At 36.8% G+C, this 144179-nt stretch overlaps 1 pseudogene; it reads right to left on the bottom strand.

The window, feature by feature from the left end:
• Positions 1-82237: 82237 nt before the first annotated feature.
• LOC110223895 (E3 ubiquitin-protein ligase UHRF1-like) lies at positions 82238-120599 on the bottom strand (annotated as a pseudogene).
• Positions 120600-144179: the final 23580 nt, after the last annotated feature.

Here is a 144179-nt window from a genome sequence, read left to right as displayed (position 1 = left end):
GTAACACACTATATGTTAAAAGTATATTTCAATAACTAGAATAAGGCTATTTAGCAAACTATGGTCTGAGGGACCAATTGAAAAATTGCCAATACATTGAAAAATCCTGACAATATGTGAAATGTGTAGCACCTGTGGACCTCTCACCCCTATGAAGCAGTAGTGGAGTGTGTCTTCTCATATCTCTTCATTCAAGTACTGCTTGATCTTTATAAATTTGTTTCATTTATTTTTGATTTTTTGGTGTATATCTATTTTTTCCATTTACATTGTTGTAGTTACTGTGCATATTATTTTCTTGACTCTGCTTTCTTCAATTTTCATTAATTCATACAGATTCATCACATACATTATGTCTTAAAATTCAGGAATATCATTGATATAAAACAGGGTGAAGTGACTTGCCCAAGGTCACACACCTGGTAAATATCTGAGACCATGTTTGAACTCAGGAAGATGAATCTTCCTGACTCCAGGCCCAACACTCTATCCACTATGCCACCTAGCTTCACTGGCTAAGCATTATTGAGCTTCAACTCCAGAATTATCACTTGCCCCTATGGTTCCATTAATCTGTTAGGTGAGTGCTTTTAGTGACCCACTGTATGAGACTACCTCCATATTTCACTTTAGTCATCCTGTGTATTCTTCATTGGCCTTTGTTTTATTTTCTCTTTTACATCTTTCCCTTTTAAATTTATGGAGCCACAATCAAATTAATACTTTCATTGTTACTTAAAAGGTTGTGTCAATATACTCTCCTGTGAAACTCATTATTTCTGTAACTTTCCATACCAAAGCAACAACACCAACACCAGCACCAACAAAAACCTTCTCGGTCACCATTACCCCACATTTTTATCCTCTCATTATGATATAAATTCCTTGAGGGCAAATACTGCTTTTGCTTTCTGTATTTGTATTTCTCGATTTTAGCATAGTGCTTTACCTATAATGGGCACTTAATGAGTGTTTTTTTTTTCATTGAACCAAACTTCATCCTTGAAAAATGCCATGTTTTATATCAATGGTTGACATTATTAGGAGTATAGACTATTTTTAAAAAAACTGTTTTTTCCATGTTGGCATAAAATGTTCTAGTGTTTTCAATCTATGTGGGTCTACTTTATATATTTACAGTAAATAAATTAGGTTATGGCTATAGAACTGATATCTCCATTTTGCAGATGAAGAAGTATTCTCAAAACCAGGTCAAAAGTGTGAATTGCTCCCCACCCCCTTTCATCTTAGCTTGGGCTTTTCCATTGGAAACTAGTTGGAAACCGCTTCCTTGCTATGAAAGAATAAATAGGCACAAACCAAACCACCAAGGCCCAGTGAGAAGTGTGACCCATTGGTCAGAAGTTCAAACTCCATTACTCCTACTTATTACCTATGTGATTTTGGACAAGCTACTTTACCTTTCTATTGCTCTCTTTCCTCATTTTGTGAAATGGAGGGATTGGATTTGATGGCCTCAAAGGTCTTTTGCAATGCCAAATTCATAATCAGACACATAATCAGTTATGTGTCTGTCATTTAAGGACATTTGAAAAACTGATCATATGATCAATTGATCTGCAGAGCAGAATTTTTTTTATCATAACTAACAAAAATGTCTAAGTCATGGAAACGAAGTGATCAGAAAACCCACTAGTTCCAGTGCATTACTTGGATTGGTATCATTTCTAGGTATCATAAGCCCTCATCTATAAGATTCATACAGTATTTTTTCTAATGTCATGTCACTGTAGTGAGATAAACAAGTAGTAAACACCAGATGCCACATATGTTATTGGTTTTTAGTACATGAAAATGAACACTAACCACCATTCATAGAGATTGCATCACAGGAATAGATTTCTCATCTGTTTACATACTCTATTGGTTGCACCTGTGACAAGAGGTACATATTTGAAATGTCCTATAACCAGCAGGCAGCATGATATAGCAGAAAGAATGATGGATTTGGAATCAGAAGATCTCAGTTGAAATCCCATTCATGCCATGTACTACCTATATGACCTTGGCAAATCACTTATCTTTTTTGGCCTCAGTTTCCTCATCTGTAAAACGTGTGTGTGTGTGTGGGGGGGGGTTGGACTAGCATTCAAAAGGCCAGAATTTAAGAATACCTTGAAGTACCAAACTGAGTCAATTGACTCAGTATGTTTGTACATACTAGATATAGTAGGATAAAAAAATTATTTCAAAGTAAAAGTATAATATCTTGCCTATGATTATTTGTGTTTAAACTGCTTTTGCACATACAGGATATTAGGGTGAATTGTACTAAAATAATTTAAAATTATAAAAATTATTATTGTATCATTTATCACATCTAGCTTTCTGGTGCTAGATGATTTGAATGCCCCTTTAAGCTCTAATTTATCATCCTTTGAAGTCAAAGACACAACAAGTCTTATTGCCTCATGTGGGGACTGAACATGTGGTCTTGACCCCATCAAGAAAATGTACTAACTCTCTGATTTAACCAGCCAGGTATTAATTAGCACCTATGCAAAGAATGTCATACAAAATAATGGCATTCCTATACTGAGAACTGTCTAGAATTGTCACAGATATTGTTTTGGGAAATCAGACTTACTGAAGTACACCTGAGATGGAATAAGAATGTAGGAAACTACTGTTCTTCCATCTCTCCCAGGCTAAAGACAAACTATTTGTCATAAAAATTATTTGGTTATGGGGCTTTTTGCTGGTCCCTCTGACTTGTTTAGCACTATTTGCCCAAATCTCCCAAGCTATGTCTTTAGTTCCCAGGAAATGCCAGACTTTCAGAGGTACCCACCAAACGATAGTCAGTGGGACCAAAGAAGTATGGAGAAGTCCCAACAGAACCCAGAGGACTGTCATTCTAAGACATCAAACACAGCATCAGAGGGTTCCATACCCTCAATAAGTCTGATAGCTTTTGCTCTAAAAGAATAAAAATATTATGCTAATGCTACCTTACACAGTATACTAATAACATTGTACATTTGTACTGTGCTTTTAACTTTTTCCAAAAGCACTCATATATATATTACTACAGGAAATTTGATTAGAAAATTCCTTTTTGGTTACATGCTGTGAAAAGGAGTAAAAGCTGACACCATGGGGGTCAAAGAAGCCATAATTGTTTGTACATTCATCCAGAAACAGGAGAACAGCAGTGTAGTGCATGTGACTATCGGACAGAAAAGAAAAGCAAGGCAAGAGCAACTGCCCTGTGGGAACAGAGCCAGGAAGAGAGAGAGGGAGAGAGAGAGAAATACATAGAGGAGATGCCAACTATTTAAAGGAATCTCTATGTGAAGGATGGAAGAGTCTTTGCTACAGTATTCTTTGTGGCTCCAGAGAGAATCTAGGGTTGGCCCTATGATCATTTGGCCTCATAGCAATTCATTTAAAAAAAGTCAGCCCAGGGAAAAAACCAATTGATTGCTGATTTTTTTTTTCATGCTTAAGTTACTCAGTTATCCCAGGAGTCATGTTCAAACACTACAATTTTCAATAGCAATTAATTCATTTGATTTTTATTTCATCCCCATTGAGATAAGCAAGTCGAGGTCTCATTCCCATTTCTTACTTGGGAAGGTAAGGCAATGAAAGTCAAATGACCTGTCTGAGGTTAAGGTGATGAACATTTAGTTCATTCCATCATGAAGCATGTGAGCTACTTAGAATATAGACTCTGTCTGGTAAGGCCAGTTATAGCTGAAATTCTAGCAAGAACAAGGATGGATGGGACTTCCTCTGAAAAAGGACACATCAGAGGATCAGGCACCTATGTGGACAGAATATGTGGAAAGATAGAAAGAAATTACTGGTCAATCAACTCACAGTCAAATAGCATTTATTAAGCTCCACACACTCTTCCGATAGAGATACAAGAAAAGCAAAGTACACTTTCTGCTCTCAAGGAGCTTTAGGCTAATAGGGGAGATTCATGCAAACAACTGTGTACATACAAGATAGAGACAGGATACATGGGAAATAGTCTCAGAGGGAAGGCACTAAGATTAAAGAGGCTTAGGAAAAGCTCCTTGCAAAAGGTAGAATCTTAGATGAATCTTGAAAGGAAGCCAGGGAAGGTAGAAAAGAGAGATAAGAATTGGGAGACCGGGTTTCTTTCCCTAGCCCTGCCTTTTGTTGTGTGATCCTCAGCAAGCCACTTGACCACCCTGGGCTTCATTATCCTAATTACAAAATGGGAGGGTTGGACTATATGATCAGTGCAGTCTCTTCTTGTTCTATGATTCAGCAGCTTGTTGCTACATGGCATCTTCTTCTGTTGTTTAGGATCTCTCGTCAAACTCTACTGTCAGGTAGTTCAGTAAAGTAGGGGGAAGTCAGCTTTCTTCTTTTGTACTATGGTGAATCAAATTAAATGCTCAGAGGAAATTAAAGGAGCTATTTCTTTTCAGTGTGATTCAGGCCAAGGCAACTGTCATTTAAGGCTCCACTCTGCATCCAAGACAGATAAAAGAAAATTTTTAAAAGCGATAGCTTCCTCCACCAAAGGCTCTAATTTATCAAAAGACTGTGAGGCTACCATTACACTGCTGGAGACAGAGCTCACATTTGTATGACAGCAGGCTTAGGAGAGCAAGTCAAGCTTTAAGGCAAAGTCCTCAGTTTGGGATCCCAAGCTTCTCTGAAACAAAAAGTGAAAACCTTTTGAATCAGAAAAGTGCAGGTTCTTGTCCTGGTATTGCCATGAACAATTAGAACCAACCTGGACATTTTACTTAGCCTCAATTCTCTCATCTATTAAATGTTGGATTTGCACTGGATGATCTCCAAGATTCTTCTAATAGTCTCTGCTTCATAAAAAAAAAAAGGTTTTGTAACTGAGCAACAGACCAAGTGCTTTAGATAAGAGCACAAGTGTGGATAAAACTAAATCATATGATCATCAGTTAGAAGAAAACTTAGATGTCACCATGTCCAGCCACCTCATCTTACACGTGAAGAAAATGAGATCCTTAGAGAAATGACATCCAGATCATACAACTAGTGAGTGACTGAGGTGGGATTCAAGTGCAAATGTTTCTGTCTCAGAGTCCAATACACTAACCATTATACCACATCACCTTCATTCATAGAAGTCTCAGAAATTAAGGGACTAAAATATTGCTATTTTACTTCTGGCAAACTTCAAGAATGCATGAAAATGCCTGGATTTCACACACCACATCCTGCCTTCCTTCTGTCCAAGTCCTATTTGTACTTATTGATTGAGTTTAAGTTCCACTTTCCCCAGGAGACCTTTCTAATCCATTAATTTTTCCCTCTCCTCTCAGCTCCAATTTAACAGATTTTTTTGTTTTTGTTTTTGTTTGGTGTTAGTGTTGAGTTTTTGTTTTGTTTTGCTTTGTTTTTACTCTCTAGTATTAAATGGAGCATAATACATCTATTGCTATGCCTGGTTTCTACTCCATAGAACAAAATCCCCTTCCTAGGATAAGATGATCACTTTTAATCTCATTACCATGCTGTTAACTCAAGCTTTCCTTCAGCCTCCTCTCCCCTCGGATTGGAGAGTTGGATGGGGAGAGTACCAAAATCCTCCCAAAACTTTCCTTTGTAGAGGGCAAAAACTGGACTTGTGACTTACTCTACATCTGCTCTGCCTGATTTCAACTATATCATATATCCCTGGTACTGGGTACCCCATGGTGTCCTCCCCTGACCCTCGCAGCCCTCCTCCTTCCCATTTTCCTTTCTCCTTCTGTATGTTGTCTTCCCCAATTATATTGTAAGCTTTTTGAAGGTCAGGGATTATCTTTTTTCCCCTTATTTGTATTTCTAGCCCTTAGCACAGTGCTTGCCACATAGACATTTAATAAGTATTTATTGAATTGAATGTGTTTTGCTTGGGGAAACACAAGAATAAATCATATGCTATGCCACTCTCTTGGAGTTTACAAGTTAGTTGTGGATGCAATGAATACACAGGTCATCCTTTGGGTTTTGATGGCTCAAAGTGAGTGTAAGTAGCAATTGTTTCTAATTGTTTTGTCCTGATCTATATCTTATCACTGGACCTAGGTGGCTCTGAAGGAGAGAGTTAGGCTGGTGACTTTGCACACCCCTGCCTCACTTAAATCTAATTCACTTACAAATCAAGTTATCACCTTCCTGAAGTCATTGGTCCTCTTTGAGAATGAAGGGCAAACAACTCCACCACAGATAACTATATAAATGGATTCTAGGATGTTAGAAGAGCACAAAAACTGTAATTCTGAGAGTGACATAAACCACCTATGCCTCATTTAGAAATGTGGGGATTGCACTAGATGAACCTTGTGGTTTTGTGAGTTTATTATTTTAACAGGAGTCAGAACTTGGGTGGTGGCAGGGTGAAATGCACATCAGGTATAAGGAATGGTGTGAATTAACACAGGAGAAACTGGGATGAGTAAAAAGGATGCAGGTACAGAAAAAAAATCAATATTTTTACATCAGGAAAACAAGATGAGGAATACAAAACAGATTTGTAAATTATTTGTTTAGAAGTGATAATTAGAGCCATGCCAGTAGACAAGCTTGCTAATAAAGATAGTATAGAGAAAGAATACAAAGGGGCCAAGGACAGAAAGGTTGGCGTGCAAGTCTGGTATATGGCTTTGTAAATAGGGGAAAATAGAGACCATAGATCTTAAGGAGAGCAAAAGAACATGATTAAAGGCATGGAGGTAAAAATGGACTTGTTGGTAGGATAAGGAAGCCATTCTTGTTTTTTTTGTTGTTGGGCAATGGAGGTTAAGTGACATGCCCAGAGTCACACAGCTAGTAAGTGTTATGTGTCTGAGGCCAGATTTGAACTCAGGTCCTCCTGAATCCAGGGCTGGTGTTCTATCCACTGTGCTACATAGCTGCACCCCTAAGGAAGCGATTTTTATGTAGAGCAGAGTGTGCTTGATGGGAAGCAGAGGGAAATAAGTTTGCATAAGAGGAGCTGGGTCAGCACATGTACATAAATATTTACAGCAGCTCTTTTTGTGGTGGCAAAGAACTGAAAATTGTGGGGATGCACATCCAATGGGGAATGGCTGAACATGTTGTGGTATATGAAAGTAATGGAATACTATGGTTCTCTAAGAAATAATGAGCAGGTGGATTTCAGAAAAAAAAACCTGAAAAGACTTGCATGAACTGATGCTGAGTAAAGTGAGCAGAACCAGGAGAACACTGTAACAGCAACATTGTGCAATGACCAACAATGACAGACTAGCTCTTCTCAGCAGTGATCTAAGACAATTCCAAAAGACTCATATGGGACAATGCACATCCAGAGAAAGAACTATGGAGTCTGAATGCACATGGAAGCATACGATTTTCACTTATATTTTTTTTCTTTCTCATTCTGTTCTCATTCTTAATTCTGATTCTTCTTTCACAACATGACTAATGTGGAAATATGTTTAATATGATTGTACATGATTAACCTATGAGATTACTTGCTGTCTTGGGGAGGGGGAAGGAAAGGGAGGGAAGGAAAAAAATTTGGAATTCAAAATCCCAAAAATGAATGTTGAAAACTATCTTTACATATAACTGGAAAAAAAATAAAATAGTATTAAGTGAGTGGAAAAAAAAAAGGAGCTGGGTCAGGTTATAGAGGACTTGAAAGACCAGGGCAGAAGAGTTTGCATTTGAGATAGAAAACAGATTCTTAAATGATTTCTAAACTTTTAAAATCTATTTATGAGTCTCTCATCTTAAGAATGCAAGGCAACAAGCATTTATGATGGGCTAGGCACTTTACTAGGTACTAGACAGTGTTACATGAAGAAAGCAAAAAGAAACACTGTTCCTGATCTCAAGAAACTTGCATTCTAATGGGGGAAGATGACTACATTGCTACATTGGGGAGCACAGAGACATAGATCTATTCAGCAGGAAGGGGCTGCTCCAGAAAGAAGGTGTAACCTTACTGGAAGGGAGGGTGTGCACCAAAATGCCCTTCTGAAAGTGGGTTTCTTGTACTATAATTTTGGATGGTTATCCAGGAGCTGGCCTATTTGCATATCAAGGGTCAGGACAAAATATTATTTTGTAGAGTTTATTATCAGAGAGAACAGTAGACAAACTATTATTTGTGAAATTCAGCTGAAGTAACATTTATAAATACCAGTATTTTTCCAAGTATGTTCCTTAAGCTTACAGATTCCCTTAAGGAGATACTGGCATGATGGTCTTAAAATCATTAGACCTAATTTTAAAACAATGATTTCCATGCGTAGATTGTATAAGCTACAGCCTTCCTTAAAGGGAGACTATCTTGGTTGTCTCAAGACCACTAGACCCGATCTAATAACAGCTGAAACCGAAACAGCAGTGTAACAAGAGTCAGAAGTAGAACTGAGAGGTGATTGAGCCCCATTCCCCAAATGTGGACGCCGATAGGAATTTTACAAATAGAGAAAGCAACTGTAGAAACAGATGAGAAAGCCCCAGGAGCTGAGACAAGTCCTGCTTCAAGAGGGCAGCTGAAACATGATAGTCACGTGCTGAAAGTTAGAAGCAGAGCTGGTCAGGGAATGCAGCATGGCTAGCTGGGATCCTTCCCCAAAATAACGGCGTCAGGAAGAGGTCACTCATGCAAGAAGGGAGCAAATGCCATTATTGTCAGTATCTCTCAGCCCAAGTTGCTGCTGTTATTCTAATTTCAGTGACAGTACCTAATAAAAGATAGTTTTTCACAGGGTCATTTAATGTTAATAGCTCTCATTTCTTTGGCACTTTGAAATCAACAAGATACTTTTATCATAACCTACCTTTGAAGTGGGTAGTGCAAGGATTTTTATCTGCATTTTACCGCTGGAAAGGAGAGGTCAAAGAGATGAAAAATAATTTGACCAAAATCATACATAATGGAACTTTGATTCAAACTCAGCTCTCTCCTGACTCCAGGCCCGTTTTACATTATGGTGTGGTAACTATGAAGAGGACACTTAAAGACTTTTGCCATTTATGGAAAAAGGAAATAGCAGGGCAGAGTCTACAGGTTAACAATTAAGAGGAAAGGGAAGAGAAAATCCTAATAGAGATGAAAGGTTCATACCTGAAAGGAAGACTAAAAAATAATAATAATAAAAACAATCCAAACAATAAAGGAGTTGTTTATTTGAAAAGTGGGTTTTCTTTTCTTTTCTTCTTGTTTTCTTTTTTTTTCTCTTTATTTTATCATCAGTTGAATTTCTATTGCTTAGAGATGGAAGGAAGATGAATGTTTTCTCATTCATTTATGGAGATATGTGGTATGTAAATGTACAAATGAAATGGAATTTATGGGCACTGAAAGGCTTGGATATCTGTGTTTAGGTCTAACTCTTGTTTGTGATTCTTCTTAGTGATTAAGAAGGAATTGTGTGGCTAGGGTAATGAGAAGAAATGAATTTGCATCAATGTGATGTTGGGTTTATGTGTACAGATAAGTATATATTAGATCATAATTCAGAGAGCTCAGTCTAGTGAGCAATTGTAAAATGGACTCCAGGCTATATAAATTTATTTACTTGTACTATCCAGAGGATTTTTAAAGTTGCAAAAGGAGCTGAGTTCCTTGTACTTATGCTATAGAATCTTTGATGAGCCTCTGAAACATGACAGCTGCAAAGAAGGTTCCACTGTTTTTTCCCTAACTTTTTTAGTTGTATGCCCAATTCATTGATCTCTTCTTTCTCAATTTTATTCATGTAAGCATTTAGAGATTTAAGCTTGCCTTAAGGATTGCTTTTGCTGCATCCCATAAGTCTTGGTATATTGTCTCATTACTGTCATTCTCTTGGATGAAGTTATTGATTGTTTCTATAATTTGTTATTTGACCCACTCATTCTTTAGGATTAGATTATTTAGTTTCCAATCAAATTTTAGTCTATCTTTCCATGGACCTTTATTACATGTAATTTCTATTGCATCATGATCTGAAAAGAATGCATTTAATATTTCTGCCTTTCTGCATTGGATTGTGAGGTTTTTATGCCCTAATACGTGGTCAATTTTTGTGTAGGTGCCATGTACCACTCAGAAAAAGGCATATTCTTTTCTGTCCCCATTCAGTTTTCTCCAGAGGTCAACAATATTTAACTTTTCTAAAATTCTATTCATCTCCTTAACTTCTTTCTTATTTGTTTTGTGGTTAGATTTATCTAGTTCTTAGAGGGGGAGGTTGAGATCCCCACTAGTATAGTTTTGCTGTTTATTTCTTCTTGTATCTGCCTTACCTTCTCCTTTAAGAATTTTGATGTTATACCACTTGGTACATGTATGTTTAGTAATGATATTACTTCATTCTCTCTGGTGCCTTTTAACAGGATGTAGTTTCCTTTCTTATCCCTTTTAATTAGATCTAGTTTTGCTTTTGTTTTGTCTGAGATCAGGATTGCTACCCCTGCCTTTTTTTTTTTTACTTCAGCTGAAGCATAATATATTCTGCTCCAGCCTTTTACCTTTATTCTATGTGTATCCCTCTGCTTCAAATGTGTTTCTGGTAAACAATATATTGTAGGATTATGGTTCTTAATCCACTCTGCTATCCACTTCCATTTTATGGGAGATTTCCTCCCATTCACATTCACAGTTATGATTATTATCTGTGTCTTCCTTTCCATCCTATTGTCCTGCCTCCTGTTTATGCTTTTCTCTTTCCTTTCTCCCTTTCCCTCCTCATTATAATTTTGCTTTTACCTACTGCCTCCCTCAGTCTGTCCTCCCTTCTATTAGCCCCTTCCCTTTTCTTCCCCTTTATCCTTTCTACTTCTTCCCTCCCTTCTATTCACCCCTCCCTTTTCTTTTTCTTTTCTTCTCATATTTCCTTAAGGGTGAATTAGATTTCTATACCTAACTGATTATGTTATTCACTCTTTGAACCAAATCTGTTGAGAATAAAGTGCAAACAATGCTCATCTCCCTCCCTTCTTTCCCTCTATTGTATTAGACTTTTGTGCCTTTTCATGTGATATAATTTACCTTTGTCCACCTCTTCCTTTCCTCTTCTCCCAGTACAATCCCTTTTCACCACTTAGATTTTTTTTTTACCATCACATCAAAGTCAACCTATGCCCATGCATTCTGTCTAAGTATACCCCTTTTAAATGTCATAATAACATGATAGTTCTCAAGAGTTACAAGTGTCATCTACCCTTCTAGGGATTTAACAGTTTGTCCTTATTAATAACACATTTTTTTTCTTTCCTGTTTACATTTTTATGCCTCCCTTGAGTCTTCTATTTGAAGGTCAAATTTTCTGTTGAGCTCTGGTCTTTTCATCAGGAAGGTTTGGAAGTCCCCTATTTCATTGAATGTCCATCTCCTCCCCTGAAAAATTATACACAGTTTTACTGGGTAGTTGATCCTCAGTTGTAATCCAAGCTTCTTTGCCTTATGGAATATTGTATTCCATGCCCTCCAGTCTTTTAAGGTAGAAGCTGCAAGGTCCTATGTAGTACTGACTATGGTTCCACAATATTTGAATTGTTTCTTTCCAGCTGCTTGCAGTATTTTCTCTTTGATGTGATAATTTTGGAATTTGGTTACAATATTTCTTGGTGTTCTCAATTTGGGATCTCTTTCGGGAGGTGATCAGTGGATTCTTTCAATGACTAATTTACCTTCAGGTTCTAGGACCTCAGGGCAGTTTTCTTTGATGATTTCTTGAAGGATGTTGTCCAGGCTCTTTTTTTTTTTTTCAGGTAGACCAATAATTTTTAAACTGTCTCTCCTGGATCTGTTTTCCAGTCAGTTGTTTTACCAATGAGGTATTTTACATTTTCTTATACTTTTTCATTCTTTTGTTTGTGTTTGACTGATTCTTGCTCTCTCATACAGTCATTAGCTTCCACTTTCCCCATTCTAATTTTTAAGGAGTTTTCTTCTGTTAGATTTTATACCTCTTTTTCCATTTGGCACATTTTACTTTTTAAGGACTTTTTTCCTACAGTTAATTTTTGTCCTTTCTTTTCCAAGCTATTGACTCTCTCTTGTATACTTCTCATTTCTTTTCCCAGTTTTTCTTCTACCTATCTTATCTGACTTTTAAAGTCCTTGTTGAGCTCTTCCAAAAAAGGCTTTTTGGGCTTGAGACCTGTTCATATTCCCTTTGAGGTTTCAGTTGTGGGCATATTGACAATGTTGTCTTCTTTTTAATTTGTACCTTGATCTTCCCTTTCCTCATAATAAGAATCTGTGGTCATTGTCTGTTAATGCTTTTTGTGCATGGTGTTTTCCTGCTTCTTGATTTAAAAAAAAAAGTTGAGCTCTTCTCTTGAGCAAAGGGGGCACTTCCCCAAGCTTCTTTTCCTGCTCATCTGGGCCTTGCACTTGAATGTTTGGCTACTGCTCACCCAGGCCTTGCACAAGCATACTGTGGATGGATGGGTGGATGTCTGTCAGCCTGGATTTTTGCATCCTGGTGTTGTGCTTCCCAGAGTTGTGTTGAGGCATTGGGTGATTTGGCAGCTGGAGAATACTGTTGCTCATGGTGGTTTTCCGAGCTGGTGTCTACCAGTTCCCTTTCCTGTATTGAGGCTCTCAGGGGTCCTGGTGTTGGCACTTGCCTGCTTCACCCACCTGGGTCTCAGGATCTCCCTGTGGCTGAAATGGGGCTTGCCACTGGCTTGCTGGAATGCCTCCCATCCTGTACTGCTTCCTCTCCCCAGAATGAGAGGGGCTTTTCCCATTAATCCCCCAAGCTTTCTGGGTTACAAGACTGCAGCACCCTGTCTTTTTTGCTGATTCTGGGTTTTTTCTGAGTCAATATTTTCTGGGCTTTCAAAGGTCAATAAGAGAGGGTGAGAGCAACTTACTTCTTACTCCACCATCTTGGCTTCTGGAAGCAGAACTCCAAAGGTTCCATTCAGTATCGTGAAACCATGTACCTTGTGAAGGTCACCCAACCATCAGGTTACCATAAAGCCTGGAACACAAGATGAAATTCACCCAAAGTTCCTCAGGACTCACATCCATAGGGTGATAAAATTCCAACTTCCAATGGACAGGTCTGAAGATTTATGGAAATATATACCCAAATCTCCAAAGGTACTTCTTTTGGAAATCTGGAATAACCAACTTCACTTCATGACCAAGCTATGGGATTGTCCTTCTCACTGTTAGAAGAATTGTGCATCTTTTCATGGGAGCAAAAAACTGGAAATGACATAACTGTCCATTGATTGGGTGATTAGTGAATATATGATGGAATATTATTGCACCATAAGAAGCATGCATGTGAAGAATGTAGAAAATCTTGGAAAGAAGTGATGCAGAATTAAGTAATCAGGACCAAGAAAATAATATTCATAATGACTACAGCAAAGTAAATAGGAATCAAAAAAGTGCTTAAACTTCTTTATCCCTCTAATGCAATATATTCCTGATTAAATATGCAGCTGAAACCCTCCTTGGATGCACTAGTACATTTAAGTAGTTTTTATAAGATTTCAGTACTTTAAATCTACTCTCTTTGTTTGATGTGTCTTCTCTTCATTCTTCATCTGACCCACTAGCAGTTAAATAAACACAATCAGGAAAGGTTGGTGTAGCCATCAGGAATTTAATAGATTTTTTCATACATATTGAGCAAATGCTTTTTTATACAGTACCACTTACAGGAATAGCCATTTTTAAAGTGGTAGCCACATAAAGGATGAAAAGTTTTTGTAGGAGAAGCATAGATGGCTTTTCTTCTTGTATGGAATAGGTAAAACAAAGAAATATCAAAGCAGACACTAGGGGAATGAATCTTTGCCTGTTGACTCCAGGAAAAGCAAAGTGTCTTGGAGAAAAATGTCTCCAAGGCACTCTCATCAACAGCCCCATTTCTGAATTTTATATTGTCACAATGGAATTTGATCCCGGGCTCCCAATGGCCTTGTCCTGATCACTGGGGAGCTGACATATCTGACAGAGTATAGCGCATTCTATGATGGCAGAGTTCAGAGCATAGACTCTGGCTGAGATCCTATTCCATCTCCAATTTCAACCTTTCTTCACTGAGGTAAAAGTCTCCATTTCTCTGCATCTTTTACACAATTCCACTGTTTAATCTCATCTGTTATGGAATTTCCTCCTTGACTTCTAGGCTTTGCTTCTATTATTGAGAAACTGGGCCACGTGAAAGTGTTTAGTTCAGTCCATCACTAGCACCATCATCATATAGACTCTGACTAGTATGTTCTTTGGGCTACAACATACAGCTTTTTCTTCTCTTCCTCACAAAGTCAGTACTACTTTGTGTCTTTCTTATTTGGCTTTAAACTTTCCTACCCACAAGATCTAATACATGAGTAGTTTGTCCTCAGTTAAAGTCTGCACTAAGAATAGAGAATTCTGGGTAAAAAGACTACCAGTAAGCAAATCTCCCCCCGTCTTGTTCATTGTCTACGTGCTTTTGATAGAGCTCCAAAAAGATGGCTATACTAATAAAAGTCAAAATAGAATAAAGATTATCAGAACTGGGAGAGACCATAGAGACCATAGAGAGACCATAGGAAGCTAAAAGTAGGCAGTTTTTTCAAAGCTACATAATAGGTCAGTGGTAGAACTAGGAATAAAACATAGGTCTCCTGGCTCTCCAGAAATAGCCTCCCTACATTTAAGTGGAGAATGGACTTGAGGCCGTTTCCCATACTGGAAAGAGTACTGGTAGCTAGCCCTAGTTTTCCAACTGACTAGTTCATTACTATGAGAAATTCATGCTGCTTCTTTGTTCTTCAGTTTCCTCATATGTAAAATGGAAATTATATGTGTGTGTGTGTGCATGCATGTATATACATACCTTAGTATGTAAGGCACATGGTAGACTGAAACAATTCTAGTTCTAAAAGTTCTGAGGTCTAACTGTACATCTGATGCAGACTCCCTGGATAACCACTTGGACAAGTTATTTCGTTTCTCTAGGGCTCAGTTTCCCAATCTGTAAAATGAAGACATTAGAATAAATGGCCTTCAATATCTATTCTAGTTCTATGATACTAAAATGTAATTTTAGGTAGGAGAAATAATTCGCGTGAAGGTGTTTTATAGAGGATTGAAACCTTGTATCTCAGACTCTCATGGCAGACAGACACAGTTACACTTTAGTGATTTTCTTACCCTGTTGACTCATGGTGAAAGGTTTAGGAATTCTCATATACCAAGACCCTGGCAAAATAACATCCTGCACACAAACAAATGTTGCATTGACCTAATACTGTGTACATGACATGGGTTCAACATAGCATTTTTGTAAAGCATTTTCTTTACTCTACTTCCTGCCATTTCTCACGACTCTCAGTCCCATTACATGACCATCCAGGCCTCTGATTTCTTAGGGTAGATGGGGAGGAGTTACTAGACCTCTCCAATCTATAATTTCCCTGATATAAAATGTAGGTGGAAATGTCCAGGGTTCTATAGCATCTTTTTTAGTTACCACCACTCAAGGCTTATGGCTTTTTTAATGTCCTTCATCTATTCCAATTCATAGCTGGGAGCCCCAATTTCCACCAAATTTCCCCCAAACCAATCCAGCATACATGTACATTCAAAACAGGATTTAATGGAAAGAATGCAAGATGAAACAAAAATATGCTGTTGGATTAACTATTGAGTATTCTTGATACCTATCCCTGGGAACTACCTTCTTTAGCTGTCCCCTGGGAGTGTTAACTTTTAAACTCAACTGGTGACACTATTAACCCAAGAAGAATAGTATTAGGAGCAGCTAGGTGGCACAGGGGAGGATCTTAGTTCAAATCTGGCATCAGATACATGACACTTACTAGCTGTCACTTAACCCCAATTGCCTCACCAAAAAAAACCCGACACACACACACACACACACAAAAACAAACAAAAGAATAGTATTTGCTCCCAATTAACCTTTCTGGAGTCTCCAGGTGAAGGGATAGAATGATGAAAGAAATAGAAAACCATCCTCCTTTGGAGTTAGTCAATAAACATTTATTAAGCACTTGATCTGTTCTAATCCCTGTGAACCCCTCTTCCCCTAGCCAAAAAGGGGGGAAAAACCAGTTCCTGACCTCAAAGAGGTCACATTCTAATTGAAGAGACACCATGTAAATAACTATATACATGCAAGATATATACACAGTACATGGAAGATAATCTTTGAGTTTTGGGGTGCAAAGGATAGAGGGATGGTCAGTTAAGAAAACTCTTGCAGAAGGTGGGATTTGAATTAATTCTTAAAGAAAACTATGAAAGGTAAAAAGTGGAGGTGAAAGGGAAGAGCATTTGAGGAATGAGGAATAACCATTGCAAAGACACAGAATTGAGAGATGGAGTGTCTTGTGGGAGGGGCACCAAGTAGGCCAGTACAGCTGCATCAGGGAGTGGACAATATCAAGAAAGCGGCAGGCTGTGAAGGATTTCAAAAGTAATAGATAATCACTGGAATTTTTTTTGTGTTGGTGCTGGTGGGTAGGGAACATGGTCAGACCTGCACATTAGGAAAATCACTTTGGTATCTGAATAGGGAATAAGTTGGAATGGGAAGAAGCTTCAAAGTGGAGGGAGACGAAAAAGCATTTGTTAAGTTCCTACTTTGTGCCAGATTCTCTGTTAAGTGTTTTACAAAGATTATCTCATTTGATTCTCACGACAACCCACAGAGGTATGAGTTATTATTATCCCAAGTTCACAGTTGAGAAACTGAGGCAGACAGAGATTAAGTGACTTGTCCAAGTGTTACCCTGCTAACCAGTGCCTGAGGCTGGATTTGCACGTAAGTCTTCCTGACTCCAAGCCCAGCTCTCTATTCATTGTGCTACCCCATGGAAGTAGTCAACTCCTCTGTCTTCGTGACTCCTAGAAAATCCCAAATGGGATCACAAAGTGTTGGACATGACTGGAAAAACAACAGGTTAAAAACACAGCTTTTTGTATGTTTTAAAGCGGTAAAGACAGAGAAGTTGACTACTTCCATGTGTTGACATCTGTGTGTGTGTGTGTGTGTGTATGTGTGTGTGTGTGTGTGCGTGCGTGCCTGTGTAAGAGAGAGAAAGAAGAGATATCTTTTATCCTTTCATCAAGCACCGTGGAATGATCCACTAAAGACTTCAGACTCATTCTTACTTACATCATTTAGATGTTGAAAATTACCCTGTTCTGTCTCAAAGACTCCAGCTGAGACATTATAGACTTCATAGATAAGATACATAGTTAAATGGGGGTATGTTGCCCTGTGCATTTTAAATATTCCAGTAGTTATGCTCCATTTACATATCAAAGTCTTTGAAGAGCTTCCATTTGTCACCAACAATTAGAGTTAGCAGTAAATTCTTAAAGTAGTCCTATATTATTGGGTTGGAGCAGTTTTTCCCCCTTTATATCATTGAAACCAACCCTTTGCAAAATTATCATCATTGTTTCTGACTTAGTTGATTTTCCACTTTTATCAAACATCAAAGAGTGATGCACTAGAGATATCAGTAGTGAGTTCCAATACCCCCTCACTCTCAGCCCTGGGTTCTAATATAGTTACACTCTCTCAGTTAATCAAATACCACAGAATAATGCATCAGAAATCTCAGACCTACCTTCCAGTGTCTCTTTTCCATAGCTTAGCACAGTACCTATCCCATAGCAGGTACTTGATAAGGGCCCCCTGACCTGACATGACTTTTCCCCCTTTAATGGTCCCCTTACTTTCCCCAAGAGTCCCAGCATCTGAGAGAAGCATTCCACCATGATTTTTTTTTCTTCATAGGATAAAGCATTATATAATTGCCAGCTATAATTAAAGTCTCGGGATTCAGGAATAAACTCTCTGCCATTCCCTACCATAAGTACCACTTTCCTTTATCTCCTTAATTGCTTTTTCCCTTGTCATTTTCCCCACTTTTTTCTTTTCCTTTTCGTATTTCTCTCTCTCTTTTCCTTTACCTTTAACTATGCTTGGTCTTGGCCTGCCAATGTCACCCTGGGGATAATTCTGCCCTTCTAGTGGAACTTGTGGCTGAAAGGACTTCTGTCCCCTGGTATAACTTATAAATGATATATGTATGTGTGTGTGTGTGTGTGTGTGTGTGTGTGTGTGTATATATATACACACACACACACGTATATGTATATATACATATATGCATATAATGTAGGTATTTATATGTGTATATATACATGTATATACATATACATTCATATATACATATGCATACATGTGTGTGTTTACTCTCATAGTGATCTTTATATCTTTGGTACCCCTACTCTTGCCTTAATTCTTTCTGAACTCCCCCTTTGTCTCTCCAGCCATAGTGACAACCTGGGAAACCCCTGTACTGAAGTGCTTCCTCAGGGCCACCATTGTGAGAATGACCCAAGCAATATTTCATTTCACTCTAGACTCAGCTTTCTCCAGGCTCTACTTCCTTCTCCTGTCCTTACACATTAGCTCCAGGCAGGTATCCTTCCCTCTTAGCACTTTCTAGCACCCCTCTCTATTGTCATCTTTGATTAGAATAAAGTCTACTTGAGGACAATAACTGTCTTGCTGTCTTCTATTTGTATTCTTAGAACTTAGCAGAGTACCTGTGTTGTGGTTCTATGGGGTGTTGTGGTGTTGTTTCAAGGAATTCAGAGTCAGACCACCTCTAATCCAAGGTTAGAGAATTTATTGAGAATTGATGCCACTCAGAAGTGGACTGGTGAGGAACCAGCAACTTAATAAGAGAAAACAGACAAATTTGTAGTGTAATGATTCTTGTGAGAAATGGCTAGTTATTTTATTTTCACAAAAGTCACATGAAAACTAAGGAATGCAATCTAAGGGTTAGGTGGAAGTTGAACAAAGGAAGCCATAAAGTAAAATTGACAGTTGAATAGACTAATCAGCAAAAACTGATTCTGAAGTTAGGTAGATTAAAATACCCACTTCCCAAGCAAAAGGGGTGCGGCCATACCCAGATAAGGGCAAAAGTAAATAAGGGCATGAGTCACAGAATTGTGGTGAGTGGGAGATGTAAACAGGGGTGGGGATTGCAATAAGGAAATTAGGCACTTTGTAACCTCTTTAGTACCCAGCCAATGGGGAATCAGAGAAGGGACTTGTGTTTTGGATAGGGAATAAAAGACTATATTTTCCCTCCTCAAGGATGTGCCTACTCATAGGACACCCGCCTTTGCAAATGAGTCACAATAAAGACTGTTGTGCCATGTGAAGTTCCTTGTAAGGCCTTTTTGTTCTTTACATGCTGATTATACAACAGAAATTATAAATATTAAAAGGCAGGAAGGGTTTGTTAAGGGATAGGTAATGGGGAGGGGGTCCTTTCTAGGTTCAGTGGTCAAACAACCTGGTCATGCTGCTTTCTGATTGGCTAGCTAGAGGCAGTAGGCCTGCTATTTAGTGAGGCCTATGACTGAGTTGAGTCTGGGGGCCTGTGATGTGATTAAAGCCAGATTGTGTGGTTAAATCAGGACATGCCTACTATTCAATGGGGCCCATGAGGAAGTTAGAATATTGGGATTGGGGGCAGCTTTATTAGGATTCTATCACCTGGAACACAGTAAGTGCTTAATGAATTTTCTCTCTCTCTCTCTCTCTCTCTCTCTCTCTCTCTCTCTCTCTCCTCTCCCTCTCTCTCTCTCTCTTCTCTCTCTCTCTCTCTCTCTCTCTCTTTCTCCCTCCCTCCATCCCCCCGCCATCACGATCTATATCTAGATAGATAGCTAATATAGATATTCTGAATAAAGTATCTATATTAAAGATTAATATAGATATAATACCTATATCAATCACTATCTAATATATTAGATCAATATATTATACATATAGATATATAAGATCCATATAATTATGTATAATGGTGATATATTATTATTAATTATATTAGATATTGATATCTATATTAGATATTAATATAGATATAATATTAATTTAAATCTATTAGATTATATATTATCTCTATATTAGATTATATATTATATCAAGTACCTCTTTCATGAGTTGGAACTTTTATTTTTTATTCCACCTTTAGAGTTGAGATTTAAATGACAGAGGAAATGTGTGAGAAATTCATGCTAGAGTGTAAAAGCATGATATCAGGCCCTTTTATGAATGCCAGTTCTGAATGGTGAGAGGACAATGATAGAAGATGCTAATGAATTGAGAATTGAAGGAGAAATTGTATAGATGTAGGAAAGGGACACCCAAAAGAGAACTTTTGGGGAGGTAAAAGTAAGCTTTGCAATCTCCATAATTTTTCCTGGAGCTAGCCCTGTGTTAATAAATAATAATAATCCAGAGCCTAAATAGTACAGTACTGTAATAATCAGGAAATAATTATCCAAACTAGATTTTCCTGGGACTGAAGTAAATCTCATTCCCCACACAAGCCACAAATACAAGGGGAAAACATGAGAAACTTTCCCTTTATTTTAAAATTTAGATTACTATTTTGAAAATAATTTAATTGAATCCAGGGCATTTTATTCAAGGCTGGGCCAGAGGGAATAAAAGAGGATGAAACTATAAGTCAACTACTACTTGTTATAAACTCCAGTACAAAAGTTTGGTAGGGGAAAGGTTGAATTAACTTTACTGGAAAAAATGAGTTTGCCAACTATCTTAAGGTCTTAGATATTCATGTTCTCCTTATCTCTACCCCGACTCAGCAAAACAACATAGCAAAACAGCTAGTGACACAGATTATGTGAACTTGAAGGACCTTAGTAAGACCCTACTACCCCCAAATATCTTTCTCAGTTGTCTATGATTCATGTCTGAAATTTTACCCTAGAGATTAATTCCTTTAGGTTAAATCAGTTTCTCTTATTAAAATGGGAAGGCCTGTAGAATGGATAACACAGTGTATAGTAAATATATTAGTATTCTAAAATTGTATCTGAAAGGGACCTAAAACATCATATTTTCTATCCCCTACCTAAAACATTAATCCCCTCTCCATTATCTTCATAGAGACACCACATAGCCTGTCCAAACACATTCGTGTGGATTAGTTTATGAGAACCTTTCCAGTTGACAGTTCACAGAGAGTCGTTTGGTGCAAAGTAAGAAAATATGGAGGTCCAAGACTTATTTTCTTGTGTGACTGCTAACTTAATTCTGCAAACACATCCAAAAGCAGTTTCAGAAAGGCTGTAAGCAATGGAAGCATTGTTGGATTAAGTATATTTCTTCCCAGGTGACTACTTTGCCAGACAATGCTCATTCAGATAAATAAGTTCTAATATGTTTATTTACACAACTCAGTTAGTAATCAAGCATTTATTAAGGGCTTACTATGTGCCAGGTACTATGTGAAATACTGAGGATACAAAGGGAGATAAAAATAGACCCAACCCTCAAGGAATTCACAATCTGATTGAGGAAAAAACAAATAGGAAAATAATTAGGTGCACATGAGATATAAATGGAATAGATAGAAGACAATTAGAGAAGGGGAGTCGCTAGCAGCAAGGACGAGAGGAATGGGCTGGGCAAAGCCTTCTACAAAAATGGAAATTTGATCTGAAAAACTAAGCCAAAGAAACTAAGCAACTTCATTATCCTACATCAACACTTTGTAGATTTATTCAGGGTGACTTAGCTGTTAAGAATGAGGGCCTCGGGTAAGGAGGAAACTCTGGTTCAAGTTCTGTTCCTGCAATGTATAATCCTGGGAAATCATTTCACTTTGTTCATCTGTATTTGCCTCATCCGTAAAAGAGGGGTGATTACTTGAGTACTAACTGCTTCCTGGGATCTTTTCAAGGAAAGTACTTTGTAAGCTCCGAAGTATCAGTGAAATATGAACCTTTAGGAATACTAGACTTATATTTAACATGAGGCTTTGGTATTTCTGTTTCCAGAGCTCAGAAGTCATTTAACTTCTTTTTATGTTTTTATGTTCCTGTGAGTTGAAGAGACTAGAAATCTGGCCTTCAGAGAAATGGGCCTTTATTCTACTTCATATATCTATCCTGAGCACCTAGGAAGGTACTGAGCACACAATGGCTCAGTAAATCCTTTAGAGTGAATGAATACTTTGAACAGAGAGTTCACGTGTTTATGTCAGTGATGTTTGCTGAAAATCTCTCTGGGGCAAAATTAAAGGCACATTAGGCAGGAGCTCAACATCCCACTGATGTGCAAATCCTCCTGTAAGTAAATTTACAAATAAATCAAGTGCGGTTAGCCTTAGAGAGCTTCTACACAGAACCCCAAACTACTTAAAAATATCCAAGTACTAAATTCTTTAGTTCTGGATAATCTATCCAAGTACTAAATTCTTCAGTTCTGGATAATCTCTGAAAGGAGGGGCCTTCTAGACCCCTGGTGGTGCTGTCCTGGAAATTTGGCTGCTCTGTGATTGCTATTTCATTATTTTATCTGAAAGTACTTTCTCCCCTGATCCACAGTTGCCTTTTGTACTAGAGGCTAAGCAGTAGCCCTGCTTGCTCTGCTGAAGGCAGGCTGGGCCTGCAAAGCAAAAAATTATGTTTAAGGATAAAGCTTTGCCTTTGATGTTTGTCCAGTGTATTAAATCTCTTGCCTTCATCCCTCCTTTACAAGCCAAGCAGCAACCCCTGCTTTTGTATCTGGACCTATTTTGGGGCTGCATCTGTTTTGGGGGATGACAACTAGGATGATTCCAGGTTTACTGAGGAATAGATACAGTCAGTTTTTACTGACTGTACACAGAGAATATTTCAGCAGGGTTAGACAGAAAAAAGATCCTTTCTAGTTGATAATGTCATCGATGGAATCACCATAATGAGAGGCAGCATGGTGCATGGCAAGAGAAGCAGGCTTGGATAGGATGGATTCACCACTTCCTAGATTTAGAACTGGAAGGGACCTTAAAGCTCATCAAGTTCAACCAATTAGTTTTAGAAATGAGGAAATGAGGTCTGAACTAACCTAGTTGTAACTTGAATGACAAGGAGGAGGCCAACGGGAAAGAGTTAAAAAATGAAAGACTTAACAGGGGTTGTAGGATGCTAGTTGCTTGAGTGTGTTGGCAGTGGGATGGAGTAGGAGCTAACAGAGGATTTAAAGAGCATTCCAAGATTTCAAGCATAAATAATTAGTAATATAGTGGTGCCATTAACAGATGTTAGGATGAAGAACATAATTAGTGGGAAAGATTATGGGTTTAGTTTTAGATAAACTGAGTAACTGCAATTCTCAGCATTATTCAAACATTTTAATTGGGTTGAGCCATTTTGTTACCTGAGAGAAGGAATAACAATAATTAGTCTTTCTAATTAATGTAGTACCACTTTTATCAGATGCCTTTTGGACCTTCAGTTTGCCTAAGTCCCTAACCTACAAGATTTTCAAACATTAGAACAGTCCATTGAAACAGATTTTTTTCCCCAGAAAGTCTTCTGCATCCCTTCAAATTATTCCACATTGTAGGAAGTCACCTACTCTATCTCTGTGTGGGACTAGTTCCTAGGAGTGTGTCTCCAATACTGATGGATTCAGGGAATTGTGTGAAGCTAAAGTGATTTCACAAGAAAAAATAATTGTGATACAAACATTTATAAACACAAGATGATATAGGATTATATTCTACACAAAGTGTGAAGTCTAACACAAAAAGTAAACTCTTGGGATAATGATCATTCATATCTTCCAAATTCTTCATTAATATGTAGACCATGCTAATTTTCTTTATAGTAAGTTCAATTTCATGAGACCTTATCTCAAATAAGGCATTCTACATATATCAAGTTAAGGATATGATACATTCAGTATTCTAACTCAGAATTCTTGTATTTTAACAAGCTTTAATTCAGAAACCACCTCCATGAAACCTCTCTACCCCTCTCCTTCATTTTAGTGCCCTCTCCCTCTTTGAATTACAGAATATTTCTCTGTATACATGGTGTAGCATCCGAACAGAATGAAAATTACTTGAAGTCAGGAATCATTTGTTTATCTATCTATGGTATCTATCTATCTATCTATCTATCTATCTATCTATCTATCTATCTATCTATCTATCTATCTATCTAACTTGTCTTTGTATCCCTGGTACCTAGAACGTAGCAGATACTAAATAATATTATTGAATTTATTTCAACTACGTATTAAGCTTGGGATTATAATAAGTAGAAAGGAGATACAAAGGACAGTGCATGATTTGTGCCTTGAAGTCACTTACAGTATAATAAGGGAGATAAAATAACTCACCTTGAAAATTAGACAAGCAAAAAAAGGGTTGAATACAAGACACTATAATATAAAAGGCGGTACACAAAAAAAATATACACAAGGTGGTATGTGATTGAATTTTATTTATATATATATTTTTATATAGTATTTTTATATACATACATATCTATATATACAGTATCTCTATTTGTATACACATGTATGTGTATATAGGAGAATGAGACAGAAAGAGAGAGAGAGAGAGAGAGAGAGAGAGAGAGAGAGAGAGAGAGAGAGAGAGAGAGAGAGAGAGAGAGAGTTTTGAGTGCTTGGGAAGTATTCCTGTAACATTCAACTGGCTCTGCATTCAATTCAATAAATATTTATTGACTACTGTGTTACTGTTTGGAGGCAGCTAGGTGACATAGTAGATAGAGTGCCAGGCCTAGAGTCAGGAAGACTCATCTTCCTGAGTTCAAATCCAGCCTCAAACACTTACTGGCTGTGTGACCCTGGGCAAGTCACTTTACCCAATTTCCTGCAGTTTTCTCATCTATAAAAGGGGCTGAAGAAGAAAATGGCAAACACTCCAGCATCTTTGCCAAGAAAACCCCAAGAAAACAAAGAGTTGCACAACAACTGAAAAATAACCTGACAATAACTGCTATGTCTAGGGCATTGTATTAGGCATTGGAAACAGTCTGACAAATCTGTTATCTCTTGGATTTGGATGTTCTCTCCAATATTTCAGATGGTAAATTTATTCATGTTTGTATATCTTGTGCAGCTCCATGAATTCACCACAGTGGGTCTACCCAATGTGCTAGAGGCTTCCCTTGCTTTTTCTTGAAATAGAAGAAGGAGGCTACAGACTCAGGTATCAAAATGATATAAATGATTGCCCCAACACAAGCAAGGGGATTACAAAAAAAGAATAGGTTTATTTTGCTCATAAGCATATAGTAGTCAGACACAATACAATGATGTATGAGGTAAGATCAAGCCCAACAACAGTTTAGTTAGGAGATACACTTGTGCCCTCTGCCTCCTGTCTCAAGAGTTTTTGTCTTCATATGCTGAATGCCTATACTGAATGCTGCCTCAGCCTGGAGGCCACTTAAGCAGTTGGCAAAACAGGGTATGCCTGCCTTGAGCACATTTTCTTTTACATGTAACAGCTCTGTTTTTCTGACTCTCATTCCCCCTCCTAGTTTATTACCTTGGTTTAAAATTTTTTCTTTCCTCCTCATACATAAATTCTTACTATCCCCACTACCTTTGGGGTACTTGCCTATACCACAATCCATTTTTGGAAAGGGCTGCTGGAGGGAGGACCTCACCAAAGCTTATCCCAATGGATGCTATTGGAGTACTCTGGCTGTCACCCTATTACTGTCACCACATGACCAACCCATCATGTTTTGCTATTATATATTTCATGGATGACATCTTTTACTACAGTTCCTCTTTGTTTTTATGTTGACACTTATTCACACCTACTGTGTGCCTTTCCATTGCCTTCTTTGTGATATTCATTTTCAGGCATAGAGATTACACAGACAAAAATGGAAGAGTCCTTTCTCTTATAGACCCCATATTATTTTGGAAGAAATAACATATATTCAGATAAGCATGGTAAAAGGAAAAATGAGGAAGGAAAAAATATTAACCAGTGGAGAGATAAAGAAGTTTCATATTTCTCTTTGAATGATACCCCATCTGCCCCTAGGGGGACTTGTCTATCTTCTAATTTCCTTATCCTACATCAGAATTGCCAAGTATATTCTTTCCATTTTTTTTGTAAGTTGTGAGCCAATGTCTACATTATTTGTGCAATAGATGATGAAAACTGAGTATTCCTAGACAGAATCCACTCATTTAACAAGTAGTTACTTATTAATTGCCTACCTTGTGCCAGGCTCTGTGCTAAGTTTTGGGAATAAAAGACAGCAATGAAATAGTCTCCACCATTAAGAAGAGTGCATTCCATTGAGGGAAAAATATGTAAATATACAGAAAATGTATTCATAATAACCTGGGGGAAGCATTAACAACTGGTGGTGGCCAGGAAGGACAAGATGTAGCAATTTAAACTTGAGCTGAGGCTTAAAGGAAGGTAGAGATTCTAGGAGTTAGAAGCAAAAACAGGTAGACTTCAGTCATAGGCACAGAGACGGGAGATAGATCATCATGTACAGGTTACAACAAGCAAAGTTGGTTTGGCTAGGCAGGAGAGTGTTTGAAGGAAAAAGTTAACAGGATTTTACTGAGACTATCTCTAACCTGAGAATGATGAAATAGCAGGCCAGAGACAAGGTGCCAGTAATCAGGTAGCCGTTTAATTAATTAGTTTCATTATGAGAAACAGATTTGCAAGTCGGTAATTCTCCTGATCGGAATTCCACCTTGCTGAAGTGAAGACAGAGATTTTACATGTAAATCACAAGTGGAAAGCAGGGGAGAGGTGGATTAAAAACAATTGCTTCCCAAGGCTTAAGTGGTTTCCCACAACAAGCCCACAATATAACAATTCTGGCGTCTTGTGGGAGCAATATTGCTTAAATCTTTGGACGTCATTACTTGATGGGTCACAGAAGCAGATTTCTGTGAAAAGAACAAGTTCTACAGACTTTGATTCAATTCACTTAAGGTACACAGGCACAAGAATACAGTGATTGTGAGTGTGGTCAAGGTCTGATTGATCATTTCAAGCTGCATTGTGAGACTGACTCACAAGTTAGAAAAGGCAGTTCTGAAAAGTATAATCTCATAGTATATTCATTACATATATCATATTAATTGTTATGAAAGCCACCATTCCCTTCACAAAAGTAATATGCAATGAACCTGGAAAGGTAGTCTGGACCCCAAATGTGAATGACATTGAATGCCAGACAAAAGAATCTATTCAATAGGCAATAGAAAATCAGAGTAATTGTATTGTATTGGATAAAATGCAATATCTTTTTGGCTTTAGAATAAATTAGACAAGGGTGAGACTAGAAGCAAGGAGGTTGTTGAAAGAGTACAAAAGAAAGGTTGTGAGGGCCTGAAGGAAAATAGTGACTTCTAAGTATAAAGAAAGGAATATGTTGAGGCGGAATGTACAAGACTGGACATCTGATTCAATACAGAAGATAGGGGACAGTAAATTGTTGAAGATGACTTAAACTGTGTACTCGGAGGAATTGAAGGTTGGCTGTGTCCTCAGTAGAAATAGGCATTTTGCAAAGAAAAGTGGGTTTGGGGAAAATTAGTTATATTTTTTCCATGTTGAATTTGAGAAATCTACAGGATATCATTAGGGTAATTTAATAAAACTTATAGCAAACATAGTATCTTATGTTTGCATAATCATAATTGTTATAAATTCTTCAAGGTTGACTCTAATTTGTCATCCAATATACTACCTTTACTCCAAACGTAGTTATCTCGCATATAAGAAATACTTTTCCTTTTTAGATGAAAACCATACTTCTCTTCTGAACTACAGTTCCATGTCACCAGTTACCTTTTGGATAACTCAAATAGGATGTCCCATAAGCATCTTAAATTCGACATACCCAAACCCTTCTTTCCCTTCCTAAGCTTCTTCTTCTGTAGAATAGTGGTTCTCAAAGGATATTCCAAGCACCTTTGGTGATCCCCAAATCAGGAGACCCATGAAATCAAAACTGTTTTTAATAATAATACTAAAAGGTTTCATTTCTAATTGAGTAAATATTGATAGGTATAACCCTCATAAAAATTCTTTGGATCCTCAATTATTGTAAAAGCGTCATGAGACCAACAAATTTGAGAACCTCTCCCCTAGAGGGTACTACCATTTTTGCAGTCACCCAGGCTCATAACATTGCCCTTACCCCACCTATCAAACCTTTCTCATATCTTGTCCCTTTTTCTCCAGTCACACAGCCATAATCCTTCTTCAGAGCTTCATCACTTCCTGGCTAGACTATTGCAGTAATTTTTTTTAAATGATACTTTCTGGATTTTTTTAACTTCATCATAGTTATCTCCAGCATCCCTCCTCCCCAAAAGAATCATCAAGTATAACAAATAGTATTTTTTAAAAACAAAAGAAAGAAAATTGAGGAAAAAAATCAGCTGATTCACTCACACTGGTCTACTTGCTATTCCCTTTTCCCGAAAGTCCATCTCTGGGCTACACTGGCTATCTTTAAACTGCACTGGCAATCCCCCATGCCTAGAATGTTCCTCCCCTCACCTTTTCTTCTGGTTCCTCTGGCTTCCTTCAAGAATCAGCTAAAATCCCACCTTCTGCTGAAGGACTTTTCCTGTCCCTTTCATCTATCAGGTCCTTCTCTCAGATTACCTTCTGACTATTCTGAATACATCATGTATGTACCTAATTATTTATGTTGTCACAAAGTGCTTCATGACTGTTGAGTAAAGAGGGGACCCCTGTCCCACCACATCTCCTTTTCATGCCAACTTCAAGCCTGAATTCTGAGGCCCCTACATCTCTAGAATAATCGTGGCAGGCCACAAAGGAGAGAAAATTTCCACAACAAAGTGAAGGTATTGATGGACCATCAAACTTGTGGGATGTCCCAATTATCCCAATGTACACTTGTCCTAGTTCCCTGTATTAGAGACAAGGTACTCCTTTTAGACAAGAGGTTCGTGGATACCAGAGCCATTTGCCTTGAATACAAATCCAGAGAAATTCAGAGGGACTTCAAAACTGTCCCTAAACCACCCAGGATTCAGAAGTTTTCCTGTTACCCTACTTGGGACAAACTTGGAGAACCTAGTTGGTTTTTTTTGTTTTTTGTTTTTTCCTTTCCCTCACCCAGGTTGAACTCATACAGGTACTTTAGATAAAATCACTATAAGAGTGAGGGTTTAGTTAGTTGAGCTTGCTGCCCACCCTTACCACTCCCCTGGGTGAGGTGTGTGTGTGAATGTGTGTGTGTGTGTGTGTGTGTGTGTGTGTGTGTGTGTGTGTGTGTGTGTAGGTTTGAGCTAAATTCAATGTACTGACCCTGGGGGAAGCAATATGGATGACAGCCATCGTGGTCTGGTAGCAAGAACAATGGAGTTGGAGTTAGGAGACCTAGTTCCAATGCGTATTAGTTGTGTGACCCTGGAGAAGTCATTTAACTTCTCTGAGATTATTTCATTATTTGTAAAATGTGGATAATAAAATGCACACAATCTAATTCAAAAGGTTGAAGTAAGAATGTTTTGTAAGCTTAGAACACTCATACATGTGATCTTTTAACACACAAAGTTAATATAGGGTATGGAAGTATAGTGTAACACACTGTATAATTTTTAGAGTTGGAAATTACTTTAGAAATCATCTAGTCCAATAGTTTATAACCCAGGGTCCACAGATCCCAAAGGGTTCTGTGGATATATTTCAGAGGGGTCAGTGAAACTGAATGAGAAAAATAGACATATCTTTCTTTACAATATAAGTAATTTGCAACATTATGTATTACATCATATATTTTAAAACACTACTCTAAAAAGGGATCAATAGGTTCACCAGACTACTAGAGGTGGGGAAGGGAATAAGCATTTTTTTTTTGATTCATGGAGCAATGTATTAACCGCATTGTCTCCAGCAGAATATAAGTTCATTGAGGACAGAGGCTTTCTTGTTTTTTGTCATTGTGTACCCAATAGCTGGCACATAGTAGGAGTTTCATAAATGAATTGAAGAATGGGGCCACAGGGATAACAGAATATCCAAGAGCTTGGGGGTCCTAATTCACAGTCCCATTCTTATCCCCAGAGCCAGAGTTGCTGTAGATGGGAGGATTATGGTCCATTCCCAAGTCCAGTTTCTATACCCACCCCTACCGCTCTGGATTGGGCATCTAACTAGACTTAAGGATGGAAGCGTGTTGTTTTGCTTCTCCCACTAGTTGCCAGGCTCCCTCCACTGGGTCCAAAAGGCTCCTCCACCAGGCTCCCACTTTTCCCAGGAGGCGTCCAGGCTAGGGGTTGTTTGTTGGCTCCAGCTGCTTACAACAGGGCATTTTGTCAGCCTCAGCATGGGTGGATGCATAGGTTCTGCCATGATGGGATGCTGGATAGGCTAGTGCATTGGCTGCTGGATAGACTGGGTCATGGGCCAATACAAAGACTGGATCATGGGCTTATATGTAGACTGGGTCATGGGCTGCTGGATAGCCTGGTGCAGTGGCTGCTGGATAGACTGGGTCATGGGCTGATGCATAGACTAGATCATGGGCTGATATGTAGACTGGGTCATGGGCTGCTGGATAGGCTAGTGGATGTGCTGTGGAATGGACCAATAGATGGACTGGTGCATAGACTAGGTCAGGGACTGCTGAATAGGCTGGTGCATGGCCTGCCACACATGATTTATGGGCTGGGTTCCAGCATGGGCTGATGCATGAGTTTCCCTGTGGTTTCTGGCCTGAATGTTTGCCTAGGCTCCAGTTACATGAGTTGCTGTGTGGTCTCCAGCATGGGTTGCTGCCTGGGCTTTAGGATGGGCTCTTGCCTGGTTGTCTATGTGGGCTCCCATGTGGTTTCTTCTTCAGGCTGCCCTATGGGTTTTGGTACGGGATGTGTCACAGTGTGTTTCATGGTTTTAGATGTCTCTGCGGGCTCCTTATCATCATGGGTGTCACCCACACTATCACCTACAGTGTCTGCTGCAACCACATCAAAAAATGGGACGGGAAGTCCTGGGGAGCCCTGGGCTTGCAGTCATAAAGGAGCTGGAAGGGCCTTCTTCTCTTATTCTTTGTCACTGCCGTCCTCAGGGAGAAAAGGGCTTTGTCCAGGATGCAATTCCCCTTCTCAAGATCCCCCTTCACCAGGCTCCACAGGGTCCTCCTGATAGAGCTAGAGGTCAAGGACAAGATGCTATCAATCTTTAGCTGGAACACTGACATGACAATGTCTAGTTTGCCGAGGGGCACCTCCAAGCCTGGAGCTGATGCCAGAGACTCCAATTTACCTGGCTCACAAGTGGAACCCTAAGAGTGGTGGCCAGGAGTTGGGGGAAGCCAAATCAGAGAAGGAAGGGAATCAGGGCCCAGGCCACTTCCACGAGATTTTGTTCCTTCAATTGTGAGGCCTCCAATTGTGAGTAAGCATCCACTGACAGAAGGATGAAGCAGAAGCCATCGGAGGTGTCCACCAGGGGCCCCACCAAGCCCAGGAACACCCCTCAAAAGCTTGCATGACCTCTTCAACCTGAAGCACTGGCAGTGGGTCCTTGCTCCAGTGGCTCTTGGGGACACCCTGAAAGGGCAGAGACTTCTGTGGGCAGGGCTTCTGACACAAGTTACTCTGCTTGACCCACTTGGAGACATCTTGGTCAAGGGTAGGCCAGTAGTAGCTAAAGGAAACCTTTCTGATTTCCTGCAATGTGCAATGTAGGCCTGAGGAGGTGACATTGGCCTGCTTCACAAGCTCCAGGCGGTCCTTCTGGTCCAATACCACCAGCGACTTCTTGTCCAGACATATGAACATCAGAATTTGGCCTTCCGGAGCGAAGTTCTGGGTCCGCGTGCGAAAGTCATCCTTCTGCGCAGGAGTCACCAGGTGGTCTGGTAGGGACCTGTTCTCCAGGAACTTTTAGACTTTGAGGTCTTGTGGTCCATGGCTGGGGTTCAGAGATGGCTGTGGAGATGAATGCGTGCAGTAAGTGAGGTCGGATCCTGGGCCTCTGCCCTTCCACCCTGGGCCCGGGGTCTGGATTCAAGTCCCAACTCAGCCACTAAGGTACTGCGTGCTCTACATGGGTAGAAATGGGAGAGCAGAGTGGCATCCGATGATCTCCCCTAGCCAAGAGACCTCTAGCCTTGCCCAGAGGGCCAATGGAACCCAGAGCTCCAGATGTCTAGCAGAACAAACATTTATTAAGTGTCTGTTATCTGCCAGCTACTGTACTAAGCGATTCACAAATATTATCCCTTTTTAATTTTAAACTTAAATACAAAATAAGAAAAGAAAAAAGAGACAAACTTATATACTGCAACTTACACATATAAAAATTGCCATATGCACAGCAGAACATGAGAGGATTTAATATATAAAGCAACAAATTTCCATTTCAAGAAAGCCTACATAATAAATACTACACAACGTATGCAGAGCTGTCCAACTTTTCTTTACTTCCTTGTAGGTTTTATTTTGTTCTCTGCTGTGCACTTTTTACTTTGTTCTTTTCTCCCTCTTCCTCCCCCTGCCTTCCCCAAGAAGGCTACAATTAAGTGCAGACACACACGCGCACACACATGCATATATATATATATATATATATATATATATATATATATATATATATATATATATATACCTGTATTTTATATATGTACACATGCATAGACATATACACATACTATATATACACACAAACATTTAGACATACACATAGACATTCATACATACTTACATACACATACATAGATATCTATAATCATACACAAATATATATCCATATGTACCTATGTAATAAAGATTATTGCATTTGAGGAGTCCATGACACAAAAAGGCAAAGTCTTGATGTAGTTTCACTACCTCATTTTGTGGAAATACAAAGGAAAACTGAGGGAAACTGAGACCTAGAGAGGTTAAGTGACTTCCCTATATGATAAACATGTAATAAGTGGCAGAGTCAGGATTCATATTCAGGTCTTCTAACTCTAAATCTAATGACCTTTCCACTATATTATGCACCTGAGCAGAGATTCATTCTTGTCATACTCTCTCAGACCCCTGCTTTCTGTCAAGCAAACATGATAATTGTGGTTAATCCATTGGAGTGGAGCAGAAGATTATGATGGAGACTTGCTTGGACCAGCTTGAATGATCTTCCCTGCAGGTTGATTCATTTGAAACCTAGTTTGGGCCCTAGCATGAGGACCATACAATGACTTCCTTATCTATTGAATTTAAGCTTCTCAAACTTGACAGTACTTATATAGGAACTGTCATTATTGCAATCATAGAGCAAGAATTTGTAGAAGACTAGAGGAAGCTTTGCTCACTTGTACCTCTGTTTATTAAAGCAATTATTTATGTGAACCTTCAGGCTTGGACCTTGCCATTGAAATCAGAGAAAAAAATTCCTTCCAGGACCCAATTTTTACTTTAGCCACGCTTAGTTTATTAGTTTCTCAGCAGGGACCAAAATCTGTAAAGTGAGTTGCAAACCCAGTAAGTTTTGATAAGGAGAGAGGCGGTGTGTTAAATGGACAGAGTTTTGGCCTTAGAGTCTGAAGATTTGGGTTCAAATTTTGCCACAGACACTAATTGCATTGATTACATACTATCCACTTGATGTCCTGGAGACCTAATTTCTTTTTTTTAATATAAATTTATTTATTTTTAGTTTTCAATATTCACTTCCACAAGTTTTTGAGTTCCAAATTTTCACCCCATCTCCACCCTCTCCCCACCCCAAGATGGCATGCATTCTGAATATCCCTTCCCCTAGTCTGTCCTCTCTTCTATCTCTCTGCCCTTCTCTTATCCCCTTCCCCTTCTATTTTCTTGTAGGGCAGGATAGACTTCTGTACCCCATTTCCTATATTTCTTATTTCCCAGTAGCATGTGAAAACATTTTTTTAAATATATGTTTTTAAAACTTTAGGTTTCAAATTTTCTCTCTTCCTCCCTCCCCACCCACCCTCATTGAAAAGGCAAGCAACTCAAAATAGGTTGTACATGTGCAGTTTTGCAAAACACTTCCTTAGTAGACATGTTGTGAAAAACTAACTCTATTTCCCTTAATCCTATCCTGCCCTCCCATTTATTCTATTCTTTCTTTTGACCTTGTCCCTCCTCAGAAGTATTTCCTTCTGATTACCTTCTTTCCCAATCTGCCCTCCTCTTTATCATCCCCCTGCTCTCTTGTCCCCTTCTCCCCCTATTTTCTTGTAGGGTAAGACAGATTTCCATACCCAATTGAATGTGTATGTTATTCCCTCCTTAAGCCAAATCCTATGAGGATAAGATTCCCTCATTCCCTCTCACCTTCCCCTGTTTCCCCTCCACTGTAAGAGACTTTTCTTTTCTGTTTTTTTTTTGTGTGAGATAATTTACCCCATTCTACCTCCTCCTTTCTTCTTCTCTGAGTATAATCCTCTCTCATCCCTTAATTTTATTCTTGGAGACCTAATTTCTCAATATGCTACATGGAAAAAAAAATATTTGCACTATCTACCTCATAAGATTGTTGTGAGAAAAGTGCTTTGTAAACCTTAAAGTACATGTAAATAATATTATTGATGGGTTTTATTAGGCAAATACAGTGGAAAAGAAACTGGAAGCATCTAAGAGACATTCAGTAAAGAGAAACTGAGTATACGGCTCCTATGAGGGGTTCAGGAAGCCTGAAGGTCAAGGGAACTGGTGAAAGAGGGATGAGTGCAGAACCTTATGCCCTCTCTAGCTTGGGGCCACCTCTACTCTGACATACCTGATCTCTGCTCTAGATTCTTTTTTTTTCCTAGATTGCTTTATTTTGTACATCACATTTGCAGGTATTTCAGAAGTTAATAGTGCTTGATTATTTCATTAGCATTTGAATTGGTTGCAGTGAAAATAGAGAGCACCCTATTATAATGTGGCAAATACATTCTTCTTACTGTTCGATTCTTCTATTAAATTAATTGATGGGGTTTTTTTTCCCCTCCTCTATGGTGTGTTTCTTACATAGCTAGAAACTCAGGAGAAAGTGAGAGGAAGGTTTCTTTAAATACGCTATAAAGAGTTGGGCTCTTAGTTTTGAAAAAAAGATTTTGTTTAGAGACAAAGCAATTTTTTAAGAAGCCCTTTCTTAAATACACTTTGTGTTCTTTTCAAGGATCCTTAGTTATTTCACAGAAGACACTTCAAGGTGGTGTATGATGACATTTTATATAAAAAGATGGGGAAGTAGAAGGTCAGGGAACAAATGCCATCTTATAAAGATAGTAATGCAGATAGCAGATTATGAGTTTCCTCCTAAAAGGCATCATGCCATTTTCTGCAAACTTTACAACACAGGGTAATTCAGTGGGTATATGGAAGCCTTAGAAATACTTTTGATTATGTTGTATTGCAAAAAGAGAATAAAATAGCACTACCTTGATGTTTAGATGATGTCATCAATCATAAGAGCTCCCTTCACTAGTACAGATAGATCTCTTCTTATCTTGTGCATATCTTATACATACTCTGTATGTCATAAATCCTTCAGAGAAGATCTACCCAGTGCATTGAAGGCCTTCCTCTAGATTATTTCACATGTTTGTGACAGCACAATACTTGTTCTGTCAGATGGGTGTCTCCATTCTCACAACCTAACTAGCATGCCACATTTTTTTTTCAGTAATATATTCCTTGATATTCTCTTTCCTGTCTCTTTTTAAATGAAAGTCATCATTGATAATATATTGCTACAGTCTACTTGTCACCTACCATATGTCTATCTGCAAAACTTTTGGTAAGCCACAATTTTTATTCTTTTAAGACTGTGGCATCCCACAACTCACCACCACATAGCCCTACAAGAACAATATTGGAGTTAAATTCTGTGTCAGGGAGAATTTAAGGATGATCTGAAAATACTATACCATTTCACAAATGCAATGCTTCCTTCTCTATTCCTCCTATTTAATTCTGGACCCAGTTAATTCTTTGTCTGCTTTTTCCAAATCTAAACTAAACTATGTTCACTTGTGGGAACTACATTTTAAAGAAAAACAGGACAAATTAATTGGAGACTATCTAGAAGAAAATAACTGGGATAGTGAATGGACTTCAGATCATGATGCTTGAGTAATTGGTCAAAGGAACTATGTACATTTAGCTTAGAGGAAAGATTTCAGGAGCATATGATATCTGTTTTCAGGTATTTGAATGACTCATTTGGGGATTAGAATTATCCTAGTTGGCCTGAGAAGGCAGAGCTAAGAGAGTGGTAAGAAATTACAGAGAGACAAATTTAGGCTTGATATAAAGAAAGATATAGAATTATCTAGGAATAGAACGGGTTGCCTTGGGAGGTGCTTCTCTGTATCTCACCCCGTCCCCAACTGAGATTACCAAGCAAAAGCTCAATGGCAAATTAAAAGTGTTATTCTCTAGCTAATGTTTAGACTAAGTGGTCATTGAGGTCCTTTTCAATCCTACAATTCTGTGATTCTGTGAAATATCATAATAGACTAAGGAAGTAGTTCACATGTCACAATCTAAGCTGCATGCTTTTTTTATCCACTTTTTTTTTTCTGTGTGGATTGCTAGACTTACATTTCACCTATTAAAAATATAGATGATCATTTGGTAAAATTAATTAGGTGACCAATTTATAAAAGACATAAAAAGATTAGTTAGTTGAGTTCTCAACCTACAGCAGTCAATGAGTTAATCAGTACATATTTATGCACTCCATGATAGAAAGAGTTTTAGGAAATAAACAGAGAACACAAGAAGAGTATATTATTCAGACTGGTATGGTAGAAAAGGCTCTATTATTTATTTATTCAAAGGGAAAAAAAGCAGTATAATCTGGGGAGGGTATGTAGAGAGAAAAGAATCTGGAAGAAGTAGAATTTGAATAGATTGAGTAGGAGGAGTAAGATTGGCATTACAGGTTAAATGAAAGAAATAGAGAAGAAAGAAAGATGGGAGAATCAAGCATCAAATGTATGGGGTATCTTAAGAAGACAAGACTGAGAGAGGAAAAGAGGAGATTATGGCAGGAAAAGGTCAGAATATGGAAGACTTGAATGGACGTACAAACAACAAGATTTGGCAACATTTGGATATGTAGAGTAAAGGAAAGTAAGGGGTCAAACATAATACCAAGGTTATAAACTGAAGAGATAAGAAGAATCATGTCTTTGACAGAAATTGGGAGACTTGGTAGAGGGATGAGATTTGCAGAAAAGATAATGAGTTCTGTTTTGGACATACTGAGTTTGAGATGCCTATGGGACAATTAGTTTGAAATGTCCAGTAGGGAATTGGTGGTGTTAACTTGAAGCTTATGGGAAAAACTATGGCTAGATGTATAGATGTGTGAGTTGTCTGTATAGAGGTGATAATCAAACCCATGGAAGCTGAGATCACCAATTTTAAGCTGAGGAAAAGATGACCTGGGTAGAGGGAAAAAGGCAGAGAGTAATAAGGAGCTATGCTACAGAAGCTGTAGTGAAAATAGATGTGGCATAATTGAGAAGTCAAGTCAATAAGCATTTATTAAACACTTAGTAAATGTGAGGCATGATGCTAACTTCTGGGGATGCAAGGAAAGGCATAAAATCCTTAACTTCAAGAAGTTTAGATTCTAATAGGAGGAGACAGCGTGCAAAAAAAAAATCTGTTTCTGTACATACAAGCTATATAGATAGATATATAAAGATATATATACACACCGCATATATACACATATGTATATGTATATATTTACACATGTATATATGCATACATTTATGTAGGTATGTAGGTATGTACATTGGAGACAGCCTCAGAAGAAAGGCACTAGCATTCAAGAGGACTGAGAAAGGCTCTTAAGGAAGATGGGGGAACTGACAAGACTTGGTAACTGAATATGAGAGCTATATTAGAGGGAAGAGTCAAAAATGACACCAAGGGTTCAAACATGAAATCTTAGGTGAATGGTGGTTTCTGTGTCAGGAAACTTTGGCTCTTTGTTTAAAATTATTTTCTCGGGGGCAGAGCCAAGATGGTGGAGTGAAAGCAGTGACTTGCTTGAGCTCTCCCCCAAGCCCCTCCAAATACTCATAAAAAATGGCTCTAAACAAATTCTGAAGCAGCAGAACCCACAAAAAGACAGAGTGAAACAAATTTCCAGCCCAAGACAACCTGGATGATTGATCAGAAAGGTGTATCACGCCGGGCTGGGAGTGCAGCACAGCACGGGCGTGGGCACACAGGCTGCAGCAAACCTGGAGCAGGCCTCAGAGGACTGAATCTCAGGCAGCTGTGGAGGTTTCCAGACTCCTCAATCCACCAATGCCAAAGACAACTTACAAGGTCAGTGGAAAAAGTCTATTTCTGTCAGTGCTCAGAGAGGAAGGGGGGTTTCAGCTCCATTCCCCAAGAGCGTGGCCCTAGGCGGGGCAGCTGCTTCCCGGGCTTACCGCCCACAGACTGAGACAGAATCCAGTGGCTGATCAGAGAGGGATTGCAGGGATCTCTTTGCCAGTGCTGAGGCAGGAATCTCTTGCTTTGCCCATGTGTGGATCTGGGTCACAGTTCTGGGCAGCAGTGCTGGGGTGAGGAGGAGCGCTGGCATGGTGGAGCTTGTAGTGGCTGTGGAGAGGAACCCCTCCTCACAGTTACAGGACAGAAAGGAATACTTGTGGTCACAGGCCAGGAAAGGAGTAAACACCTTGCCCCTTATCATACCACCTTGGAAGAACTGAAAATTTACAGGTCCCTACAAGTACCTCTGAAAACAGCTGTATAAACCCCTGAAGCTTGGGACAGTACACTCTCCACATTGGAAGCAGACTCTTACCTTAACAAAGAGTTTAAAACTCAAGTAATTGGCTGGGATCATGAGCAAGCAGCAAAAAGAGTCAGACTATATTATCTTACTTTGGTGAAAAAGAAGATCAAAATATACAACCAGAAGAAGACAAAAGTCAAAGCTCCTACATCCAAAGCCTCCAAGAAAAATATGAATCAGTCCCAGGCCTTGGAAGAGCTCAAAAGGGATTTTGAGAAGCAAGTAAGGGAAGTAGAGGAAAAACTGGGAAGAGAAATGAGAGTGATGCAAGAAAATGAAAAACAAGTCAACAGCTTGCTAAAGGAGACCCAAAAAAATACTGAAGAAAATAACACCTTAAAAAAGCCTAACCCAAATGGCAAAAGAGTCCAAAAAGCCAATGAGGAGAAAAATGCCCTAAAAAGAAAAATTGGCCAAATGGAAAAGGAAGTCCAAAAGATTACTGAAGAAAATACTTCCTTAAAAATTAGAATAGAGCAATTGGAAGCTAGTGACTTTATGAGAAATCAAGACACTGTAAAACAAATCCAAAAGAATGAAAAATTAGAAAACAATGTGAAATATCTCATTGGAAAAACAACTGACCTGGAAAATAGATCCAGGAGAGAAATTTAAAAATTATTGGACTATCTGAAAGCCATGATCAAAAAAAGAGCCTAGACATCATCTTTCAAGAAATTATCAAGGAAAACTGCCCTGATATTTAGAACCAGAGGGCAAAATAGAAATTGAAAGAATCCACAATCTCCTCCTGAAAGAGATCCCCAAAGGAAAACTCCTAGGAATATTGTAGCCAAATTCCAGAGTTCCCAGGTCAAGGAGAAAATATTACAAGCTGCCAGAAGGAAACAATTCAAGTACTGTGGAAACACAATCAGGATAACACAAGATTTAGCAGCTTCTACATTAAAGGACCGCAGGGCATGGAATATAATATTCCAGAGGGCAAAGGAGATAGGATTACAACCAAGAATCACCTACCCAGCAAAACTGAGTATAATCCTTCAGGGGAAAAAATGGTCATTCAGTGAAATAGAGGACTTTCAAGCATTCCTGATGAAAAGACCAGAGCTAAAAAAAATTTGACTTTCAAATACAGGACTCAAGTGGAACATGAAGAGGTAAACAGGAAAGAGAAATCATAAGAGACTTATTAAGATTGAACTGTTTACATTCCTGCATGGAAAGATGATATTTGTAACTCATGAGACTTTGTCAGTATTAGGGTAGTTGAAGGAAAAAAATTATATGTATGTATATATATATATATATAGATATAGATAGATATAATAGATAGATAGATAGATAGATATATAGATAGAGGGCACAGGGTGAGTTGAAGATTAAGGGGTCATATCTGGAGAATAAAATTAAGGGATGAAGAGGATGATACTCGGAGAAGAAAGGGAGAGGTAGAATGGGGTAAATTATCTCACAAAAAAAGAAAAGAAAAATCTCTTACAGTGGAGGGGAAACAGGGGAAGGTGAGAGGGAATGAGGAATCTTATCTCATAGGATTTGGCTTAAGGAGGGAATAACATACACATTCAATTGGGTATGGAAAATCTGTCTTACCCTACAGGAAAATAGGGGGAGAAGGGGACAAGAGAGCAGGGGGATGATAGAGAGGAGGGCAGATTGGGAAAGGGGTAATCAGAAGAAATACTTCTGAGGAGGACAGGGTCAAAAGAAAGAATAGAATAAATGGGAGGGCAGGATAGGATTAAGGGAAATAGAGTTAGTTTTTCACAACATGTCTACTATGGAAGTGTTTTGCATAACTGCACATGTACAACCTATATTGAGTTGCTTGCCTTTTCAATGAGGGTGGGTGGGGAGGGAGGAAGGAGAAAATTTGAACTAAAGTTTTAAAAACATTGTTTAAAAAAAATGTTTTCACATGCAACTGGGAAATAAGAAATACAGGAAATGGGGTACAGAAGTCTATCCTGCCTACAGGAAAATAGAAGGGGAAGGGGATAAGAGAAGGAGGGGAGAGATAGAAGAAGCAGACAGGGGAAGGGATATTCAGAATGCATGCCATCTTGGGGGGGGAGGGTGAGAAATTTGGAACTTAAAAACTTGTGGAAGTGAATATTGAAAACTAAAAATAAATAAATTTATGTTTAACAAAAAAGAGCACCAAGAAAAAAAAATAAAATGATTTTCTCTTATTCATGATTCTATATTATGAGACCATGGCTTATAGAAGTTTGTCAAAATGTCATGGAGAGTTGCATATTATATTCATTGCTGAGTTACTTTTTGGAAAGGATGTAATAAATTAATTTGTAATGTGATATTAATGATAACAAGACTTTAATATCTTAGACCTGCCAGAAATAATATATTCATTTGCCCTAGTTGACAAGAGTAGCCACCGACTATTTAGGGCTCTATAAACCATTCTAAATTCTAGTCAGGCAACTCAAGTGAGCTGCAGTGAAGATCAAATTATTTTTTTTATTTTAATAAGTTTATTGATGTTTTTTTCTAACATCATCATAGTTATCCTAAGTAATCCTTCCATTCTCCTTCCCAAAGAGTTGTCCTATATGATAAACAGTATTTTTTAAAAGAAATTTTTAGAAAGGAAAAATAAATCAGTACAGGAATAAGTCCAAGAACAAGTGCAATGTATAACACCTGTGGACCTTCCTCCCACCCCCCATGAAAAAGTAGGTTGGGGTTGGTGTCTGCTTGTATCGTTTCAGTCACATCCTGCTTTTCTTTCATAATTTTGTTACAATTACTTTTGAATTTTTGTAGTGTAGTTGTTCTTTCTTTTTATATTGTTATAGTTATTTTGTATATTGTTTTCTTGGTTTGGCTTACTTTATTTTGCTTCCATTCATATAGATCTCTCTATGCTTCTGTTATCAAGGCTTCATTTCTAATGCACAGAAATATTCCTTACATCTGTCTACCACAATTTATTTAGTCATTACCCAATTAATGGACATCTACTTTATTTCCGATTCTTTGCTAACATAAAAAAAGTGCTTCTATTCATATTTTGCTATAAATGGTGACATTCTTCCTATGAATGGCTTTCTTCAGGGATAAATAAGCCTGGCAATAGAGTCTCTGGTTCAAAGGATACAAATATTTTTAGTCACTTTATTTGCATAACTCCAAATTGCTTTCCAAAATGGTTGTGCCATTTTATAACTCCACCAACAATGAACTGGTGTACCTATTTTCTACATGTCCTCCAACATTGACTATTGTAATTTGGTTTTGGTCATTTTCTTTAACTTCTGTGGGTATAAGGTAAAATTTCAGGGTAATATTGATTTGTGTTGCTCTTATTATTAATGATTTGGAGCATTCATTCACATGGTTTTGAATTTTTTATAGTTCTTTTGAGATGTTTCTTTGTGTCCTTTGTCAAAAATCTCATTTCTCCATTTAATAGGTTCCTCCTCTTTTGCTTTTTTCTTACCTCACATGGAATACAAGTCTTTTAAGTGTCTCTTGGCTTTCTCAGCCCTGTTACGGTACCCCACTGTGTCTCTTTTATGCATCACCTTTTTCAAAATTATGTTTCATTTCCCCTTTCCATACGGCACTTGTCACAGTGAGTCAGCAGAGTACTTTATCAACCATTCAGTTCAGGAAGACTTTTACCTGAGGTTCAGATTTGAGCCAAGGAAGGTATTTGCATTCGCCTCTTCATTTATCAAGGCTGTTATTGGCAGTAATAATCATATGGATCATTTACAATTTAGCCAGTTATTACCCTTGGCTCCCAGAATTCCTGGACACTGAGATGTCATGGCAGATTGTTTGTTTAGATGGGATTGGGTGGTCTTCCACAAGATAGCAGGCATGACTGGCAGATAAAGTAATGACACTTATAAGAGGAAGTATGTGAGAGAATATCATGAAACCAGCAAAAATTCAGGAACAGAAAACTGGCCTTAACAAGGAGAACTCTGGGACAGTAAAGGAAATGTGTTATTTTGATCAAGAAATTACCACCAACGGAGTAGCATCGGGCTTCTCGAAGTAGGTTTGTGACAAAGTTCAGCATCAATACCTCCTCTGGTAGAGGGTGTAGGACCAACCTGATAGTTTCTTCATTCAGTAATTTGCCTAGACCAGGGGTATGCAAACTAGGGCCCAAAGATCAAATCCAGCAGCGTGACTCCTTTTGAATAGCCTGTGAAATAAGAATGTTTTTTTTTATGTTTTTTAAAATAAAGTTTTATTGTTTTTACAAAAACAAGGAACATTCTTAGCTCTGTATTGATACAAAAATAGGCAAATTTTCAATTTGTCCCTCAGACCATAGTTTGATAAATACCCTTATTCTAGTTATTGAAACATACTTTTAACATACAGTGTGTTACATGAGAAAACTCTTGGAATATGTATGGTATATATGTAGCATTTTAAAAAGTCTAACATGGTTCACTCAATCTGTCAAGTACTGCCATACTGAAGAAGATGTACAGGCATGAGTAGAAGAGCTTGAAACCATTAGATATTGGCTCCTTTTGGTTACAATGGTTCTATCACTTAGAAAATCAACAGGCATAGGTGTCCCATGATTGTTAAGGGTGGGTCAGATTTAGATGGTTTAGCAGAGGCTAAGTAGCAGTGAAGTTTATGGCCTGAACCCAATTCTCCTGGTATCCTAATTCATATTTTATAGAACAGTAGATATAAACATGAGCTACAGAGCCCTGGGACATATGAAATGATAAGTAAAATGCAATTTTAAAAATATCACATGGTGAATATGGTGTGGTTATGTTGCTAGACTTGCTGAAAGGACTTGATAAGGATCAGGATTCCATAGACCAGTGTGGGTGGTAGTGGGTGTGTGTATATGTGTGGGTATAGGAAAGAACATTGTCTTTAAAATGAGAGGATTCTGATTTTCTCTTTGACCTTAGGAAAATCATTTAATTTTTTTTTCATTTTTAAAATATATTTTTGTTTTTAGTTTCAAATCCTGTCCGTCCCTCAATTTCTCCCTTACCCATCAAGAAAGCAAGATGAAAAATATTTCCATACTAATCATGCTGTGTGGTGGGTGGGGAAAGAAGAAAATTAAAGAAAAAAAATGTTCCAATCTGCACTCAGAGTCCATCAGTTCCCTATCTGGAGGTAGATAACATTTTAATCATGAGTTCTTTGGAATTTATTGATCAGTGTGGCTGAGCCTTTCACAGTTGATAGTCATTATAATACTGCTGTTTTAGTATATATTTTTCTGTTGGTTCTACTAATTTCACTTTGTATCACTGCATGTAAATCTTCCCAGTTGTTTTTCTGAAAACATCCCATTCATCTTTTCTTACAGCATAATAGTTTTCCATCACAATCATGTACTGTAACTTATCCAGACATTCCCCTATTGATGGGTGTCTCCTCAGTTTGCACTTCTTTGCCACCACAAAAAGAGTTGCTATAAATATTTTGTACGTATGGTTGTTTTACTTTTTCTTTGATCTCTTTGGGGTACAGACCTTGTAGCAATATTGTTGTTTAAGGGGCATAAGTAGTTTTATAGTTCTTTGGGGATAGTTCCAAATTGTTCTCCTGAATAATTGGACCACTTCAGGGCTCCATCAGCAGTACATGAGTGTAACTATTGTCTCATATCCCCTCTAGCATTTGTCATTTTCCTTTTCTGTTATCTTACTGGTGTGAGGTGGTACCTCAGAATTGTTTTAATCTGTATTTATATTTATTAGTATTTAGAGCATCTTTTTCATGTGACTATAAATGGCTTCAATTTCTTCTTCTGACAACTTTCTGTTCATATCTTTTGACCATTTATCAAATGGAGAATGGCTCTTATTTTTATAAATTTGTCTCAGTTCCCTAAAAATTTGAGAATGAATACTTCATTACAGAAACTTGCTATAAATTTTCTTCCTACTTTCCTGATTTCTTAATTTTGGTTACACTGCTTTTGTTTATGCACACACTTTTAAATTTAAAGTAATCAAAATTATTCATTTTATCTCCTTTGGCCCTCTTTACCTTTTGTTTGGCCATGAGCTTTCCCCCACTAAGAATAGATCTGACATGCATTTTTTCTATGCTCCCTTAATTTGCATATTCTATGTCTAAATGTCTAAATCATGTACCCATTTTAAGATTATCTTGGAGGTTATGATGTTCTTTTGCTTCTGTATCTTGTATACCTAATTTATTCCCTTGATCAGACACTTTGTGTGTGTGTGTGTGTATATGTGTGTGTGTGTGTGTGTGTGTGTGTGTGTGTGTGTGTGATGTGATTGTGATGGAATACTTTTGTGCTATAAGAAATGATGGGCAGGATGATTTCAGAAAAACCTGGAAAGACTTATATGACCTGATACAAAGTGGAGTGAGCAGAACCAGGAGAACATTGTACATACTAACAACATTATTGTAATGGTGATCAATTGTGAATGACTTAGCTATTCTCAGCAATACAGTGGTCCAAGATAATTCCAAAGGACTCGTGGTGAAAAATGCTATCTATATCCAGAGAAAGAACTTATGGAATCTGAATGCAGATGGATGCAGTCATGCAAAGCTTATGTCCATATTAGTCATGTTTTGAAAGAAAACAAACACAAGAGGGGGCAAAAAAAAAGTTTCAAAAGTATGCATCAATCTGCATTTGTTTTTATGTTATTGGAAGAAACTAAATCACAAAAAAAATTAAAATTGTTTTTACTTTCAGCTTTTTCTTTGGCTGTACTAGGAATTCTTGTGGCCTTGTAAGCAATTTGCTTTTTTTGTTGTTGTTGTTGAGGCTTTGCTCATAGTTGTTTTCATGTCATTGTCTCCTGAGTTTGTGTCTTGAGCTTCCCTGTCACAATAGTAGCTTTTTATGATCAGGTTCTTTTTTGTTGTTATTTTCTAATTTTTCCCAGACTATTTCTTGACTTTGTACTTTATGTTAGAGTTGGGATCTGCTTACCTCTGGAGGGGGTGACTCTCCTGAGCTTCAGGCTTTTATAGTCTGCTGTTTTCATGGCTATATACAGGGTTATATAAGTTTTCAATGCTTCCAGGGTGGTATGATCTAGCAAGTAGTATTGTCATTGCCTTGCTTGTGCAAACTCTGGTCCTTACCCAGGTATTGCCCCTGCTCCCTTTGAAACACAATAAAACTGGTAGCTAGGTATGGCTTCTTCTTCCTTGATCTCACAAATGATCCTCTCCACCTTTGAGCTGTGACCCAGAATTGGGTAATGGGCAATGGAGTTGCCAAATGAAGCCCAGTAGTATAGCCATAGCAAACATAGGTGTTCCCTCTCTTCTCTTTTTGATCAGGGGTTTAATCCCCTTATCTTCTGTGTGCATTGGGCACTCCTGGTACTGCTGCTGCTGCTGCCATGGCCACCTCAATGGCCCTCAGCTTGTATTGCTTTTGCTGCACCATACTCCCAGCTGTTTCTCACCCCAGTGTCTACAAACCTCTCTTTCTGTCCTCCTAAGCTGTCCTGGCCCAGAAAAAAAATGACTCACTATGATTTTTTGTTGGTTATGCTGCTTAGAATTCAATTTGATGCATTTTTAAAAGTTGTTAGGAGTCAAATGTTAGAAGATCTTGCAAAAATTCTTACTTTACCCTGCCATCTTTACTCCCCCTCCCATATTTTGTGTGTTTTAAAGTATTTCTCCAAACTTCCCATGATGTATTTCTTCAATTAAAGTCCAAACACAAAAGGCCACCATTTCAAATGTAACTGGTTTTTTTAAATGCACAACAAAAATAAATCAAAGAAATATGCCAAAACTTTTTATTTCAAGTTTATACAACTTAAATTATGTATAATCTTCCTATTTTCAAAATATTAGAAAAATGGAGAAGGAAGTCTGTTTGTTCCCATGAATAACTAGAAAATGTCATGGTTTGATCATATTATTCAGCAAACTTTCAAAAGCTTCATTAAAATCCAACTTCTCAGTTTAACATTAAAAGACTCTAAAGAAATGCATCATTGGAAGTTCAGAGAAACACTTTCAAATAAAATCTGAGAGGCAGAGAAACTTCAGTAGCTCCCAACAAAGTGTTGTTTATAGACTGGTTGGCAACATGGGGACATTTGCATAGCTTCACACTTTACTTAAGAGCTAATCATTGAAAACCTTATGCCTGTGCTTTCCTGCAGATCTTTCAGTGCTGAAGTAGAAATTCATTAACTGGCTATTTCTTCCTTTAATTTCCTCCCTGAAAACAATTGGGAGCTGGAGAGTCCTTAGAGCATTTTGGAGAAAAGATGCAGGGTAAACAAAATGCAGAATTATTTAACCAACAACTATAATAATTTGACACTCCATTTAAACATTATACTTGTATCAACACATGGAAGCCAAGGAATTAAAAAAAATAACATTCACATCCTGTCAACTCAGGTATTTTAGGTACAGGTCTCTGGAAAGAAAAAAACGTTAAACAGATTTACTACTCCTTTAGACTCACACTTAACCTTACCTGGTCACAAAATGAATACTGGCCTTGCCCACATTGATTAATTCATAATGGATACAATGGCTTTGTTTCCCAGACCTGAAGGATTTCTTTCTCTCCATCTCCCTTAAATAGAATCTATTTTATTCTCTGGCTGATGTCTGAAATCCATTTTGAAGAGTGATGGTGGTAAAATCTTTGTTTTTCAACTAGAGAAAGGCTGATTGCACAAAGACCTCTTGGAAAGGAAAGAAAAGAATGAAATTCTTACTAAGGTATAAATGATTGGAGCTTCTTTTCTCAAAGTCAGAAAGAGGCAAGTCAAACTAGTGGGTACAAAATATCTGTAAAGGGCGAAAAGGAACAGAAACAGGAAATAGAACACAGGAAAACAAACTTTGCTGACTTCGCAGTTTTTCTGCCCAAATAAATGTGCATTTGCATGAGTCATAATTATGCCCCCAAAGATTATGCTAATAGAATTTTTTTCTTTTCTATTTCAGTGTGATTTGGGAGTTGTGAGAACAACTCCCAATGACCATTAGCTCAATTTTCCATAGATGTTCCAGGAGTATGTTAGCTACAAACCATCTAAGTTACAGAGGGAAGATCTGCCTCCCTGTCCTTGAGGATTTTACCTTTCATACACCAAAACAGCAGCACTATTGCCCCACTGGATGATGAATGAATATTATCTCTAAGCCAGCTTATCAAATGCATAAAATAAAATTACATACAAAAAGCCTGTCTAGTGAAACACCTCCCATTACCTCCAAAGTATAAAGGGAATAAAAAATTTAAAAATCATTATGTCATAAAATAAAAATTTCTTGTTATTAGATTTGGCTTGTTTCTTCTCTAAAGTAAGTGAATGAATTAGAATTTGTAATACTATTTTCATTTATTCTGTCCCATAGAAGTGACTGGCTTGGTCTGTCCGTGCTATTTTTTCCCCTTTATCCAGCTCATACTAAAAACAAGTCAAAATGGATGTCAAATTAGATCATTTTTGCAACCAAAATAAAAATAGGGACTAAAAGCATTTTGTGGTCAAGGAGAAAATTTAAATTGGACTTAAGCAATGATTTCACAGATGCCTATGGGCTCCTATCAGAGTAATCCTGTTGCCTACATTCATAATTGAGGGAAATACTTGCTTTCAGTTAGACAACAAAGAAAACAAATTTTTTTAAAAAACTTATTCAAGTTCATAGAGTACTTGAAATTTATCCATAGATCCCAGGTCAGGAAACCTTGAAAATGAGAATTCCCAGGGAGGAAAACACATTTAACAATGCAGATCAGCATCTGTTTTTGCAGTTTATAGTCTGTATTGCTTGGGACACTGAGAGGTAAAGTGACTTGATCAGCCAATATATGTCAGGGACAAGACTTGAAGTTAAGTCTTACCGACTCTGAGGTGTGCTCACTATTTGCTATGACATGATGCCTCTCCTATGTTTGAATAGACACATTCATATATACTAGAGAGAGTGTGTGTATATACACATGTATAGAGTAAATATATGTGTATACATATATGTGCATGATATATATATGTACGTGTCTATATATGTATGTGTGTATGTATATATATGTATATATATGTATATACATATATACAACATATACACACACATATATGGTGACATTCTTGGTATATTCTTTCTCAGTGAAGATTTTTTCATGTTACCTTGCTTGTAAAGGGACTACCTTTGTCTTTCTTTGCAAGAGACCAGGATATAAAATTTGTCACACTTAGTGTCTAACGAATAAAATTAAGGATTGTGTGGAGATTCAGAGTATTGGTCAAAAAAAGGTCTGTGTCCCTGGGTAAGTCATTTAACCCCAATTGCCTCACCAAAAAGAAAAGGAAAAAAAAAAAGATCTGTGTGGGAAGGTTGGAACTAGTTAATCTAGTACAGAGGATAAGAGAAATTATTCTCTTATATTTAGGAAAAAAACATATTTGTGGGTACCATCCTGCTCCATAGTGCATTTTTCTTCCTATATCTTCTTGGCCACCATACAATGAGCTTAAGGAAGAGAAATTTGGAGGGAAGCAGGGCCTTTCCCAATCCTGGTTGTGACTTGTAGGAAGATCAGTCACCCCAGGGGCAACCTTTTCCTTTTTCCCTGCCCTTCACTCCTCACCTTAGCGGAGCCACTCAGAATTCATCCAGATTGTTTTATTGCTCAGAGCATTTGGATAGTATGAAAGTCCTCAGCTGTTACCATGCAACACATTACTTAATCTTGTTGTACTCCAGGCCTTTCCATCTAGCCTGACCCTCTGCCTCCCAGATTTCAGCACTGTCATCTGACCCACTGATCCAATCACAGGATCCCTAGGGGAGCCTTACCACACATCCAGCCACTACAATCTTTCCATACCCTAGCTGAATTTTTTATGCTTTGTCTTCCCCAATTAGAATGATAATTCCCTGAGAGCTAGGATGATCTCATATTTTCTATTTGTACAGCACTTAGCACAGTGCTTGGCAAAGAATAAGAACTGTGAATAAGTGTCTTTTTATTAATTTCATCTTAAGCTCTAAGTGGGCAGCTAGAGGTAAAACTTTTTGTGAAAAAAGAGCTAATGTAGCTCCATGTTTTGGGGGTAAATTTCTAGGGAACAATCACATAGTCATAGAGATAATTTAATCTAATCAATTCAAATCAAACATTTATTAAGTGTTTACTATTTGCTAGATTGGGTGCTAAGTGCTGGGGATACAAATCCAAGTAAAAAGGAAGACAGTCTCTGCCTTCAAGGAGTTTACATTCTAGGAGGGGATGGTAATTCATAAAAGGGAGCTGAAAAGAGGGAGGGGAAAGTAGGAGGTACCCACTCAGGCGTATGTTAGCAAAGTCTGGAGCGTAAAGGTTGATAAGCCTGGGCCATTGCTCAAAATGGAGGTTGTAAGAAGAACTCTCAATGGGAGAAAGAGGCCACAGGGACAGAGAGAGAAGGCAGCTGAGGTTTGGTGGCAAAGTCTGGGTAATGATTCAGTATGTTCAATATTGACGAAGTCGTTACATAGAATTTGAGATAGTACAAGGTCTTGTACTGTGGATGGGTTTTCTTTTTTTCTTTCTTCTTTCTTTTTTTGAGCATGCAACTTGGTCAGTGAAAAAGGAGCATATCAGGAGTAATGGGTGAAACTGAGGAGAAATGAACAGTATCAGCTATAATTGTCCCCCATCCCTGGCACCTAGAACACAAACAACAATGATCATCAAAGAGTTGTAGCAACTACAAGCTGGCTAGTGCTTCAGCTCACAAGGAATGATCGCTACTTGTTTTTCATGATTTTCACTGTTTCTGGTTATGAGCTAAGTTGTCTCTTTATACTGATTTTGCCTTTCCTTGCTTTAAAAGTTTGGTCATACAAGATGTGAAATTGCTGAGCCATAAGTGCTACTGGAATGTATTAAAGGGGAAGGGGCAGCTCTGAGCAGGTTATGTATTTCACATAAAATATATGACATGTAATTATGCATGTATACATACATGCACATATGCTTTCTAAGATCCCTACTTATAGGTTGGTGATTAAGGGAATCAGCAGGAGACATATTGTAAAACTGTTTATCCTCTAACCTTTCATAGCATTATCTCCTAAGAGCAGAACTGAAATGGATACAAGGCACTTTTTTCCTGTCTTTCCCTTAGACAAATTTTTTTCTTTCTTTTTTTTTTTTTACATTTCTTGAATATAATAAGCAGATATAGATCTTGTGACTTCCACTCCTCTCCCTTTCTCCAAACAGAGATACTCACAAAAGATCTAGGTTTGAGGCTTTAGAATAAGAGCCAGGCTCCTTGGATGAGGGAGGTATGTCTTTGGGATGGGAGTCTTTCAGCCCACAACTTCCTAGTTTAGGGTAGAAATGGATCTTTTCATCATATTTCCTCTCATAAAATCTAGTGGGGATTACAGTTTGATGAACTTTTTTTAAAGCTTTGCTAAAGCATCAATGCACAGAGATCAGAAGCATACATATATCCCAGGAGGCTATGGATTAGAAATATATATTTTTTTAAAGTTGAAAGAAGCTCTACTCAAGTTACTCCTAAGCTTATAGTTTAAAAGTGATGGATAACTTTTGAAATTGGTAATCAAGAAAATGAATTGTGCCTAAATGTTCATATTTCTTTAAATCTTGCCCTATGTTATATCATCTGTTATAATAATAGATCTAATTAAGTTCTATGCTTAGCAGTTTCAGTGGCTATATTTTAATTAAATAACATAAATGAGTGGAATATGTTCAATTACCTCTTTATGTTGACTCTGAAGACTTAGTTATTCAGATCCCAAGGTTAAAATCAAGGAACTAGTAGAAAAAAAAATGCTTTCATTTGTAGGTAAAATGTCTAGGATGATATAAATGTTCTCAGGAGTACAGCAGTCAGAAACTCAAATGTGAAAAATGAAATAATAATGATCCCAGACCTAGTTATGTATAGGCTGTGGGCAGAGGAGGCACACAACACAATAGCAATATGGGGAACAATATATGAGAGATGCCTCAAAGCATGCACACAGATAGGGAATATAAGGTTTTTCCTCCAGCTGTTGTCCCTGTAACTCATCTTTTCCAGTTAAGTGTACAGTCTACATTTTCCAGCCTTGGGTTGCTCATGTTCTTGAGACTGCTTCTTGCTCTTAAAAAGTAGCCTATAAAACAACAAGAAACAAACAAAAACACCTCTTCATTGATTTACAACCTTGTCTTGTTATTAAGACTACTTCAGGGTTCCTCATATTGATTTTCTTGAACTTATTTGAATCTAATATCTGGTTATAAGATGTTCCTTCACTCTTGGTTGTATTCTGAGGCACCTGCCTGATTACCTGGTTATAGACAGACCTTGTTTCTACAGGTTGTTTTCAAGTAGCTATATAGCCCCTACCTTGGCACTGTCAGTCTTGATGCTTTGCTTTGTCTCCATGTTGCATTGCCACTTATGGTACTGGTATGACAAAGCCAGATTTCCACAGTGATTCAGGCAAATTCCCAGGAAGCCAGGACATCAAGACAGAATTTCTAGGGTCAACAAATCATTAATGCTCCATTCCTCCTTGCAAAACCACAAAAGTTCCAGTTTTCCCTCATACAGTATAAGTAAACATTATCCCATGGGTATGTGAGAGAACTGACATGTCCATTTTTTTTCATTTTTTAAGTAGGAATGAATTAGTGCTAGTTTGACAACCCTAGAAACTTTTCTCTGGTGAGGCCTGGTATTATGAAATTTTGCCTGGTTCCAGATAAATGGGCACTTAGGAGAAGGGCAGGGCTGGAGACTTTTACCTTCTATAAAATTAGTAGTTTTCATGGCAGCTATTAAACGAATCCAAGTGCCTGTTCACCTAGACACCTCCTTTGTATTCCCTATCTCCACTTGACTGCTCCCTGGCAGACCTTGACTTTGACTTATGAACTAACTTCTATCCTTTTGGCAAGTCACCCTCCTCTCACCTGCTCCATTGGAATGACCTTGGACAGTAACACTGATGCCAACTTGCCTCTGACCTTCCCAGAACCACCACTTCTTCTGAATCTTTTCCAGTCAGTATTCCTGGGCATTAACTCTTGGATGAAGAGACACTAACTAGTAAGATAAGCCTGACTCATCCTGTCCTTTTCCTGGGCTGGGAGCTAATCACAATGCACTGTTCCATTCCCATAGGCTAGAATCCAACAATTAAACCACTTGAATATAAACTCTATTGAGGATTAACAGAAGTTCTTCAAATTAGAATGCAACAAAGATAAAAATCCCATCATTGAAGCTAATCAGACATTTTATAGATAAATATTCAAGACAACACAAGAGAGATTATATATGATGCATATAATTACGAGCTTTCTGCACCTAATTTCCTGGGAAGCAAATGGACCACTTAGCCCTTAAATTATAATTCATTTTTATAAATGCCATATGGTATCCAGTGAAAACACTTGGACTCATCAGTACTGCCTAATGATTCTCAAGTTTAATATGACCCATATCATATTCTAATTAGATGATAGGCATGGCCTAATTCAACCTGCTTATGTAGTTATGTAGAATAGAAAAAGAGGGAGGTATATTTAAACTCTTGTCCTGGCTCTGATGAAATAGTGTATAGTTTCCTTGTCCACAAACGTCAATGACTAGGGATTTCTTCTATCTCTAAGAATCACAGTGTGAGATTTTGGATTCTGAAAAGGCTTTTAGAGATGATCTAATATAAACCCCTTCTTTGCAGATAAAGGAAGTTCATAAAAATTGGCAGCTGTGCCTAAGGCCATGTGGGTAGTTAGCAGCAAAGCCAGAATTCCAACTTTGGTCTTCTCATCCTCAAGTGCTACAATGACGCTGTAGGGCTCCCAAAACCTAATGCCAGAATTAATTTTCTTTCAGGAAATGATACATCTCCATGTTGTAGTCATCATGGAAAAAATCCAGAGACAGTCATCTTGAATCTATAAATATGTTGAGAGCCATGTTCTCAAAATGCAAAAAGTAGGTAATCGATTATGAACTATTTGGTGAATGGCTACAATCCTATCAACCTATAAAGATAATTAAATATCTACTATGAGCCCAGAGAAAGGCACCATGGTATAATGGGTAGAGTCCTTGGCATTAGAACCTAAATTTATATCCTGCCACTAACACACACCAATTGTAGACTAGCAGTCACTTACCTTGTGTCCTAGGCAACTCTACTAGAATGTAAGTTATAGACAAGTTTCTGATTGACATCAGTGGACACCCCCACACAGATCATCCCCCCAACAAAAACAAACAAGAAACTAACAAACAAACACATCAGAAAATGGTGGTGTTATCATCATCTTAGGGTATATTGGGGTTACATACAAATATCTCACTGTGCATAAATTCTGAAATGTATTTTTATAAGCAATACAGAGGTTAATATATTAGGATGAGATTTTTAGTCAATTCTTTATCATTTGCACTAGGGAAAGATACTATGACAAAGACACTGGTCTTGCCTTTTTGTTGCTTTGTATTTCACTGTTTGCATTTACATTTACTGATAAACATGTACATTTCACTACTTACCATCTCAGCTCCTTAGATGATGATTTTTATGAAGGACATCATTCATATGCACATGACCAAACACTCAGCATCTCAATTTATGATGATGTGCTTTAATACATGGGTCCCAAAGAATATGCTACATCACTGAAGTATCTATTTGGCTATAGGATGAGTGATACATATGCACATATATTGTATATAATACAGTAGTAGCTGCTGCATTTTTGTCTTCTAAAGTATATTTCACTTAAGCTAATATTAAAGTTACTTATCATTCTGTAAGTTACTTTTTAAATGTTCATAAAAGAATTACTTGGAATCTCTAAGTTAGTGTTTCCCAAAAAAAGTGTTCAGTTTATAAGTTGGGTACCACATGATGTGAATAGGCACTTTTTTTAAAGTAACCAAAATGACATATTCTCTTATAAAATATGAAAGTTGAAATTATACAGAGGTGGAGCCAAGATGGAAGAGTGAAAGCAAAGACTTGCCTGAGCTCTCTCCCAAACCCTTCAAATACCTTTAAAAAGTGACTCTGAACAAATTCTAGAATGGCAGAACCCACAAAGAAACAGAGTGAGACAGATTTTTCAGCCCAAGACAACCTGGAAGGTCAACAGGAAGGGTCTGTTGCACAAGGCTAAGAAAGGAGTGCAGTCAGGAGCAGCTAGGAGGCACAGTGGATGGAGCACCAGCCCTGAAGTCAGGAGGACCTGAGTTCAAATCCAGCCTTAGACCAAACACTTGACACTTACTAGCTGTGTGACCCTGGGCAAATCACTTAACCCCAATTGCCTAAAAAGAGAAAAGAAAAAGAAAAAGAAAGGAGTGCAGTCTAGTGCAGGCTGTGCCAGTGCAAACCTGACCCAAGCAAAGCTGGAGTAAGCCTCAGGGAACTGAATCACTGGCAGCAGTGGTAGTTTTGAGATTTCTCAGCCCACAGATGCCAGGAGGTCATCAGGAGGGATCTGTGGGAACTGGGTAAGAGAGAAGCCAATATAGACCTGGCCCCAGCAATTCAAGAGCAGGCCTTGGAAGTGGCAGCAGCGGCAGTAGCAGCAGCAATAGTGGCTGTTGCTGGAGCTATTGGCCCACAGATGGAATGTCATCTATTTCTACTTCCAGATGCCAAAACGGTGGAGTAAGTTGCTTTCACCCTCCATTACTGACCTTTAAAAACCCAGAGAATGTTGACCCGGAGCCAGCAGAAAGACAAGGTGCAGCAGTCTTTTAGCTCAGGAGGCTAGGAAGATTTACAGGAAAAGTTCTTCTTGCTGTGCCTAAAGGGGACCAGTACAGGATGGAAGGCATTCCAGCAAGCCAGCAGCAGGTCCCAACTCAGCAAATCAGCAGGAGATCCTGAGCCCCAGGATGATAGATCAGGCAAGCACCAATACCAGGCACACACCAGCCACCACCAGCAGCTCCAGCTCAGCACCAGGTAAGCTACCAGATGCCTACGGCCTCCAGCTGCCAACACTTGAGGCCCCAGCACACAAAAGCAGTAACCAGGCCCCTAACCCCCAGCACAAGAAGCCTGGTACAGCAGGCTCTATGCCCCAGAAGCAGAGAATAACTTTAAAAGCCAGAGAAAAGGCAAACAACATGAGCAGGAAGCAACAAAGAAAAACAATGACCATAGAGAAGTGTCTTGGTGACAGGGAATATCAAAACACAAATTCAGGAGAGGACAACATTGTCAATATACCCACATCCAAAACCTCAAAGGGGAACATGAACTGGTCTCAAGCCCAAAAACCCTTCTTGGAAGAGCTCAGGAAGAATTTTAAAAATCAAATAAGAGAAGTAGAAGAAAAATTGAACAATTCCTTTAAAATACAATTGACAAAATAGAAAAAAAGTACATTGAAGAAAACAACTCCTTAAAAATTAGAATTGGCCAAATGGAAAAGGAGGTACAAAAGCTAACTGAAGAAAACAATATGTTAAAAAAAAAGTGACTCTATGAGAGAGCAAGAATCAGTCAAACAAAAACAAAAGAATGAAAAAATAGATGAAAATGCAAAATACCACATTGGTAAAACAACTGACCTGGAAATCGATCCAGGAGAGTCAATTTAAAAATCATTGGTTTACCTGAAAATCATGGTGACAAAAAAAGAGCCTGGACACTATCTTTCAGGAAATCATAAAGAAAAACTGCCCTGAGGTCCTAGAACCAGAGGATAAAATAGCCATAGAAAGAATCCACTGATCACTTCCTGAAAGAGATCCCAAATTGAAAATGCCAAGGAATATAGTAACCAAATTCCAAAATTACCAGGTTGAAGAGAAAATACTGCAAGTAGCCAGAAGGAAACAATTTAAATATCATGGAAGCACAGTCAGGATTACACAGGACCTTACAGCTTCTACATTAAAAGACCATAGGACATGGAATATGATATTCCATAAGGCAAGGAGCTTGGATTACAACCAAAGAACAACTGCCCAGCAAAACTGGGCATAATCTTTCAGGGGAGGAGATGGTCATTCAATGAAATAGGAGACTTCCAGACTTTCCTGATGAAAAGACCAGAGCTCAACAGATAATTTGATCTTCAAATACAAGACTCAAGAGAGGCATAAAAAGGTAAACAATAAAGGGGAGAAAAAAAACAACTTATGCAATAAGGGCATGGGAACCTACATGGGAAGATGATACTTAAAACTCTTGAGAACTGTATCTTTATTATGACATTTAGATGGGATATACATGGACAGAAGGGGTCGGTTTAAGTTGACTTTGATATGATGATAAAAAAACCTAATTAAGGGGTGAAAAGGGATTGTAATGGGAGAAGAGGAAAGGAGGAGGCAGAGAAGGGTGAATTATATAACATAAAGAGGCACAAAGACATTACAGTAGAGGGAAAGAAGGGAGGGAGGTGAACTTTACACTCATCACATTTGGCTCAAGGAGGGAATAACATACTCAGGTATAGAAATCGAATTTGCCCTATAGGCAGTAGGAGAGGAAAGGGGAAAGAAAAGGGATGGGGAGAGAGAAGGGAGGGAAGAAGCAGTAAGAGAAAAGGAAAAAGAAAAGGGAAGAAAAGCTAATAGAATGGACAGCATATTAAGGGAGGCGGTGATTGAAAGGAAAACTCTAGTGAGGAGGGAAAGTGAGAAAAGAGAAAGAAAAGTGTAAATGGAGAGAAAGAGGATGGAGAAAAATACACAGTAATCATAACTGTTAATGTGAATGGAATGAACTTTCCCATAAAATGGAAATGGATAGCAGAATGGATTAAAAACCATAATCCTACAAATGTGTTTACAAGAAACACATTTGAAACAGAGGGATACACACAGGATAAAGGCAAAAGGCTGGAGTAGAATATATTATGCTTTAGCTGAAGTGAAAAAAAAAGCAGGAGAAGAAATCCTGTCTCAGACAAAGCAAACGCAAAAATAGATCTACTTAAAAGAGATAAGGAAAGAAACTACATCCTGCTAAAAGGCACCATAGGCAATGAAGTAATATCATTACTAAACATATATGCACCAAGTAGTATAGCAGCCAAATTCTTAGAAGAGAAGTTAAGGGAGTTACAGGAAGAAATAAACAGCAAACCTATACTAGTGGAGGACCTCAACCCCCCCCCCAACTAGATAAATCTAATGACAAAATAAAAAAGAAAGTAGTTAAAGAGATGAATAGAATTTTAGAAAAGTTAAATATGGTTGACCTCTGGAGAAAACTGAATAGGGATAAAAAGGAATATAACTTTTTCTTGGCAGTACATGGCACCTACACAAAAATCAATCATGTACTAGGTCATAAAAAACTCACAATCTAATGCAGAAAGGCAGAAATATTAAATGCATCCTTTTCAGATCATGATGCAATAAAAATTATATGTTAATAAAGGCTATGGAAAGATAGACTAAAAATTAATTGGAAATTAAACAATCTAATCCTAAAGAATGAATGGGTCAAGCAACAAATCATAGAAAAAAAGTCAGTAACTTCATACAAGAGAATGGCAATAATGAGACAACATAGCAAAACTCAGGATGTAGCAAAAGTGGTTCTTAGGGAAATTTTTATATCTCTAAATGCTTACATGAATAAAATAGAGAAAGAAGAGATCAATGAATTGGGCATGCAACTAAAAAAGTTAGAAAAAGAAAAAAATTAAAAATTTCCAATTAAATACCAAATTAGAAATTCTGAAAACCAAAGGAGAGATTAATAAACTTGAAAAAAGAAAACCATTAAACTAATAAATAAAACTAAGAGCTGTTTTTATGGGGGAAAAAACAATAAAATAGATAAACCCTTGGTTAATTTAATTTTAAAAAAAAGAAAGAAGAAAACTAAATTATTGGTATCAAAAATGAAAAGGGTAAATTCACCACCAGTGAAGAAGAAGTTAAAACAATAATTAGGAACTATTTTACCCAACTGTATGCCAATAAATCTGACAATCTTAGTGAAATGAATGAATATTTACAAAAATATAAATTGCCCAGATTAACAGAAGAGGAAACAAAATAATTAAATTAACCCATTTCAGAAGAAGAAATTGAACATGTCATCAATAAACTCTGGGGAAAAAAATCTCCTATCAAATTTCTTTTATTTTACAAATATGGTACTGATACCTAAGCCAGGAAGAGTCAAAACAGAAAGAAAATTATATACCAATTTCCCTAATAAATATAGATGCAACATTTTAAAATAAAATATTACCAAAAAAATTACAGCAACTTATCATGAGAATAATACACTATGACCAGGTAGGATTTATACCAGGAATGTAGAGTTGGTTCAATATTAGGAAAAATTATCATCATAATTGACCATATCAACGACAAAACTAACAGAAAGCACATCATTATCTCAATAGATGCAGAAAACAGCTTTTGACAAAATACAACACCCATTTCTATTAAAAACACTAGAGAGCACAGGAATAAATGGACTCTTCCTTAAAATGATAAGTAGCATCTACCTAAACCTTCAGCAAGCATTATATGTAATGGGGATGTGCTAGAAGCATTTCTAATAAGATTGGGGGTAAAATAAGGATGTCCATTACCACCACTGTTATTCAATATGATACTAGAAACATTAGCTTTGGCAATAAGAGAAGAAAAAGAAATTGAAGGAATTAGAATAGGCAAAGAAGAAACAAAGCTATCATTCTTTGCAAATGATATGATGATATACTTAGAAAATCAAGTAAAAAAAATATTTGAAATAATAAACAAATTTTAAAACGTCACAGGATACAAAATAAACCCACATAAATCATTGGCATTTCTACATATTACTAATAAAGCCCAACAGCAAGAAATAGAAAGAGAAATTCCATTTAAAGTTACAGCAGACATCATAAAATACTTGGTAGTTTACCTGCCAAAACAAACTCAGGAACTATATGAACACAATTACAAAACACTTTTCACACAAATAAAGTCAGATCCAAACAGTTGGAAGAATATCAGTTTCTCATGGGTCGGCCAAGCTAATATAATAAAATGACAATTCTACCTAAGCTAATTTACTTATTCAGTGCCATATCAATCAAATTACCACAAATTATTTTATAGAGCTATAAAAAATAATAACAAAATTCATCTGGAAGAACTAAAGGTCCAGAATAGCAAAGGAACTATTGAAAAGAAATGCAAGGGAAGGTGGCCTAGCTGTTCCAGATCTTAAATTGTATTATAAAGCAGCAATCATCAAAACTGCTTGGTACTAACTAAGAAATAGAGTGGTGGATCAGTGGAATAGGTTAGATATGTAAGACACAACAGTCAATGACTATAGTAATCTATTATTCGATAAGTCCAAAGACTCCAGCTTCTGGGATAAGAGCTCCCTATTTGACAAAAACTGCTGGGAAAACCTGGAAAATAGTATGGCAGAAACTAGGCATAGACCAAAAATACACCATATACCAAAATGAAATCAAAATGGGTATTTAAATATCAATATTTAAACATAAAGGCTGATACTATAAGCAAACTGGGAAAGCAAGGAATAGTTTACCTGTCAGATTTATGGAGAATGGAAAATTTTATGACCAAACAAGAGATAGAGAACATTATGAAATATAAGATGAGTAATGTTGATTATATTAAATTGAAAAGTTTTTGCACAAACAAAGCCAATGCCATGAAGATTAGGAGGGAAGCAGAAAACTGGGAGTTTTTACAACCCATGTTTCTGAGAAAGGCCTCATTTCTAAAATATATAGAGAAATGCATCAAATTTGTAAGAATCAAAGTCATTTTCCAATTGATAAGTGGTCAAAGGATATGAAAAGGCAGTTTTCAGTTGAAGAAATTAAAGCTGTCTATAGTAATACGAAAAAATGCTCTAAATCATTATTGATTAGAGAAATGCAAATCAAAACAACTCTGTGGTACCACATCACACTTATCAAATTGGTTAACATTACAAAACAGGAAAATGATAAATGCTGGAGAAGATGTGGGAAAATTGGAATACTAATGCATTGTTGGTGGAGTCGTGAACTGATCCAACCATTGTGGAGAGCAATTTTGAACTATGCCCAAAGGGCTATATAAATGTGCATACCCTTTGGCCCAGCAATACCACTTCTAGGTCTATATCCCAGAGAGATCATACAAATGGGAAAAGGACTTATGTGTACAAAAATATTTATAGCAGATATATATATATATATATATAGCAAAATATTATATAGAAATATATATTTATCTACCTATTTAACATAAACTTTTAAATAAAATTTTGAGTTCCAAATTTTCTCCCTCCCCCCCAAGATGATAAGCAATTTGATAAAGGTTATATATGTGCAATCATGTTAAACATATTTACACATTGGTTATGTTGTGAAAGAAGAATCTGGACCAAAAAGTAAAACAAAAAGAAAGAAAAAAAATTAAAAAGTATAAATAGAATGCTTCAACCAGCATTCAGTCTCCATAGTTCTTTCTCTGAATGTGGATGGCATTTTCTATCATGAGTCCTTTGGAATTGTCTTAGATTATTGTATTGCTGAGAGGAGCTAAGTCTATCATAGTTGGTCATCACATAATATTGCTGTTACTGTGTACAATGCTGGTTCTGCTCTCTTCTTCACTCAACATTAGTTCATGTAAGTCTCAGAAATACTCAATACCAAGATTTCTTCATATTGGCTGCTTCTCTTCTAAGTATTTTTGTTAGCGTAAAAGCTTACAATTCCATGTAATTGATTCCATGTAATTGAAAAATGAATTTTGTCACTTTGTCGAGCTCTGTAAAGTATCTTTCCAGTAGTCTGATTAACATAGTACTAAGTTTCTTAATTAATTTAAATATTATTGTCATTTTTATTATGTTGGCAAGGAGTAACCATGAGAAGTAAATATTCCTCCACTTATTTGTCATTATTCTTTTAAAGTTTGTAGCAATATCTATATAGATCTAGAGGCATTTAGGTGGCTAAGTTAAAAAAGAAAGATGGACTTGGAGTCAGGAAGAACTGAGTTCAAATCTAGACTAAGATATTTACTAGATATCTGATGCTAGCCAAGTTACTTAACTTTCATCTGTCTCAATTTCTTCATTTGTAAGAAGTAGTTAATAATAGCATCTACCACCAAAGAGACATTGATAAGATCAAATGAGGCATTATTTTTAAATTTTTAATATTTTATTTTTCCCCAATTACATGTTAAAACAATTTTTAAAAAATAATTTTAACACTTAAAAAAAAGTTTTTAGTTTCAAGGTCTATCCCTCCCTCTCCTGTCTCTTCCCTGAGATGATAAGCAATCCAATAAAGATCATATATGTGCAATCATGTAAAACATTACCATATTATTCGTTTTGACAATATCAGTAACAAAACCAACAGAAAGCATATGATTATCTCAATAGGTGCAGAAAGAGACTTTGACAAAATACAACATTCATTCCCATTAAAAACACTACAGAACATAAGAATAAATGGAGCTTACCTTAAAATGATAATAAATATTTGTCTAAAACCACCAGTAAGTATTATCTGTGATGGGGATAAGCTAGAAGCCTTCTCAATACAATAAGGGGTTGTGCCCATTATTACCTCTATTATTCAATATTGTACTGACAATGCTAGCTATAGTGATTAGAGAGGCAGTATTTTTAATGGGATATACAAACCTTAAAGTTATGAAAGCTATTATTATTATTATTATTATTAATTACTTCTACTACTACTCCTACTATTTTGAATGTTCTTTGGTTTATTGACTCCTGAATATTTTATATATTTTGCAGTTATTTTAAAGGACTTTCATTTTAATTATTCCCTCCTATTTTTACTTCTTTATGAATTTTTTTTTCTTTTGTGGGTTTGTTTTGTAATGTGTTACTTTACTGGAACTATTGTCTCATTTAGTTTCTGCCCTAAATACCTAATATTTTTTAAGTAAATCAGAATATCATCAGCAAACACTGATGGTTGCATCTGTTCTGTCTTTAATTTCTTTTTTCCTTGTCTAATTACTTTTACTAGTATTTCTAGAACCATGTTAAAAAAATGCTTCTTTCAAAAGATGAACAAAATTGACAAAACTTTAACCAACCTGATTAAAAACTAGAGGAAGGAAAATCAAATTAATAAAACAGAAAAGTAGCAAAATGAAATTAGGACAGAGAGGAAATAAGAATTATCAGAAACCATTATACAAAGTATATATGAATAATCCTGAGAATTGAAAAGATACATAAGTATCCCCTGCAGCCATCATCCAGGAATTAATCCCTTTTGAAAAGGAGTCAGCTATTGATTAACCAACTTCCATGCTCGGTTTAGGTAAGACATTGTAGCTGAAATAGAAATCCGCAGATAATCCAATAGCCTAGCTCCATGCTCTACCCAATCAGAGATGTAACCTCCTTCTGCAAGTGCTGCAGCCCCTACCACCTCAGCAGTGTTGGAAAGGAAGGCTTTTTCCACCAAAGTCCTTGGCATTGTCAAATGGCTGGATATCAGAAATTGGTGTGGTTTTTGAATGGAAATTAAAGAAGCTATATTACTATGCACTTTTTTTACATGCCCTAAGACATTTCCACCTGACTTGCAGTTGAAATCTCCTATATGTGTTGTTTCAACCTATTAAAATGTGAGTTCCTAGGGGCAGCTAGGTGGCACAGTGAATAAAGCTCTGGCCTTGGAGTCAAGAGGACCTGAGTTCAAATCCAGCCTTAGACCCTTAGACACTTAACACTTACTAGCTGTGTGACCCTGTGCAAGTCACTTAACCCCAATCCTGTAACCAAAAAAAAGAAATGTGAGCTCCTTGAAATCAAGGGCCATTTTTCTTTCCTATTTGTATCCCTAGTGCATAAAACATTGCTTTGCTAATAGTAATCACTTAATAGATACATTTTATTAATTCAAAATAAAAGCAGGAAAAGGGAACATCCTTGTTTTATTTCTGAAATTTATTGGGAAAGCTTTTAGAGTTTCCACATTACATAGCATGGGATATTACAATATGCATTTTTAGCATATTAGAAAATAATATGGATATGCTTCCAAGTTTATATTTTTTTAGCACACATCAGTGTAGTGTGCTCTTAAATGCTTTTTCTGTAAGGGTTAATGTGATCAAAAGATTTTGAATGCTTGTTGGCTTTTTAATATAATGCATTATGTTGATTGTTTCCCCAATGTTGAAACATCCTTGCACACCTAGTTTAAGTTCAGTTCTATCATAGTTAATTTTTTGGATCAATAGACATGTTATTTGGTCAGGATTTCATTAAAAATTTTTTTTTATCAATATGCATTAATTAATCAACTATTTTAAGCACCTCCTCCATGCCAGGCCCTGTAATTATTAATCTATTATTCTTGATCTTTTTAGTATTTCCCTGGCTTAGACATTAGGATTATATTTGTCTCATAAGGGAAGTTTAGTGAAGCATTTAACTTATGATTTGGTGTTTAAATTATATATTATAGTTATTAATTTTAAATGATAGCATTCTCCTATAAATCTATCTAGACCAGGACCCTCTTCCTCCTTTGTAATAGTTTTATTTTATTTTCTGAAATTGTATTAAAATGCCAACTTCGGGTTATAAAAAATTTCAATAACATTTTTCAAACAGGACTCTATATATTCCATTTTTACTGACATATAACTGTGTATAATAGGTCCTGATAATTATTTTTAAAAATTCTTTTCTGCGTTCAACTTATCTTTGATTTTTTAAATGGATTCCCTCCCTTTTCTTTTAATTGGTTTTATTAGTTCTTTTTTCCCCCCATTTTATCTATTTATCTTCACATTTTAAAGATTTCTTCTTTAAGTTTATTGTGATTTTGTTTCTTTGTGGGTTTTTCTAATTATTGAATTGCATATTCAGTGTATTAATCTCTTTCTTCAATTTCATTAATGTATATTTTAGGGATATAATTTTTCCTCTCAAGATTTCTTTAGCTATATTCCAGAGATTTTAATATTAATGTCATCATTATCATTGTTTCAAGTATTTTTTTTCTGTAAATTGTTGCCCAGTTACTCACTGCATCATTATAAAGTCTTCCCTCTGGGTTGTGTCTTTTACTTGACATCCCTGTATTCATAACATTGTTTTTGCATTATGATGTTTTCTACATTTATTCAAAACTTCTCTTTCTTATAATACAGGGTCTATTTTTGTAAACTTAACATGTTCCACTGAGAAATGTGTATATTCCTAATGATCCCATTCAGGAGTCATCATAAGTAAGTTCTTCAAATATTTATGCAGTTCTATATTTTCACTTTTCTTTTATGTCTCTGTTAGATATGAATATATCTGAGAAAGGAATAATAAACTCTCTCAGTATCACTGTGTTGTTATTTGTATATTTCCCCCATATAGTTTACTTTTCCTTTATGAAATTGGATTCTATTCTATTTGGTTCAAATACGTGTAATATTTAATACTGGTTCATTATCTGTGGGTCCTTTAGGCATAATAATTGACTCAGCTTGCAGTATGTGTCATTTTTGGTTGCAGATTGAGCTTCTTTGCTTTTTGTAATGTCCTACTCAATGATATGATTTCTGGTGGATATGGAATAGACTTGTATTGTTCTAATTTCCTTTCCTTTATATTTGATGACATTTCTCCTACCTACTTGCAAAATTTGTAGTTTCTCATTAAAATTATTAAATTTATCTCTCTTTTTGTGGCATTGGAAGCAGTTTTTTTTTTGTTTTGTTTTCCTGAAGGCAAGCTGTGGATTCTCTCCATTCATACTCTGTTGTCATCTGTTTTCTGGGTGGTTTTCATCTGATCTCCTTCAATGTGGTGGTATTCAGAGGATTTCGTTGTTTTCACGTGAATGTTTATGATACCATAGTTTCTCCTATGAATCCTCTCTTCACTATCAGGATTTTTTCTTCTTCTTTTGTCTTGTGTATCATTGCACTTCTTTTAACATCATTGCCTTTTGGTTCTCTTCCTTTTTTTAAAAAAAGATTAGTTATATGATTTATTAACAGTAACCAATAATAGAGAAATGTAGAAGACTATTTCAACTGTGTAGTGGCTATGGAAAAGTTCATAGCCAAAGTCACCTAGTACCAGTAGCTGCAGCTGCTCACTATTCTAAAACAAAGGAATTAGAGTCCAACAAAACTGTTTTCCCAGGATGACAGTTAACATATCTCAGTGATTCTCCCCAAACTTTGGATTTTTAATTTTAAAAATGTATTTATTTATTAATATTCTTTTCTTTTTGCATTTTGAGTTTGTTTTTCTCCTTCCTTGTCACCCCTTACCCATCCATTAAGAAGACAAGCAATATTATATCAATTATAAATATGAAATCATGCAAAATATATTTCCATATCAGCTATATTGCAAAATAAAGCAAAAAAGCAATAAAATTGTACTTTAGTTTGCAACCAGACTTCATCAGTTCTCTATCTGGTGACAGCATTGTTCATCATAATTCCTTCAATTCTTGGATCACTGTATTGATCAGAGTAGCCAAGTCTTTCACATTCGATCATCATTATAACATTGCTGTTTCTGTGCACAATGACCCCCCAATTCTTCTCACTTCACTTTGTATCAGTTCACATGATTTTTTCCTCCTGAAACACTCCTCTCATCATTTCTTATAGCACAATAATCATTCATCACAATTATATTCTATAACCTGTTCAGCCATTCTCCGATTGATGAGAATTCCCTCAATTTTCAATTCTTTGCCACCAGAAAAAGAACTGCTATAAATATTTTTGTATATATAGGTCCTTTCCTATTTTCCTTTATCTCTTTTGGGTAAAGACCCAGTAGTATTACTGACTTAAAAGGTAGTCATGGTTTTATGGCCTTTTGAACATAGCTTTGGATTGTTCTCCAGAATAATTGGACCAGTTTACTACTCCACCAACAATTCATTAATACACCTGTTTTCCCTCATCCCCTTCAATATTTTTGTCTTTGATGATAGATGTGAAGTGACATCTTAGAATTGTTTTAATTTGCCTTTCTCTAATCAATAGTGATTTAAATCAATAGTGACTGATATTTAAATCAATAGTGATTTATATAACTGTAGATACTATTGATTTCTTTTTTAAATATAAATTTATTTATTTTTAGTTTTCAGTATTCACTTCCGATACTTTTGATTTCTTCTGAAAACTGCCTGTTCGTGTCTCTTGACCATTTGACAATTGCAGAATGTTCTTATTTTTATAAATTTGGATTAGTTCTCTATATATTTGAAAAATGAAGCCTTTAGCAGAGGAATCTGTTATAAAATTCTTTGATATTATTTCATTTTCTCTGGCACCGTTAGCAAAATGTGGCTTCCATTTTAATTATGTCCTTTTTTGCTTTTGCTTTGTCTGTGACCATGATTACTGCTACTGCCTTTTTTACTTCAGCTGAAGTAAACTAGATTCTGCTCCCTTTATTTTATCTGTGTGTGTGTGTGTGTGTGTGTGTGTGTCTTTATGTTTCAGGTGTACACAAGTAATTGTTGCATTCTGGTTTATAAACCATTCTGCTATCTACTTCCATTTTATGGGCTAGCTCATCCCATTTACCTTCAGAGTTATGATTACTCACTGTGTATTTCCTTCCTTTACTTCCTTCTGCTTATTTTCCTCTTTCTCTCTTTTTAACCTGTCCCTCCTGAAAAATCTGTTTTTCTTCTAACCACTACCTCCCTTAATCCCCCCCCGACACTTTCTTTTATCACCTTTCCGTTTCTTTTATTCCCTTCCTTTCCTATTTGCCTATTGGGTGAGATAGCTTTCTATACCCAACTTACTCTGTGTGTTTGTGTGTTGTGTGTATCCTTTCCTCTTTGAACCAATTCCAATGAGAGTGAGGTTCAAGCATTCATTGCCCCCCCGTTTCCCTTGCATTTTAAGAGTTATTCCCTGAGCACTTCTTTCATTTGAGAAAAATTTTCACATTCTACTTCTCCCTTCCCCTTTCTCCAGAGTATGTCCCTCTTTATCATCCCCATATTTGTTTGCTTGTTTGGTTTTGGAGATCACCCCATCATGATCAGCTTACACTTGTGCCCTCCTCTGTCTATGCAGACTCTTTCTAACTGTACTAATAATAAGGAGTTACATATATCATTTTCCCATAAAGGAGTGTAAACAGTTTAACTCTATTGAGTCACTTGTGATTTCTCTTTCAATTTTACTATTTTATGTTTCTCTTGAGTCTTTTGTTTGAATGTCAAATTCTCTGTTCAGTTCTGATCTTTTCATCAGGAAAGCTTGGACGTCCTCTGTTTCACTAAATGTCCCTTTTCCTCCTGAAAGAGTATACTTTTTTTCTGGGTAGGTTATTCTTGGTTGTAATCCTAGCTCTTTTGCCTTCCAGAACATCATATTCCAAACCCTCTGCTCCTTTAAGGTAGAAGCTGCTAAATTATGTGTCATCCTGACTGTGGCTACATGATACTTAAATAGTTTCTTGTTTGCACCTTTTTCTCCCTGACCTGGGAGTTCTAGAATTTGGCTATAATATTCTCTGGGATTTTCATTTGGGGATCTCTTTCAGAAAGTGTTTGGATCCTTTCAATTTCTATTTTACCATCTAGATCTAAGATATTAGGTTTTTCTTTGTAATTTCTTGAAACATATCTAGGTTCCTTTTTTTGATCATGGCTTTCTGGTAGTTCAATAATTCTTAAATTATCTCTCCTCAAACTATTTTCCAGGTCAGTTGTTTTTCCAATGAGATATTTCATTTTCTTCTGTTTTCATTCTTTGTATCATTGTTTCTTGATGTTTCATAGAATCATTAGCGTTCAATTGCCCAATTCTAATTTTTAGGAATTATTTTCTTCAGTGAAATGTTGTACCTCTTTTACCATGAAAACAATTCTGTTTTTAAGGTGCTATTTTCTTCAGTATTCTCCCTCTCTCCCTCTCTCCCCCTCTCTCCCTCTTTCCCCCTCTCTTTCTCTCTTTCTCTCTCCCTCTCTCCCTCTCCTTCTTTTCCTCTTTCCCTCTCTCCATCTCTCCCTCTCTCTCTTTCTTCCTCTCCCAAGATGTTAATTCTCTTTTCATGATTTTCTTACGCTGTTTTCATTTATTCTCCCTTTTTTCCCTCCATCACTCTTATCTGTTTATTTAACTCTTCCAGGAATATTTGTTAAGCTTGTGTCTAATTAGCTTTTTTCTTTGAGGTTTTGATTGTAAAGGGGTTTACATTATTATCTTCTTCAAAGTTTATGTCTTGGTTTTTCTTGCCACTGTAATAGATTTTTATGGTCAAGTTTTTTTTCTTTGTAGTTGTTTGCTCATTCTTCTAGCCTATTTCCTTCCTTTCTTTTTTTTAAGGAAGATCACTTTATTTTATTTTTTAAGGTTTTTTATACTAATTCATTTTTAGTTTTCAACTATCACTTCCATAAGCTTTTGAGCTTTAATTTTTTCTTCCCCTCCCTCAAATACTTTTGATATTACATTTATTTATAGAACTCTGTGTATTCTCTTTGAGGCTTTACCAATCCTTTCCTCTGGTTTTAGGATCCCTATGATTTTTCTTTTTGCTCTCTGGACTTTTATGAAGGCCTCTTCTTTTTATATCTTTGGTACTTCAGTCTTTTCCTATTACTTCATCACTCAATCTAGCCTATCCACTTTGCTGATGTCTAGACATTTTATTCATAAGGATTTTACCTAGTCATAGTTATGTCCTCTCTTTGCTCTGGATTTAGAAATAGTTGCCCTATTCCTATTTTTTTTATAACATGTACATTACATTATTTCTTTTATTTCTTTTGTATGTTTTGAGAATTGAATTTGTGAGAAGAAACATCACCATTAATATCAACAGTCTCCAAGGTTTTGAAAATCAGTCTCTGAAAAAGGACAATATAGAAGCAAATGGAAAGTATGAGAACTATGCAAAATATGAAAAAAGGAATTTCAAAGAAGAGGAAAAGGAAATAATGTCATTCTGGAAATGTGTAGAAGAAGAAAATCAACAGTTCACATGGTGAGAACAAAGGATCACATATAGCCTGAATAAGCAGTGGTACCTTTGTGATACTAAGAAAAATCAAAGAAGAATCCTGACTCATTAGGAAGAGCCCCTGTCATGAACTTTGAGGAAGACCTGTGCAAGAATTTCATGGGATTGGCAGGTATGACTGTGTTATGATTTGCATTGTTGGAGGGGACATCCACATTGATGAGATCACAGATCTATTTGAGTTGATAAATAGTCATTCAAAATTAAAATATTTATCCAATTCAGCTTAAGTATTACATAGCTTGCTTCAAATTTTCTCCATTTCCTCCTTTCATCTCAGGGGTATCACATATTCCCAAATCCTTCTCACTTCTGGCCAACATTTGTGAGTTCTGTCAATATACTTCAAACCCAAACTGTTTTATAGCCAAATTTGTTTGGAAAACTCTACCACAGAGATCTATTGACAATTTAAAATGTTGCTGTTGATTGAGAATTAATCTTCTACTACTCTGGAAGTGGAAAGAGCATTAGATTTAGAGTCCAGGGACTCAGTTTCATATCATGACTCTTCCATTTATTATCTCTAAAGTCTTGAGCAAGTTACTTCATCATGTAGGGTCTCATTTTCTTCACTTGTAAATGATATCAATGGTATCAAACTCAAGTAGAAAAGAAGGCCTCTAAATGGTAAATAAATATACCTGTAGGGCACACATTGACTTTGTTTTAAAAGGTAACATTTGTTTCATTGTATTTTATTTATTTTGTTAGATATTTAATTTTTAAATATTAAAGTGTAAAATTACAATTTAACCTAATTTGGGCAGCATTGGGAACTGTGGATTGCAGGACCCATATTTGACATCTCTGGCTTGTTGTTATTGAGTTGTTCCAGTCATGTCATATCTCCATGATCCCATTTGGTGTTTTCTTGGTAAAGATATTGAAGTGGTTTGCCATTTCCTTCTCCAACTTGTTTTACAGATGAGGAACTGAGGCAAATAGTGTTAATTTACTTGCCCTGGATCACACACTAGTAATTGTCTGAAGCCAGATTTGAACTCAGGTCCTCATGATTTCAGGACCAGTACTCTATCCACTGTGCTACCTATAATCTCAAAGCCTCTTCTTTCTCTGCATTCTGTTATTATTATTACACAAACAAAGTCTTGAGACAGGTTGCTTTTCTAGTTAGATTCTGGTACTTATGAAGTTATATAAAATTCCTCCCACTTGAAACTAGTTAGGACCCCAAAGAGCTGGGCAGTCATCTTGTAAAGGTGTGCTTTTGTTTCTGCACTACCTTTGGTTAGAAAACATAACTGGCTCACTGCAAAATTTGTACTCAGCACTGCAAAAATAGATCAAAGTGCAAACCTTGCTGATAATGGGTCAGTAATGGCCTTATTGCATATGGACAGCAGCACATCACATAGACAGGCTTACATAGCAGAATCCCCAACCAAGACATTAGGAATGATAGGTATTATTATTAGTGCTATCTTTTTATCACTTTATTTGACAGAATGCAAATAGAAATGATTTGAGGAAAAGTTGGACTCATGCTGTTGTTATTCTTTTATGTTTAATGGTCTGCAGACTGTTGGGTAGATGGAGAAAATGATTTATTTTTGCAATTGAATAAAAATGTTGGGAGGTAAGCTCCTCTCCAGTAGGCTCACTGAAATCAACTTCAAGACAATTCAGTAGCAGATTTAATGATGACGATGATATGAACTTCATCTTGTTACTACATTGTTTTGATTTCTTCTGTTCTTTGTATTTTGAAAACTTTTCATTACACATAGTTTGGAAGATACAAGTATTTGATATGGCAACATTATTAAAAATCTTATTCTCAAATTTTTATGGATCAATATTATGTCTCTGTGTTTATGTGGAACAACTTTATTTGTGATAATACTATAGTTTCAGTGCAATTTATCTGTTGAATTCTCCAAGGTATTTAGGGTTCTGAATTTGTATTATAGATAGAACAGTACTTAAATTGAACTATGGTACATTTCCAGGGGAATTCCAAATTTTAACACAGGATTTTATTGTATGTCAGTTTTTAAAAGATAGCAAGCTTTTGGTGTAGAATTTGAGTACCTTGCTTGTGTTTTTATTTTTCTATATATTTGGTAGGTGCTAAATTTTTGTAAGTTGCAGTGATACTTAAAAAAAATTCTTTGCAAAATTTGCATTGATCAACAAATCTGGGCTCCTAAAGGATAAACCATTTGTTATTTCTAGAGGCAATGACCAGGACTTTTTTTTTTAAACAGAAATACAGGACTAATAGATTTGGTGATTGCTCTAAGTATAGTTAACAAAGAGTTTAGCCAAATATTTGACAAACTCTTCCAATCTATCTTTGTTGCTAAGTGGGAAAAATGGAGGGTGAGGTGGATTATAGTACATTTTGGTAGATCAGAATCTGACTGAATAGCTTGATCCAAAGAATAGTTATTAATGGTTCAATGTCAAATTGAAAGGTCTCCAGTAAAGGACCCTAGGGATATCTGTATTTTGTCTTGCATTACTTGACAGTCTATCAGTAGCATATGCAAGATATGCAGGGCTTGCTTATAAAATATACAGATGACAAAGCTTGGAGGGATAGCTAATATATTGGGTGATACAGTCATAGGCTGAAACAGATTAAATTTAATAGGCATAAATGTAAAGGATTACATTGGTTCAAAAGTTCAATATCACAAGTACAAGATGGGGCAAATGTGTCTAGCCTGCAGCTGATCAGTAAAACCTGTTGAGCTTTTTAATGGATTGTAAACTTAGTATGATATAAATAAAACTTAATAAACTTAGCATCATATAAATAAAAGTGTAATGTGGCAGTCAAACAAATTGATGTTTCATTAAGAGGGGTATGCTAGCCAAGATTAGGAAAACAACAATTTTCCTGTACTCTGCCCTGAATTGATTATAAATAGAATATTGTCTTTAGTTCGAAGTGCCATCTTTTAGGCAGGATATTGATAAACTGGAGAAATGTTCAAATGAGAGTACTTAGGATGGTGAAATTATTGAAGGTTATACCATGTACAGTCTTACTTGAAACAAATAGAGATATTCTTTTTTCTTCTTGGAGCCAAGATGGTGGAGTAAGAAATCACTCTCACCCTCCCTTATTGACCTCTGAAAGCTAAGAAAATATCACCCCAGGAAAAACCATGGAACAACTGAGCCAGCAGAAAGATAGGGTGCAGCAGTCTTGTAGCCCAGGAAAAGCTTGAGGGATTAACAGGAAAGTCCCCTCTCACTCTGGGGGAGGGAGAGTGGTACAGGACAGGAAGCTTCCCAGCAAGCCAGGGGTAAGCCCTACATCAGCAAACAGGGGGAGATCCTGAGCCCCAGGTTGCTGGAGCAGGCAAACACCAACACCAGGACCCCCAAGTGCCTCAGCACTGAGGGCAGCTGGTAAACACCAGTTCAGAAAACCACCACATGCTCTGGTATTCTACAACAGCCACATCTCCCAATGCTTCAGCACAACTCCAGGCTGGCAGATATTCTCCAGCAGCCAAATATTTGAGTGCTTTAAAGAAGCCCAGGTGAGTAGGAGTCTACCCTTACCCTGAAAGCTCTAGTGCTGCTTACCCCAGCTCAGCACCAGGTAAGCTGCTAGACACCTACAGCCTCCAGCTGCCAACACCTGAGGCCCCAGCACATAAAGCCAGTGACTGGGTCCCCACTCCTAGCACAAGAAGTTAGTTAGGTCAGTGCCTCCTATGCTCCAGCAGGAGAGCTCAACTTTAAAAGCAGGAAATAGGTAAACACCAAGAGCAGGTAGAATGACCATGGATTCTTATTATGGTAACAGGGAAGATTAAGGCACAAATTCTGAAGAGGACAACATTGTCAATATACCCACCCCTGAAACCTCAAAGGGGAATACGAACTGGTCTCAAGCCCAAAAGCCTTCTTGGAAGAGCTCAAGAAGGATTTTAAAAGTCAAATAAGAGACGTAGAAGAAAAATTGGGAAAGGAAATGAGGGGTATGCAAGAGAGAGTCAATAGCTTGCAAAAGGAAGGACAAAAATTGACTATAGAAAACAAGTTCTTTAAAAATACAGTTGGCCAAACTGGAAGAAAAAAAAGTACACCAAAGAAAATAATTCCTTAAAAAATACAGTTGACCAAATGGGAAAAAAAAGTACACTGAAGAAATCAGCTCCTTAAAAAGTAGAATTGATCAAATGGAAAAGGAGGCACAAAAACTCACTAAAGAGAAGAACACCTTAAAAAGTAAAATGGGCCAAAAGGAAAAGGAGGTACAAAATGTAGTAGAAGGAAACAATTCATAAAAAATTGGAATTGGACAAGTGGAAGCTAATGACTCTATGAGATATCAAGAATCAGTCAAACAGAAACAAAAGAATGCAAAAAATAGAAGAAAATGTAAAATATCTCATTGGCAAAATAACTGACCTGGAAAATAGATGCAGGAGAGACAATTTAAAAATTATTTGTCTACATGAAAACAATGATGTTTAAAAAAAAAAAGAGCCTAGACAGCAACTTTCAGGAAATCATCAAAGAAAATTGCCCTGAGGTCCCAGAACCAGAAGGTAAAATAGTCGTCAAAAGAATCCACTGATCACCTCCTCAAAGACATCCCAAATTGAGAACACCAAGGAATATTGCAGCCAAATTTCAAAATTAGCAAGTCAAAGAGAAAATACTGCAAGCAGCCAGGAAGAAATTATTTAAATATAGAACCATAGTCAAGATTATGCAGGACCTTGCAGCCTTTACATTAAAAGATCAGAGGGAGCGGAATACGATATTCCATAAGGCAAAGGAGCTTGGATTACAACCAAGATCAACTACCCAGCGAAATTGAACATAATCTTTTAGGGGAGAAATGGATATTCAGTGAAATAGGGGACTTTCAAACCTTCCTGATGAAAAGACCAGAGCTCAAAAGAAAATTTGATTTTCAAATACAAGACTCAAGAGAGATATAAAAAGGAAAACAGGAAAGAAAAAAACCCATGTTATTAATAAGGGCAAACTGTTTACATCCCTACAAGGAAAGATGACACTTGTAACTCTTGAGAACTGTATTGTTATTATGACATTTAAAAGGGATATAGAGAGGGTGTGGGTATAAGTTGACTTTGATGTGATGATAAAAAATCTAATTAAGTGGTGAAAAGGGATCATTCTGGGAGAAGAGGAAAAGAGGAGGCAGACAAAGGTAAATTACATCCCATGAAAAGGCACAAAAATCTACTACAGTAGAAAGAAGGAGGGAGATGAGCATTGTTTGAACCTCTCATCAGATTTGGTTCAAAGAGGGAATAACATAATCAGTTAGGTACAGAAATCTAACTTACCAAGTAGGAGGAGAAAAGGGAAAGAAAAAAGGAGTGGATAGAAGGGAGGGAAGAAATAGTAAGGATAAAGGGAAAGAAAAGGGAGGGGGCTGATAGAAAGGAGGGCAGACTGAGGGAGGTGATGGTCAAAAGCAAAACTCTAGTGAGGAGGGTAAGGGAGAAAGGAGAGAGAAAAGCATAAAAGGGAGAGGGCACGGGGTGGGGAGAAAGGTGCAGATAGTAATCATAACTGTGAATGTGAATGGGGTAAACTCTCCCATGAAACAGAAATGGATAGCAGAGTGGATGAAGAACCATAATCCTACAATATGTTTTTTTAAAAACCTGGAAAGACATACAAACTAATGCTGGGTGAAATGAGCAGAACCAGAAGAACATTGTACATAGTAACAGCCACATTGTGCAATAATTGACTTTGATAGCCATAGCTTTTCTCAGCAATGCAAGGATCTTAAACGTCTCCAAAAACACATTATGGAAAATGCTATCCACATCCAGAGAAAGAACTATGGAGTCTGAATACATATGGAAGCATACTATTTGCTCTCCTTTTCTTTTGTTGTTTTGTTTTATTGCTTCATTCTCATGGCTCCTCTTATCAGTTCTAATTCTTCTTTACATCATGACTAATGAGAAAATATGCTTAATATGAATATATAAGTAAAGTCTATATCAGATTTCATGCTGTCTTGGGGAGGGGGGAGGAGAGAGAAGGGGCAAAAATGGAAAATTCAAAATCTAATGGAAATGAATGTTGAAAACTTAAAAAAAATTATTGAGGACCGTGAAGGGATTTTATTTACATCGTTTGTATCTATTGACATTTACTGTATTAGAAATTGAAACTGATAATTTTAAACATATTTTATTCATTTGAGAAAATAGTAAATATAATTTAGTAGATTTGAATTAACAGTGTATTCAATTACACTGTTAACCTGTTTCTGAGAGCCCCAATCATAGGCAGACAAATTTATTCATTAATTAGGAAAGAGAAAGAAGATTCTGAGGGAGTTTTAGGTAAATTAACAGAGTTTGTCTAGCTCTCTCTCTCTCTTTTTTTTTTTTTGCTAAAGACACAATCTTATTTATAAAGAAAAAAAGCATATAGTTGAATTTCTTCCATAACTATACAGACATCTTGGACTGGTATATTAAATCCTTGGTATATAATCTGATAGACCAGATGATAGGAGCAGTAATATTTATGAAACTGGGCTTCCATAATATGTACGACTTCTCTAGTTTATGTCCAAAAGAGGAATGAATGAAATCATCTTTTAGACTCTGTGCGTCATGCATGACTATCAAGTAACAACGTTTGGATTAAGCAATACCTCCACAATTGTCCAAAGTTTCTTTAATTTGTTTTTTCATGATCTGCTAGCCTAAAAGGCTGTACCTTGTCTTAATTATATTCATATTGACTTTGGCGGTTCTACTGAATACACTGAGATGGTTTGAACCATATTCAAGAATCTGCATAAACAACAGCTTTCCATCAAATTGGAGACAATGTACGGAGAGCTTGAACGGGAATCCAAATGACCCAGGTTTAAGTCTCACCTCTGAAAAACACTGACTGACCCTGGGTAATTCACTTAACCTCTCAGTGCTTTAGGCCTTTCTCTAAGATTGTAAATTGTAGAAAAGATGTCACTTTACATTGGTGGACAGTATTCTTATCTGAGAAACCAATGAAATCATAGGTCTGGGCCTTAACTCCAATCTATAATTTCTGGGACCCTATCCAACTTGCTGAATTGGTTTGAATCACCTTTCAACAGCAATGTAAATACCAGCTCCTTATCAATTTGGAAATGTGTCAAAGAGGAAGTATAGCACCTGGGACAGAATAGGTCAGTGAGAATTCTGTAAGGACTCATACAGTTTCTCTGTAGTTAGATTCCCATGCTTCCAGTAGCAAACAGTTCTTAGTCTTTTTGAGGGAATTAATACATTTCATCCCTGGATTTTCCACTGTGATAGCAACACTCCGTAATCTGATTCTAATGTATTCTAATGTTTCCTAAAATAACCAATGCAGAAGATGTGTTTAATGACCTGAAGAAATGGCTTACCCCAATACCAATGCAGTTTTATCTGTTTATACTTATATGATTCATTATGCCTCCATTTTTGTCATTGAGGCTGTCCTCTTATAGGCTTTACTATTCAGTTGTTTCAGTCATGTCTGACTCTTCATGACCTCATACATTTTCTTGGGAAAGATACTAGAATCATTTGCCATTTCCTTCTTCAGCTCATTTTACAGATGAGGAACTGAGATAAATAGGGGTAAGTGACTTTCCCAGGGTCACACAGCTAGTAAGTATTTGAGGTTGTATTTGATCTCGGGTCTTTCTGACTCTGGGCCCAGCACTCTTTCCAATGTACTACCTAGCTTCCCTTTTATGGACTACCCTCTCCTTTCCTATAAGCCAGCATAGAATGTATTTATTCCAAAAGTTGACTAACACATTAAAGAAATACACTACCTGGCAAAAGAAATTATTTGTTATGTCACTACTAACTGAGATATAGAAGCATGGAATTTAGGGGTGTGGTATATCATTTTCCACAGTGATGATAAGAGTCTGGAGCACCTTCAAACTGTCCATTAAATCATTCAATGCTAGACCCACTTACAATGTTATAAGTAGGGAAGGAAACTCTGGACATTGCTTCAGGGCACTGAAATCTGTGGGTATTGATACCACCTATAGTCTAGCAATGTAGAAACAATTGAGCCTAACACCTTGTTAACTTGGTAAGAGGGACATTGCCATATTTCATGTGTTGATGCAATCTAGGTGAGTTCTGCCCTGGCCACCACTTGGACAGTCCTTTCTAGCAGTATTTGATGGTATCTTTCCTGCTGCTTGGCCAAGCACATTCTGTGTTGCTTGCCCCAGTTGCAAAATATCATAGTTCTGGCTCTGACTCCTGGATCTTATTTTCAGAAATTCAACCTCATCATGACTAATTTCTGGAATTTTTTGGACTGCAGGCAGATGTACTGGTGTAAAAGCTTATTTTTGGTTACCTAATAAATTAATTACCCCCAACAAGCGCTGTCACATTCAATAAACTTCACAACTACTAAATCTCAACCCCAAAATACTGAAATCGATATCATGGCAGCAGGTATAACGTGTCTTTTCTCAAGACTAGTTGTCTTCTCTGGGCGTGACACGTACCCAAAGGAGAGTTAGTCTTAGACTCCTGTACCTTCACTTGTTCCTGTCTATGTCTCGTGGCATGGCTCAGTTTACAACAATCTAACAATGGCCTTGTTGGACTAATAAAAGCTTTATGCTCATCACACTTTGAGGTAGTACTACAGCATGACATCTACCAATGTGTCTACCTATGTGAAGTCTTTGCCTATGTTAGTGAGTCAGCTGGTTGACTAGTAAGTTTCCCAAAGCAATGTACGTGGTTTGTCACACTGTATATTCCTGGAAACAATAACATTAGGTTTCATAATTAGCTTACCTCTCATTCATGGGATGTAGTACCATCTGGGTGGTGGTAGGTATGAGAACCCAAATAGTTCATTTCCTCTCATGTGATTATGCTCCCACTGTTGCTGAGGCCAGCTAACTGTGCCTAAGAGAAATTGTTGTCTTTCCTTTGACATCAGCTCCAATGAGGGATACAGTATTATTTACCATTTATAGACTGCTCTATTTACAATCCTTTAAGGAAAGATTTACTGGGGGTAGGGGAGTAGGGATCATGTCTGATGAAAAAAAGGAACATATGACCTAAATCCTGGAACAGGATTTGTTAGGTGATAACTGTTACTATTAGGATGACCAGGCCACCCTACTGCCCACAATGAAATCCATTTGAAACTATAAACAAAACAGTTAACTATGAAAAAAATCTTTGTAATAAGTTTCTCTGATAAAGACATAATTTCCAAGATATATAAAGAAGTGATTAAAACTTACAAGATTAGGAGCCATTTGTCAATTGGTAAATGGTCAAAGCATATGAACAGGCAGTTTCCTATGAAAGATATCTGAACTATATACAGCCATGAGAAAAACATATTCTAAACCACTGATTAGAGAAATAGACATTAAAACGACACTGAAGTTCTACCTCACATCTATCAGATTGGCATTGACAAAAAAAAAAAGCATAATGGCAGATCTAAGAAGGGCTACCAGAAAATGGGTTCATTGATTCGTTGTCTGTGGAGCTGTGACTTAGTCTGGACATTCTGGAAAGTAATTTCACATAATGTCCCCCAAATTACTAAACTGTGCATACCCTTTGATCTAGCAATGCTATTACTAGGTCTGTGCCCTAACATAAGCAAAAAAAGAAAAAAAGAAAAAAAAGGTTCTGTGTGTACAAAAATCTTACATCTTTGTGTGTGTGTGTGTGTGTGTGTGTGTGTGTGTGTGTGTGTGTGTGCATGTGTGCGTGGCAGCAAACACCCATAAACTAAGCAGGGGAAGTAGGATTTCCATCCTTTGGAGTATGGCTGAACAAATTATGATAGAGAAACATAATGGAATAATATTGTGCTGTAAGAAGTAATAAAGAAGATGGTTTCAGAGAAACTGGGAAGATTTATGTGAACTAGTGCAAATGAAGCAAGTAGAATCAGGAAGAGAATTTATTTTGTAACATCAAAATTGCATAAGTAGACAATTAAAAAAGAATTTGCAATTTCTGATCAAAGCACTGTTTAACCATCAATTCCAGAGGACCAGTGATGAAGAAGGCTACCCACCTCCTGAAAGAGAGGTGATGGACCAATATGCAGAATAAGATACATTTTTTGGATATGATCAATATGGGAATTTGTTCTGACTATGCTTATTTGTTGCAAGTTCTCCCCACCCCAACCCCAGAATATTAGGGAAAAAAATACTTGACAATTAGAAAAAAAAATCAGGTTGTAACAACTTATTTCACTTGTCCACCCAGCATACCTTCTTCTGTATAAAATAATACTTCTATATGCATTTTTCCCTATGTACTGCACTGTCCACAGTCAACTGTAAACTGGGAGAGCTAGAAGCTGTCCCATCTAACTTCCAAACAGGGAAAGCAGCATGCCCATTAAGCCTAACAATTACTGCATTTCCAGGGAGATTTTGATACCAGGCTGGCTGTTTAACTATAACTTCTGAATCAGCAAATCTTTCAGAAATTAGTGGGAGTGATATGTCCCTTAATCACTTGGGTGGCCTACCAGCTGGATCACTTTTTGTCATTCCACATTCTCTGGTCTTGACTCTCTGTTGCCAGCTATAAACATTGCCTTCTCCCTGTCCTTGAATTGGCCTTCCATTGGTCATGACTAAAAACCAACAACAAAAAAAAGATGTTTTAAAAAATGAAGATGGCACATTAATTCAGGGGAAAAAATTGACTTCATTAAAAGCATTATGTTGTTGTTCAGCCATTTCAGTCATGTTTGACTCTTCATGATACCATCTGGGGTTTTCTTGGAAAAAATACTGGAGTGGTTTGCCATTTTCTTTCCGGCTCATTTTACAGATGACGAAAGTAAGGCAAATAGGGTTAAATGACTTGCCTAGAGTCACAAAGCTAGTAAGTTTTTGAGGCCAAATTTGAATTCAGGAAGATGGCTCTTCCTAACTTTCTAACTTTAGCCACTGAGCCACAATTTCCCAGATATATAATTGTAATATGCACACATTCCTTACCATAGCCCAATTTAAACCCCTTTAAAATTGAGGGGGGCTCCTAAGAATTTTTTCTGTGCCTTGTAAAGAACCTAATATTTTCAGGTTTCAGAGTGATTCAGAAAAGGTTCTCATCCTCTTCACTGGACACCTTCCCTCTCAAATATATAAACACATCAGGTCTTTCTGATAGCATGGCTCAAAGGGGCTATGTTTAGATTAAACCAGTATCGTTTTTTGCACTCTGCAATTTGCACTATTTTTTGTCTTTAAACACATTTATTTTGAGAACTTAAAATCTACACATGTACAAAAAATCTGAACTTTTTAGAAAAAGCCTATACAATGTTTCATTGTTTTTATCCTATCCATCAATAGTCTACCCCAAGAAAAGTTTTACAAAAATACACACACACACACACACACACACACACACACACACACACACACACACACCATTGTTCCTGTCTGTCTACAGTTAAGCAAGTTAAAATATCCCTGTTATGTTGAGATGTTAAACTGCAAACTTTGGCACTGTCAGAAAAACTGAAAATCTATTTACACACACACAAACTAAAACTGTTATCTTTCCTGGTTCATATACTACTAGTAACTGAAAAAAATTCATTTGGAAAAGTGTCTTAAAAAAGGGAAAAAATACTTTCTCACATATAATTCTCCACTGCAACATGGAAATGCATTTTAAATAATGATAAAGTAATAATAATAATATATTATATTAACAATATATTATATATATATATAATAATAATAATAAAGTAAATCTTACCAAAATGCACCCTAGTAAAGAAGAGTTTGAGGGTTTATAACGCCACACTAATGACATTTGCTACAATGTTTCATTTTCAAAAGAAGAAATGTAATCTGGTTGTCAATTTCAACATTGCAGTGGTAAAAAAGAATCCAGTCTTGTAGAAATGGACCAAATGCACTTAAGAATGGCTCCAGTATGTTCCAAAATGAAATTCTGGATCGGAGACAGAATCTAGCTGAACAACCAGTTCCATTGCTAAAAGGAGCCTTTAGCTAAGGTAACATTCTGTACTGCCTTGAGCACTTAGCTAAATGTAGGTTGAGAGCTTTTTATACCTACTTTAAACAGAAAAGTAAACTGATAGAGAATGGCCTTGAAAAAGAGCTTAACCCATTTTAAATAAGATTTTTTTCCCTAAAACAACTTCTCAATAAACCATCTAAGCAACAGGTCCAAAACCACCAGGAACCATCTTAGATAATTTTAACATCAAAATATTGGCAAAGAACTGAGCATACTTCTGCCTTTGAGGCCAAATCCATAGACTTTACAAAGATTTTTCTAGCAACCAAGCCACATTCTACATAAGACAGGGAGCTTTTGAGAACTCAAATGTCAGGTTCATTATCTTTTTCTTTAGGAAAATTTATTCTGTTAAACTGCCGTTTTTAGAAAAAAACTGAATGGAGTATCCAACATTTTAAAAAAGCAATAATACATAGAAAATCAATTCCTCAAATTTATAGACTTAAAAGAAAGGTGGGGAAGATAAAATTTTTTTCAGGGAAAAGGTGAAGCTATGTGTTTAAATTAAACCTAAACATAAGCCTAAATTAACCCAGTGCCAACTTTTACCGCCAAAGTAAGGAAGAAGTGCTTGACAGACAGAATCACCACCCATTGCCATAGCCTGGGAAGAGCTGACTGAGAATGGTTTGCAGGAGCTGATTCACTTGCATCGTATAAGATTTACTCAGATTATACTGACCAGCTGGGCAGCTATACACCTCGGCTTGGAAGGATCGATGCAAACTATCCTGGCAAACATCATGCTGAGACACAGTGGTAGGTGGCTGAAACATTACCTCTTGACAGCAAATGCACAGGAATGTTTCTTCCACTTTATTCAGGAATTTCAGCACAGCCTTCAGTGTTACCTAATACTTCGTTCCACAGTTTTTCATTAGATTCGTTATTATTGATGAGAGTCTTCTGCTGGGAGGTGAGTTTGTACGGTTCCATGTTAGTCTTCTTGGACGCTGTATTAGGAGAGGCCAGAAAGGTCTCCCTACCCCCTGCTGTCTCCCTTTTGCTCTTCCCCTTTCCTTTCCTTGGAGATGTCAATTCCTCATCATCACTCTTACTATTTTCTTTTGCCTTCTCTTTATTAGCAACTGCTTCCAAATATCCTTCAGGATACTGCATTGTTAAGCCAAGAATTCCTCATCCTGGCTTTCCCTTACCTTGTCCACGAGCCAGGTTCATCCTCATCCCTCCCGAGGAGATAATAACACACAAGGAAACCATATTTCCCTTTTCCAGGCCAATACTTTACTACCTTTTATAGTCAAACATTGATTTCCTTCAGCTGGGACATATTTGCTGTGTTTCCCTCTCTTAATGTTTCTCACCACCCTGACTGGCTTCCCAGCTCACCGGTCCTTGGTTTCAGCTCTACCACTTATTGACAGGAGCATTGCAGTTCAAAGCCAGATCTCTGTTCATGTTGGTGAGTTTTTGATTACAAGACTGCTCTGCAGTCCATTTGTTGCTGAAAAGATCTCTGCCCCCACTGCTCCTATAAGTGAAAGAGCTGTCATGATCTACATCATCTTCATAGCCCCCTGCCAGGACCAAAGAGTAGGCACCATTGTTGTGCTCTAAACTTCCACACGCTAGCAACAGGAATCCCTGGGATTGGCCCATAATGACTAGAAGGCACAATAGTGCACTTTCTTGTGCAACCCACACATGCTGTAGTCCCAGTCTCTTTGACAGGAAGATGTGGCAGATGCCATCTTTGCCTTCTTTTGTGCTTTTTTAACTTCTCCCCTTCCAAGACCACTTTACTGGCAACATTTTGACATTCAAGACAATACCAATCCTCATCATCTGGAATCTGGCTCACTGGAAGGCTGAGGTAGTAGATAGGGAAGGCTGCGTCACACTCATCACACATCAACTTCTTGTCCTGGTCTTCCTTTCCTCTGCACACATAGCAAGCATGGTTTTTGCAGTTCTTTTTGGGGTTATCTCTACAATGTTTGCAAATAGGGCTGATCTTTATTTTCAAAGGGTTTTCAAAACCAGCTGGGCTCACATTGCCAGACTCCTCAATTTTAGAAACTTCATTCACAAAAGTTATTCTACAGTCATTTGGAGAATCCCCAGCATCCCCAACCAGTAAGTTTGCATAGATTTCTTTAACAATCCTCCTTTCTCATTTTCAAAGGATCTCAGCATCATACCAGAAGTCCTTCTCCTTAGGCTCATAGACATTATAGTTCACTAGCACTATTTGTCCACCTTTCAGCTGGTGCTATTGCAGTCTTGCCTGGGCCTGAGCTCTTATGTCTTTTGAACTAAACTTCATGACACTATTTTCTGGATAGTCTTCATATTTCACATGGTAGGTAACATCCTCGTCAGCCACTTGGCCATCTCCACTGTCACCAGATTCACTGCTTGCTGCTTTTTCTTTCCTTCTACCATTTATCAATATTGCTGCAAACCATGCTCCTATGTTCATATCCTGGGCATCTATATATTCATTGATCTTGTAGAAGCCAAATCCTGGATCAATCCATTATGTTTCTGGGCCAGGTTGGCCATCAATATCCAGGGCTCCTTCTCTGTGGTTAGGAGTCTCTTCAGATTTACTCTGGCCTGAGAAACAGTCTAAATCTGTATTGGAGAGTTCAGAATCCTTTTCATTATTAGGAACAGAAAGTACAGCTGGGCTTTGTCATGTTAGCAGCTGAACAATGTTGTTCTGAACAACACCATAGTCAAAAAGGGAGTGCCCATCTGCCATCTGTTTACCCCGATAAAAAAGCCCTTGTCTCCCTGGTTCCACCTTGAACACTTCCTGAATCTTAAACCTCAGCTCTTCCACCTTGGTGAACTTAGAGAGGGAGTCTACTCACCAAGTCTCCTTGCCATTTATGCTACAGATCTACATGTTGGTGGCTCTGTGGGAAGGAAGGGAATAAAGGAGGAAGAGAAGGAAAGAAAAAAGAGTAAGGAAAGAAAGAAGGAAAAGTAAGAGAAGGGAGAAGAGAAAGAAAAAGGAATAAAGGAGGAAGGATGAAGAAGAGGGAAAGTACATGAAAGAAAGGGAGGCAGGAAAAGAAACAATGAGGAAAAGGAAAAAGGAAGACAGAAGTAAAAGGAAGGAGTAAAGGAAGAAAGGAAGGAGGAAATAAAAGGAAAGGAGAAAGAAAAATAAGAGAGGACAGAGAAAGAGGAGAGGTGAAAAGGAAGGGAAATTAAGTGGAAGAGGTAAGAAAAGGCGGAAGGAAAGAAAGAAGTGAAGGAAAAGAAAAGGGAAAGAAAAGAAGGAAGGAAAGTAAAGAGGAAAGAAGGAAGGAAAGGAGGGAGAAGGGAGGAAGGAAAAGAGGGAGGAAGGAAGAAAGAAGGCAGAGAAGCTGAGAGCTCACTTTGCACTCTTGCCAATCTTTGTTCCTCCTGGTAACCCATGATATTTAGCTGTGTGACAGCACCTAAGCTGTGAGCCTACATACAGCACCAAAACAGCAGGCCCTGACTCAGAATGCTCTCATCCACTCCTTCCAGCGCAGAGATGAATGCGAAAGCAAGCACTTTTCCAAAATGTGCTAGGTTCCCATTATTTAAAAGTTGGTTGTTACATAAATATCGTACACAATAAAAAATAAATGCAAGGCCCAGATATCCTACAATATGTCATATTAATAAAAACAATAAAGATGCAGACATTTTTCTACCTAAAGAAAATTTAAAACCAATTTAATCCTAAGGTACATCTAGTACTCAAGATTTTACTTTACTAATAATTACATTAGCTATCCATAACATTTTTAATGTAGAGGTATTTCAAATTAAATATCAGTAACTAACACAGCTGATATTGCTTTATGGAAAGCTCTTAAATCATAATAAAAAGGTTATAAACATGAGATAGCAATAACTAAGCAGTCTTTTCCAATTAGCTTTAGATTTCTCTGTATTAGTCCAGAATAGTCTGGGCTGTCTTCCTTATTTGTTTTTTCCAAGTGTTTAAGATATTACTTTGTGACCTTGGGTATGTCACTGCCCTTTTCTAACATTCAGTTGTCTCTTTTGTGAAGTTCAGGGGTTGAAATATATGGTTTTATAACCAGACAACCCCAATGCAATTCCAAGCTTTTCCATTTAATTCATTTGGCAAATGACTTAGGCAAGTTATTTAGTATCTCTGTGCCTCAGTTTCCCATTTGTAAAGGGAGAGGGTTAATCTAATCATCTGCAAAGCCCCTTCAAACTGTATAACTATGATTGCTTCCAGATCTATATGCAGTGAATTTTTAACACAATATGTTGTCCTTTTGGAAAAACTCCCTTCCCCTTCTCTTTTTCCTATGCATACCTGAGGCCCAACTCATTTTACCTCCCCCATGAAGCCAGTTTAACTCTGTTTTCTCTTCTCTAAAATCCTATAGCAAGTGTTCACATAGTGGTCAGAAGAAGCTATAGAAGAGCACTCTCAGTGTCTCTTAAGAACTTTGGAATTGATTGTGTGACAGGGCAGACACGGGCACAGGACTACCTAGCATGGCATGCCCTCATCAGAGAAGGTACTGTGCTTTATGAGCAAAGCAGAATTGAAGCAACTCAAAAGAAACATGAGGTGCACAAATTTAGAGAATCCACCCCAAGTGTTCACATGGACCATCTGTGCCTGACCTGTGGTAGAACGTTCTGAGCTCGTGTTGGTCTGATCAGCCACAGTTAGACACACTGTAACTTGACTCCAACATAGTGATGTCATTTCGGTCCTCTTTGAGAACAAAGGACAACAGCCAATCAAGCAACAGCATTATTATGTCATATGGAAGAGCCCTTAAAGCCCAGCCATGTCAACCCCTTCATTTTATATAATTAGAATTTGGTATGAAGACAGGGAAAAGGAACTTGGAGGAAACCACTACTAGTTGAGAGAAGAAAGGCTAGAACTCAGCTCTCCACGCTCTTAACTTTTTTTTCCCATTATACCACGGGGGCCTGTCTTGAATGGTGCCATATTGGACACTGTGCAAGATAGGAAGTTTAATAATACGTGGTTCATGTGATGAAAGAAGTTATAGTCCAGAAATATATGTTTCATGAGCTGACATTATAGGACCCATCCTAATTTCTCCTAAATCATTCCAATTATATTATTTATGAAGTTAGGCCAAGCATACACTAGCTTGTGAATCACAAGCTCTGTAGCATTGAGCAAATCACTAAACCTCTCCAAGCTTCAGTTCTTCAACTATATAATGATAATCATAATACAGTCAGTTCTGCTATAATGCATATTTCAAAAATGCAGATTTGTTCTAACACACTTGAACTTTAGTCATTATTGTAGCATGTATGTATTTCTTAACCATTTGACACATATAAAACTCTGCTACCATTTTAAAATTCAGTTTCTATCTTTTCTTGTAATGTGTCACTGTCAACATTTTTAAGCATTGTTCTCCTAACCCCACTTTGTTGATAAGTGTCCTGTGGTTTTTATTGTGGAATTTTGAATTCAAGGTGCTTATTGGGAATAATATAAGTTGTGTCCCAACTGCCTATACACTACCAGCTTCACTGTCACAGTTGTGAATATGATATGTAGGTTTGTCCAATTTTTCAGCATATTTCTACCTACTAAATATCATATTCTTCCCCATGCCTCAAGAGCCACTTCCTTACTTGTCTCCTCTTTATTAAAACTCAATCTCAGGAAGATCTGACAAATTAACTGACAGTGACAAATTAGTGGGGCAAAGGTCCAACCTGGTGGTAACAGGCTGCATGCCTCTGGAGGACAGGGACCCTGGCTCTTATAAATTTTTTATACTCCAAAAGTGCCTAGTGAATAATGTGAATCCACATCTATACAGACTTTTTGGCTTCCCTCTCCCCAGACAACAACCCTGTGAAGCAAGCATCACAAATATCACTAAACCCATTTTACAGATGAGGAAAGTGAAGATCAGAAAGTTTAAGTGACTTGCCCATGGTCACACAACTAGTAAGAGGCAATGGTGAAAGTTGAAATTGTCCTCAGACTCCAAGTCTGTTGCTGTCAGTTGGTCAGTCAATAAACATCTATTTAAGTGCCTACTATGTGCCAGGCACAGTGCTAATTACTGTGGATACAAAGAAAGGTGAAAGACAATTCTTGCTCCAAAGGAGCTCACTGTCTAGTAGAGGTAACAGCATGTAAATGAGTGTGTAATAATAAGCTAGAAACAGGACATATTGGATACAATCAATGAAAGGCATATAAAAGAGTAAAGAGTGATTAGGAAAGGTTTCCTGGAGAAGCTCTTTCCACTATAGCACAGATTTTGATGTGTTACAGAGTAGTGAGATCAAGAATTACTGACCTTTTTTGGGTCATGTACTTCTTTAGCAATCTGGTGAAGCCTTTTTTCTAATAATAATTTGTTTAAATGCATAAAAATAATATAAAATTGATCAATTATTCAATATTTATTAATCACCTCAGGTACTGTGGTAAGTGTTGGTAATAAAAAAAAAGGCAAACATTACTCCCTGCCCTCAAGCAGCTTGCAGTCTAATGGGGGAAACAACATGTATTTGTTTAAACAAATATATATATATCAACAAACTACATTCTAGATGTATAGGAAACAATTAACAGAAGGAAGGCACTACTACTAAGAGGGGTTGTAAAAAGCTTCCTGTAAATAAAAAAAAGCTTCCTTTAAAAATTGGGGTTTTAATTGGGATCTAACAGAATCTAGGGGAGTCAGTAGGGAGAGAAGAGAGAAAGTATTCCAGACAAAGGATACAGCCAGAAAAAAATGCCCAGAGTAGAGTTAGAGACTGTATTGTTTATGGAACAGCCAGTGTCATTAGATCAAAAAGTATATGGTGGGAAGCAAGGTGTCACAAGATGGAAAAAGTAGGAGGAAGGGATTTAAATTCTAAATAGTGGTTCCATAAAGTTACAAAGGAAACTAAATATATTGAAATAGTTATCAAAACATGTATTTTTTAAAAACAAAGTTTATCGGTCTTAGATTCAGAACTGTCATCTAGTCCAATCCCCTCAAATGGTCCTCAAAAATATTTTTTGACGATAGAGAAGGCTAACTATGCCTGACACACAGTAGGTGCTTCATAAATGCTTGTTGAAAGAATTAATGCATGCATGAATTTTCATTTAGCAGTGCTGACTCTAACCCTTCCTTTCCTAGTGATATATGTGTACTATTGTTCTACTGTGTAAAAACAAAAAATCATTCTAATTTAGTATTCAAAAAGAGAATAAATCATCATAGACCAATTTCACTAATATTTTAAAGGGATATGATTTCCTCTAAAGACTTCTCTATTTTTTATATTATAAGTTATATATAAATATAATAATAAATAGATTAGTACACATCAGGGTATATTTTTATATATGCATATTTATATATAAACATATATACCCATACATAATTTTCATCAATCATGTAGATATGTATCTTGAAAAGGAATTTCAAAGCCAATAAAGTAAAACCTCTGCATTTAATGAAAGTAAGTTGAAGGAATGAAAAAAGTATCCAGAATAGTTCAGCCTATGTAGATGTGGATAATTCCTATTTATAAAAACAAAAACAAGATTTCTCATTACCTGAATTCTTGGAATAATCATTTCATCACTTCAAGTACTTTTGAATTAAGAAAAAAACAGTGGAATGAACTTTGCCATCAATTACTGCAAGATCGAAGTTTTTGCAAGCTTAAGACAAAAATAATAACATGATTAAACTAGGTTTTGATAAAATTGCAATTTGATTAGATTTTTATTCTCTTGTAATTTTGAAGTACCATAACTATCACTGGTGTAGTGAAGGGAATTCAAGACTCAAAACTTGGAGTTAAGAGAATTGAGTTGTAATCCTGGTTCTGAAACCAAGCTGTGTGATCATTTCCGAGTCTCTTAAAATCACAAAGCCTCCATTTGCTCATCTGTACTAAAGGAATAAAATACTTGTATTACTTTCCTCACAGGGATGTGATAAAAGAATTTTTAAACTTTAAAGAAAAATATAAATGTGAGTTATTGCCATTGTTATTATTGATGATAATTATGATTCGATACTTTATTGGGTCAGTGTGGGTATTCCCTCCCACCACGCTGATGGCAACTTCTATTAATGCCTTTTTAACTTGAGTGGTTCTATTCGAAGACCCTCCCCTCTAAAGAGTATCCATGAAATATACTAGATGCCTTGCTCCAGGTCTTTTTTCATTACTGTCATACAATTGCAGCACTCAGGATGATCATTTATTATATTCCTTGCTTTCACTCAGTGGTTAGTTCACCTCTTTTTCAATCCACCCATTTCTTTGTATGTAGTACATCATTAGTAATATGATGTAGCCTACCTGTGGCAATTATATAATCATAGTCACTTTTGGGGGGTTAGCCATATTTTTTTTCTTCAGAAGTTATAGTAATTCACAATTCATAAACACAAAATATCATTGGAAGAATGTTGGTGTTAAAAAGATGGAAGCAATTTGAGATGACTGAAAGACCTGGGGGAATTCCCACACGGAATCTAGCCCTCTGTCTTTTTCAAGCTTGATATTGGGACTCGATCCTTACACATTTGTAGTGTGTACTAGAGATAAACATATTAAAGGACCAGCCCAATAATCTGTGCGTCCAACTGCATATATTATAGTCTAGAGAAAAGGCATTCTTAATCCAGATGATTCTTCATTTTTGGTAGCAGAGAGCAAATCTCCCTCCCTTCACTTCCCCTTTCCTTTTCAGATCTGTGGAAGTACAGAAGTTACTCACCCTGAGCTTTACCAAAACATTGATCTTCTCCATTTCCATTTCCTGGGTGGGTTCATCCCTTCTTAGCAACCTCATGACACTTGCTCCTATATTAATGCCACATTTCCTTTGAGAGTCTATTCAACTTCTTGTTTGTTCAATGGTTGTTTCTGAGATTGTGTTGTTGTAAAAAATTATCTATTTCTTATTCTAATGTCATAGATATTTTGTTTTTGTAAATATTTACCCATTTGATTTAATTTTTAGATTTTTACACATAATTGGGTAAAACTATTTCTAACAATTTTTTCTTCATCTGTTGTGAATTTTCGCTTTTAATTTTGGTAATTCAATTTTCTTTTCTTTTTAAAAAATCAAATCAGCTTATGGCTTATCTATTTTATTAGTCTTTTAAAACAGTTCCTTGTTTTATCCCCTTGATTTTCCATTGTTATTTTCAGATTTGTTTATGTCTCCTTGATTTTTCAGAATTTCTATTTTTGTGTGTCTTCAGGCTTCCATAACCTCTTGCAGAAACTACTAAGTAACCTTCTAATTGGTTTCTTTATTTCCAGTCTCTTCTTTCTCCAAGCTGTCCTTCAGTGAAATTAATATTCCCAAAACAAGGCCTGACCAAGCCACTCCCTTGCTCATTAATTTTCAGTGACTCTTCTATCTAGAAAAAAATTCATACTTCTTAGCTTTGTATTCTAAGTCCTGTATGTATTTCCAGACTTTCTTGCATTACTCGCCTTCATGCACAATGTGGTCCAGTCAGACTGGCTTGCTAACTCTCTCTTGAACTCCATATCTATTCCTGCCACACCTTTGCCACTTAAAATTCTTAGGTGTTGATACTTATGCAAAATCTTTCCTGATTATCTCAGTTCTTTCCCACCTGAAGTTATTTTTCATTTGTTGTAGTATATAACTCTCAGTAGAGTAAGGTCCTTGAGATCAGGGACAATTTCATTTTAGCCTTTGTATCTGTGATCCTTAACAGAATGACTGGCCCTAATTTAGCCATTCCTTACATATATTAGACATTCCTTTGAATTGTTTGCCTAAATATATTGGGTGATTGTAGAGCTCCTTGAAGAGGCTCTGCAATATTTCCGTACTTAATGCAATTTACAAAAAGGGGAATCTGAAAAACCTCATTATCTGTAGAGAATTTTTCTTCCATTTGCACTTTGTACAGAACATGCAACAGTAGTGAACACCTTTCTTGGGCATTTTAGCATTTGTTAAGACAAACTGACACCTGTTAAAGACTTTAGCTTAAAAAGGCTAAGATCTCTAACTGCATTCAGGGCCATCTCCAGTCATCTGGTCTATTTCTCACCACTGGACCCAGATGGCTCCAGAGGAGAAAGTGAGGCTGGTGACTTTGCCCAGCCCTCCCTCACTTAAATCCATTTCACTTGCATGCCATGGTATTACTTCCCTGATGTCATAGTCCTCTTTGAGAACAAAGGACAAACAACAACCTCTATGAGTAGAAGGAGGAGTAGCCCCACTGGGCGACCCAACTGGAACTGGCCAGTTGGGTAACACAGCTCCTTTCTTTTCTATTCTGTTGTGTTCTGTTCTCTGTCCACTTATGGTATCATATCCTTATCTGTGGGTACTCTGCCCAAAGGAATATGAATCTAGATCTCTCACTCTAATTTGTTTTCTTAAGCACCATGCCTTAAACCCAAATCACTCCGGCTCTCATTGATTGACCAACAATAGGTCCCAGGTCAAGCCCCAATTTGGTCATTATTTGGGCCCTGATTGGCTCAGAGTGAATGTAAATAGCAGTTATTTCTGTTTTTGCCAGAAACCCTGAGAATCTTAACCTACCAAGCCTTAATCACTGAATTGTCCTGCCTCAGTCAAACTGAGACCTGTGAAAGACCTTAGCTTAAAAAGGCCAAGGTCTCCCACTGCATCCAGGGCCAACTCTAGTCATCCGGCTCTGTATCTCAACACTGGACCCAGATGGCTTTGGAGAAGAAGGTGAGGCTGGTGACTTTGCCCAGCCCTCCCTCACTTAAATCCAATTTACTTGCATGTCATGGCATCACCTCCATGTTGTCAGGTCTTCTTTGAGAACAAAAGACAAAGAAAGTCTGTCCTTTGAGTTTCAGCTTTGCTGCTATGTGTAATTAAGATACAAAGAAAATTAAAAGCATGGCCCATGCCTTCAAGCAGCACACCTTCAAATGTGAAGGACAACATGCAAGAAATTACTTACAAAGGAGGTATGTAAGGTAATGAGGTAATCTCAGAGGGAAAGTGTTAAGGAGGGGCATGTGGAGTAGAAACATGAAAGAATCTCTTGAAGATGGGATTTGTGCTCAGTCTTGAAGGAATTCAAGAAAGCCAGGAGACAGTGGTGAATGAAAGCATTCCCCTTGAAAAGTTATGTATTCAGGAAATGAGAGTGTCACTGCAGAGGACATTATGAAGGCATTGTAATAGAACTGTAGTCTGTGTGTGGAGGAGAGTAGATTTTTAGAGGCCTGAAAAGGGAGGAAGGGGCAAGGTTATGAAGGCTTTAAATGCCAAATAGAAGATTTTAATTTGATCTTGGAGGGCATGGGGAGTTTATTGAGGTTTTTTTTTAGATGTTGATAATACTGTACTATCAAACAACAATTTCTCTATCGAATTTGCTACTGAAATTCGTATTATCTTAATATAGAAATGTGAGATATGTTGTTTGAGCAGACTCATTAAGGTTGCATTTTACGCTATTGAATTGAATAATTTTTTAGTCAATAAGCAGTAAGTAGAGTGGGATCTTGTATTATTTGCACCATTTAATCAGTTGGGAGACTGCAATGATGTGCTGTTATTTTAAATAGTTTAATGCTTTCTTTTCTCTCATATTTTCATTAATTTGAACTTTGATGTAAGTGTAAATGGATCATTATTACAGTCTCTGAGAGCCTTTTTTTTGGTAATAATATTGCCCGTTATTTTTTACCCTAGTTCTTTGGTAATTTGTTTGCTATCTTGAGAATCAATTACTTAATAATCTTAAGATTTTTCATACCTTCATCATAGAGTTCCTCTATGTACTTGATCTGGTTTACCTACAGACTGATTCCTGTCATTTTCTTCTTTAAGTCAGTTTCAATTTTTTCATTTTCCACATTGGTTATTGAAATGTTAGAGTTCTAATGCAATCATTCAACTGATGAAGTTTATAGCTTGTTATAGAAAGACTGTTTCATTTTGTATATATATTTGGCCTTTCTTTCACTTTCAACTTTAAATGTTTTGGTGACAGTCTGATGTAATTAGGCCACCACAAGCTTTCTGCAAGTTCATTGCTTCATCCAATGCTTCTAACTATTTTATGAGCCAATACTGCTCCTAATTCTCTACTACCCTCTTACACAGGATTTTGCAAATGAGTTTAGATTGTAAATTAGAGTTGCCATTCTGCTGATCTGTTTCTCTATGTGCCAAGACAATCAAGGTTCTACCATCTACAAGGAAACCAACTCTTTTATATGTCTTTTCAAGGAGACTGTGGGATCCCTTCCTTCTAAATATAAAGACCGAAAATCTTTCACAGCTTAGTAAATGGTTTCAAAAGTTGATGCCAACGCAATTAATAACCTAGTAGTTAATCTTCTATGGATCTCTGCACATAGCTAATAAATACTTGTTGGATTAGATTGGATAGGGATAGATAAGCTAGGCTCCTCTTTAGGTACCTACTTAGGCACCAAACATCCTCCAAATTCTTTCACTTAAGAGCTCTTTGATATAAGAATATTCCAATAAAGATATTCCACTGGTATAGGCTCTGAGAGCCCAGAGCCACCTCTTAGCCATGATGAGACATAGAGATAGAATAGTAGTAGTAGCAGTAGTAAGACTAACTCACACTTAATAGCACTTTACATACATTACCTCTCAAGCATTCATGCATTATTTCAAAGTTATGAAGCATTAGTATACATTATCTCTTATGTACTTATCATGTATTATTTGGTAGTAAAATTATTTGTATATGTCTATATCCCCACTAGACTGAAAACCTTCGATGGCTCCCCCTTGTCTGCAGGATAAAGTCCAAATCCCTTAGCTTTCAATTTAAGGTCTTCTAAAACTTGGCCCCAATCCACTCTAACAAGGGCCATGACTTACCTAAACTCTACCCCTTCCTTAGCCTTCATCATAGTGCTTGTGTGCAGTGGGCACCTAATTAATATTTATTGAATTATTTCATTTGATTCCCATGATAGCTTTGTGAGTTAGGACAAGGGTTATTATCCCCATTTTAAAATGAGTAAACTAAGGCTCACAGACATTAAGAGACTTGACAACATCAAATAAGCAATGGCAGAAGATCCCAAATAAGCTTTAGACCTTCTAATTCCAACTCTACTTCCTTTCCAGTATTATGTAATGTTTTGTTTTGCTTTTTAAGGCAACAGAAAATAAGAAGGAAAGCATTTGATTATGAAATTGGTGTGGGGAAGGAATATATCAAATTATTTCCAATACAGGAAACAAGCAATTTTTAAGCACCTACTATCTGGTAGGAACTGTGTTAAGCACTCTACATATATTAATCTCAACTTGATCCTCATAACAACCCACAGAGGTAGGTGCTGTTATGATCCCCTTTTTACGGTTGAGGAAACTGAGGCAGACAAAGGCTAAATGACTTTGAGTGTTTGAAGCCAAATTTGAACTCGTCTTTTTGACTATAGGACCAGTGTACCATCCTCTGTACCACCAAACTGTTTCTATTTAGATCAGTATCCAAAATGTATTAAGAACTCAGATAAAAATATGACCAAGAGAAGTTTCTCAACTAAGTGATTAAAGCACATAAATAAACAGTTCTCAAAAGAAGAGTTGTAAACTATTAATCATGTGAAATAATACTTCAAATCAGAAAAATGCTAATCCAAATGACTGTGATTTTACATCATGCCTATCAGATTGGCAAGGAAGTCCAAAGATGGAAATAGTCGTTGTTGGAAAGCTTGGGAGAGGACTGGTGTACACATCATTAAAAAGTTGAATTCAACAGTATGTTGCTATTAGGAAACATAAAAATGAGAGATCCACACAAAGATAAAATAAAGGGCAGGGGTAGAATTGATTATGTTAAAAAGCAGGGATAATAATCATGATCAGACAAAGTTAAAGTTAAAATAGAATAAATCAAAAGTGAAAACAGAGAAACTACACTATATATATATCAGCATTATTATTCAGTATGGCTTTAGACCATTTAAAATACCTAGACAGTATAAAACACATTAGCATTTATGTGCCACAACAGACACAGGAAGTATATGAACAGAAACACAAAACACTTTTTATACAAATTGATTCAGATACATAATTAAAGTAATATTTATTGTTTATGGGTAGGTAAAGCAAATATAATTTTTAAAATGACAATTTTACCTAATTGAAATATTGATTCAATGTCATTCCAATTAAATTACTGCGAATTATTTTACTGAGTCAGAAAAAAATAATAAAAAGTTCATTTGGAAGAAGAAAAGGTCAGGAACTTCAAAGAAAACAGGAAAAAAAAAGATGTAAAGGAAGTAGATTCAGCAGTATCAGACCTTAAATTGTATTTTAAGGGAGGGCATTGTTGAAGTATAAAGGATAATTTTTATTATTTTCAATTTAAATTTTCTTGTATAAATAAAACCGTGTAGTCAAGAATAGAAGGAATGCAGAAAATTGTGTTAAAACTTTCATAGACAGTCCGTCAGATAGAATGTGATTGGGCTGGAATACTAATGTGGTACAGGAAGTGAGCTGGTTGATTTAGAAAAACATGGAAAGACTTGGACATATGAAGGAAGATGCTATCCACTCTAGAGAAACAGATGACAGGTGTAAATAAGCACAGCATGGTCTTACATATATGTGTATGAGTGTATATGTGTGTATATATGTGCATGTTTATAGCTATTTATGTATATATATATGTATATATATATATATGTATATATATATATATGTATATATATATATGTGTATATATATATATATATATATATATATATATATGTGTGTGTGTGTGTGTGTGTATGTATATAGATATAGATATGGATATATACGCATGTTTGTATCCACACTTAATCATAACCTTCTTTAGGGTGAGTGGGGGAGGGTAAAAATAAAGTAAAAAGTGTGCAGCAGAGAACAAAAGAAAACCAATAAAGAAGCAAAGAAAAGCTGGGCAGGTTTTGAAAACAACATATACTATTTATTATATAAGTTTTCTTGAAATGGAAATGTATTATTTTATATTGAATCTTCTTCTATGGTCTGCTGTGCACATGGCAATGTTTTTTTTTTCTTTTCTTATTTTGTATTTAAGTTCAAGTTGAAAAATTTAAAAAATATATTAAAAAACAATTGAGTTGGATTAGATAGATTCTAAGTGTCTTTGAGATCTAGATCTATGATCTGGGACTCTGACCTCCCAATCTGGTGCTCATCCCACTATCCCAGACTGTTTCCCATTTCTAAGTCTGTTTTCTTTCTTTGGTTTTGTCTTTTAAAAAGGTTTTTTTTTTTTCCAACTGCTACCTCTAGCAGCTGACACAGCGCCTGTTTTTATAAAGATCTGCTGAATATGATGAGTTGACTTCAGAGAGCATTAACTATTTGATTCCAGTCCTACATGCTGCTTTTTAGACTTCCTCAACAACCCCCCTGGACATCACCTTGGGCCCCAGGAGTATTCTTCTTAATTCTGCTTTATGGGCAGGAATAACATATTTAGTTTAATTGTGAGATTGATTCCTCCATAATGCCGTTTTGGCAACATGAAGCCTTGATAATGTTTTAAGTTCCTAGGGGTTCAATTTACAACTTTATGTGGATCACTCCTACATCTAACTCATAACAGCAGCAGCAGCAGTAGCAGCAGCAGCAGCAGCAGTAGTAGCAGTAGTAGCAGTAGTAGTAGTAGTAGTAGTAGTAGTAGTAGTAGTAGTAGTAGTAGTAGTAGTAGTAGTAGTGATAGTAGTGGTAGTAGTGGGAGGAGGAGGAGGAGTACCACCATCGCATAGAATTTTGTAGGGCTGTGGGATCCAAAATTGTCCAATCTGCAAGATAAACCCCTGAGGCAGAGCTCCAAGCCAATAGCACTTTATTAAAGGGGCCTGGTCCCCTCAGATCTTCCTCATGATCTGAGATGCCTTCTTTCCCCTAGGCCTTACTTATATAGGATTCGATACCCAAACATGCAAAAGAGGCATGGTAAATTACAAAATCTTATTGGTTGGTAGAACTTGATTTGGACTCTTCAGGAGAGCTAGAAATGATGAATTAACATGGGTGGTCACAAGATGGGAAAGGCAACGGTCATCTCCTCTAACTAAATGGTCATAAGATAAGTAAGGCAATAGTCATGTCTGGTGACTAAGTGGTCATAAGATAGTCACCTGCTCATGTTGGAAAAAAGAGGGTGGTTCAGAGGTACAAAAACAAATTGGGGGACTCCATATTATGCCAAAGTTTCCTACCAATGCTAGGCTTAGGCAGGGAATTTGAACAAAACAGGATGGAGATATCTTTGTCAGCATTCTTGTGGCTGTGCAAGTGAGCCTCATAACTGGTAAACAAGTGGTGAACATTAATTAGGTTAAAGTTTGAGGCCTATTATGAAGTTCTGCTAAAAAAGCCTATCTTGTTTAATTATCCCTATATGATTTAGGTAAAATATGCATTAATATATGTTTGTTCTTATACTATTGTTAGATAAGTGTCTAAATGCATATTGCTAGATGAGTATATCACTAATAATTGTTAATAATCATTACCTCTTATTGAATCACACTGAACTGATTAATGCAGATTGGAATTGAGTAGGAATCCAAATGAATTATTTCTCATAGGGCTTTAGATTTTCCAAAGCACTTTACAAATATCTCATTTGACCCTCATAAAAACCCTAGAAAGTTCTCCATTTTATGGATGAGGACTGGCACTCAGAGAAATTAAGTGATTTGTCCAAGGTCACTTAACTAGTAATTGTCTCAAGCAATATTTGAACTCTACTTCCAGTACTTTCTCCATTTTGCCACTTATACATCTATAGATCTAGTCCTCATTTCTCTCCTGAGTTTCAGTCCTCTATCTCTACTTGGTAGATGTCCCTCTGTGGATTCCCCACGAGCATATCAAAATGATCATGTAATAAACAAAACTCATTGTCTTTCCCTACACCTTTTTTCCTTTGTAACTTCTCTTTTTGGGCATCATCATCCATTTCGACACCCAGCACTTTCCCCTTTCCCTGACACTTTATGTAGATCAGTTGAGGACTCTTATCACTTCTTCTTCTATAACATATCTCACATCAGCCCTGTTTCTATTCATATGGCCACAATCCCCTCCCTAATTCAGTCCCTTATCACTTTCTTATATGGATTACTGCAATAGTCAACTAATTGGTTTCCATATCTCCATCTCTCAATTTTCCAATCCATCCTTCACACAGCTGAGAAAAACAATCTTCTGAAAGCACAAATCTCCCCAGCTAAAGAAGCTTCAGTGGCTATCTCTAGGATTAAACAGAAAACTAATTTTTTGCATTTTAAACCTTTAATAATATGGCTCCAAGCTATCTTTCCACACTCTTCATTCTAGCCAAAGTGGACTTCTTGCTTATTCCCATGCACCACATTCTGTTTCCTATCTTTCATTCTCTCTCTTATGCCTGGAATAGTCACCCTCCTCACCTCTACCTCTTGGAATCCCTGCCTCTTTTCAAGGCTTAGTTCAACTGCTGCCTGCTTTCCCACCCCAAATTGTATAGATTTGGCGTGCACTTATCTATGTACATGTAAGCTTCCCATGTAGAAAGCAAGAAGTTGAAGAAAGAGATTAATTTTCTTTCTGCCTTTTCACCACCAGTGCCTGGTACAAGGGGGATTAATAAATGCTCATTGGATTTAATTCAATTCAAACTACAAAATGCTGACTGAATACCATTGTCAGATGTGGGTGCAACTTCTGGAAAGTTCACAATTAGCAATATATCATTAGGTTCCCTCTTAAAAAATGTACATCCCCATGGGAGACACAAATGGTAACGTGTATCATTCATTTCCATCTTAGTGATAATGAGCTTGATTGATTCTTTCCTTAGAGCAGGTTTTTGAAAGGTAGGTGGTGCAAAAAAAAAAAAAAAGGGAGGGGCAAAAAGGGTAAGCCTAAAGGTGGATAGGTTTTCCAGGAACACACTTCATTGACTCCACAAAGTTTTCTAAAGCAATGTCTAACTCCAAGAAAATGACTTTTTGTTTTAGTCTTTCAGCTTTATAATTGACTACAATAGTTATTTTATAAAAATATAAGTTCAAGGGTTTAAAAGTAAGGAAAGGTAAGGAAACAGTTGTTCTAGAAGATTCCTGACCCATTGCTAAGAAAATAATCTACCATACAAATGATTTGACTATGCTATGTATGTGATTTCCAGGACAAATTCTTTTCTTTCCCCTTCCTCACCAGTACTGGTAAAATATATTAGTAATCATTGTTAATTATTCTGAATATAATTACCATTTAAGAGCATATGTATTTTTTAAATATTTGAAAAGCTTTTGGTTGTTGAGGTTCACTGGAATACTTACTGATATAGATTGTTATTCAGCAATAACAAATGTTCATGTGCCACAGAGAAACATGTGGGCACATCAAATCACTTTTCCAACATCATCATATTGCTAAGGGAGCATCAGATGACAATCTTCACCCAGTGCTGTTCTATTAATAATGCTTTATCTCCCTTTCAGGATCCCTGCCTATGTCATCACTCTCAGAGACAGTCACTCTGTCTTTGGCTTTCCCATGCATTTCTGTGACCTCTACAGTATTAAAGCATCACATAGTGTAAGTGTGATGTGGTATTCAATGAGTGCCCTCAGACTTACTGAAATTCAAAGTAGTAGTGCATGACAAGCTACTTCCTGGGTCCTTGATTTTGAACTTTTGGAAAAAAGAAGGCATGTGGAAGTGACCTTAAGACTATGTGTACGTGAGCAAAATAAGGTAGAAAAATAAAAATTTTCCAAATAATTAATGCGTCCAGTCTCACTTTTAACTCTGCTTTGACCCTACATAAAAACTATTTTGTACCAGTTATCTGGATACTTGAGAAAAAGGTGGACTTTTATAGTCAGTTCTATAAGTAACTGCTTTTGCTTTTGCATATATCAAATTAATCTACAGCTTTTTCTGTACGGGAAGACTAAGTTATTGCAGTCTTTAGAAGATTAAATGTTTTCTGTACTGACCTAATGGATATTTGGAAAACAAACAAGGAAGCAGAATAAAGATGTGTTTCATCTCTGGAGTTTTGTCAAACATTCACTGAACCATTGATGAAGGCCTCATTTTCTGGACTTTTTGCATATAATGCTCTACAGTTTATAAGAGTAGAAAAAGTTTTTGACAAAGGAAAATGTATAGTAGTCATAATCTTCTGTAAGAACGAATAAAGTTACGGGTCCTATGTATCCTAGTTTGGTATTCCTGTAATTGCTAATAAGACTGGAAGTTGATTATTTAATAATATTTAATTATATATATATATATATATATATATATATATATATACACATACACACACGCATGTATATATATACACACATATACTCACCTGTGTATATATACATGCACATATATATCTACTGATATATATATGTGAGTGTGTGTATATATATATATATATATATATATACACACACATATATATGGATATATTTATATATATATATACACATATATGGATATATTTATATGTATATATGTACACATATATTTAGTTTAATACTGACTCGTTATTTACCTTTAAAAACACAAAGTTTTCTGCTTCCTACATTTGGCTAATTACAGAGTCTAAGTCTAGTATTGATTCATTTTCTTCCACCATCAGAAGGTCATATACTATTTGTTCCCCCAATAGCTGATGAGTTTGTGCTGAGACATTAAGATTCTTTTGCCTAAAGTATATGGGATAGTAAGTGTAAAGGACATCAGATTTGAAATCAACAGACCTAAGTTTTTTTTCATGGTGTGCCACTAAAAACCTATGAGACTAACCAAAGATCACTTATACTTTGGGGTCTGAGTATCCATACATGTACAATATTGGGGTTGGATGAGATCTTTGGCCCTTAACATGTTTTATGGACCACTTTTTGGCTGTCAGATCCATGGCTGTAAGCCACTTCTCACAATAATGGTTCTAAATGCTTAAACAAAAGACAAATAATTATAAAGGAAACCAATTATATTGAAATACGGTTATCAAAATACATTTTTAAATACCCCAGATTAAGAACACCCAAATTAGATGCTCTTTTTCAACTCTAATGTTTTTAGATTGAGCTGGCAAGGGTCCTAGAGGCCATGTGGTCTAATCTCCTCATTTCACAGATATGGAAACTGAAGGTCAGAGAGTGCAAGTTAGTAGACCAAGATCACATATAAGTTAGAGGCAGATGGGGCAGTCAATTCTGCTTTTCTGATGTGTAGGCCACTGTTCTTTATACTATATCACATTCCTTCCCTTAATTCCTTAAATGGATAACATTTCTATATGTAATGATCCTTCACTGACCCAAACACAGAAAAGTCAGGAGATATCAAGGTACTAACATAATAGATGATTCACTTATAAGGGTTAAATTAATGTCATGAGTGAATAAAAAGAAAGCAACAATAGGATGAATGAAGAAGGAAAGTTGTAATTTATTTCTTCATGTTAATATCCAATTCACTTATTAAGCTGAAGGGATTATACTAGTTTGTGTACTTGCAGAGGCCTCTATACTGTAATATTTTAGGACTTTCAAAAAAATGTTTGGAATGAGTCAGATATGGCTATATTTCTCTAGTCCTGAATATGTTAATCTAATGGGGAAAGAGGGTTGAATGGGGAAGTTACAGCTTATTGTAAGCAATTCTTTCACCGTTAGATGGAGGAGGGTGGGGACAATATAGAGGGAAGAAAAGCTAGAATGACTTTTAGCAATTGCTGCTTGATGCATTCACTCAGTGTGCTTTTTACATCTAATTAAGATCCTAAGATCTAGGGAATGGACTTTGTGTTCTATTATTTATGTTTTATAAAGCTTTAAAATAATAATTTGGTAGACTGAATTGACTACACACACAATCAATTTAAGAGGCACCCATACATTTTCTGGAGTGACATCTAACCAGATCAACCAGACCAACACAGCTAAACTGTAAATACGCACTGGGATTTTTTTTTTTTTTTGCACAGATAAAGTAGCAGGTAGTGGGAGGGGGAGAATAGTACTTATGCATGGTCTTAGTCTATTCAGCTCAGTCATACCTTAAACAGGAAGTCCAAAAGTTCCTTTCAAGTATATGAAATGTGAGTTAATAAACAGTTTTTGGATTTTTTTTTCTTTTTCAAGCATGGGTTGAATGTGTAGAGGGTTAAGTTACTAAAAAAATTAGGAAAATACTGGAAATTATGCAAAGAATAGGCATATTTTCTTAACTTTGAGCTTGCTTTTCCATAGTGTCACCCCAGGAGGGGAGAAGAATAAATTAGTGAGGAACCTTTCTATGGTAGGGTGTGGAAAGAAGACATTTTTTCCCAACACGTTCAAAAAGAGTACCATTCTCCTAGTTACCCAGGCTGAAAATCTAGTTCATCTTTAACTCTTCATTGTCATTCACCCCGCAGAACCAATGCATTGTTAAATCTTGTTGCCTTTACTTCCAGATAGTATATTCTATATGTCCTGACTACCACCCTAGTTGTGGCATCTCTTGTCTATACTATTTTACTTTTTATCCCTGCCTCCTTTCTCCCCAATTTAATTTATCCTCCACTTGATATCAAAGTAATTTTCTTAAAATGTAGGTCTGACAATGTTGCTACCCCCCACATCCCGTTCAATGAGCTCTATTGCCTCCCTATCACCTGCAAGACCAAATATAAACTCCTTTGTTGGCATTTAAAGTTCTTCACCACCTGGTGCCTTCCAATCTTTCTTGTGCCCTATTCTCTTCCATACTCTCCACATTGCCAAAACCCTGGTTTACCTGCACTTCTTCCATAATGAACAATCCAGCACACATCTCCATGCCTTTATCTTAGATATCCCCATACCTGGAATGATTTGCCCTGTCACCTAGGCATCTTAGTTTCTCTAACTTCCTTCAAAATTCAGCCCAAGTCCCATTTACTCCAAGAAATGTTTTCTATCTCCCTACAGATTCTAATGCTTTTCTCTTTCAAAGTGCCTCCTAACTACCTCTCTATATTGTATATCTACCTAATTGTCTTTAAATACTATTTAATTTTTTCCCAATTACATATCAATAAAATATTTCTGATCTCTTTGGAATACAGACTTACTGGATGAAAGGGTATGCCCAGTTTGGTTGCCCTTTGGGCATAGTTCCAAATTGCTCTCCAGAATGGCTGGATCAGTTCACAGCTCCACTAACAATGCAATAGTGTCCCAATTTCCCACATCCTCTCCACCATTTATCATTTTCCTTTTTTGTCATATTAGCCAATCTGATATATGTGAGGTAGTACTCAGAGTTGTTTTAATTTGCATTTCTCTAATCAAAAGTGATTTAGTACACTTCTTCATATAGCTATAGATAACTTTGATTTCTTCTTCTGAGAATTGCCTATTCATATCCTTGGACCATTTATCAGTTGGGAAATGGCTTATATTCTTATAAATTTGACTCAGTGCTCTATATATTTGAGAAATGATACCTTTATCAGAGGAATTTTCTGTAAAGATTATATCCCAGCTTTCTGCTTTCTTTCTAATCTTGGTTGCATTGGGTTTTTTTTGTCCAAAAGTTTTTTGATATAATATAATCAACATTATCTATTTTACATTTTGTAATGCTTTCTATCTCTCATTTGGTCATGAATTCTTCCCCTCCCCATAGATCTGACAGGTAGAACATTCCTTGCTTTTGTAATTTGCTTATGGTGTCACCTTTTATGTCTAAATCAAGCATATTGACCTTACCTTGGTATGCAGTATGAGACACTGGTCTATACCTAGTTTGTGTCCTATTGTTTCCCAGTTTTCCTGGCAGTTTTTGTCAAATAGTGAGTTCTTATCCCAAAAGCTGGAGTTTTGGGGTTTCTCAAACACTAGGTTACTGTGGTCATTGACTACTGTGTCTTGTGTGTATCTTCTATTCCACTGATCCACCACTCTATTTCTTAACCAATACCAGATAGTTTTTATGATTAGTACTTTATAATGTAGTTTAAGATCCGGTATTGCTAGGCCACCCTCCTTTGTATTTCTTTTAAAAATTAATTCCCTTGATAATCTTGACTTTTCTTTTTCCAGATGATTTTTGTTGTTATTTTTTTCTAGCTCTATCAAATACTTTTTGGTAGTTTAGTATGGCACTGAATAAGTAAATTAGTCTGGGCAGAATTTTCATTTTTATTATATTGGCTTAGCCTACCCATGTGCAACTGATATTTTTTCCAGTTATTTAGATCTGACTTTATTTGTGTGAAAAGTGTTTTATAATTGTGTTCATATAGTTTCTTGGTTTGTCTTGGCAGGTAGATGCCCAAGTATTTTATATTGTTTACAGTTACTTAAATGGAATTTATCAGTCTCTTGCTGCTGGGCTTTGTTGGTCATATAAAGAAATGCTGATGATTTCTGTGGTTTTATCTTATATTCTGCAACTTTGCTAAAGTTGTTAGTTATTTCAAGTAATGTTTTAGCTGATTCTCTGGGTTCTCTAAGTATACCATCATATCATCTGCAAAGAGTAATAGTTTTGTTTCCTCATTGCCTATACTAATTACTTTGATTTCTTTTTCTTCTCTTATTGCTATAGGTAAAATTTCTAGTACTATATTAAATAATAGTTGTGATAATATGCATCCTTCATTCACCCCTGATCTTATTGGGAAGGCTTCTAGATTATCCCTGTTACAGATAATGCTGATGGTTTTAGATAGACACTGCTTATTGTTTTAAGGAATGTTCCCTTTATTCTCATGCTCTCTAGTATTTTTCTTAGGAATGAGTGCTGTACTTTGTCAAAAGCTTTTTCTGCATCTATCAAGATAATAATAATTTCTATTGGTTTTGTTATTGATATGGTCAATTACATTGATAGTTTTCCTAATATTGAACCAACCCTGCATTTGTGATATAAATTCCACCTGGCCATAGTGCATAGTCCTTATGGTATATTGCTGCAATCAACTTGCTGGTATTTTGTTCAACATTTTTGAATCTATATTCATTAGAGAAATTGGTCTATAATTTTCTTCCTCTGTTTTAGCTCTTCCTGATTTAGGTATCAGCACTATATTTGTGTCATAAGAAAGAATTTGCTAGGACTCCTTCTTTGCCTCTTTTCCCAAATAGTTTATCTAGTATTAGAATTAATTCTTCTTTAAATGTTTGGTAGAATTCACTCATGAACCCATCTGATCCTTGGGATTTTTGACCTAGGGAATTCATTAATGGCTTGTTCCATTTCTTTTTCTAAGAAGGGGTTATTTAGGCATTCTGTTTCCTGACATGTTAATTTAGGTGATTTATATTTTCCTGAATATTCATTGATTTTGCTCAGATTGTCAGATTTATTAGCATATAATTGAGCAAAATATTTCTTCATGATTGCCTTAATTTCTTCTTCATTGGTAGTGATTTCGCTCTTTTCATTTTTAATACTGGATATTTGGGATTATTTTCTTCCTTTAAAAAAACCCTAAAATTAACCAATGGCTTATCTATCATATTGGTTTCTTTCTTTTTCTTTTCTTTTCTTTTTTTTTATAAAACCAGTTCCTAAATTTATTTATTACCTCAATAATTTTTTTTTATTTTTTAATTTCAATTTTAATTTTTTTTTTTACTTTTGATCTTATTAATCTCACCTTTAATTTTTAGGATTTCCAATTTGGTACTCAATTAAGGATTTTTAATTTGTTGCTTTACTTTTCTTTTCTTTTATTGATCTGTTCTTTTTCCACTTAGTTGATGGAAGACTTTAGAGCAATAAACTTTCCCCTAAGTACTGCTTTGGCTACATCCTATAGATTTTGGTATGTTGTCTCATTGTTGTCATTCTCTTTAATGAAATTATTGATTGTTTCTATGATATGTTTTTGATCCACTTATTCTTTAGGATTAGATTATTTAGTTTCCAATAATTTTTACTCTATCTTTCCACTGCCTTTTGTTGAATGTAATTTTTATTATATTATGATCCAAAAAGAATATTTTTAATATTTATGCCTTTCTACATTTGATTTTAAGGTTTTTATGCGTTATTACATGGTCAGTTTTTGTGAAATGCCATGTGCTGCTGAGAAAAAAAGTATATTCCTTTCTGTTCCTGTTCAATTTTCTCCAAAGGTCTGTCATATCTAACTTTTCTAATATTCTATTTACCTCCTTAGCATATTTCTTGTTGAGTTTTTTTTTTTGGCTGGATTTATTGAGTTCTGAGAGTGAACAGTTAAGGTCCCCCAATAGTATTGTTTTGCTGTGTATTTCTTTCTGTAACTCACTTAACTTCTCCTTTAAGAATTCGGATGCTATACTACTTGGTGCATATATGCTGAGTATTTTTATATTGCTTCATTGTCTATAGTACTGTTTAGCAACACGTAGTTTCCTTTCTTATCTCATTTAATTAGGTCTATTTTTGCTTTTACTTTGTGTGAGATCAGGATTGGTAATCTTGATTTTTTTACTTCAACTGAAGCATAACAGATACCGCTCCAGACCCCTACCTGTTCTCTGTGTGTCTCTCTCTGATTCAGTGTGTTTCTTGTAAATAGCATATTTACATATTGAAGGATTCTAGTTTTTGATCCAGTACGCTGTCCACTTCCATTTTATGGGAGAATTCATCGCATTCATATTCATAGTTATGAATACTACCTGAGTATTTGTCTCCATCCTATTTTTTTCTCCTGTTTGTTCTCTATCTCCTTTCACCCTTTCCCTCCTGACCAAAGTTCTGCTTCTGTCTACCACATCCCCTAATCTACTCACCTTTCCGTCAGTCCCCACCCCTCACCCCATTTTTCCTTAATCTCCTTTCCTCCTACTTCACTGTCAGGTAAGATAGATTTCTATATTCAACTGATTGTGTATATTATTCCCTCTTTGAGCCAATACTGGTGAGAGTAGGGTTCAAGTGATGCCCATTGCCCACCCTGGATCTTCCCCTCTACTATAATAGGTCTTTCATGCCCCTTTATGTGAAATATCCTACCTTTCCCTTCCTTCTGCACCCAATGTACTCCTCTTTCTCATCTTTTAATTTTTTTTGTCATTCCCTCAAATTCATTTTATATCTGTACTCTCTGTCCATATATACTCCTTCTAGCTGTACTACTAGTGACATAATTTTTAAGAATTACAGATATCATCTTTCTGCATAGGGAAGTAGAAAATTTAGCTCTATTGAATCCCTTGAGTTTTCTTTTCCCTTTTTAACCTGTTTATGCTTCTCTTGAGTCTTGATATTGGAGGTCAAATTTTTGGTTTAGTTCTGGTCTTCTCCTTATGAAAGCTTGAAATCCTTCTATTTCATTGAAGGCCCATCCCCCCCCCTTGATAAATTATACTTAATTTTGCCAGGTTAGTGATTCTTGGTTGTAGTCCTAGTTCCTTTGTTGTTCCATGACCTCTGGTCCTTTAATATTGCAGCTGCCAAGTCCTACATAATCCTGGTTGTGACTCCCTGATATTTGAATTGTTTCTTCTGGCCATTTATAATATTTTTTCCTTGACCTGATAGTTCTAAAATTGGGCTATATTGTTCCTTGGAGCTTTTATTTTGGTATCTCTTTCCTGAGGTGATTGGTGAATTCTTTCAATTCCTATTTTGCCCTCTGGTTCCAGGACATCAGAGCAATTTTCCTTGATAATTTCTTGAAAGATGCCATCCAGGTGCTTTTGCTTTTAGATATTCCAGGGATTCTGATATTGTCTCTCCTGAATCTATTTTCCAGGTCAGTTATTTTTCCCATGAGGTATTTTACACTTTTTCTATTTTTTTCATTCTTTTGAGTTTGTTTGATTGATTCTTGATGTCTCATGGAGTATTAGCTTCTACTTGCCCAATTCTAACTTTTTTTTGGGGGGGGTCGTGAGGCAATTGGGGTTAAATGACTTGCCCACTTAAGTAAGTGTTATGTTTCTGAGGCCAAGTTTGAACTCAGGTCCTCCTGATTCCAGGGCTGGTCCTTCATCTACTGCACCACACGTGTTGTTTTTCTCAATTAGCTTTTGTACCTTCTTTTCAATTTTGCCAGTTGTACTCTTTGAGGAGCTGTTTTCTTCAGCAGATTTTTGTATATCCTTTTCCATTTGGCCATTCTACTTTTTAAGCAGTTTTCCAAGCTGTTGATTCTTTTTTTTCCCCATAATTCTCATGCATCACTCTCGTTTCTTTTCCCAGTTTTTCTTCTGTCTTTCTTATAAGATTTTTAAGCTCCTTTTTGAGGTCTTCCATGAGTCCTTTCTGGGCTTGAGACACTTCCTCTTTTTCTTTGGAGTTTTGCCCATAGGTGCTTTGACATTGTTGTCCTATTCAGAGTTTGTGTCTTGATCTTCCCTGTCACCATAATAACTCTCTATGGTGAGATTCTTTTGTTGTTGTTTGTGACTCTTTTTTTGGCCTTTTTCCTTTCTTTTAAATTTGAGATCTGCTCCCAGGGTGGAAGGGTCACTGTCGCAGGCTTCTTGTGCCAGGAGCTGCAGGTCCTTACTATTCGCCTGGTGATATAGTGGTGTTGCCCTAAGGCCCACAGGGGACCCTCATGCCTGGTGCTGCACTGAGGGGAGGTGGGGAGTAAGGGAGTGGCTGATGCTGCTGGAGGCTGAAGTGATCTGGCAGCTTACCTTGTGCTGAGCTGGGGTGCTAGTGGGGTCTGGCATGTGCCAAGGCTGGTTATGTGTTTCTGTATTTTACTGGGGCTACACTGAAGCACGTGGTCTGGCCACTGGAGGGTGCCTGTTCGCCTAGGGCTACAGTGAAGCATAGGGTGGTTCTCAGAGCTTGAGTCTGACAGTTCCCCTGGCTATGCTAAGACAAATAGGGATTCCTGGTGTTGGTGTTTGCCTGCTCCACCACACTGGGGCTCAGGATCTCCCACTGGTTTGCTAAGGTGGGGCTTGCTGCTGGCTTGCTGGGATGCTTCCTGTATTGGGCTGCATTCCCCTTTTACCTGGGTGAGATGGACCTTTCTTGCTGATTTTCCAAGTTTCTCAGCCTAAAAGATTGTTTCACCCCATCTTTTTGCAGGTTCTACTGTTCCAGTGTTTGTTTTAGGGCACTATTTTATGTTTGTTTGGAGGTGAATATGGGAGAATTACAGTGATTTACTGCTTATTCCACTATTTTGGCTCCCAGAAGTGGCCTACCTAGTTGTTTACATATTGTCTCTCTCTAGATTGTAAGCAACTATGTCTTTGCCTTTCACTGTAACCCCAGAGCTCATCACAGTGCCTAAAAATTGCTTGTTGACTTGACTGACTTCCCTGTAGACTTTATGGTACCTGTTCACAGTCTTTGCTTAGGAAGGAGTAAAATGTCTGTGCTACCATATATTAGGAAGTTGGAGTATTATCAAAAAGATTGATGGTTCAAGTGCACCTAGAGAGAATGTTTATTTTTTTAGGAGAGATTTTTTGTAATCAAAAGAAAACTGAAATTAGTGTCAAAAGTTACATTTCCAGATTGGATTATCTAGTTTATAGCTGTATGACCATGAAAAAGTGACTTCACCTCTCTGATCCTCAAGTTTCTGCAATATTATAAGGGAATTAATGACATTTGGATTGCTCACTTCACAGCATTGTTGTGATTTGTATACTATAAATGAGAAATATGATTTTTTTTCCATGTCCCTGATAACAGTAGTCTTTTAATACAAACTGTACTTTGGATTCAACACAGATCTCTATCCTCTTTCTTGATCTACTCTGGTGTTTCATAGCTTTTTACAAAGAAGCTCTAAGTATTTCAGGGTCCAAGTACAGAGAGAGTGACCTGGGATTAGAGGATAAAGGGTGGTTGCAAGGGTGAAAGGGGCAGGATGTAGGGAGAAAGAGTCAGTATTTCTAGAGTTTATATGATTTAAGAAATAAAGGCCACTGATTAGACATTTTAAAAATGGGAAATAATTTGCAGAGGCAAACATTATTTAATGATGCCTGAGTCCTCCAGGGTTCTGCTTCCAACCATGGCACTATAATACTTGAATATTTCTTCAGTTGAAATATTCTTCGTTGGAATAAAAGGGACAAAATATTGGCTGCTTGACTCTCTATATTAATGTGGATTAGTTTATTTAACTATTAGTTATTAGTTAAACTAATCATCAGTTTAAATTGTTTATTAGTTTATTAACATTTATTAGTATATAAATATTGATTAACTCATTATGTCAGCTAATTGTTATCCTGGAATGTAGAATTAGTCTGGCTCTGAGGCAATGAGGTTCAGCATAGGCAAATTTCAATGAAACCTAGGTTCGGGGAGGTAATTAAAAATAATATAGCAATGAAAGGTGCAGGGGAATTGAGGAAGGGCAGGTCCACATGAGGTGTGGCTTGGCATGAGGCTCCTGACCATGCAAGGCCCTGGATAATAGGGTTTCCAGCTCAGACATCTGCGTGGTATTTGCGCATGGGGGAGGAAAGTGCTACCAAAAACAAACTTCACCTTCTTCACAGATACCTGGGGTTATTCCAATACCCCTGGATCAATCTTATTAGTAAGAATATTTAAAAGACTGAGTCACCTTGGAGTAGTTTGCTTTAGCCTCCATGAAAAAATATGGCCTAAGTACTCAGAACAATAGGATTAAAATTCAGCTCTTTGATGCTGCAGCTAACTGAGCTCCACATAATCTCCTTACTGCTTGTGGAACTGAGACTCAGAGAGGTGCCTAGGCTCAAACAGTTAGTAAATATCTGAGTTAAGACTCAAACCCAGTCCAGCCGTCTAGACTTTACACCAGAAAGTTTTCAGAATTTCTACTTAGCAGCATGGGTCATTTCCTGCTGGCATTACTGCCATTTAACCTCCACATTCTGGGAATATCAAAACTACCATAGATACCAGAGCCAAAGAAACCAGAGCTTGCTCTAAAAAATCTGAAGTGTAGAGAGGTCAATGCAAACTCATTGGTGCTCAATAAATATTAACTGACAATAATGCTAAATTAATAATGTAAGTGGTCTGTGTTATCAGGGAAAACTCCATTGCCAGGAATACATCTACTGGCTTACTTTGAAGGTGGAAAGGGGAGAGAATTTGTTCTTTCTTACATGTAGTACATACCAAAAAGTGGTACACCCAAAGAAATACCTAGCTACCCATTAAAAGCTTTCTGGTGCTTAAAGTGACTTCCTTCTGTTTTAAAAATTGAACAAGGTCAATCCCAACTCAGGTAGTTAAACTACAATTAGCCCATCCTAAGGGAATTATAATATATAGGAAGTCCAGTCCATAAGGAATGCAATGCAAAAAAGCATTTGACAGCTTTTATTAGTGTAAAACTTGCTCAGTATGGTGAGAAAAATGGACTACTGAAGTATGTAGACGGATCAGGGGGTATTAAATCAAATCATCAGAAAAGTGAAATTAACTAGCAGTTTGTTAAAAAAACAAAGCAACAGCTCTTACAACTGGTATTTGTGGTATGTCACTTTGTAGCTTGCTCATTAAAGAAGCTAAGCAGGAATTCACAGGTTCTAATTTTAAGTATCCCGTCCCTATTCCCATGCTCTTATTATTTATGCCTGCCCTTTGTTTCTCCCTACATAGGTACTTTTGATTTGAAAGCCACTTTTGCTATTCTAATTTAACTAAAAAAGAAAAAATATTGAAGATCATAGTACCCACAGAAGAAAGCCAACAGACCATATCTAACTCTAACAATTTTTCAAAAGATTTGATTATATACATTACTTAGTCATCACCAGGTTAAGGATCTGTGATTTTGTCTGTGTATGAATCTCTTCCACCAGCACTAATCACAAATTATAACTTAAAAGATGTCTTAGGGAGCTCAGAGAGGCCCAGAGAGAAGGTGAAGTGATTTTCTTACAGTCACACCACCAGCAAATAGTCAGATTTTGAATTCAGTTCTTCTTGATTCCAAATCAAGCACTCTATGCACGATGATATTTAGCCTGTCAGTCATGACGTAGTCATTGACTTTTGTAAACATTGCGTACATCATTCCCTTGCCTTAAAGATTCTGAAGGGTAGGGCTATGTCTTAATTTCCTTTCATATCTCCCAACTCTTTGTCTACACTTAAATGCTTAAATATGATTATTGAATAAACAAATGAATGAATAAATCTTACTAGCTCAAAGGCAGATTTTACTTATTGCTAGTAGAAAGGGTGACAGAGAATGAGGAGACTAATACACCTAAGGTAATGGTGAAGGATTTTCCCTTAATGTTATAGAACAGTGCCTGCCTCTCTGACCCACGGCTCAGGAACTACAGAACATAATAGCATTATGAAAGAGACTACTAGGGACCTTGGGAGAAAGCAAAATAAACCCCACAATGAAGGTGGTCAAGTCACATCTCCAAGTTGTCCTGAAGGTGAACCTCACTCCTGACTCACAGTCATACAACTGGCACCAAATTGGTAGCAGAACCACATAAAAGACCCATTTAGGAAGTGTTTATCACAGCAGGACCTTCATGCTTTTTCAGTTTCACTGAAGGTCATTGTATGTACCTAGTTTTTTATATGTTTTCTTCCCCCTTGGAATGTGATTTCTTTGAGGTTAAGGGCTATTTTTATGTGTCTTTATATTCCCAGTCCTTTGCATTGAGCCTGGCACATATTAATCACTTAATAAATGATGGTTGATTGATTTATTGACTTACAGAAGCTCCCAAATCACTATTTAAGACCACATAAAGAAGTTTCATTTATTCCATCATGAAAGACAAGTTTCAAACAAAATATGAACTGTGACATTATGCATAATTAGATTTGTATTTCCTTCTAAGTGTTTCAGAGACCTGTGATTTCATCCATGTTTGCCCCTCATTCTACCAAAGATCACAACTCCTCTCCACACATTAGTAGATGACCTTTTTTAGGGTGCTATGATTCAACCCTTTCTAGCTGAGACTCCAGAATTACCCACTCAGAATTTAGCTAGCTTGGCCTTTGGCCATTTGTCAGGCCCAGACTCAAAATTTTCTAGCTTGGTTGGATCTGCCAGAGTTGCATTTCATTGGGACATAATCTTCAACAACCTCAACTTACCTCTGTTTCCTGATAGGAAGTTGTGTAGTAGAATAGAAAGAGTGCTACATTTGGAGTCAGAGAATATGGCTTCCCAGACTGGTTCTGCCTCTTGCTATCCGTGGGACTTTGGGAAAGTCACCCAGTGTCTAAAGGGCTCATTTTGCTTAGGTATAAAATGAAGGGTTTAGACTCAATGATCTGGAAATTATAGATTACTAAATCTACGATTCTACAGCCTTACTTAGAGATTCCTGGTAAGTTACCAGCCAACTCAATCATTATTGAATAGCAAACTATTTCAAAATCAAAGACTGATGCAGGTGACCAAAGATCAAGAAGACATCACATTTCTGATGTCAAGAATTCCTTCTTTATCTTGTTTCATACATATGGTTTAATCTTGTAGAACTGAGGTACCCAGAAAGAGTCTCCATGGCAATGTGTGACTTGCCTCATCACTATATGAATTGTTACAAACTTTCAGTGCCTTGCTTAGATTTGCACTGCCAGTAAAAATGTCAGGTCTTAGATTTATTTTTTCTGACTTCAGGTCTAGTGCACGATGCATGATTACACATAGCCTCTTAGTCATCATGTAGTTATCGTGCATTTTTGTAATTAAAAATATTACCCAAAATTTACGTAAGCGTGGAATTGTAAGCCAGTGCTGTCCTAAGCACTTTACAAATTTATTTATTTAGAGGTAAATAAATGATCTCTAACCCCCTTGCTTGCAAGCTTCCAGAAGAGAGGATAATATCTTAATTTTCTTTGAGTCTTCCTCAGACCTCCATATCTAGAAAATGAGGGTTAGAATAGATCAGAGGTTCTAACTTGAAGTCTGGGTAGTTCTTAGAGGTTATATGAACTTAGATAGGAAAAGAAATTTATAACCCTGCTTCCATGAATTTTTGGTCTCTTTTGTGATTTTATGCATTTTATTTTACACATTTAAAAACATTCTGAGAAGGAATCCATAGGTTTCACCATATTACTGAAGCCATCCATGGAATCAAGGGAAAAAAAGCTTAAAAACCTCTGTACTTGTTCTCTAAGTTCCCTTTTATCTTAAATATTAATATTCTAATTCCAATCCACAGCTTTGCAGTTCATTCTTTTTTCAGCCACTTTCCATGGGATAGTCGGTCTTTAGTGGATCAAGGTACAAACTTCCATCCAACCTCCTCAGAAACATCCAAAAAAGTCTTTGGGAAGAAAAGATCCACAAAATCGCAAAACTGGAAGAGACCCCAAAGACCACCCAATTAACTCTTTGGAAGCACCTGCCTTTTGGAAGAATTTTTGCCCCACGCACTCTGCCTGCAAAAGAAGTTGGGCCACGTGCCTCAGGCAAAGAAAAAGGCAGCCTAGTGTGGAAGGGGTAGTGGAGGTGGGGGAGGGAGGTGGAAGAGAGAGAGGAAGAGAGGTCTCCTAACTAACCCATGCTCTGCATCTCCAAATCATTTTCGTCAGAAGCTTTGGGAAAAAGAACTGCGAAGAAAGAGCTGTTGTCTCAGGCACAGCATGTCCAGAAAAAAGGTCTTTTGCCACTCTGCTTATTTTCCTCTTCGCCCCTCCCCGGGCCCAGTTCCCCCTCCGCACTCAGTTTCCTAATTTCTCTTCCTTGTCTCAAGGCGCAGCCCCTGGCAGAGCCTAGCATGCCACCTCCTGACGGTCCCGGGAAGATTCGTAGCCTCAAGCCCTGGTAGCAGAGTGCGCGTACCAATGCAGGAGCGCGGACCAGAGGAGCCGCGGGGACTCAGAGCTTGTAGTGTTTTGAGCTGGGAGCTCCCATGCCTGCCCTTTGTAATTCTCTTCTGGCGTGAAGCCTAGAGCCAAACACATTAAAAAATATATCCTGTCCCACTCTCAATTCCTGCCCTCCGTTTTCTACGGTGCATGTAGAAAAGGTCTAATGCGCTCTGCTCGGTGGCCAAGTTGCTGCTTCTCTCGGAGGACGCAAAGATCACGTCCCCTAGTTCTGGACCAGACTCTGGTTCCCTTTGCCTTTGATGCTCAAGGTTCCCCCTGCAGCTTTTGCTTCTTCTTCCTCTCCTAGCCCGTAGCTAGTGCAATCTTAACATCTACTAACGTCTCTGTTACCTACTCCCAGTACCCTGTTCCTTCTCCTCCCAGGCTCTTTGCTTATGCAGGACTTGCTGGAGTGAGCAGCAACCGAGGCTCCAGATTTGGAATCCCTTGGACGGTTTCCTTGAAGACAGCACTATTGGCGAGTAGATCCTCCCAACGCTACGCTGACCCTCCCCCCCCTTTATTGTCTATCTCTGCAGTTCACCCCACCCGCAGGAGCTCGGGGCATTTCAGCCTTTTCAGTCTCCAGCAACAAGAAGTCCCAGCGAAATCCACAGCCGGAAGGCTTCTTTTCAAGGGAGTCCAACCTTTTCCAAGACTCGCCAAAGACTTTGCTAGAGACCGGGAGGCGTAAAAACCTCGCGTATCCTGAGAAAGGGCCGCTATCTTTGGCTTTTTGGATCCGCAGCCCGCCCTTGGTGTAGAGAAGTTTGCAGCCCCAAGTCCCTACAACTTCCCGAGATGAACCAAACTGCCGGAGCGTCCAACCACGTCAGATGCCCCCCGGGGAAAGGCCACAAGGTAAAACAAACAAATCTCGAAGGAAGGGGACTGCAGATTAGAGGGGTTAGGGGCGTTGGGAAGCACAGGGAAAGTTTTCTGCCTGCTTGGCTAAGCAGGGCCCCAAAGGGGTACAGGGAGAAGCAATGGAACGTGTGTGTGTGTGTGTGTGTGTGTGTGTGTGTGTGTGTGTGTGTGAAAGAGAGAGAGTGTGTGTGTTAGTTTTGGGGGGATACATCGTGCGATCTGCGGAACCTCAGAAGCCTCGCAAAAAAAGGAGGGGGCTGCTTGGTTTAGGGTCCTTGGATAGATAGGCGAGAGAGCACTGTTTCACCATGAAAGAAGGGCTATAAGACGTGTTGTATTATTGGATTGGATACAAAGAGCTGTCTTCTAGCCCTAGACAGAGCCTTCTGTTTTGGGGGGAATTAAAAGATGAGGGTGCATTGAAGTCATTATGGTTATATTCCTGGTTTGGTTGATGCTGGTAGGTGGTGGGAGCAGCGATGGGAGGAGAAGAGAAGATCAATGATGGGAAGGGCTAAGGAGGGCAGTTTGAGTGACCATTTGGGGAAGAGCTGCTCATGACACTATCCAGTATTTCTCCAATAGAAGTACACTGGTTCAGGACTGCTGAAGGTTGATTTCCACCACCCTTCCTCCTTCCCAGGGCCTTTGGGAGTGTGGAGAGTGGAGGGGAATTCTCTTGTTTCTATCATGGTCATAAGTGCTTCATTAATTTAAATGGGACTGACGATGATGGTCATTATCTGATGAAAGTTACTGAAGCTTTGATGTAGGGCTGAGGGCTGCTGAGCAGAAATGTAGTATAGATCCCCGGTTCTCTGACCCAGGCAATCAATTGATACAGAGCCAGGAAGAAAGTGTTACTTGTTATTTTGACATACTTGTTAGTCTCTTGAGGATCCCTTCCCAATCTCAGAGTACTGTGGTGGATCTTAAAACCTTGCAGAATAACCTTATCTTCCTATCTAAATTACTTTTTCCTGCATTCCCTAAAAGTGAATGTATTCACACCTTTTAGTTTCCTGTGTTTGGGAGATCTTTATAGAGACATATTTTGCTTTTAACTTGTAGTTTTCTAATCAGACAGTACTTTAAAGAATGAAGTCAATACAGTCTGAATCTGGGCCATGGCTTCATCTTTTCCTTAACTAAAACCTAGAGCAGGGTTTCTTAACCTTTGTGCATGTATGATGGACTCCTTTGGCAGTCTGGAGAAGCCCATGGAGCCCTTTTGAGAATAATGTTTTTTTTTTAATTAAACAAAATACATAAGGTTAGAGAGGAAGCCACTTATATACAGTTTTGATAAGTACAGTTTATAAATGGGTATATAGATCTATGATATGTGTGTATATATGTGTATATATCTGTCTGTCTATCTAAGTTCATAGCCCCCAGGTTAAGAACATTAATCTTAGAAATTGAAAAGGAATTAAATATTATCTTGGTAAAGTAGTGTTAGCCTCTTTATTTAAATTTCCCTTAAGCACACAAGGTCTGTGTATATAATGTTTATATATAATGCATATGTACCTATATACCCACAGTCTTATGGTACTCACATTACTAAAGATCTCTTGTTTTGATCATTTTTTAAATTCTGTCTCTGCAGGAGGGTGGATGATGCCTTAGTGGATTGGGTAAAAGGGGAGGAACCCTAACTTTAATATTTTGTGGGAAAAAATAATAGCTTACAGTTTTATTGTGCCTGAAACATAAGATCTTATTTACTCCTCACAACAGTCCTGTGAGAAAGCTATTATTATCTCCATTTTGTTATTGAGAAAACTAAATTTCAGAGAGGTTAAATGACCTGCCCAGTATCACACAGCTATTAAGTATGTAAGGCAGGATTGGAAACCAGAACTTCCACACTCCAAATCCAGTATTCTCTCCACTAGAGCATGGTGAAGTGTTATTAATCTTAATGAATTGAAATAAGGAGTTCTAACATTTGTATTTAAAATGTGATTGCCCAACATTTTCTTTTCATAACGTATTTAGATGAAATATTTGAATTACCAATTCACCTCTGTTCTCATTGCCTGGCTCTTTAAACCTTTTATACGAACTCATTCCCCACCTGCTAGGGAAAAAGCCTTTTTAAATTACAGTGATGATGTAAACATTTTTATTTTAAAAACATTTCACATGAGTGATTTAATGATACTTAATATCACTTATTCTATACCAATATATTTTTTGTTTTGATAAAGAAACAAGATATCAGTCTATTCCCATAGTTGAACTGAGTAGTAAAGAATACCATTGGCATTTTTAGAAAGTGTCTTCTGTAACACATGGTAAATTGCTTGATGACAGAGATTGTCATAGGATAGTTTACAGCCCTCTCAGTTCTAAAGTCACTCTGCAAATATTTATCCAGTTAAATTAGATTATACAGACTAGCACAGAAAAGAAACTATGACACTAAGCTTTTTCTTAATGTCTCAGTCATACAACCTTAGTTTGAAATACTTTGACTCTACTTTCATAAAGTAACAGTTACACAATATGGAGAGCTGAAAGTGAGAATGATACTGATTGCAGTGAAGTGAAGAGATAAACAAAGAAGTAGCAAAGTAAAGTAGATTTCTGAATTCATTGTAAAGTACTCTAAAGTCCTATGCATTTCAGTTATCAGGTTGCTGTTGTTTTTACTTTTCATATACAAACAAGAGTCTATGATCTTATTAGGGGCACTGGACCCTCACTGTAATGCTGGCCTTGGGGGCCTATGCTTATAAGTGCCTTGTAAAGCACTTCATCATAATGATTTTTTTTAAAATTTAATAAACATTTAGGGAATAGCATCTATACAGCACATACAACAGTTGGCCCTGTGGGTGGATGCAAAACAAGTGGCAGATCTTTGCCTTCCTTTGAGTACTTGAACTTGAAATTAAGTGGTAAACCTAAGGGCGTTTAAAAGGATGCTGTAATTACCTTTAGTGAGCCCTTTTCCATGTAGAGTAGTATAATGTTGAGTATATACTTTACAGGTAAAATGGATAATTAGCTAGTTTGAAATTACTTCTTTTGACACATATAAAAACTATATCTGTAATACATGTATACTGTATCTCTCTGTATATATGTGTGTATGTATATATATAGAGAGAGAGAGACAGACAGACAGACAGACACAGAGAGACAGAGACAGACAGAGAGAGAGAGACAGAGCTTGATTCATCATTTCATCATTTTAGTGCCTCTATATGAGGCACTTCTCTTTTCAGTGCAGATTGGGGACTTCTCTGTGATTTATGGTCTTAGAGAAGAGTTGCCATATGACCTCTCCTCTACATGTAGAAATGAAATATATGATATACACACTTCTCTATATTTTTGTCTCCCTAGCACTCTGCATAGGGCCTAACACATAACAGGCTCAAAAATAAGTGTTTGTTGAGTTGAAATTATATATGTTTAAGTAAATATATGCATGTGTATATGCATATATTTAGTGGTATCATTACCTCTACCACTCTCAAAACTTATCCTCTTTTGAGTTTAACTCCTACTGGGGATTTTATTATCACACACAAGCATAGAAGTGCTATAAACACTACTGAGAGTTGGTGGTGGTGGTGGTCTTGATATGTTGATGATATATTTCAATGATACCCTTCTGCCCTTTGGATCTGGTGAGGTTTTGTGCTTGAGGAAATTTTAGTCCTTCCAGAAAAGAGTTCCTTCCAAGGAGGACTATTCACCACTGGGAAGAAATAATCTGATAATTTGGAAATCTTCACTAAAACAACCTGCCCTTGGATTCCTTCTGGTTAGCAGAGATCAAAAGGCCTTTGTCTTTACTGCCAGTGAGGATAAGTAATTTCCCATTTTAGTCTCCTACTCCAGGTCCAAAACCTGTAGGGAAATTTTGCTAAAACTTGATTAGTAAGAAAAATTGATTGAGGTTCATCAGGCTAATAACAGACTGGAAATGTGGGATCTGTCTTCTATTATTGGTGTTATGGTTAACTCACTGTGTACCTCAGGGATTTCCTCAGAATCTTTTCTTTGTAATGAGGTGATTAATAAATGCCCTTTGACCACAGTCACCATATCCTCTGTATTAACATGCCACACACTTGGAAAGTGACACTATGTCAGTCTTGAGTCTTAAGATGTATTTAGTAAGAGAATTGGGATTTTGGCAGAAGATTTTAGTTTGGTGACAAAGCATGTCATGTTGAGTAATATATCTTTTCCACATTACATGCAGCTTACCTTGATTCTCTGCCCATAGTGACAGGTTGTGCCTTTGCGGGTTTGTTGGCTTTTGTTAGCTCTGGCAACATGCCTTCTGGAATCCCCTTTAGTATCTTTCTTTGCCACATTCTCCTAGTATTGGCCTTACTCTAGGTCATGGATAGTAAACATATGGTTGGTGGGCTGTATCTGGCCAGCATAATAAGATCACTCTTCATCCTATAGAACATTTGAAAAATGTTTCAGTGAAACAGTTTTGGATTTTAGTGGGAATGTGTTTTGTGAAATGATCCTGATCAGATCCAGATTTTTATTTTCCTAAGAAATCAAAGCCACTGGCAACTAAATCAGACATCCTTAAAGTAGATAATAAAGTTCCAGAGTGCATCACAGCTGATAAATCTCATGATGACTTTTAGCAACATAGGTAGATGATTTCCATGGTGAGAGAGTCTACTCTAATAGAACAATATTGCAGCCTTAGACAAGTCACCTCCATTGGCTTCAATTTCCTCATTTATAAAATTATTTTGGCCAGTGTAATCTCTAAAGTCCTTTTCAGAGCTAAAATCCTGAAATTTCATACGTTCATGGCTGTAGAACTGAAAGGGATCTTAGAGATTATTGAATCCAATATTTTATTTTTACAGATGAGGAAACTGAGGCCCAGAGAAGTTAAGCAATTTGCCCAAGGACACACATGCAGTCATATCCCTTCCCTGTAGGTGGCAGAGAGTGGATTTCTACTCAGATCATTGGACTCCATATCCAGTATACTTTCCATCATCCAACATTTTCTTCCTAGCCTTGCTCCTATTTTCAGTTTTGTATCTATTCTGGCTGCCTCTTTGCTTATTATTGTCCCCTTTTGATTCACTGTTATGCTGTCCAAGGGGTCCTTTTTCTTATTATGTAATGAAAATAGTAAATTACATCTATATAGTTTGACATTATCACCTATTCACACCAGAAAAAATTAAAGTGGCATGTATTTTAATAGAGAGGAAATGATGGGTTACTGATATTGAAGTAATTTATGAATTACTTGTTTGTACAGTCAAAGAACTGATCAATTAGTATAAAATGTTTTAAAAAAAGTGCTTTTCATAAACGATAGGACCTTCCTCACTAAACCTCAGTGGCTCCCTATTACCTCTAGGATCAAATATAAACTCCTTTATTTGGCATTTAAAAACCTTGAAAAACTGCCTCCAACCTACCTTTCCAGCCTTACCATACACATCTTCCCTCCACATATTCTACAATCAAATCAAACTGGCATTCTTACTGTTCCTTGTGATAGTCTTTCTGGTCTCTGTGCCTTTGCATTGGCATGCCCCCATGCCCCAAACATCCTCCCTCCTTATCTCCACATCTCAGAATCCCTAGTTTCCTTCAAGATTCAGCTCAAGTACCACCTTCTATGATGCTGACCTTTCCCCCTTCTAGTACCCTCAGCCAATCACCTTGGATCTATTTCAGGTATGCCTATACACATACATGTTATAATCTCCCTAGGATCTACAAGGTATGTGAATACAGGGAGTGTTTCTCTTATGTCTCTGCATCCTCAACACCTGTGGCTAGTACGCATCAGGAGTTTAAATGCTCCCTTTCTTGCCACTTTCTCAAATATTTCCATTCAAGTTGCATTATCTGTACAGAGAGATTGGATTACATGATCTCAAGTTCACTTCCTTTTCCTGTGTTTTATGTTCTAAGGATAGCTTCCCAGAAAATGGAAATGGGTTTTTTTTACCATGTTTAGTATTTCCTGTCATTCTCCAAGCCTTTATTCTGACTATTCTTTATGTTTTGAGTACCCTTCATTTTATCATGACCCTCTTTTTATTGTAATACTCTCATTTCACTTAAATCCACTGCCATTAGAGATATAGGGAAGCTATTATTTCAACGGATATAGAATATGAGAGCTGGAAGGGACTTTAAAATCATCTAGTCCACCACTTTATTTTACAGGTGATGATATTGAGGTCCATAGAGAAGTGACTTACCTAGAATAGCACAGCTAATTCCTGATTGTCTAGCCCAGTTCTCCTGGCTCCCAAACCTTTGTTCTTTCCACTATGGGACATTGCTCTGGTGACTTATAATTATTCATTAATTCATAAGCTCAAATTTTCAACTTATTTTTGTAGCAAAGCAAATGCACACTACTATTATTTAGATTTGCTTGTTATGGTCATTATTTATTCCTGCTTGATGTTTTCCCTAGCAAATTGTAACCCATATATATTTGGACTCAGGCCTACTTAGGCTCCTAAATCAATTCTTGATCTACCAGGGTTATAGAAGACCCCTGATTGACTCAGAACTTTCCAGAGAATCAGATTCACATACCTAATCTGATTCTGATTTCTGGTGTCTTCATTAAACCTGACTGTGTTTGCCTGGATTTCAGACTTCAACTGTTCTCACCCCTGGTCCCAATCTGCCCTTTAACCTGTGGAGTGACTGACCCCATCTTTAATCAGCCTCTTAACAATTGTCTGTTCCTCAACTCTTACTTACTGTTGGGCTTCCTACATCTGATCTACTATCTTTGCTCTCCAATCTTTTATTAACCGTGCTGCCCTTGAATTTTTTTTTTAATGTGCTACTCTTATCACTTTACTTATATGCTTAAAAATCGTTAGTGGCTATTTCCTGCTGAATGAAATATATAAACTACTGATCTTGGCATTCAAAGTCCTTCAAAATCTGGTTCAAACCTATCTTTCCAGTTTTGACTCAGGCTATTATCTGGCTATGTGTTCTGTATTCAAGCTAAAGTAAGCTGCTGTTCCCCATTTTCTTTTACCTTGCCTGTCACATTTTGGTGTGTTTTCTAGTCTCTCCCCCCCACCATCCCTCCATCCCTGAATGCCTAAAAATGAAGTCTTCTCCAATCACTACTTTTTGAAATCCTTACTTTTGTTCAAGACCCAACTTTGGTGATGCATTGTTCATGAAGCCTTCTGTGACTCAATAGGTCAATCAACAATAATTAATTAGGTTCTTACTGAGTAACATGTACTGTTTTAAGCATTGGGATGCAGCTTCCTGACTTTCTCTTCTTCTCCCCTTTTCCCCCTTCAACTGAAAGGGATCCCATCCCCTCAAATTTTTCATGGAACTTTGGACTTCTACGATCTTTCAACTTTCATTATTTGTAGCCAAGTCTCAAAACCTATTATTAGATAATAAATTCTTTGAGAACAAAGGCAAGGCCTATTTTACCTTTATATGTCTAATACTTGCAGAGTATCTTTTTCATAGAAGGAACTTAATTAGATTCAGTTAGCATTTGTTTTCTTTGTCTCTCCCTAAGATCTAGTCCAATGCTTTTCACACAGTAACAATAAGCGTGGCTATCGAATGAATGAATGAATGAATGAATGAATGAATGAATCAGTGAATCAATGAAGCTTGACTATTACGTCATGATTCTACTTCCATTCTAGTGCCTGGCTCCCAAGGCCCTAGCACACATCTGGTGACAGCTACTCCACCACCACCCTTGCACTTCGGTTATAATGATAAGATGTTAAAGCTAGAAGGAGCCGTAAGGATTATCTGCTTTAATCTTCCCATTTTACTGTGGGTCTAATTGAGGTCAAAACTACGGTCTCTTGCTTGTATCCAAAGGCACATAACAAGCTAGTGGCATATCCAGGACTGACCACTAGGTGGCGCAGTAGATAGTGCACTGGGCTTGGAGTCAGGAAGATCTGAGTTCAAATTCAGTTCAGACACTTAACTAGTGTATGTCCCAAGCAAGTCACTTAATTTCTATTTGCCTTGGTTATAAAATGTGGATGATAATAGCACCCTACCTCCCATAGTAGTTGTAAGGATCAAATGAGCCGATTGACATAAAGTTTTTAGCACAGTGACTGGCAACTAGTAATAACTATATGTTAGTATTATTATTGTCAGTAATAATAATTACTCACATTTCCTGACTCCTAGTTCATTCTTTCCCCCTATATGATTAAGCTCAAGTAATATGAGACCTTAGAACTGCTTAGTTATTGGTAATTCCTTACCTTCAATTGCTGTTTCTTAAGGAACCCTGCTCTTCACTTCAGTGCTTGCTCACCTCACTCTTCTGATTGCCCTGCTTCTCTACCAGCTGCATCACTCCTGTGTAGGTAACCTCCTCCTAATTTCCCTTCATGTTTGTCCTCCTTTATCATAACATAATCCCCCTGAGAGTAGGACCTGTCTTATTTTCTTATGTTTGTATCCCAAGCATGTATCCCAGAGCCTGGCACATAGTAAGAATTTAACAAATCTACCTATCTCTGATGATTACATGTCTTTTATTTTCTCCTTCAACAGACTGCAAGCTCTCTGGGGGGTAGGTGCCAGGTAACATCTTGTTTATTCAACCATTTTGAAAAAGGCAGCAGGAAAGACTTTCCTGATAAATATAAAATGTAAATACTTGTCACTACCCACAGTCTAAATCTTCTTGAAGAACTTTGGATGGTTTAATGTAATGCGTGGACCATAAATTGTTTTTAATGATTTCCAGGATATTATGTTTATGTTATTTTGGTTTCACATTTTATCGATTTTTTTAAAAAAAAATTTAATTGTTCCTAGTTCCTCAGTAGAATACGTCAGATAGATATAAAATTATGCATAAATCAATTTCCAGGAACATAGAACACTGACTAAGTGGGCTAAACTTTTACATTATTTTTTGTTATTTGTTGAACTTTAGCTCAGACAGAAGACCTAGTTTCCATGAAATGCCTTGATGATCTCACTTGAAGATATGTGCTCATCCTTTGGTCCACAAATTTAGTGGAACCTCCTAGGATACTTGGCTCTGAGAGCAAATGGGAGAAATAATATTCTGACCCTTCCTCTTAATTCCCTTTTTCTCTTTACTCCTCTCTCTCTTTCCTATAATTAGACCTTTTTTTTTCTTTCACCACGGGTGAATAATGCAATGTTCTTTTAAAAAGATGCTTTTTTCTGCATATAGCATCCAATTTCACTTCAGGAAGAGACATCTCAATAGAGTTAATTATCCAGTACTTTTCACAATATAATTCTTTGGATAACTCTTTAAAATACAATTCTTAGCTTGCACTGCCAAGCATCTAATTCAGTTTAGGTCATTGTCCTTTAGGTGACCCTCACCTTTGAATTAAAATTGAGTATTACCCAAAGGGCAATGAGGAGGCACTTGGTGGGATGATGGTAGACTGCAACAAAGAACTGGCAGTGAATTACCCTAGAGAACCAGTGAAAGGGATACCATTCAGGAGACCTTACACTGGAGAGGTGGGCAGCAGGTCACATAGTAAGGGTAAAGAGGAACTGACCAGTGGTGGACAGACTGTGCGCTTCATTGCTCTCCACCCAATATTGAGAAATCTTTAGGACATCTTGAAGCATATAGGAGGGATCCTAGAGGATTCAGTGAATGGTAGGACATGGACAAGTGTCATATTGAATGAGAAGGCTTGGACAGGTTGTGGTCTGTCCCTGTAGTAGGAGTGTCTTGACTATGAGATCACAGATATGTCTAAGTATTGAAGCCTAATACATTATACTGAAAAAGACGAAAACAGCTTGAGCTTTCACAGTAATCCTGAATTTTTTAAAGAGACCAATTAGTAAAGTTCTTTATCAATACTGAGTTGGTTACTGAGGCAAAATGGTTTAGTAAAAAGACCCCTGGACCCAGGAGTCTAGAGGCTGACTGGCTTTCTATCGAGTCTTTGGTAGCTAACTTTGCACAAGTCATAATGAGATGCTGAATTAGAGAATTTCAAAAGATATTCGCAACTCTAAAATTCTCTTTTTCCAGGTACTAAAAGGAACTTTTTTAATAAAGTGGTTGGACCTTTTAAGGAACATGTCATGGAATAAGATGCCAAGTACAATATTATACTAAAAATCCAAGAGGGACAAAAGGGATGTTTTCAAATCCTAGATGGATGGTTAGCTAATGAATGGCTGGCATAACCTTAAATGAAAGTATATATCAATGTTGTCAGGTTACCCTGAAACCATTTTAGGAGCACCCAATATATGTTTTTGTCTTTAATAAGAACTAAACACAATGCAAACTTTTATAGGCTATTTGTGGCAAATTTAACAACTGTTTCTTATAAACCAGGCCAAAAGTGACTATCACCTCAGTAAAATAAGATTTGTTTGATTATGTATAGAGAGGACATCTCTCTTTGGGGAAAAATATTTAATTGATTTTTTTAATATTAGTTTACTTTATAGCATGAATATGTGAACATTTCAATGTTTTAAGGTCATTTAAGATTATAACAATTTATGCTTTTTGCATTTTGATGTTTTTCTCCCCATGGAATATATTTCATAGCTATCATCTCCTTTTCATTCTTCTCATCACTTCCCTATTCCAAAAGTATCCTTACTGGTTTCTTGGTTTCTGCCTTTCCCCATTCCAATTCATCCTCTATTGCTTTATTCATTTATTCATGATATTAAGTGATTATTGTATGCAAAAAAAATGCTAGGCACATGGGAAAATACATCGTCTAAACATCATTGCCAGAATAATTTTCCTAAAACCTCAGCTCCAGTCTTGTGAATTCCTGGCTTGAAAACCTTCAGTGGCTTCTCCCCATCATCTAAGAGTAAATCCAGACTTCTCATTTCAGTTTTCACAGCCTCCTGCAGCATCATCTCAACTTGTCTTTCTAGAGTTATCTCTCACACATTGCCTTACATTTAGTCTGTCCTCCAGCTGAACAGAATTCCTTACATATCCCCAAATATGGTTACATTTTCTCAACTTTGTGCCTACAACTATACTTATTCCCTCTGCCTGAAATGTCCTACCTTTGCATTTTTACCTTTTGAAATTGTATCCATTCTTTTTTAAAATTAATTTATTTATTTTTAGTTTTCAATATTCACTTCCATAAGCTTTTGAGTTTTAAATTTTCTGTCCCTCCCTTCTCACCTCCTTCCCCAATGGCGTGCAACTGATATAGGCTCTACACATACATTCCTATTAAACATGTTTTCACATTAGTCATGTTGTAAAAAAGAATTAGAACCAATAGAAGGAACCACAGGAAAGAAGAAACAAAAGAGAAGAAAAAACATAACAAATAGTATGCTTTGATTTGCATTCAAACTCCATAGTTCTTTCTCTGGATGTGGATAATACTTTCCATCATGAGACTTTTGGAGATGTCTTAGATCCTTGCATTGCTGAGAAGCGTTAAGTCTATCAAAGTTAGTCATTGTACAAACATGGCTGCTGTTGTGTACAATGTTCTCCTGGTTCTGCTCATTTCATTCAGCATCAGTCCATGCAAGCCTTTCCAGGTTTTTCTGAAGCCCACTTCCTCATCATTTGTTGTAGCACAATAATATCCCATTGCATTCATATACCATAACATGTTCAGCCATTCCCCCATTGATGGACATTCCCTCAATTTCCCATTCTTTGCCACCACAGAAAGAGCTGCTATAAATACTTTTGTACATGTGGGGTTTTTTTCCCCATTCTCATGATGTCTTCGGGCTACAGCCCTAAAAATGCTATTGCTGGATCAAAGGGTTACGCATTCTTTAAAGCTCATCTCAAATGCTGTTTCCTTGATGAAGCCTTTCTTGATTGCATTTCCCACTCCTGTTAGCTCTTCTTCTCCGCTACTCCCTTGGTACTTTCTTTGTACCTAAATATCTTATTTTCTTTGCTATAATGAAAAATGTCACACTCCTTTAGAAAGGACTAAAAATAAGGCTGTAAGAATCAGAGAAGGGAATTCCAGAAATGCAGGTTGTGATAGACATACCAATATTTCAATGGGTGAGTATGCCCTTAGAAAGTGTAGGGTACATTGTAACCCATATAGGTTGTCACATAGTAATAAAGGCCTTGGTACCCCTAAAATTCCATGACCTTAGAAGTCAATTTTCTACTTCAACCTCGTATCTTGGGAAGACATTTTGTGTCTGGTTTTCTGAAGTTTGGATTTGTAAACTGTCAACCAAAGTGCCTAGAGAATCATAAATTAGTGACAAGGAAACATGAAATATGTCATTAATTTAAAATATATTGGAAGCACTCAGTTTTCCCCTAAATCTGAAGGAAACCTACATGATTAGTTAGATACTATTTCCAAAAGGTTATCAACTATAAAATGATGATGTTATTAAACTTGTTATGAAATTTAAAATGTATCTGTCACTCAGAGCCCTGATAAAGACAGAATAAATTAGCCTGCCAAGTAAATACTTAAAGTCACTTCAGTCAACACTGAATAACACTATTAAATAAAATTCAGGAAAATATTTTTGGGCCGTACATATTAAGTGGCTCATGTCTTCTGCTATTTTACTCATTAGTCTCTGACCCAGACTTCTTCTTCCTGCCAGCCTGTGTGTCTGTCTTCCTCCTTATTTCTCCTAGTATGAGCCAAGGACTCCTGATTTATTTCCTAAGTATTTGCTTTCTTGATGTACTTGACTGTCATGAATTTAGTTTCTACAACCAGAGAAACACCTCACAGCCTTCAGGCTCAACCTAACAAAGCAAGGAAGCATACCATTTTTCCCAAGTGTCAGCCTGTTGTCCTTGCCAGGCAAGGGACCTCTGACGCCTGAAGAGGACAGCAATTGTAACGTAATACTCTCCATGCCACTTTGTAGTGTGTTTTAGCTGGGATTAGGAAGGATAATGTATCTGGAACTCTTTCTAGCTTTGTTTGCAAACTAGCCAGCTTCCCTGATCTTGGAGTATAGGATGGCAGAGTTGGAAGAGGCCTTAGAGATTATATAATCTAATCTAGCCATTTCATTTCTGCCTATGAGTGGGCTGAATTTTAGAAGCATTAAGTGACTGGATTGAAGTCACACAGCTGTTCTATGGCCATACTAACTTGGCCTTTCTCATTTTGTCACTCATTAATTATGGAATTTGCCATTTGTGACAATGGCATACTTTTTTCCTAATTGTAAATCCTGGAATTTAAAAAAAAATGGATAGTTCCATTTAGCACAATATTCCTGTCTTTGTTTAACAGCTGGTTAAAGTAAGTTTTATTAATGCATTTTGTTTTTATATCACAGCTATTTCAGATATGCCTTTTCTCTGCCATGCAACTGCATGAGCCTTTTCTGCCACAGAGAAAAACAATTAACCAAGTTGAATTGACACAGTGACTTAGTCTGATAGTCTCTGCAACATTCAGCATCTGGGGTGACTTGCCTCTTAACCAAAATGAAAGATATGCTTTGTCATTTCTTCTTCAGTGCTAAGAATCCTCAAAGACCTATCGAGCACCCATGATCTACAAGGCACCATGTGAGGTACTGTTGCTTCATCTTGGCATTTGGTATTTCTTGTGACTCTTTTCTTTCCTTTACCCCTCCCACATGCGATCAGTTCCCAAGTCTGAAGAATTCTATGTCTGTAGCATTTTTCTGTTACCACTGTAGTACAGGCCCTCATTACCAGGTATGCACTATGAAAACTGCTTCCTAATAGGTCTTCCACACTTTCCCAGTTTTCCTTTCATTCTGTATTTCACAATCTTGCCAGATTAATTTATTCATAAATCTGATAATGTCATTCTTTTGTACAAAATCCCACAAAGCTATAGAAAAAGTACAAACTTTAGAATTTGGGGAAATGAATAATAAAAGGTAAAACTATAAGTTGGCATGGTTTCAGAATATGGAGGGTCTCAACTGCCCATGCTAAAGAGTTCAAATTTTAGTGTCATTGGTGTATTTTTTTCAATAATCCTGGGTAATCCTCATTTATGAATTATATTGATACTGCCAAGAGAAGAATGGATTCTCTAATATCTGTAAGGATAGAGTTTTATATCTCTGACTCTGACTCATGCTAATGAGAACTGCCCATCCAAAACTCAGTAGCATCAGTAGAAGAAATAGCCTGTAAACTTTGTCATAATAAAAAGCGTAAAGTTTATTGAAGAAACCAGCAATGAAAAACTATGCTTCTTGGCTTTTAAATTTTAGTGATTGTATAGCAATGAGCCTCCTGCACTTTAAATTATAGTTTGCTGGGATATTATCACAAATCACTTCATCTTTTTAAATAGCTTCTATAGTCTAACTTCCTTTGAGGCATTTATTTGGATGCTGTCCATATCAGAATCCAAATCTGAATTTGAAAAATCAATGATTGAAGTATGAGCTGTCATTTTTATATACTCACCAAGCTGTGGAGTCAGACATTGAGAAGACTCAAGAAAAAGATTAGGAGGGGAAAAATGACCCAGTCACCATTTTTTAATAATGTCTTGTCAAGAGTGCAAAAATTTCAGTCTGACATTTATCAGCTGGGAAAAAAAGGAAGGAATGGGAAAATGCTCTAGTTGATACAGCTGAGAAATTTCTACAATTTGATAGAACCAAATTGGGCATAAGGCAAATGTATCAGCTTACCAGGAAAATCAAAGAAAATGTCAATTTTTATTCTCCTGGTTAAATTACATCTCTTACTCACATGGACAAATGTTTTTAAATTCCAATACTAAATGTATATGGGGAGATAAAAATATTCAAGTGTAAAAATTATGCTGTATCTTGAATAACACAAGTTATCTTGCATGCAACTTTTTAGAAGTGAGGAAACCTTTAAGTGATTCTTCATGAAGACATGAAGTGAGTACTACATTTTGAATATTTTATGTCTGGCTGGCCTTTGAGCCCTTCATGTCCTGTCCAAGACATAGTACTGCTTCCAAAGGAAGGTAGATAACTATTCTTTCTAGTTCTAAAATTCTACAATTTTGTTTTCCTTGTTCCCTTTAGCTTATTCCCCTCTTCCCTCTACCCACTGGTAGTCTGATTGAGACTCCATTTGCTTTCCCATTACGTTGAGAAATTTCCAATTGTACCTCCCCCCCCATCCATTTATATGTGGCTTCTAAGGCAGGTGTATCACCAGGGATGTACATGGATATGCCCTTGGGGAGGTTGGATTGTAGGTGTAGGGTTGAAAAATATAAAGATGGAGGTGACTGCTTTGAACCCTGAGTGCTCCTTTTGGGAAAACTAGCCAACATGTATAGATAGATGTTGGTGTTGTGAAACTTGTTCACTTAACCAGGGTCGTATTTTAGTATACCTAGAGCATATTTCTGAACCTATTAGTGAATTTTCATACCCTTCCCTTGGAGTTATGGATTTTTGATGTTGTTGGAGATCTAGAGTTATGATTCACTCTAGATTTTACAGACCAGAAGGATTAAAAACCTGTCTCTTCCCTCAACCTTTCCTGTATAAAACTGTTCTGGAGGTCCTGCTGATACAGACATTCTTAATTTTTTTTTCATCATGGACCACTTTGATGGTCTCGTGAAACATATGTGCCCATTCAAGGAATAATGTTTTCAAATATGTAAAATGAAAAAAATATGATTACCAAGGAAACCAGCTGTGATGAAATAGTATTTTTCCCATTCAAGTTCATGGACTCTCTGAGATCTATTCATAGACTTGAGGGCCTAAATCCTTGAGAGCCCCTAATTAGCATCCAACAGGAATTTTTACATCACTGCCAAGAAATGAACTACCTGGCTGGATCACAGCTTCCTGGCCACTAGAAATTTGTTTTAAGCTCTTGTTATATGCCTAAGCCTTCTGCTAGCACATAGAAGAGGAATATTGGTAGTTTACAGATTATTAGTGTCTTCACAGAGCTGTTTAGTTTTTGAGGAAAATATGATATAACCAAATGAAACTGATAGACAAAGATAGATTTTGTGACTGGGAAATTACTTAGGAAAAAAAGTTTTATTTTTATAAATGAAGGATCTGAAACTTGGAGAGAGGAAATAACTCACGCAAATTCAAATTGCTAGTTCATAGTAATATTGAGACTAAAATGTAGGTCTCCTGATTGCCAGTCCAGTGTTCTTTTAGCTGATATAAGGCATTGCATAATAAAGTACTGAATTATGGGAATTGGGTTTTAAATGCTAAGGGTGATCAGAAAAGAACCTGGGAGTCAATTTACTATGATATTTGTACTATGACTCTTTCAGGTGGCTCTTAGGATATCCTGTAAATGAGAAGAAGTAACTTAGGTTTGATCAACTCAAGACTTCATAGTATGTATTAGTTCTGGGAAAAAATAATGGGTTAAGCATGGGATGGAGTATAATGTTTGGTTAAATCATGGTACCTGCCTTCATGGACCTTACAGTTTATCAGGTTGATATGGCACCTAAACACACAAGCTCTGATAGAAAAGCATTCTTGATTGCCTGTATTTCTTTGATGGACTTAAAATTCTTTGTGAGGTTTGATATGAATATCCTCATTCTTGAACGGAGAGGCATATGAAAGTCTCTCTGAAAGACATGAGATATGAACAGACAAGGAGAAGGACCTGTAGGTGTGGGTAACAGTATGAACAAAGGCCTGGAATATAGCAAAGTTTTGCTGCACTCCTGTAGGAGCAGTAAGAGCAAGCTCTTGTAGGAGCCAGTTGTAATTTGCCTTGAGGGTAGAATATGTAGATGGCTATATGTTGAAAGAAGACTGGAAAAACAGGATGGTCTCTCCTTAAATACCAGATTAAGAAGTTTGAACTTGAATCAATAATAATAACTCACAATTAATATGTTAAATATATATTAATAAGTTCATACTATTATCATGTACTATAATCTTATATCATATATGAGGAAATAGATGCTTTCAAAGAAATATGGTAAGATTTGTAGGAACTGGGGCAGTGAGGTGGCACAGTGCATAGAGCACTGACCCTGGATTCAGGAGGACCTGAGTTCAAATCCGACCTCAGACATGTAACACTTACCAGCTGTGTGGCCCTGGGCAAGTCACTTAACCCCATTGCCTAGCAAAAAGAAAAAAAAATAAAGACTTTTAGGAACTGATATAGAATAAAGTGAGAACAAGATGAGCAATTTATCTCATAACATCAATATTATGAAAATGAATAATTTTGAAGACTTTTATGAACTGATGAAGAATGAAAAGAGCAGAACCAGAACCATTTATATGATAACAATAGGGTAAAAAACAAACAACTGTAAAAGCCTCAACAACTCTTATTAATGAAATAACCATCCATGATTCCAAATTACTGATGATGAAGCATGTTTATTCTGTTTTTCTTCATCTCCTTACAGAGAAGTGATGGTATTCAGGATGCAGAATAAGACAATATTTTTGGAACATAGTCAATGAAGGAATGTGTTTTGCTTGACCATGAATGTTTGTTACAAGGACTTTTTATCCCTTTTTTCAAAGGGGTAAAGGTTCAGGAGGGAGAGAAAATTAATTTCTGTTAATTAAAAAAATAAAAGTTAATTTAAATAGAAACAATAGCTCACATTTATAAAGCATTTTAAACTTGGCAAAATGCTTCACATAAATATCTCATTTGATCTTCGCCACATCCTTGAGGTGAAGATTTTATGAAAAAAATTTTTAAAAGACTCAGATGATAGCATTTGAGCCAAACCTTTGTATAAATAAAAAAAAATCAGGGAGTGGTGAGGACATTTGTGGGGGTGAAGGAACAAAGAGAGAAGTAAAGTCAGGAAGGCAAGTTGAAAGTCTAAGGTAATGTTTTAGAAATGGATAAGGTGGGGTGACATAGAACACAGACTTTAGAATTTGAATAAGCAAGATAGTAACTGGATTAAAGAGATAAAAGATAGAAAATAGTCAAAGATCATACCAATATTTCACATGTGGGAAATTGGGGTGAAATGGTTGTTACCACTTAAAGAAATAGAAAGTCAGGGGAGAAACAGGGAATAAGTCAAGGCATTTAGATGATACAGTAGATAGAACACTGTATTTGGAGTCAGAAGAACTATATTTCCATCTTGCTTCTGAAACTTGTATAAGTTTGTGTAGGTAGTATTGCACTTAACCATTCTGGGTGTCAATTGAGGTGACTGAATGAGAAAATTGATCAAGCTGGCTTCTGAGGTCCCTTTCAGATCTAGGTCTGTGATTTTATATTTAATTTTTAAAAAGGAAAATGTTATGCTTCAAAAGTAAATTTTGTGTTGAGCTCTTAGAATTGGAAAGTTGCTATTGCTTCTAGGGCTATTTCTCATGTGCCCTTTTCTTACTTCCTCATGATGAAAAGCTTCCTTTGACTTTGAATGGAGATGCTTACATTCTAAGTCTCATGTTGAGCAGAGAAGTCCATAATTATTCTAAATCCTCACTACTCTAAAATTAAAATTCTGAACAGTATGAGGGGAAGTTCGTCCTGTAGAATAGTTGGCAGTGGTACCACTTTTTAATCAGCTATGGCAGATATTTCCAGAAGCTTGGCAGAAGAGTGGAAAGAGTCCCTGGATATGAAGTTAGAAATCTTGCTTTCAAATGCTAACTCTTCTATTAACTACTGATATGACTTTTAATGTCAGTGCCCCTCTCTGGGCCTCAGTTTCCTCATCTGTAAAGTGAAGCATTTATACTTGATGACCTGTAAGATCTCTTATGTTTTTTTTTAATTTTGAACTAAATGATCATTATGAAATACAAATATGTCAATAATTCCCTCAAAAATAGTAAGAAAGATTTTTATATAAGAAACTGAATTTCTCTCAGGTAAAATTTGTTTTTGAGATTTTTTTGTGTGTCTCGGTGTATACATACCTAAGGAAATATGTACATTTATATAAATATACATATATGTGAGTTAATGAGATTGTAACAAAACTACATTGTGTACCCTTCTGTGTTTTTTGTTCTGTGAATTAAAAAAAAATTTCATTGATGCTTTTTTTTTCTTAGCTATCACTCCATCCAACCTTCTCTCTTCTACTATATTCCCTTCCTTGTAACAAATATGCATAGTTGAGTATATTCAACAATATATCAACCCACTGGCCATATCTCAGAGTACTCTCTCTCCTACTCTCTTATTCTCTCTCTCTCTCTCTCTCTCTCTCTCTCTCTCTCTCTCTCTTTCTCTCTCTCTCTGTCTCTCTCTTTTCCCTCTGTCCCCCCATCTTTCTGTCTTTGTCTCTCTAGAGGTGATTACTGAAAAGATGGTTATGGACATCTATAAATGGAAGCAGAGATCGTAAGAGGTCAACATGGCTTTAACAAGAATCAATCATCCCAGATTAACATTTTTTCCTGTTTTTTTTGGGCAGTTACTAACTTGATAGGTCAGAAAAATGCTATAGATATAGTTTATCTAGATTTCAGTACAGTGTTTGATAAAATTTATTCTGTTATTCTTTCGGAAAAGACTGAGAGATGTAAGCTAAAAATATTCAAGATTCATAAAGTTGTTATTCAAATATACAATGTAAGAATAAGAGGTAGCCCACTATAACATTTTAGAACTATATCCAAGAAATTACTAAACTGTGCATATCCTTTGATCCAGTGATCCCATTACTAGGTTTATATTCCAATGAGATCAAAGAAAAGACAGAAAGAACCCATATGCATAGAAATATAGTATATGAAAATAGTGGACTTTTTATTATACCGTAAGAAGTGATGAAAGAGATGCTTTCAAAGAAACTAGGAAAAATTCTATGAACTGATGTAGAATTATGGGAGCAGGTACTGGAGAACAATTTATACACTAACAACAATGAAAATAAAAACAACTTTAAAAGACTCAAGAACTCTAAGCAATGTAATGATCAACCATGATTCAAAGGGGATATGATGAGAGATATGCTATAGTCCTTCTGAAAGAGGTGATGAACTCAAGGTGCAAGATGAGTCAGATATACATTTTTGGACATAGCCAGTGTATGAATTTATTTTTCTTGAACATTCATATTTGTTATGAAGTTTTTGTTTTCCTTTTCTTCAATTTGAATACTGGGAAAGAAGGTAATTAGCAATAGAGTTGGCCCCCAATCAAAAAAAAAAGGGGTCACTGAAGCTTCATTAACAAATCATAGAACATAAAGAAGGCAAGAAGAAAACACAGAAAGGCAGAAGCTTTGGAAATTACCTGTTGAATATATTATATGCTTAAGAGGAAAAGCAAGCTACACATAATAGATGACTAGTTTCATGTTTTCTGTTTTGTATATGGAAATTCTAATTTTTTTGGTGTTTATATTCAAGATAAAACAGTTTTTTAAAAAGAGAGATCTGAGTCAGATAATAATAAAATTATTTGGGTTCAGAGGTGATTTAGTAGCAATTCAAATGTAGTGTTTAACGATTTGATGTCAACCTGGAAGCAAGTCTTTCAGGGAATACCCTAGAGATCTGTGTCTAATTTGTACTCTTTTTTTAAAAAATAATTTTTTCATTGACTTGGAAAAGAAGAACAAATACATGTATATAAATTTGCAGATCACAAAAAGCTACCATTGAGAGCTAACACACTGATTTATAGAGACAGTATCTAATTTTTTGACATTAGACTATCAAGCCAAATGTAATAATTTAATAGGACAAATTTCAATATCTTACATTTGGGTCTAAACTCTACTTTCATAAGTACAAGAGCAGAAAGGCATGATTAGACAGTAGGTTTTCTGAAAAACATCTGGGAATTTTTGTAGATTGGAAGTTCCTTATGTGTCATCATTGTGAGAGGGCTGCCTGTGGCTGAGCCAGAAAAAGTTTGTGTTCATCATAACTTAGATAATTCTCATAACACTTGACATCTTCTATAAGATGTATGTCACTGTTATTAAATAACTTGGAGTAAATCAGAGCACATTTTGATCCACTACTTTATTTTCCCCTCTCAAAGAACCCAAAGTATACATCTGGGAATGTAGGAAGCAGATTTCTGCTCATCCAATGACCAGCCTGGAGCCCCTGAAAAGGAGGGAGTATGTCTAACACATATTAGAGAAGGGACTTTCCCTGAACAAAAAGTCAATCTGGGAAGCCATCTTTAGAACTGTCTCTCCCCCTTGGTCCAGTCTAGACACAGGTTTGAAATGTGTAGCATCCTACTCCTACCTCTAGCCAGCTGTAAAGCACACTCTTCAAATAAAAACTCACTTGGACAAGTAAGGCTTGTGTGTGGGTTTCATCTTCCCTCCCTAGTGAATCCATTTGAGTTACCACATAAGCATTCATTTGGAGAGCTATTTGCCACCAAATGAAAGAACGGAAATGGATAGGAGAAAATTGATCAGATTTGCCTCCTCCTTTTTAAAATCTGTGAGTACAGAGAATACTCATTCCAGTTGTTACAGTGAGTGACTAATTTATAGCTAAAAAAAATGTGATCTTGGGGTGTATTCATTCCATTCATTCAGTGATTATTAAGTGCTTACTACATGCCAGATGCTATGTAGGAACTGGATATACAAAAAACAATCCTTTATCTATTCTGCAGCAGTGATTCTCACGCTTTTCTTATGGCATGATATTGCTTGTCAGAATCTACCAAGTTCATGGAATATTTTAGTTGGCAGCACAAAAAGGTTTGTGAGCAGTTAAGCCTCCATAGGCATTAACTGGGTTTTAGGACCAGTCTTTTCTTTCTCCTACTCTGTTCAACCCCTTTTAATTTTTTTTTTCTCTCCCCTGGCTTGCAGCAGAGGAGATTGTCTTTTCTAGACCACATGCAGAATTACTATTATGACCTTTCTAACACCAAGTCAGAAAAAAAAAACAGGCAGAAAATGGTAGCTAGACATGGGGATTAGAAAATGAAATTTGTGGCACATTAGTATGAAGTGGCAAACCCTTTTAGGACCACTGATTCTACTGCATTAAGTGAAATAAAGTTATAGAAATAAGGTGAGAGTGAGAGACTGAGTGTTTTGTTCCCTGACACAACTGAATGTGGAAAATTGTGTTTAGTTCTGGACATACAGTTTAGAAATGGCATCCATAAGCTACAGAGCCACATTTTTCCCAAACATGTTTCAGTTTATCAAATGTCCTTCCTCAAATTCTGTGCACAATACTTTGGATGTAGTATGACCATAGCCAAGTATAACAGGACAATCACCTCCTTATTACTGCAATCTTTTCCTCTTTTGATGTAGTCTACAACTACAGTATCCACAAGCTAGAGAGATCCAAAGGAGGGTAATGAGAATGAGAAAGCATCTTGAGTCTTTGTGAGAATGGGTGTTGTTTGTATTTAGTCATTTCAGTCATGTCCAACTCTTTATGACTCCATTTGGGGTTTTCTTCACAAAGCTACTGGAGTGGTTTGCCATTTCAACTAATTTTCTTCAACTCATTTTCCAGATGAGGAGATTGAGGCAAACGGCATTAAATGACTTGCTCAGAGTCATGTAGCTAGTAAGTGTCTGAAGTTGAATTTGGAATTGGGTCTTCCTGATTCTAGGCCTGTAACTCTATGCACTGAGCCACCTTAGGAAAGAGTAGAACTGGAAAAGAGGAAAAATAGTTTGGTGTTAGAGAAAAACTACAACTGTAACAAATAGAGTTATCCCAAAATATAATGGGCTACTTCAGGAGATGACCATTTGTGCAGTACATTAAATGGGTTAAATTAGCTGGCCACTGAGGTCCCTTCCAGCTGAGGAATTCTGTGATTATGTGATGATCTTACAACATGCCTACCATTCATAGAGTGTGTGCTTTGAATTGGTTCAACAATATTGGGGATGAATTTTACATTCATTTGGGACAAATCATCCTCGTTTTCATTGCCATTTATCCTTTCTGACCAATAGCAAATACTTCTGGGACAACTGCGTAGAGCAAGGAGAATTGTACTGACCATAAAACAATATGGGAGTCAGTGTGCCATGTAAGGCTATGTGGTACAGTATAAAGAACACTTAATTCAGAGATAGAGAAGACATGAGTATGAATCCTGGCGTTGATATATTTTCTACTTTTGCTTTTGGATACATTTCTTTGCTTCTTTTTACTCATCTATAAAACAACAGATTTGCTCTAGAGCAGTGGTACTCAAAATGTGGTTTTGGGACCCTTGGCAGCCCCTAAGACCCTTTCAAGAAGACTGTAAGGTCAATACTATGTTATAATGATACAAATATGATTTCATTTTTATAGACAGATATAACCCATATACAAACTCTTGTGGGAGGGTCCTCAATAGTTTTTTAAAGGCAAAGGTACCTGAGATGGAAAGATACTGTCTAGATAATATATGAAGTCCCTTCCAGCTCTAACATTCCATTATCTTATGATTAAGCAATTTTTCTAATTGGATATGGTATATTAAAGGCTGGAAAGAGTCTGCTTCCCTTCATGTTACTGACTGAACCAGGGAAAGGAAGCTTGGAATAAAATACAGGCATTTCTGGTAGTTTCTACTTATTTCAGTCATTGTTCAATGGAAGAGAATCAGAGAAACATAAAGACATATTTAAAACATGTTAAATGATTTGCCCAAGGTCATATAGTAAATGGAAAGTGCATCAACAATGTAATTTGATACAGCTAAAAGCTAATATGCTCTTGTTTTTCAGCCCTTTTATTTCATTGGTGGAGGAAGCTTGAAGAAAGGGACTTGTTCTACCAGAGCTAATCAGTAATTCCTTTGCAATTTATAGTCTTAGAGAGTAGCCTGGAGGCACCCAGGGGCAAAAGATGTGCCCAGGGTCACACAGCTAATTTGTGTTAGAAAATAGACAAGCCCAAATCTAACTGACTTTCAAGTCCTCTCACTGTCTTGGCCATTTTTCTTTGGACATGTTTTAGTTTATTAATGTCCCTCCTCAAATTCTGTGCTCCATATTTTGGATATAGTCTTACTATGACAAAGAACAAAAGGATTGTCGCTTCCTTATTGCTGTAACCTTTGCCTCTCTTGATGTTGCCTTATAGCCACATTCACTTTGGCTGCCTTGTCACAATACTGATTCCTATCAGTCATGCAGTCCACAAAATAAAATATTCTTTCATATAATGGACTTCTTATAGGAGGTAGTACTTGAATATTGACATCTAAAAGGCATAAACTGAGAAGGATTGGCATTGGATTCCAGGCATTGGACACAACCTATGCAAAGACATGGATGGATTAAAATGGAGTGCCATATTCAGGGAATAGCATGGAAGTCATTTTGATTAGAATGTAGATTCTGTGAAGAATAATGCAAACTGTGGAAGTTGGGCTGGAGTATAAAGGGCTTTAAATGTGATAAGGAGTTTGCATTTATCCTAAAGGCAATATAAAGCCTTTGACCTGGGGGAGAAACATGTTGGGACACAAATATTTTCAGAATATTTTAGCAGTTATATGATGATTGATTGGAATGTGGGGAATGACTGGATATCTAATTTGGAGGCTTATTGCAATGCATTTTGGTGATGACCTTGTGAGCGAAATAAAGAGACAAAAGGCAAGAAAGCCACTTTTTAAGTAGAATTGACAAATGTTGGCAATTTGTTGGATAAGAAGAATGAAGGAGAGTAAAGAACTGAGAATGACACCAAAATTACAGTCCCGGGCTATTGGAGGGATTGTTGTGCCTTTGATAGAAATAGGAAAGTTTGGTGGCGGAGAAGATTTAGGGTAGAAAATTAAGTGTTCCATTTTGGATATATTGAGTTTGAGGTGATAGTGAGATGTTTAAGTGGAGTTATCTGTCAGGGTGTCATTGTGAGTTTAGAGCACTGGAGAGAAATTAGAACTAGATACACAGATTTGGTAGTCATCAGCATAGATGTAATAAACATATGAACACTGATGATATCATTGAAGGAATACTTTGAGAAGCAAGAGGGTAAAGGACTGAATATTTGGAGATACTTTGGCTAAGGGCATGATGTGAATGATAATCCAGTAAAGAAGTATGAGAAAGAAGAGGCAGATATGAATAGAAGCGAAGAGAGAGCTTTGTTATCCAAGTCAAGCTATAATAGAGGATACAGGAAGAAGAGGTGGTTAACATTATCCAAAGTTGTACACCAGACATCAGGAAGCAGGACTGAGAAAAAGCTAGTGGAATGCAAAATTAAAGATCATTGGCAATCTCAGAAAGAGTAGTTTCAGTTGAATGGTAGTGTCTGATCCAATGGATTTGAGGAACGAGTGGGAAGTAAAGAAGTAGAGGCAGGTAAAAATGGCTCTTTTTTGCATGTCTACAGGCATATAAATATAAATGTTTATTTCCCACAATTCACATCAAGTTGTGTTTTGAAATAGTCACCTAGTATGCCACTTTAAGAATAAACATGAATGCATTTAAAATTAATTTTTGCAATTGTGTGTCTCTCGTTCACTTACATTTTGTTGATCAGCCTATTTAGCCTATTCCTGTCACTAAAACTGGTCAAATTATTTGAAAGGTTAACATTTGTTAAATTTGATTGTTTCTATTTACTATTTCTGATTTCTGGAGGACTAGTTTTGGATGAAATATTGTGACTTCTTTTCATCTGAGATGAAGGCATGTCATATGACATCCTTTCAAAATCCTAAGCACCCTCAGAGTTAAATCACAGTGAAGCTCATAAAAATCACAAAATCTGTAGAAGACTAAAGATTTGGAATCTTAATGGTGTGCTTCAGGGGCTTGGAAATATCTGGTGTCCCATTACTGATAAGCATGTCACAAAAAAAAACCAACTCTAAGATTTCCCTGATTTGCTGTATTTTAAATAACATAATAATTGTGTTGTAGCCTGTGAGTATGCATTTTTTAGGTAAGAATGTTCATTCAAATATTAATATTAAATATTTCTGCAAATTCAGACTAATTGGGAGGATCCATACTAAACTGGTGAAAAATCAAAACTTTTTACAAAATATCAATTTTATTACTTCAGGTACATGCAATGACTAAGTTAAACTAAACTAAAAAAGGGAAATGCAGCCTAAGAATTCCTTAGGAAGCCTACTTTAATGAATAGTTAAGAATGACTTGCATTTTACATGTTCATGCCACATTAATTGCAGCTCTTAAAATATTTGAGGATGCGGGAAGTTTGTCTTCAACAGTGGTCTCATTTGTGCTATTCTATGTAATTTGTTTAACAAGCCTGGTTTTCATCAATAGTACAATGATTTCAGTCCAGGCTGAGTAATCAGATGTTCTAAAGGGTTGGATAACAGTTTAGTAGCTTGCTCAGTAATCATTCTCTTTCTCTTTTTCATCTCTATTCTTTCCTTTTCTACTAACTCGTTCCATGCTGCCTAAAAATGTATACAGATCTCTTTCACTTTTAAAAATGGTATGGTCCCAATATCTCTTTGAGTTTTTTTTCCACACTATATTTCTTCTCTAGTTCTCTGACAAACTCCTTGAAAGGCTTGTGTTCTCACACTGGTTCCATTTCCTCACCTCCTGCTCACTTTACGACCCTTTAACATCAGGCTTTTGACCCAATTAGTGTACTTAAATTGTTTTAACAAGCTATTTGATGACATGAAAGCATATATGCTTAACACCAAAAATTTTCCAGCAATGGAATATGGTTCTGAATCATGGAATGCCATTTATTCAGAAGAATCAAAAGTACAGGTTACCCACATCTCAAGGGAAAAACCAAATATTTGGGGCATAAATAGACTGGAGCCTAGCATCAATGACTTCACAGAAAGTATATCATGAAGGAACAGTTAGACTGGTCACATAAAGATAGTAAAGTAGCAGAAACTGACTAAAATTCTATGGCATAGTTAGGGCCCTTAACTAAATATGATGATGAAAATTGAGCCCCAGTTTTTGGATCAAATAACAGGAAAAGTTAATATGTACACAGATGGAAACCCTACTGACATAATCTGCTTTCATAATTTTCCTGTACTCTGAATTACATGTATAAAAATCAGACACACACACACACACACACACACACACACACACACACACACGAGTGTTGACTGACATTGGGTCTCACTCCCAGGCTGAAAGTGTAGCAGCCTCTTATAAGCCTGACCCCATTGTTGATGGTTATAGACGTTTTGACCTGCTCTATTTCTGACCAAAGTTGTTTTAAGCCTGTTTAGGAAGCCCCACCTCCCTCCTTCGTAGGGTGGTCACCATATTGATGCCAGATATAGTGTGGATCCTCAGTTGAATTTGGGTCTACTGCATCTCAAAATTCCAGAACTCAAGTGATCCACTAGTCTCAGCCTTCCCAGTAGCAAAGATGACAGGCATGCACTAGCATGAGTAGTAAAATAGAATTATAAAGTGCATCTGAAAGTTGTTTACTAGCTGTTTCAATTAGGTAAAAGTGGAAAGCAAACAAGCTTTGGAAGAAAGATAAAAAGATTTGATGAAACAAAGTCACCCCAAAAGAATACATACCCTGAAGTACAACTGAGTTGCTTTCTCCAGATAAAATTTCAATTTTACATGGCAAAAATAAAGGCTCATTTGTTACGGTACTTGTGTTGGTCAGAAGAATTTAAATATAGAATATACCTTCTGTAACGATGTCATCATAGAATGTTAGCTATGGAAGGAACTTTCCATGTTACAAAGGACAGTTACCTCATTTTGTAGAATGAGGAACTAAGGTCAGCAGAGCAAAAGCCACTGCAACTCAAAGCTCTGATTGAGAATCCAGAGTTCTGTCCACCATTCCACACTGCTTATTTAGCTTTCACCTGAAAAATAATTTAGAAATTTAACTTAATGAACATTAGTAACATATAGGAGTGGTTGTGTTTTATTTTCTTTTTTTTAAACATCACTTGACAAAGTTCTGAGCACAAAGGAAAAAAAACCAACTTTGAGGCACAGCAAATATTTCTTGTTTGTGAATTTTTATCATTT

The sequence above is a fragment of the Phascolarctos cinereus genome, unplaced genomic scaffold (genome assembly GCF_003287225.1).
Source record: "Phascolarctos cinereus isolate Bilbo 61053 unplaced genomic scaffold, phaCin_HiC Scaffold_1;HRSCAF=81, whole genome shotgun sequence".
Taxonomy (NCBI): Eukaryota; Metazoa; Chordata; class Mammalia; order Diprotodontia; family Phascolarctidae; genus Phascolarctos; species Phascolarctos cinereus.
This window is presented reverse-complemented; position numbering and strand designations above follow the sequence as displayed.